This window comes from Lycorma delicatula, chromosome 8 (genome assembly GCF_047948215.1).
Source record: "Lycorma delicatula isolate Av1 chromosome 8, ASM4794821v1, whole genome shotgun sequence".
Taxonomy (NCBI): domain Eukaryota; kingdom Metazoa; phylum Arthropoda; class Insecta; order Hemiptera; family Fulgoridae; genus Lycorma; species Lycorma delicatula.
In genome coordinates, this window is record NC_134462.1 from 141198360 (window position 1) to 141323705 (window position 125346).

At 32.2% G+C, this 125346-nt stretch overlaps 1 protein-coding gene across 2 annotated transcripts; it reads right to left on the reverse strand.

The window, feature by feature from the left end:
- Positions 1-17578: 17578 nt before the first annotated feature.
- LKRSDH (lysine ketoglutarate reductase/saccharopine dehydrogenase) lies at positions 17579-109776 on the reverse strand. 2 transcript variants are annotated; one of them, XM_075374306.1, is made up of 19 exons: positions 109210-109775; positions 105079-105225; positions 101966-102142; positions 92256-92408; positions 88412-88539; positions 80566-80663; positions 77625-77752; positions 76667-76796; positions 66133-66277; positions 60653-60824; positions 55806-55870; positions 51252-51391; positions 35710-35950; positions 34414-34663; positions 32247-32418; positions 28967-29061; positions 28552-28753; positions 23058-23234; positions 17579-17768 (listed from the first exon to the last, which is right to left on the reverse strand). In XM_075374306.1, the coding sequence occupies exons 1-19, from the start codon at positions 109258-109260 to the stop codon at positions 17653-17655; spliced, it is 2787 nt and encodes a 928-aa protein (XP_075230421.1). In that variant the 5' UTR covers positions 109261-109775; the 3' UTR covers positions 17579-17652. The 2 variants fall into 2 exon arrangements, with proteins under 2 accessions (XP_075230421.1, XP_075230422.1); XM_075374307.1 differs by lacking the exon at positions 101966-102142 and having other exon boundaries at positions 109210-109776.
- Positions 109777-125346: the final 15570 nt, after the last annotated feature.

The window sequence follows — 125346 nt, forward strand, 5'->3', positions numbered from 1 at the left end:
ACATTAATACGATATAAAAATTACAAAACACAATTATTTATCGCATTTTTTTTATATTCCCACGTATCAGCTTTCAAAGATTCTGGGGTGAATCGATTCATTAAACAGATGGAGAGTATATCTAAGCTACTATTTTGACAATTCGCGGGACTTGAAAGGAACTAAGAATAAAATTTCTGCTTGAAAAATTACATTAACTTAATGATAAAAATACGTCGCAGGAGGATTTCTTTATACTCGACTAATTTCTATGTTTGCTCAAATATTATATTATATTATATATATTCTTTGAATTTAACTACTGTACCGCAAACCGGAATATATTTTTACTCTTCTTTAAGATTACAAATTTCGTGTAAATTTGGTCATTTATATAATCCCTACATGTCTAGTCTACCTTTTAACTCTAACCTACAATATACATTATTATGTCTTTATTGTGTTACATTTATATTTCCAATTTAAAATGTAAACTGTTCTGCTCTAGTGCGATGAACCTTTTACAATAAAAATTAACATTTTCCAGAATTATTATATGAACTGACGCATTAGTGTGATTAAAAGTACCCGTTAATTTCCTTCTGTAGTTCAATAGATAAAATTATACCGCTAAAGGACGACAAAGTAATTAGGCAGTTATTAGTACTACCTTGCTTTGATGCTAAAAATATTATTTCAATCTTGAAAGGTATTTTTATAAGCAAAATGAATTAAGATATTAAAGTTCAAGTACGATGATGTTTGATCAAACGAAAACAAAATGAATATTAAAACTGTGAAAATATGTTTGTTAAATTTTGAAAATAAATATTTTACTGCTTTGTTTAAACACCGAGGTAGTTGATCTAGCAGTTACCAACTACGAATGTGTTGGTTATATTTTTTGTAAATTTATTCCTTCATCACAGATATGCGCTATACACTAAAATTAATGTTAAGTAGTGATATTTAATGCGGCATTAATTTGGTTATGCAATGTAACAAAAGATTATAATTATGTACAGTAATAATGTATACGTTAAAGAAATATCTTTAATGTATGAAATTTAGTTCCTCGAGGGGAAAACAATAAATTAACCACGGAAGGGGAATTGACTGATTGTTTCTACCATAAATACAAGCATTTTGTTGGTACCTCTCTAATTATGTATCTAATAAGGATTTAGACATTTTAAATAAAAGAGAATTTTCCTGTTCCAAAATAATAAGTATCATTCACAGCCACTTTCTCTAACATTAATGATGTTTGCTGTATAATCAGTCCCTGTAATGAGCAGATGTGTCGCTTTTAGGATTGAATGCTACAAGCATTTTGGTGTACCCGGTGTACCGGTACTTACATCTAACAGTTTATTCAGCTCGGTGAGGGCATAACATGAAATAATTTCATTTCCCAACTTCATTATAACGGTTGTAGTAAAATGCTTTTATTTCTTAATGCTTGAGCATTTTCAGGAGCGACTAAAATCTCATATCAGATAATTTACAACTATTACGGCTTAACCATTAACATACAAACAAAATAATTCTGACATCATTCAAGAAAAAAGTAACTGTTGCAAAACTGATACCTGTTACTTCAACGATTAAAGATAAATTATAGTTTATTTAAAACTAAACAATTATTTTATATTCTTTAACAAAATAACACCATCGCTTCATATGTATACTAATTTAAAAAAATATATTTATAATTAAATAATTTAAAATTGAAATGTCCGGTTTTTCAAAATGAAGTTATTAGCAAGCACGCATAATTTAAATCTTCCTCTGTTTAGTAGAAATAAAATATTTCCAATATAAAAATATCTGCGACAGAAAAATTTCTGTTTAGAACTGTAACTACACAAGTCTATAGACATGTGTTGATTAAATTTTAAAAACTTCTTGGAGATTCAAGTCAATAAACTTATAATATAGCATTTTTCATACATGAAGATTTACCACGTTATGCAGATACTTTGGCAGCTAAACCTAGATGTAAAAATAAAGAAAAAAATACATATAAACATAGGTCTGGAAACGCTTTATAAACGAGTTAATAAAAATCTGGTGAAAAATTTTACCCAGATTTTATCTCCTCCAGTGAAATGAGCCGTACAGAAATTCTTAGGATGCAAAAATGCAAGCCGATTAGATGGTTTCATATCAAATTCAATCTGATAAACTGAGTCTGAGAACTGTAACTTCTGGGGCTGTTCGACTAGTGAATAATAAGCAACTTTCCCTTGGCCCAATGAAATGAGCATGATATGTTTGACACGTAAATGAAGTGTAGTCTTTTTCAGACTGAGATCAACCGTAATTGAGACATGTGGTTAATTGAACCCCGACTACCAAAATACACCAATATCCACTGTCTAACATTCAAATCCACATAACAGTTTTTACTAAAATTCAAACCTCAGAACCTTCGACTTTGATAATCAGCTGTTAAATTGTTAAATCAAAATTGTTCAATTGTTATTTGGTATGATGAGTTAACCGCTAGACCAGCCCGTTTGGTTTAATACTAAATATAGATGTGAAAGTTTGTTTCTTTGTTTGTATCAGCATCATGCAAGTACCGACCGACTGCTTTCAAATTTGTACAATACATTCATGTTATCCCAGAGAAGGTTTTAAGCCATATTTCAAGTACTTGCCTCCTTGGGAAGACATGAATTAAAGAAGAAAGACTAATCCTTTTACTCAATTATATTTTTGTCACTGTGACGACAAAAATAAGTTATGAATTTTTCATTTTCAAAGGTGAGTGTACTTTAGTTACCGTAATTACTGCTATTCTATATTTTATAATTTAGTTTCTTTTTCAGATTTCTATAAAACCTGAATAGCTTAATTGTTATTTATCAGCATTATTCTCACAACCGTGAAAGTAATGAACAATGTGGAAGTCCAGAGGATGGAGCCATCTCGCTAAATGGGAATGGCGATTGAAGCAAGTACTTCAGGGCTTCAGATAGAATATCAAGTGAAGCAAGCTCTGCAACCCTGGGTCCCCTGGAGGCCCAAGGACTCACCTGGGTGACTTGGGTCCCAGGTTTCCAGGGGGCGGAGCTCGGATTAGCTAATATTATAATAAAAAATATTGTAAAATAGATTTAAATGTTATGTATTCTGTTGCCTTAAAACTGAAAGTTTTTTTCACTAATAATATTACTAATATCATTACACACACTCATAAATGTAAACTTTATAAAAAGAAAAAGGTTTTGCATACGCTAATTACTGAAAAGATCTGTGTACAAACTAGTTTTTGTTCTGGTGAAAAATTTAATTTCCTGAACATAAGCTATTTTAGTTTTAAACCAAACTGAAAAATTACTTTATAAAATAATTTAAATAATTAAAGTGAAATAAATTATAAAATCAATAATTACATAAAAATGTAGGTTTCCTGTCTGTCAAGTCACTTTCCTGCCTGTCTTCTTACAGTCACATTTTTAATTAAACTTGCAGGTTGAGTAAGTCTGCAATCAATTAACTTGATTCTCACTTATGTGACTAAACAACACTGAGTGCAATTTCACTGCATATTATTTACATTTATTAATGTTATTAATCGCAGTTTCTCTTACGGTTAGTTAGTACAAACAATATAGGAAATCAATTTCTTTTCTTTTTGTTTAAAGAGTACATTAATTTGTTAGTTTACACACTCAATCTCAGTATTTCTATGTAACTGTATATAATGATGCATGTAAAACACCACGATTTCACAAGGCATGAGTCATAATTGCTCACTCATATTAATGGTGTTTTTATACAGTCGATCGTGTGATCAATAGTGAAACTCCTTGCAGGAAATGCAGTGATATTCAAGGGAGGCCTGAATATTACTTGTATTTCACTGTATGCTGATATTCTACAGTATATTTAGTACAGTGAAAAAACTACTGGATAACACTTTCATCCTCCCTTTCTTTAGTAATCCTAGCGTAAGATTTTGTTTTCTTGGACATGTTTATTCCATTTTTCAGAATGACTTATTTCAGGCCAGATTACCTACAACCTCACAATTAAGGGAACTTAAAACAGATGACACCGTAGCAGTTTATGCCAGTAAAAATAAAAGCATATAAAAACAACAAACTAAACAGATTTCATAATACTTTATAAACTGCTCTTGCGGCTGACCATCTTCAGAGACTGATAATGTTTATCTTCAGTTACTAAAGATGGCCTCAATATTGATAGTATAATGTACATTTTAAAAATCTTAATAGTTTTATTATTATTAGCTTAATTTTTTAAATAAATAAAAGGATAGCTATTTATTATAAATTAAAGCGGATTATCAAAACTAGAAATAATAAAATTATATTAAAACCTAATTCTTCTTATTTTGATTTTGTCACATTATACAAAAAAAAAAATTTTTCAAAAATGAGATCCTGTAAATAAAAATGATTCAAACAACAGATGTTAAACGTTAAATGTTATTTTATATATAAAACAACAAAATTATTAACGGTTAATGAATTGCATAATTAAATGAACTGGCTTTATCTTACAAATTTATTTTATCACTAATAACTTACTTTAGGTAATTAGTAAGAAAAAATTCAGGTAAAAAAAAAGTCTCACGGTTAGATTAAAATTAAGTATAACATTATACTATCAAAAAAAGAATTTTTGTTAATGAAAAACCCTTTTACTTCTTTTATTTTTGCGCCTTAAGGAGAATGAAATACCCTTCAAGTATTCATTCAATCTGCTTCCGTGCTTCTTTCATTCAAAGAAAAAAAATTGACCTGAGATATATATAATTATGTATTAACTTGAGTACTTATAACAACAAATCCTTGTACCTTTTATTTTTTCATCCTATTCACAAATTTAGACTTCACATTTATTAAATAAGAGTCAATAGTACTTTAAATCTACTACGCATTCACATAATCCTTCCTTATCTCACTCGACAATTTTTATATAATTGGTTCTTGCAACTACTAGTTTTCTTTTGATAAGATTAGGATACTCAAAAAGGATTTTCAAAAAAGTCAGTGTCAGAAAACTTCTAGTTTTCTTACTTTCAGAAAAAGATTATATACAACATACTTTATTTTAATAGTCTAACAATAAAAATGATTATTATTGCCAAAAACCATAACTAAAAAAGTTCATAAAAAATTCAATTATATATTTCATTTTGATTAGAAAATTACACAAAAAAATATGTAGTTTAATTGTTGTTAATGTATATAATTTTTTTTATAGACAGCATTCTGGTATTTCTATTCTGATAAGTTGGACTTTGAATGTGAATAATTTATATAACTAAATAAAACACTAAACTGAATTAACATTGGCTAATTTTCCAATTTAATAAATAATCACCTTAAGATGTAGTAAGATTTGGGTAATAAATTCCAGCATATATGAATACTGGTTTTGAAAAAAAGCATGGAGTAACTTGAATATCGGTAAAATAGTTAATGGCGCAAAGTAGGTAAATAAGAAATTCAAAAAGTAAAATTTACTTGTAAAATATAAATTCACAACAGAACCGTTCAAGATACTAAAATAAAATAAATTGTGCTTGCACTAGGTTAAGTAAAATAAAAGAAAAGAAGACATATTTTCTATCAATTATAACATTTGAGTCACCCATTTATTTAGGAAAATTTCTTTTCAGTAAGTACCAATATAATCCTAAAGCAATGTGTGCCACATCCTTTTAATATGTGCCACATCTCTCATACTAAGAGGTTTTTGCAGTTCTTGTAAAGCAACTTTTTTCTTCTTTAAATGTCTAAGCAGTATCTGTTCAAGTTGCATTAACTGTTTTTACAGAGGATGTAGACATAGTCAAATTAAAAGTTAAGTCTTTGATGATATTACCATTTCTCAGCATTCTTTTTGATATTAACTAAGTGAAATGGGAGGAAATATTTGTTTAAACCTTGAAAACTCCATTCATGATAGAAATATATTTTCGTGAAGGGAGAGGTGTTTGTTTGAAGCACAATTCTCATATAGGTTTATTAATGCAAGAAGTCATAATATGAGAAGGGGAAGTTATTAATACATGTTGTATCTGCAATTTGTTTTTTATACAAATTTTCCAGCTTTCCAGCAATATATAGAATTATGGCCAGATTTCTTTTTTAACGTAAATCTGCTACAGGAAAAGCAGAAAAGGAATTTGTAGCATGTGCAAATTGCCATGCCTGCCTAGGATTTTAATCAGAGCTTTCTCGATAAAAGATAATGAAGCAAAAAAATGATACATTGCTGACATCATTCAGGAGCCACATGTGGAATTCAGCCTTGGGGGAAAAAATGTAATTCCTTGCAGTATACAAACATTAATTAATATATTTTCACATCAAAATTTTACAGATACACAATTTTTAACTGTTCAGTTGGTCCTAAAAGGGAAATATCACCAGTACAGTTCCTAAGAATATCACAATATTCTCAATATTTATAAGTCACTTAAAGTGTAGGTTAAACCCCAAAGACTGACCAAAGAAGGCTTGAGAATTCACAGTAATAACATTAACTCTGAGTTTTCTAAACTTGTAAAAGGATATTTCATTATTATCATTAGGATTGCGACACCATTCTGGTATCTGAAATGAATTATAGGCAATCAGTAGCAAATCTCATTACTCAACAGTTCAATTTAGTTTAATAACAGTTCAATTTAGTCTATAAAGTAAATGAAACCTTTATATTAAAAGATCTGCTTGGAAAAACAATAGCATGTTAATAGAAATAGTTTCTTCCAAATAGAAAATAAGTAAAGATCCCTTAACAAAGATTATGCTAATTAAACCTAACACAAAATTTGAGTTGTAGTGTCTGGAAAATAACAAATACCTCAGTATTTCAGTCAGTTAAATATATCTGCACCTTCTTTGAATCATGAGACCTTGGTGATGGTGAGGAGGCTTGAGTGCTCAGTGATAAGAGTAGCTGGACCAGAGGTGCAACCATATCAGAGAGGTATCTGTTGAGAGCCAGACTAAGGAATGATTCCTAAAAGAAAGCAGCAGCTCTTTCAGTAGTTGTTAAGGGTGTAGGTCAGGACTCAAACGGCCATATCAACAACATCACTCAATATTCTTGCCCAGCCCATATTCGCCCACAATATTTCTTTCCTTGCCTTTTCCAACGCTTGCATTCCAACCTCCAACTATTATTAAATTTTCATCTCCTTTTATGTGTTTAATTGCTTCATCAATTTCTTCATATACACACTCTACCTCATCATCATCAAGGGAACTTGTAGGCATATAGACATTAACAATCGTTGTTGGCTTAGGTTTTGATTTAATCCTTATTACTATGATTCTGTTGCTATGCATTTTGAAATAATCTAGGAGTAAATTTCATAATGAACAAGACGATAAGAGAGAGAGAGAGAGAGTAGAGTATTTCAAAATGCATAGCAATAGAATCATTGTAATAAGGATAAAATCAAAACCTAAGCCGACAACAATTGTTAACATCTATATACCTACAAATGCCCGTGATGATGATGAGGTAGTGTGTATATGAAGAAATTGATGAACCAGTTAAAGCATAAAAGGGGAAGAAAATTTAATAATAGTTGGAGATTGGAATGCAAACATTGGAAAAGGCAAGGAAGGAAATATTGTGGGTGAATATGGGCTGGGCAAAAGTAAAGAAAGAGGGGACTGACTTATTGAGTTCTGCACGAAGCATAATTTAGTAATTGCTAACACACAGTTTAAAAATCATAATAGAATATACACATTGAAAAAGCCAGATGATACTGCAAGGTATCAGATAGATTATATCATGGTTGAGCAAAGATTTAGAAATCAACTCGTCGACTGCAAAGCTTACCCTGGAGAGACATTGATAGCGATCATAATTTAGTATTAATGAAATGTAGATTGGGGTTTAAAAACCTGAAGAAAAGGTGTCAGATGAATCGGTAGAATTTGGAGAAGCTTGAGGAAGAGGCGTTAAAGACGATTTTTGAGGAGGACATCACAAGAGGTCTGAGTAAAAAGATAACGTACAAAATCTAGAAGAAGAATGGGAGAATGTTAGAAAAGATTTTCTTAAATCAACAGAAGCAAACTTATACGGAACAAAGAGAACTGGTAGAAAACCTTGGATATCAGAGGATATATTGCAGCTGATGGATGAACGTAGAAAATATAAAAATGCTAGTAGTGAAGAAGGTAAAAGGAACTATCAACAATTAAGAAATACTATAAACAGGAAGTGCAAACTAGTGAAAGAAGAGTGGATTAAAGAAAAGTTTTCAGAAGTGAAAAGAGAAATGAACATTGATAAAATAGACAGAGCATACAAGTAAGTTAAGGAAAATATTGTGGTACAAAAATTAAAATCTAATAATGTATTAAATAAAGATGGTACACCATTTTATAATACGAAAGGAAAGGTTGATAGGTGGGTGGAATATATTGAAGAGTTATATGGTGAAATGAATTATAAAATGGTGTTATAGAGGAAGAAGAGGAGGTCAAAGAGGATGAAAAGGGAGATACAATACTGAGATCTGAATTTATGAGAGCATTAAAAGATCTGAATAACAGAAAGGCTCCGGGGATAGACAGGATACCTGCAGAATTACTGTGCAGTGCAGGTGAGGAAGCGATAGATAAACTTGTGTATAATATTTATGAAAAAGGAGAAGTTCAGTCAGACTTCATAAAGAGTGTTGTTACTGTCATGATACCAAAAAAAGCAGGAGCAGATAAATTTGAAGAATACAGAAAAATTAGTTTTAACTAGTCATGTATCAAAATTTAACTAAAATTCAGTACAGAAGAATTGAGAGGAGAGTGGAAGAAGTGCTAGGAGAAGGCCAACTTGGTTTCAGGAAAATTATAGGGACAACAGAAGCAATTTTAGCACTCAAGACTAATAGTAGAAGCAAGATAAATGAAAAACAAACCAATATAGACTGGAATAAAAATTTCAGCTTTTAAAAAAAATTGGTGTTCAAGTACAGAGATAGAAGAACAATTGCTAACATTTACAGGAACCAAACAGCAACAATAATAACTGAAGAACATAAGAAAGCCATAATAAAAAAGGGGGGCCAACACGGATGTTCCCTGTTCCCCTTATTTTTTAATCTTTACACAGAACTACCAGTAAATGATGTTAAAGAACAATTTTGATCCAGAGTAACAGTACAAGGTCAAAAGATAAAGATGCTATGATTTTCTGATGATATAGTAATTCTAGCTGAGAGTAAAAAAGATTTAGAAAAAACAATGAAAGGCATGAAGTCCTTTGCAAGAACTATCGCATGAAAATAAACAAGAACAAAATGAAAGTAATGAAATGTAGTAGAAATAATATAGATGGACTGGTGAATCTAAAAGTAGGAAGAGAATAGGTTATGGAGGTAGAGGAATTTTGTTATTTGGGAAGTAGAATTACTAAAGATGGACAAAGCAGGAGCGATATCAAATGCTGAATAGCATAGGCAAAACAAGCTTTCAATCAGAAATATAGTTTGCTTACATCAAAAATTAATTTAAACATCAAGAAAACATTTTTGAAAGTATATGTTTGGAGCATAGCTTTATATGGAAGTGAATCTTGGACTATTGGAGTACCTGAGAAGAAAAGATAGAAGCTTTTGAAATGTGGTGCTATAGGAGAATGTTAAAAATCAGATAGGTGGATAAAGTGACAAATGAAAAAGTGTTGCGGAAAATTGATGAAGAAAGAAGCATTTGGAAAAATATAGTTAAAAGAAGAGACAGACTTATAGGCCACATATTAAGGCATCCTGGAATATTCGCTTTAATACTGGAGGGCAGGTAGAAAGGAAAAATTGTGCAGGCAGACAATGTTTGGAATATGTAAAACAAATTGTTAGGGATGCAGGAAGTAGTGGGTATACCGAAATTAAAGAATTGGCACTAGGTAGGGAATCTTAGAGAGTTGCAACAAACCAGTCAAATGACTAAAGACAAAAAAAATATATATAACTGTTTTTTAAGTTTAACAAAGGTCTTTAAAAAAAATTCATATGTAGAAATCAAACATATGCCCATGAAAAAACTTATCAATTATTTGAAAAAATCAAGAAATTTGTTATTCATGAAAGTTTCAAAAAGTAGTCCTAATTATTTCATATAAATCCCTTTCTAGTTTGATAAGAAATTATTTTTAAAAGTAAACCTTTGATAATGCATGATTTGCGATAAGATTATCTGGTATATCTATTTAAAAAGTAATAAAGTAGGAGGGAAAAAATTATTTCTGAATTTGATTATCATTATACCCAGAAAAGACCTATTCATTCAAGATAATGCATTCAAGAAATTTACTTCATTATATTAAGCCCAAACAGATAAGAATCTAAAAAGTAGAGCAGGTGATAAAAAAACATTTCTTATAAAATGACGTAAATAATTAAACAGTTAATCTGATCAGTTAACACTGATCAACAAAATTTAATTTTTTGTTTGTTAAATGAGACTGAATGGCTGATTTTTACAGTATTTTTTTTATGCTGATTTCATACATGTTAACAGATTTTTTCTATCAGGCCCAGTTTTATTGTAATTGAAATTTCTTTTGAAACAAAATATGTATGGTGAACGTAATATGACAATACATTACATGCATTTTTGTACTCACCTAAGATCTATTTCTTTTTGATTTTCTGCTGCAATTTGCTGTAGGTAGATCCCTCTTTAGATACCAATAGTAGTCAGCTAACATTTTTGGGTTCCATTTTCCCTAGTATTGTGTTTCCATTGTAGATATCTACTGGTGAAAGCGTTCTCCTTGTTCATCACCAAATGTGAATGTAAGAAATGGATTTTGAGTGACATGTTACACCCAAGTTCTTTATAGTTTTGAAGGAGTTCACTCACAATTTCTTTGAAGTTACTGGCCTTATGGTTTCCAAGGAAGTTGTTTACCACATTTTGAAATGATTTCCATACAGCAACCTTCATGTCAATCAAACATTCTTCAAATGCCAGATCACTCATTGGTTTTCTTATTTGTGGTCCAACACATATACCTTCCTATATTTTAGCATCGCTTATATTAGGGAAGAAACTGAAACCCTGCACCATTATGTTCCATCGGTTTAACAAATTTTTTTAATAAACCTAGCTTAATGTGTAGTGACGGAAGGTAAACTTTTTCTGGTTTTACTAATGCCTGACTAACAACATTCTTCTCTCCCACAGTCAGTATCTCTCTGGCCATGCTCTGTAATGTAATGGTTTTTCAAGTCCAAGTAAAAGCACTATTACTTTTAAATCTTCACAAATATGCCATAAATATTTCTCATACTGAATTCTGTTCAATACAAGTTTCATATTTTCATAGGACTCCTTCATGTGAACAGTGTATGCTAATGGTATTGATGGGTATTTATTTACAATGTGAAGTAGAACAGCTTTCAAACTAAGTTTTGACAAGATAATAAAAAGTCACCAAATCATCAGGATCGTGCATACGTTCCAAAGCTTCTTGTAAAGAGTCCACATCATTACAGTATACTAAGTTTTTGTACTGAGAGAAGAAATGTTCAAATTCTGACTCTGACAAAGAAAGCACTTATTTTAATGTTTGGTTGTAAAAGATGCCATCCATTCAGTCCTGATGCCAGTATTTCTGCTTGATTCTTTGATAAATTTAGATCATGAACCAGGTCATTTAACCCTGACTGATTAATTAAATGGGGTTCAGTATATCTATTTTCAACAAGTTTGGATCTCTTTCTTCATCACCTGATAAGTCAGCACAAGATTCGACATTTCAGTCTTCATCTAAGTCCCATGTTTCTGGTGGTACTGGAACTGGAAGTTCTTGACTGTATGGCACTGGTCACATGACAGAGGGAATATCAGGGTATTTAACACTAAATCTAGTTTAGATGTTATCCCAGACATCTTTGTTACACAAAAATAACAGTCTGTGGTGTGATCCTTTGGCTCTCTCTAAACCATTGAAATTGGAAATGGCATGTGACGAGATCCATTTAGCCAACAAGTCAACAATGTTACACAAGAAGCACAGCAAATATGAGGAGCCCAAGATTTGTCCTGATCACCTAATTTACATCCAAAATACAGTTCATACGACTTTTTCATTAGTGGAGTTATTTCATTTTTGAGACTTCAATGTTACCTCACCACAGATGTAGCAGAAATCGTTTGGATGATTAATGCAACTGTAAGGCATTTTTAATGCATTACATACTTTATAAACACTAATTTAATAAACATACACTCACTCACTTTACTAAACAACATATGCCCGTAAATACGAAAGCTAGCTAGAAAACTGAATGTTACACACACATGAACTCGCACTTTAATGAGAATTAAAAATATTTTTCTAGTTTGCACAACAGTAAATATAATAATGACAGAAATAACTGAGTGGATGATATGTTTATAATAAGATGAAAATAGGAAGAACAAGCCACATTCTTGTTCATTTTAATTAAAGTGTACATAATAAAAATGATCATTAATGTCTAACAAATCAACGTGACAACAATTAAGCGACTGTAATAAATAAACAAAAGCTATTTAGTTTATAAATAATATAATAAAGTACGTTCACAAAATGCTATGTTTATGGAGTTAATGCATGTTACTACCTGAAAATAACAATAGTAGTTACAAAAAAACTAAGCCTAATAGAAGAATTCTGATTTCATAATAGAAATTAACATGAAAAATACTATAAGAATCAGTTATTTACTTTCATTTAACAAAATCATTGTTGAGCAGCAGTGTAATTGAACATTTAACCGTAAATAAATAATTAGTAGTAATAATAACCCAGATTAAAATTCAAGAAAAGTTTACTTACATTCAATATTATTTGAAGAATAATAATGATTTTACTGTAGTAATCTGGACAGAACACATTAATTTTAATCATTCTGTAATGGCTGGTCAACCTAAATTTAGATAAGATCATCTATTCAACTGTAATTGTGCCTAGAACATAAGCCAATACTGTTTTTAATTTTGTTTTCCATAATCTAAAATATTCTGAGGAGTAATACTTTACTAATAATGCGATTATTAATGAATTCAATTAATAATGAATAAAAATGAGATGTAATAAAAAATTGTAATAAATTAGAATTAATACATAAACAGCACCCTGGTTTATCGCTCAACTGCGCCAAGGTAGAATTCTAGGAAAACGTCTAGTAGTTTTTTATTAAAAAAAGACACTATCAGTAACTGGGAGTGCATGTGTACTTTGTATGTTCATGCTTATTAATATAATGAGTCCCACGTGCCTCAACAGTAAATCGTATTCTACCTGATGATTGTTCCTACTTAACTGAAAATTAATATGACTGTCATCCTTTTTTTTTCTATTCAATCCAGCTATTTGTGTCAAATAATTATCATGCAAATGGCTTTTTCTTTTTCACTTGAAATGCTGGGCATAGATTGGTGAACATCAAAAAAACTTTATTACAATGATAAGAGTGTAGGAACACACGAGTCAAATGATATCCCATTGTTTTAAGCTCATGTAACTACACAAAACCTTTGCTGGTAAACAAACACGAATTAAGTGTAATGAGGAATAAGTACTAGAATATTAAAAAAATAAATAAATAAATCAAAATTAAAAAAAGTTCTTTCTGCCTAATAAAAATATTACAAAATTGAAATAATTATAAATGCCTTGTAACTGTGATAAATTACACATTTTTTCTTGTTTTATTATTTTTGAACAGACTATCATTATACAGAGTGTTTCTAAAATAGCGGGCTGGCTATACTTTTTTTTGGATTCTACTTGTAAAACTGACCAAAAAATAACCTTAGGAAAAATGTTAATTTCTCTTTTGTTCTCCCCCTGTCTGCCATTTTCTTATTTTTATATAATAATATACATCTCAAGTTCAAATAGACGAATCACATTAATATTTGGTAAGCGCCTTGGTAATAAAGTATTAAAATTAGCAAAAAAATCAGGTGTATAAAATAAAGTTCCAAAATTGCTTAGTAAATTAAATCTAAAATGTCAGGACTTAAATACATTCGCAAATTACAAAATGGAAGCCATGTTTAATTTTCAATCAGTTATATCTCCATAAATATTAATTTTCATCAAAATTTATATTATTAGCTAAAATATTATGTCTTTTATTTTGAACAAAATTATGTTTTATTTTTTTAAATCTGTTAACAAATAGTCGAATTATGGGAGAAAATTGATGTCATAATTTTGTGTCATAATTAGGTCTATTATTGTGAGAAAATCATTACTTAATTTGATACTAATATACAATACTAGAATTAACAATAAATAAAAACAATTAATATTTAATTGAATTGAATGCAAAGCGGAAGACATGAAAACACACATAATTATAATATCAATTTTCTGCCATAACTCGTCCATTTGTTAACAGATTTTAAAAAATAAAATGTCATTTTGTTCAAAATAAAAGCCTTAATATTTTAGCAAATAACAGAAATTTTGATAAAAACAAATATGTATAGAGATATAACGGATTGAAAAATGAACGTGGCTGACATTTTGTAATTTGCAAAGGTATTTAAGTCCTGATTTTTTGCTAATTTTATAACTTTATTATCAAGAAGCTTACCAAATTATAATGTGATTCGTCTACTCGAACTTATATAAAAAAAAAAATTGCAAACAGGGGGAGAAATTGCCATTTTTCCTACAGATATTTTTTGGCTAGTTTTACAAGAAGAATCTGAAAAAGTATAGACAATCCATCATTTTAGAAACATTCTGTATATGCATTGTTTAAAATTCCTGCACATCAAGAGATGTGCATATTTACATCCATTAAAACAACTGATTATAAACATAGTTTGTTTCCAGTAATATCTGGTTATATACACAATAATGTAGATTCTTCTTTCTATAACATTTAGTTACAGGCAGGTGAACAGCATGTGTTTTTAAATAAACAATTCTATAAAAATAGATGATAGTTTTATACACAATAGTTGTTCAATGCCATTTCAATATCCATCGAAATAATATAATAATGTCAGCCAATGGCATAAATTTTAGGTGTAGGATTTTGAAGAAACAAGTATGGTATTGAACAAGAAGCTTTTTAATAAACAAAGGAATGTACATACAACTGAAAATAAAAATGCCATAAAAGCTGCAATTTTTTGAAATTCAAGTCAGACTTGTTAAATTCTAGTGTTTCGAAGAATTCTTCATTAGAATCTACACGCGTGCACACACAAAATAGTGCAGGCATTAACCGATGTTAATAAAGTTAATTACGCAAACCTTTATCACAAACTTTTGAATCGCATAAACATTCTTGAAAATTTTTCTTTGTATTATCATTTTAATGAGTGAAGATCACATTTCTACTTATGAAAATGTATAATTAAACAAAGCTTTCCATATTTGGTAACAAACAACTCTAACAAAATACATCAAGAAACACTGTGACAGTACTAAAGCCATTATATGAGTACAGCAGCATCCTCTGGAATAATTGATCCATATATCCTTGAGGACAATGATAAGAATATTGTTACCATCATGTCAGAAGTGACATATTTACGAGATGTGTGAGAAAAGTAATGCGACTGACTTTTTACTTACCAAAACTTTTATTTTTTTTTCAAACAACAATATTATCCCCTTCAAAGTAGTTCCCTTGGGCAGCTATACACTGGCGGAGTGTCACTGTTCCCAGTCCTGGTAGCAGCGCTGGAAAGTTTCAACTGGTCAGTCACAGTCTTTTAAATGTTCTCCAGAGTTCCAAAATGACGTCCTTTTAAGACATGTTTCAATTTTGAGAAAAGGAAAAAGTCACAAGGATTCGAATCAGGTGAATAGGGGGGTTGAGGAACCATAGGAATGCGTTTTGAGGTCAAAAATTCCCTTATGGAAATGGCCGTGACACGGGGCATTGTCATGATGAAGCATCCGCTTGTCTGCAATGTCTGGTCTCACGTGAAACACTATTTTCCTGAGCCTTTCAAGGACACCTTTATAAAAACACTTGGTTGACAGTTTGTCCTGGAGGAACAAATTCTTTATGCACGATACCCCTACTGTCAAAAAAGCAAATCAGCAAGGTTTTGATCTTTGATTTGCTCGATCGACATTTTTTCGGTCAAGGGGATGAGGAGTATGCCACTCTTTGCTTTGCCGCTTTGTTTCAGGATTGTACTCAAATATCCGGATTCATCACTGTGATCACATGATTGAAGAATTCTTGGTCATTGTCAATACTCTCAAGAAGATCAACGCACATATTTCCTCGATTGCCCTTCTGTTCCGTTGTGAGGTTTTTCGGCACCAATTTCACACAAACCTTTCACATGTCCAAATCGTCTGTCAAAATTTGATGTATGGTGAAAGTGTTTAAATTTAACCGTTCAATCATGATGCTTATTGTTAAACGACAATCTGATCTAACATGAACTCTCATACGCTCAACATTTTCATCAGATTTTGAAGTTGAAGATCTCCCTGAGCGAGGTTGATCTTCAATGTGTTCTTGGCCTTCTAAAAACGATTTGTATCAGCGGAAAACTTGTGCTCCTGATAAGCGATGTTCCCCATAGGCCTGTTTCAACTTTTCAACGGTCACACTCGCAGATTCCCCAAGTTTAACACAAATCTCATTACTTTTCTCATACACCTCGTAAATGATTGAATTTATATTTTCTCAAATATCAAAAATTGTGAGCACTGAATCTCTCAATGTGTGACTTTTTTTGTAGCCTATTTGAAGAGCAAGATATTGAACGATTCACCCTCCCCCCATAAAATGTTTAAGAACTTAGCACAATTCTTGTAGATAAGGTGTACTGCCTGATAGAAATTATAAAAACTTAACTTGAAAAGTGAGAGAATTTAAATGATAACCATCTTCAGGATAAGTATTTAGAACTAATGTTTGAAGGTACAATTAAATGCTATTAATTATCAAACTATAACTCAAGTTCTTTTTTAAATTTATAAATAAATTACTACATTTTTAAAACTTCCCATTTTACTGGCTTACCCATTATATAATTTTCTTAGTTTGGTATCCATGGCATACCATTTTTCAAACATAAATTAGTTTAAGTTGACAACAGCAGACTTTAATTTAAGATGAAACCTAGAAAAAAAAATCACACGAGTCTGAAATAGCTTTTACTCTAAATAAAGCTTCTTTAGATACTATAGATCTGAAATTTCTGATGAAGCTAGACTGAACAAATCTATCTCAGAATCAAGTAAAGTTTTTATAACTTTTATCTTAAAGAATGTTGAGGTAATTTTGAGAAACTAATTTTTCTTATTCTTTAAAGAGAATGAAAAAATGATAGAAGAAAATTAATATACTGGATAGAGTAGATATTGTGCTATGCTCTCGGTCCTTGTCTTAAAAGAATGTAGATATATTGACATTTGTAACCTTCAGCTGTGTCATAAGGCATTAAAAAGCAATAATGACTAGCAACTTGCTTTTGACTTGTGATGTGTATGTGCTTGATACAAACTATACTAACGAATAGGTTACTGAGCACACTAATGGGATAGTTTTTATTGACTTTCTCACTGGTTATAAAATGTGCAATAAAAAAAAAAAATTCTTTAAAAAAGTTACTTTATCATAAAAAATTATTCACATTATTGTTTACGATTAATAATTTGAAAAAATTATACCAGGTTTTACAAAGACTTTACTGTTTCTGAAGAAACAATCCCTTCAGCTCTCAATCTTGATAATATTGGCCTATACATATCAGGTGTAAATGGCAATACCATACCATGCTCTTGTATTTCTCCTGAAAAAAGTAAATATTACACACAATCAATTCAATCGTTCAATAATCAAACGTTTAATAATAATTTATATTAAAAATAACCCTCACGCAAAATAATAAATCACACACAAGATATACTACACAAAATTATAAGCTGCAAATAAATTATATTTTGCAATCAGATTTTTACAGTAATACCATGATTTTATTGATAAAAAAACTTTGTAGCATAAATATAACCTACTATGTTCTATAAAGGAAACACCACCTACCTTCAAATGGAATAATTTCTTTTGCATAAAAGCCCATAATGAAATGCATAAAAGCCATAAAGTAATGAGTACTATGGAGAATGATAATTAAACAGTAAATTTTATTCACTGTTAAAACAAATTAAAACCCAGGGTTCAATTCCCAGTACTTTTTAAAAACTTCTAACTCAAATGAAGCAAATGTAAATCACAACAATTATGAGGAGATGTAACAATATTATTGAATTTTAAAAAAACTAGCATTAACAAAAGTTGATTCTTTTTAATAAACACTTCTGGATGCTGAAAATTTTTTTAAGAGCACCGTAAGGTTCTTTCTTATAAATATTTCACTTCATATCTGCCACACTTTCTGGAAAATCTGAAAGTATATTATTGTTTATAATGAAATACACATTAAACAGAGCCTTTAAACATAATAATATTTCTGTATTTTTTAAAGTGTTAAATACTAAGTTCATTAGCATAAAAATTGCCGCCTATGGCCAACAACATTATTGTAATATTAATATTGTAAACAATATTACAATTAGCATTATTTATCACTTGTGTTTTAAGGAAACTTCTTTTATTAAATATGACTTTGATTATTAGCACCTTATGTTTTATAAACATGGTCTTACTATTCATGATGTAAAAAAAAAATAGATGAACTAGAGATGAAAATATTTTAGGTCATACAGACCTTTTTATTGCTTTGCACAATACTAATATTCCTGTTAATAACACTAAAATATAAAACAGATGCAAGAATTTTTTAAACAACAAATATTTACTACAATAATTTATATCCACGATACAATAAAAAATTAACTCTTAAAACAATCAAAGGACAAAAGGTATCTCTTGTTTGATGTGTTATGTTTGTTTAACACATTCGCTAACTTATGGGTGTGATTTGCTGTGAATATACACAGTCTTTCCTTCTTTGAAGTGTCTCTTTTACTGCTGTAACAGATGGAACATTTCTTTTGTTAAATTCAACTTCTAGTGCATATTAAATGATTATAACGATTTTAGATAATTCTAAAAGCAGTTGTTAAATGATATACTGTAATGAACTTCTTTGAGTTTTGTAACCATTTTGACAATATAATGAAGCAAAAGTGATATGTAAAAAAATCCCTTAAACATTATAATATTTTATTTAATTTTTAACAGATTTAGATTTTAAAAATATCTTATATAGTAATTTAATTACTATTTCATACCAGTCAGTTATTATTATACCTCACATGCTTTACTGTTTGTTTACTCGTGATTTTGATATGTTTTATGATTATATTATATGTTTATATATGTAACTGTGGATTGTATAGTTTATAAAATTTATTCATCAAAATTCATTTTACCTCAAAGTTATTGCTTTACTCCTCCTCAAAATAGGAGGAGAAAGTATTATGGAGGTAGAAGAATTTTGTTATTTGGGAAGTAGAATTACTAAAGATGGACGAAGCAGGAGCAGTATAAAATGCCGAATAGCACAGGCAAAACGAGCCTTCAGTCAGAAATATAATTTGTTTACATCAAAAATTAATTTAAATGTAAGGAAAAGATTTTTGAAAGTATATGTTTGGAGTGTCGCTTTATATGGAAGTGAAACTTGTACAATCGGAGTATCTGAGAAGAAAAGATTAGAAGCTTTTGAAATGCAGTGCTATAGGAGAATGTTAAAAATCAGATGGGTGGATAAAGTGACAAATGAAGAGGTATTGCGGCAAATAGATGAAGAAAGAAGCATTTGGAAAAATATAGTTAAAAGAAGAGACAGACTTATAGGCCACATACTAAGACATCCTGGAATAGTCGCTTTAATATTGGAAGGACAGGTAGAAGGAAAAAATTGTGTAGGCAGGTCACGTTTGGAATACGTAAAACAAATTGTTAGGGATGTAGGATGTAGAGGGTATACTGAAATGAAACGACTAGCACTAGATAGGGAATCTAGGAGAGCTGCATCAAACCAGTCAAATGACTGAAGACAAGAAAACCTCAAAATGTTATAGAACATAATGTTTTAGATAAAAAATAACATTTCAAATACAAATATAAAATAAAAAGTTATTTTTAGGGAGAGTAATAAAATTTTATTAATAAAATAAAATTTTAAATTATATAAGGTATTGATAAAAGTTAAAAAATAAAAATAATTTCTTCAAAAAGAACATTAATAATATTTTTTTAATTACTTTTCTTATTCTTTCTAAATCTCATTCTTTTAATTTAATTCACTTAAAATTAAGTGAATGAATTACTGTTATTTATTTGTTTATTTATGATAAAATAATAAACATAAAAAATATATGAATTTAAATCATGTTACATACACTACACTTAATATATTTAAAACATTTAATTTATTTGAATAATAAATAACCAGTCTTCAAGACAAAACAGTAAAATTGAATTAACACCTTCACTTCCATGAGAACCCATTTGGGATCTCACCCTGATTCCTTAACTGGCCACATCACAGAATTGGGTTAGCGACTACCAGGCCATGTTTCTTCACTTTGAGATACACGTTTATAATTTTTTGTAATTATTATTTATTGCAATTGAGATCATTAGGCACAGTTAAAACACTGTAAAATTATGAGATGAGTAAGTTTTTACCTTGCTTGTACTTTTACAGTACATGAGATCCCATTTGGAATCTCGGTGCTTTCAGCAATTATAAAGTTAAAGTGTTGGTGTGTAATTAAAACTAGAAACTTGTTATAATAAACTGTTTAATGATAAATAAATGAAAACGTTACGTAATACAAATGGAATAATAACAGCAATATCTTATTTATAAGTAAAAAGTCAATAAGAAATTATCTCTATTTTGGATACACATTATTTTTTCACCTTTGCTCTTCAATAAACAGTCTTTACAGTAGTACATCAAACAAACCAAACATTTAGTACGTGTTTTTTTAGAATATGCCTGAGCATATTTCCTTTCTTTTGCAGGTTTCCTGTAACATGGCGCACACCTCTCCTTTGCTACTTTACTTAGTTTGCGATTCAGTGAGGTGAATTTGTAATTACACTTACTTTTTTACTTTTTATCAAATGTTCTACTACTGATTCTCTAAAATTTGTAATAGTTATTTTTCTTTTAGTTACAGTCATGAATAAGCAGTGGGCATTAACTACAGCAGTACTGCAAATATCAAATGCGACTTTCTAAGAGGAGTGTTATAAGATGCTAATCGGTCCAGAAGTCTAACTTTTGCTAACTAGCTAGATTGCTAACTTTCCTTTGTTGTAATGTAAAACTACTTTAGGTTTCAACACAGTCTTATTCCATTTGTTAACTTCTACCATATCACGTGTTTAAACTGTATTAAGCACTAAAATCTTTCCTGTCTTAATGTTTTGTTACAGTCACATTAGTTGAGTTTTTCAGTGTCACACTTTCTCCCATTTTCAGTTTTTTGCAAATATGTCTTCTAGATTTTTTTTCTACTTGCACATAAATGCACAATTAAGTGTATACTCCTCTTACGTAGTGAATGTGCAAATATAATATTAATATAAAATTATCTATGAAAGAACTTAACAATCCAGAAATGGCTCCATTAAATTCATTACAATATTTTGAGTAACATTTTTTCCTTGCTCTTCTTTTCCAGCATAAACTTTCATTCTGACTGTATAGCAAGGGGATGAATATATTTTTAAAACTTTTACGTCATATCAATGGCATTTATTTGTAATAAATTGTTCAAATTTTAGTCTTCTGGTGAAGGGAATGACCGATTCATCAATGACAACCTCTAATTCTAGTATGTAACATTTATTAAATTTGTACACAAGTAAATCTTCTATAAGAGGTTGTATATTTTAAGTCTGCCACCACAATTATTTTTATTTACAAAATAAATGTTCTGAAACAACAGCTGAAATCTGTTTTAAGCCATTACATTTGGAATATTTGTAGATGATTCTTTGGAATTCTGTAGATGATGGTTGAATATAGATGTGATTTGCTCCAATAATTAGATACTGATGGTAGCTTAAGGTGACCCATCCATATTATGAGTTCAGAAAATGTTTTTATCTCTTCAGTAGTGTCAATCCACTTTTTTATTCCAGCAAAATCAGAATTTTCTTTTATTAATTTAAAACAAGCATATTTATTTATCTCCAGTACAATATTATTCACAACTTCATCATCAAAAAATAATGAAAAGAAATCATCTGGAGTACCATCAGATAGTTTCAGTAACATCAGGATTAATTCCAACATCAGAATTTTCCAGGTAGATTAAAAATTATTTCAAATCCCCCATCATCATTACACCACATTAAAACAGTTTCATTTAAATTGTCATTACTTAAATTGCCAATAATTGCACTGCCTCCATCAATTATTTATAGAACATTCTCAGAAATTATAGTGTCATCGTCAGTATAAGAATTACTAAGTGAAGAGTCGAGATCATCATTTGCGTTATCTTGAAAAGATAAATCGCTATCACTTTCCACTAATGTTTTACAGATTTCATTAACATTCACTTCTAATAAAAAATAAAGGCACTGAAATTATCTAAAAGAAGGCTGAGAAACACATTAACAAATGACAACGTGAACAAAACCGTAATCTAAAAGTAGGAAACAAGTAAATATGATAAATCAGATGTGACGAGAATGGTGAATTAAATTTTTTATAAATTTATACTACCGATTACACCCGATTAAAATATTTGGAAAAAATTGTGGAATTTAAAAGCTCCATTTCTATGTTAAAAAATTACCTACAGATGAGCTAAATATATTATTTTAATCGTAATTTAGGCAATATAGTGAAATGTGAAAAAAGAAGAAAATGAGATCCCCAATAGGGTCACAACAATTTAAAAATTAATCAGACAGATCCCAAATGGAATCTCGTGGCAGGTTGGAAATGCGCAGTGAGATCCCATTTGGATCTCATGGCCTGTTGCATCAACGCGTGAAAATACCTGTGGGCAGTTAACATGTTAAAAATAAAAATAAATGTTAATTTATGAAGAAAAATAAAATAAAATAAAGAAATGACAATTACCATCAAGAACCATTTTAGCAGCAATTGCTGCAGGTAAACCAACAGTTCGAGCCATAGCTGTTATATTATTAGTATCTCCATATTCAACCAGTGTAATACCACGTTTTTCTTTTCTATCATTTGGCCATACAATTCCAATATCGTGATGAAGTATAACAATATCCCTCTCATTTTTACCTAAAAACCGATATACAATGTAAATAATAATAACAATTTTTATTAAATGTATTGCACAAAATCATATCCAAAAATGCCACTTAATATAACTCAAATACATACAGCTTTTACAGTTTATCACAAACATATAAGTAACAACTTATAGCTCTGTAAATCAGTACTTATCACACCTACCCAGTAGGCTTACTGGTGTTGCATAAAAAAAATTATAATATAAGTTTATGGAAGACTGTCCACAAAGATTCCAAATCGTACAATACTTCAAGAACCGATTTAAAACATTAATATTCAGAAAAAAGTTTCTTCAAAAATATATTTGAAAATGCTTTGTTTTCAAGTTACGGCTAATAAAATATTTTATACTGATTTCTGCTCATAGAGTAAAATGAAGCTACGGTGAAATTCTTAAAACACAAAGAAGCAGATTTGGTGGTTGTGGGTTTTTTCAGGTGAAAAATTGAATAACATAGTTCCCAGAATTTATCTCTAGTAGTTACCCCAAAAAATTGTGGTAAACCCTATAAAAAAATGGAATAAAAATAATTCTTTTTAAGATTTGTGGTAAATTAACTTAGTTAAACTGCCAATATTTGTAGAAAGAGAACTTAATTCAGAAGAAAATGTTGCAAAGAAAATCAATAGAGAACAACTGCACATAACAAAAATTACATTTAATCTTCAAACAGTCGTGCCATCCCAAAATTTATGACTTTTTAATTTATCGTTAATTACCAATTAATCAACACTATTGATGATGTAACCAGTTTATTCAATTTCGTATACTTTAGGCATCAGTAACCGTTGATGTCATGCATGTATTGGTCATGTTTTAATATGCACAAATCTAATACGTGTATTGTGTCATAAAGTTTGTGCTGCGAGCCCGGCTGTGTTAACATGTATTTTCTTTACCACTAAATTTAGTTTTTATAACATTTTTCCCTTCATTTTATTAGTTTCTTTATAGTTTAATTGTGTTGTTTACAGTTTAATTGTATGGGTAGTTTTATAATAACATCTGCAGAAAGAATGGATGTGAATGAAATTTTCAATATTCTTCAAGAACTTTCTGATGAACAAAATGAAGGTGATAGCGACAGTGATCTAAGTGAGCGTCGACGATACTAGCGTTCACGATACTGAATCAGAACAAGAAGGTTCTGATACTGAATATCAAGATTTACCAACTGATGCTTTCTATTTTGGTAAAGATGAAACGACTATGTGGCGAAAAACAGAATTATCAAAATATTCAAAGACTAAATCAAAAAATATAGTGAAAGCGATTCCAGGCTTGAAACAGAGTACTAAGAATATTGAAAACGAATGTGATGCTTTTATGAAAATAACTATTGATATGATAGATGAAGTTGTAAAATACACAAATCAGTAAATTTCTAATCATAGAGAGAAAATGAAGTATTCAAGGGAGAGAGATTTCATGGATACCACCCTGGCTGAAGTAATGGCTATCTTGGATTGCTTTTTTAAACTGGAACAAAAAAGGTAACCACACAAGTGCACTTGAATTGTGGGTGAGTGATGGGACTGGAATTGAACTTTGTCGTGCAACCATGAGCTACAAAAGATTTTTGATTTTACGTCATAATTTGTGTTTTAATGACAGAACAACCCGACTCGAAAGAAATAAAACTGATAAATTAGCACAGATTTGCAATTTTTACGATCAATTTGTTTCAAACACCAAAGCACCCTATTCACTACAAGAGTATGTGACAATCTATGAAATGCTGTATCCATTTCGTGTTCGTTATTCCTGGATACAATATTTGCCTAATAAGCCTGCAAAATTCAGGATAAAAATGTATGCATTGTGCGATGCAAAAACATTTTTTACATATGAAATTGAAATCTGCTGTGGAAAACAACAGTCACGTGGGCCACATAACATTTCAAATTCAGCTATTGATGTGGTGAAAAGCACAGTCCAACCGATTGAAAACACAAAACAGGATATTAAAACAGATAATTATTACACCAGTATAATGCTGGCAGAGTATTTACTGACGAAGAATCTAACTCTGGGAATTCTATTAAAAAACGAACCAGAAATTCCCCCAGAATTTATGCCTAGCAAAACCAGAGAAGTTAGTTCCTCAATATATGGTTATCAACCAGACAAAGTTCTGCTTTCACATATAACTCGTAAAAATATTGCAGTAATATTATTTATTATCTACTGTGCATGAAACTGCAATAGTCAGTGAAAACAATAAACCAAAAATTATAAACTATTATAATTCTACAAAAGGTGGTTTGGATATTGTGGACAGTGTGCCTCCTATTCGATGTAAGAGTTACAAACCGTTGGCCTTGTGTTGTATTTTACAGAATTTTGAATATAGCTGGGATAAATGCACATATATTGTACTGCTTTAAAAAATTAGTTGACAAAAAGAAACAAAGAATTTTCCTACAAATTTATCACTGTTATTAACAAAGGAACACAACATACAATGAGCTAAAATTATTTCATTTCCAAATGACATTTTTGGTTTCTGAAAGCTAATTATACACAAAATGTTAGAACCACATGAACAACAACCATATAATGAGGAGTATGCCGTCTTTGTACTGCTGAGAAGAAAAGACCTTCTGCATCAATGAAACGTAGTAAATGCAATTCATTCACCTGCAAAAAACAATCAGTGGTACAAATTGTGTGTTACAAGTGCAAAGATATTGTTTGACTTCGACTAAAAATAAAGATAATTTTTATTAAGATGTTGGCGTAATGATAATTTAGGGTACATAAGCGATAATTTTGAGAGCTAAATAAACAATTTTTGTGTTTAAGTAACAAGCGGAGTAATTTGATCAATTTAAGTATGCAAAACATATTTTTTGTATTCTGTATAATTAAAAAAAAATTCTGTCAATTTTTCAGCCTACTTCAAATTATTTCAATAAGAATATTATAATTAATGTTATTATTTACATAAATAAATTTCAACAGGAAATTTTTTAATGTTTTATATAAAATATAGCTTTCCTTTTGCGCCTACTGGTGCAAATGCATTATGAGCGGTTGTTTGGAGGTTGGTTAATTCAAAATAAAACAGACCAAAATGTAGTAGAAAAATATTACAATTTTATGCAGCACAAAAATCTTCAAAATCCTAAAATAAATAATTGAAAATACTCTTAAAAAAAAATTAAATTATCTGAGAACTTTTTTATTTCCAAGTTGGCAGAAGCAATACTCAACAATAACCGTTAAATTTTCTGAACTGGATGCGAATAACTTTGTAAGTGGTTTTGTGTTGCTTTAATTAAAAAAAAATGTAATAATTTATAACCTGATATTATATATAAATAGGAGAAAATAGGACTTTTATATAACCAGAGTTGACATACATCCTATGAATTTATAGTAAAATAAACAATAATGGTACGGCTGCAGTTCAAGAATTCTGTGACAAATATTTAAATTGAAAAAAGTCATAAAACAGTGGAAGCTACAGAGAGATGACTCACGAAACAAGTATGCTGAAACTAAAGTAGTACATGGTGATTTTCAGTGGTTTTGAAAAAAATGAAATAGTTTAGAAGTAATGTTCAACTATCTCCTACTTCTTCATTAAAATCTTCACAACTAATCATATAACAAACAGTTGTACTCACTTCACATAATACATGTGCAACACATGATTGTAATTGGACGTATACCAGATGGTAATAAACATAAACATTTTCTTGATGATAAATTAAACGAGATCTGTAAATAAAATAATGAGACTAGGTTTTTTTGGCAGCCAAAGTGAACTCTCTACTGTAAAGTTATTAGTAAACATATGGTTATATGAACAGCTGATTTATATTAGGTATTAATATTTTTGTATACTGTTGCCACGTGAGACACAAACAAGCTTTTTGTGAAATGAGTTTTTGTTGTGCATTACAAAAATGAGTGATACTAATTATACTATCAAGTTTTACGTTAAACTCTGTGAGAATGGTACTGAAACTTTTTCAAAATTGAAAAGGACGTATGGTGATAACACTGTCACGAGCTCAAGTTTTTAGGTGGTTTACAGCATTTCCAGATGGCCGGGAATCGGTTGCCGACGATCCACTTTCTGGAATACCATTAACATCAAAAAGTGACAACAATGTTGAGCAAATCACAGACTTGATACGGAACAACCGGTGATTAACTGCCAGAATGATTGCAGAACAATTTAATTTGAACCGTACCACAGCCCATCAATTTTTGACAAACAAATTGGACATGAAAAAAGATTGTGCAAAATTGGTCCCAAAAAACCTCACTGTTGAACAGAAAAACAACAGGGTGGAAGTGTGCCGCGATGTTCTAGGGCGAATTGAGACTGATACTGATTTTCTAAAAAAAAATGTTGTTACTGGTAATGAATCTTGGATATTTGAGTACGACCCATAAACAAAACATCAGAGCAAGGAGCGACATGCTTCAAACTAACCGTGTCCCAAAAAAGCAAAAATGAGCAAATTAAAACCATACTAATTTGTTTCTTCAATAGTAATGCCATCATCCATAAGGAGTTTTTGCCAACAGGCCAGACTGTAAATCAATATGTTTACCCAGAGATTCTTGAAAGACTGCAGAAAAGAGTTGCCCACAAGAGATCAGCCATCAAAAACAACCGGATGCTGAATCATGACAATGCACCTTGTCACACTGCACTCTCAATTAATGAGTTTTTAGCAAAGAAAAACATTCCTGTTGTTCCTCAACCACCTTACTCGCATGACTTGAGTCCTTGTGACTTTTTCCTGTTTGCAACTTCAAAAAAAGACCTCAAAGGACACTACACTGTTTTGGAACGGTAAAAATATTTTTTTAAATGTAACCGACCATCAGGATATTCAGGTTTCTGAGTTCCAACACTACTATGAAGAGCGAGAAAACCGGTTGAAGCATCATGTGGCTTCCCAAGGGAACTACTTCAAAGGTAGTAGAATCTATATATAATTGGATTGTAAATAAAAATCTTTCTGAACCAGTCTCATTACTTTATTTACAGACTTCGTACAATATGCACACAGTCTCCTTCCTTAATCATATTCTGGTCACTGAAAAATTTGTTTCATATGAAATGACAATTTTCAAAATACATATTCCTTTATGTAGTTAAGTTCATTTTTAAATAAGATCTTTGCAGTAAGAGAGCAGGATGTGATAAAATATTGTAATATGTACCGAGTACAAAATACACTTGAGAGTGTAGTTTCAACTTTATGTATTCGATGCATTAAAGAATTAATAATTACATAATATTAGACATTTCTCTAATCTACCATTAAATTAGCTTACCGAATGCAAGCCTCTGGCTTAGATAATGACTGATAGTATCCAATGGAGAATCTAGTTTCTGAACAGGAATTTCATCTAGCAAACCAAGATTTTCAATCGATGGTAAATGTTCTTCACCAATATGAGCACTAACCTTACCTTTTAGATTCTCATAAAATATATCAGAATCCGATAATCCCAATAATGAGCAGACCAGTTCTCTCTGAAAAAAATTTGTAATAATAATACTAAAATAAAATATAAAATCATCAAAACCTGAAAAACTTATTCAAATAACACCATTAATTATCATATAAAGAGCTTCACAAATTTTCAGTTAAATAAAATAAAATTATTTAGTTTATACAACAAAACCGTACAATATAAAAATGAAATAAATTTTAATAAAACGTAACAGAAAATATTAAAAACTGACCCATGTTATTTCTGGTCCTTTTGGATGGAGACAGGGATGTGGATTAGGGTCAACAAGACCAAGTTTCTGAAGTGCTTGGATTGTTTTAGCATAACCTGCAATAAAATAAAATATAAATTTGAAGATCATTATTTTATGTATATATATATATATATGATATAGTATAACAGTAAAACCCAAATATTAAAAATTCAGCTAATTCAGATTTCTCCACAATAAAGATAAATATTTCTCCTCCTTAAATCAAAAGGTAATCCAAATAAGTGAAACTTTAACATAAATTGTTCAAGACAAGGTTTAAACTAATATATTCCAAAAAATAATTAAAACATAAAACCTACAACCAATAATGTTTTAATGCATCCTAGCAGTTTTGAAAATGAATTCCATTTTTAGGAACTTAATTTTTTTTTTTTTACTAACTAAAACTTTGTTATCATGAGTAGAATTGCGACGCAATTCTAGAATAGACGCAATTTTAACACGTGACGACCACTTTTATACATTTTACACACTTAACATAACAATTCTACTCATGACGACAAAGTTTTAGTTAATAAAAACAAATAAAAAAAAACTTAATTTCCTGAAGATGGAATTCATTTCCGAAAGCGCTAGGGCACATTAAAAGATTGTTGGTAAGTAAGTTTTATATTTTAATTATTTATTGTATAATCAAACCGACAAGCCGTATTTAATACAATTATACAAGGGTTATTATTTTTAAGGTCCGATCAGTCGCAAAGTAAAAACCCGCACAAAAATCAGATGAACCTTTGCGCATATGTGTTGCGCAGCGTCTCTAGTATGGCCTTCGATCATGCCACTTCACTTTAATTAGTTCTGAACACGCAGCTAGCACGTAAATATATCTACAACAATAGCATCTCCCGCCAAGTGTGAAGTGCGTGTGGTAATTCGATTTCTTCAGGCTGAGGGGAGTAATGCGGCTGAAATTCATCGACGAATAAGTAATGTGTACGGTGAAACTTCAATGAGTGACAGCAAAGTGCAACAATGGTGCAGGAACTTTAAAGCAGGACATACTAATGTTCATGATGCAAGCGGTCAGGGAAGGAAGCAAGTGTCAACCGATGATCTCGTTGAGCGAGTGGATGAGGTGATTCGAGAAAATCGTCGGTACACAATTTCCATATTGAGCGATTCATTTCCTGAAATTTCAAGATCAGCTCTCTACACCATTGTGAGTGAGAGACTTCAGTACCGCAAACTGTGTGCGAGATGGGTTCCCAAGATGCTGGCCGACCATCACAAAACAATGAGAATGGTTTTTGAACAAAATTGTCACAGGGGACGAGACACGGGTCCCATTTTGAAACTGAAGAAACAAAAGAACAATCCAAACAGTGGATGCATGCTCATTCTCCCAGTAAACCAAAGAAGTTCAAGTGAACCTTCTCCTACAGAAAGTGTATGGCTACTGTGTTCTGGGACCGGAATGGAGTTCTCTTGTGGAATTTATGGAACGTGGCACGACCATCACTGCAGCCTCATACTGCGTGACTCTTCAACATCTACGAAGGGCAATTCAGAATAAGCGGAGAGGAATGTTGTCATCAGGCATTGTCTTTCTCCACGACAATGCTCGGCCCCACACTGGAGATGTAACAAAGAAGCTCCTGCAGCGTTTTTGTTGGGAAGTGTTTGATCACCCACCATAGAGTCCGGACTTGGCTCCATCCGATTTTCAGCTCTTTGCTCACATGAAACGCTGGCTAGGAGGACAACATTTTGGCACAGACATCGAGCTGCAGACCGGCGTAGAAACACGGCTGAAAACACAGGTGGCTCTGTTCTATTACAAGGGTATTGTAGAGTTGGTACCATGCTACGACAAATATCTAAATTGGAGTGGTGACTATGCACAGAAATAGCGTAACTATGTAAATACTTGTTACAAAATAAAAATTTTTTATTTTCACTGTGGTTTTAATTTCGAGACCGATCAGACCTTGGAAAAAAAATATCCCTTGTAATACATTCCCTTCTTAACAAGCACAAAGAAAAACATATAACGTTGAGTTGGATTTTGATAAAAAAATAATTTAAAATTAACATCTTAATGATATCTATCCATTGTCCCTGTAAGTTAAATTACCATCATCTGATAAACCCAAAAGAAATGTCTAACCATTACCTATTTTATAAAAAACAAAATAAATACTAAATTACTACATGTTAAGGTAGTTCAGTGATTTTTTTAATTTAATTAATGTTATATCTACTCCAATTCATGTTTTAAATAACTTTTATATTAACATTTTTCATTATTCATTCATTAGATCTAATCTCAAGGTTACACTGGAAAATAAATGATAAGCAATAAGATTAAGATAAAGCATAAAATTAGGAAAGAATAGTCATTTAGCCTTAGGAAAAAAACCATATACCATTCTAATTTTATTTAGCATGGCCTGTAGGTATATATCATTTTAAAAGTTTTTTATAAATTATAATTTCCGCTTACCAACAATTATTAGTAGAGATTATGTTCTAGCACTTTTGGAGAATATTATTTCCATCTTCAGGAACATATGTTAATCAAATATATATTATAAATTTACTTCACATATTAAACTACTTTAGATTAAAATAACATAAAATTTATATAAAACATAACAATTGATCATCGAATAAGTAAAATCAAGTCATGTGTATAAGCATCTTGTCATTACAGGAGCTCAACTATTATGTTTATAGAATGAAATCAGTTTGGCCAACATTAGAATCAACAATTATTGTTTAAAATCTGAATAAAATATCGTTATCAAAATTCATTTGTTTGTTTATCAGATTGTTGTTATTTAACTATATATGAGTAATAATAGCAGATTTAGTATCACATTTAATTTTGATATTAATGTATTTAGGTATTATTATATAACACAAAATTTTTTTGTTAAATTCTATGTTTCCAATTGTTTTGTGAAGTTTTAATTTTATGTCAAAAATGTCATAGCCATAGTATTTTAGTTATAATTTAAATTATAAAACTATACAATTGAACTCTTAACTTCACAGCTCTTAGGATGGGTAGTATCACATCGTAGCCTATATGGTTTATTGACAAAAGTATGACAGTCAATGCTAGTCAAAAAACATAAAATAAAATGTAATTTTTTTTTTTTTTTTTTTTTTTAGTATTTATTCTACAATTTGGACTTTTTCCAATTTTGACCAGTTTCTTTAAACTATTGCATTTTTTTTTGTAATTAGTTTGATAATGATTACACATCATTAAGTGTTATAAAAAACATACCACTGAATCGTAAAGTGCCTCTAAAAACAGTATGTGCTTCTGCAGCGATGCCGTATAATTGTGCATAACGTGTACTGTCTCTATTAGGGAAACCTTCAAGAGCAAAACCAGGAAGAAAATCCAGATTACGGGCAGATTTCATTAATTCTCCACCAGCAGGTATTTCAATACTCTATAAAATAATTAAATTAAGTAGAAGAAACTATATAACATAATTAAGCAAGAAATAATAAAGATACAAATTAAAAAAAAAATATAAAATGAAATAAGTTAATGAGGTTGTACCGCTACAGACTAAACACATTTAGATCGTGGATACCGGTGTTCTTTGATGGCTGGGTTTTAATTAACCACACATCTCAGGAATAGTTGAACTGAGACTGTACAAGACTACACTTCATTTTACACTCATACATATTCACCCTCTGAAATATTATCTGAAGGGTAATTACCGGAGGCTAAACAGGAAAAAGAAAGAAAGACTAAACACATTTGCAACAAATAAAATTTTATGAATGAAATGAAAAAATGTAAATGTAGATTTAATAAAATTCTGTATTATGTTAGCAAAAGTTTACATATTTACCAAATTTTTACAAAAGATATTTGAAGTGAGCGCCCTGCGCAGTGATGCACTTTTGTACTGGAGTGATCACATTGAAAGTTACCTGATGCAAAACACTGTTATCAATGCTAACAATTTCTTGTTGAATGTCTGCCCTCAGTTCATCCATGTTGTGGGTATTTGATTCATAAACTCTCTCCTTCAAATAGTTCCAAATAAAAAAATTACAATTAGACAAACCTGAAGAACGCGGAACCAGCACCTTCTGCTGACAGTTCATTCTTTGCTGCTTCTATAAAAGCTGAATGAATGCAAGAATTGTTTGATGTGTGACAGTTGCTTTGTCTTGTTGGAAGAAGCCAATTCTTTTTCATGAATTATAACAGTGTTGATTTTTGTAAATTGTACAGTACACTTCTGTATCAATAGTCCAATTAAAAAAAATACATAGACTACAATTACCAGAAACTGTAGACCATATACTTATTTTCTCATTGTGAAGTGGATGCTCAAGCATCTGCGGAGGATTTTGAGCGATCCAGTTCCTGGTGTTATGTCTTATTTGTTGATTGTTAAGAAACAATTTTCTTTTTAATGATTTAGAATAGGCAAAATAACTCAAAAATGTGTTGATGGTATTTCTGATTAATTATAAATAAATAATTATTTATTTTTTGTATTTATTAATATATATTTATTTTTAATTCATAATGAAATGTTTTATATTTTATTTGAATTTAAATTAAGCAATTTGTTTAGTAATTAGATTACTTAATTGCGTTAAGCTTGTTGTTGGCGGCTGGGTTGTCTGGGCCTACGTATTTTTGTGTGTGAGTCACTGTGCTGTGGCCTTGGCAATGCAGCTGCTGATAAGAAACTCTCTAATTACCATTCTCGAGTGCGAGTTAATGTTTCACAGAGATCAGATGTATGCACTCCACAAGGGAGTTTTTTCATTGATCAGTAAGTTAAGGTGTTTTCCTTTTTTGTATAATTAAACACTGTGAATTTATCATTCTCTTTTCATTGTATACCAATATCTTACCCCGTAGATTCGGTCGGGATCAACTAGTGATTTACAGTCCACTTAATTAATTTAATTTACTATTTTTAAACATTCTTACCTTAACACAATTCATTAAAGAAACTGACAAGTTTTAACTTTGTGAACTATAAAATTATTGCATGAATGCAATTTCACAGTTCAGCACTCATTTTTTAATCATTTCAATCGTACTCCAAAACATATTTTACTGCATTAACAGTGGTAAATATACTTACAATAATAGGTATATATTTCTTGTAACCAGATGTTTCCATAACATCTGGAATAAATAAAAAAATAACATCTTGGGAGTAAAAGAATGTTAAGTAGGTAAGTTGTAAACAGTAAAAGTCACACTTAATTGATTCTTACAGACCACAAAAGTTGAACAATATTAGATACACCTTACCAATTTAACATATACTGTTCAAGATTTTTTTAGCTACTATCTTTAGCGGTCAATTTGTTAAAAAAACAAGCCTAATTACAGCTCAGCAGATGACCTTGTCTAATCTGTTTCAACACTAGTTACTTAGGTAAAAAAGAAAGCAACTTACTTGTGAATCAAATAAAAACTTTGCTTGTCCTAGAGTATTAAGAAGTACTCCACGTGGATTCCATGAGAATTTATAGCGCAATGGATTATCTGAAAATTCAGGAGCAGGTAGTCCTCCACAATATGAAATAAATGATTCAATTTTACCACCTGCTTGATGGACTTCATCAATACATTCCATAGCCAGTAAATGATCTATGCCAGGATCTAATCCTATTTCGTTAACAATTGTCACACCAGCTTCAACAGCCCTAAAGAATAAGAAAAAAATTATTTTTAGTCTTCTGTAATGATTTTACATAGCACTGAATTGAAGATTCAACTATAAATAAAGACATAAAAACCAGGAGTCATAAAAACAATCAGGATTTTGTCGTTTAAATTGGGAGTGTTGACAAATCTGCACTGTATCACTAATCGTTATATATATGAGCGTAAATAATTTTATAAGGGTTTATAAAAAATTCTCTACATTATGGAACTGGAATTGAAAAATCATCGATTATATAGAAAGATGGGTTATCTGGACAAAACTGAAAATTATCCTGATCAGAGGCATTACATCTGTGAATTGATTGTCCTATTGCTTTTCCCTCTGCTTTTCTTACCTGTAATTTCTTCTTACACAGACAAGCGATATGAGAATCGAGTCGGCTGCTTCTCTGGTTCCATCTGTAGAATCATAATGGCACCTTCCAGAAGCCAGCAGTACAGCTTTTCATTATTGGGCATCAGTAAGTTAGCCCACCTTTGTGTCTGCAGAACTGTCCATAGACTATCTCAAAGTAGTTTTAATATAATTTATAATCCAAAAAAATAAAAAACATGAATATTAAAGCTATGAATATAATTTTAAATAATTAATAAACAAAGATTAAATTTAAAACTGAAAGCTATTCGCTAAACCAAAAGCATTTAGACGTGTTTGAAAAACAATGTATATCAGCCTTACTTATCGGTCATCATTACATCAAGCTCAGTGACAAATTGAAAAATAAAAACTCGGCACACAAATTTAAACATCAATTTATGTTATCTTTTTCATTTTTTTTTCTTGGCTGGTAGAAGCTATTTAATAAGAGAAAACTGTCTAATACTGTTGATCTTAGTTACATTTCTTTAACCAAATCAACATTTTGGGTATCAATCAGAGGAGCAGAGATGCAATTAACAGATAAAATCAACGGTAAGCAGTTAATTTGACATTAAAACAAACAATTTACAAAAAAGTGGCCATCACTTTAACTCTGATTGCTGTCAATGAAGCTCCTTAAATATAAAAAAATAATTTACTTACTTATTATGTAATTTCATCATTTCAGGAGTACAGTAAGATGCTGTCACCATATTAGTTTTAGTTTTAATACAGCATTCAGCAACTAGATGGTGTAACTGATAAGGAAGTAATGACACGACTAAATCAGCAGTTTCAACAAGTGTCATTAAATGTTCAGGGCGTTTAATAACATCAACTAATACTGCTTCGACACGAGGATAATTCTCAGCAAACATATCCATTTCTTCTCTTAACCATGATCCTAAAACCATTTTGTGATTTTTATTATAGATTATAAATAAAAACTAATTTTAAGTCTAATTAATATAAGAATGAATCCCAAAAAAAAGAGTTAAAAGCTCAAATAATGAGATAAAATAGTAAGTTACCTTATTATTATATAATTTTTTTTTCCTAAGCCATTTTACACTAAATTTCTGCTGAATTGAAACAGTGTATATGAAACACATTTAAAAAAGGGCAACATTAATTTGTTGCTTTATAGTATTTGCTCGTCTTTCTTATAGGTGTGATACATGTAAAGCAATTGAGGTACAAGATGCAACAGTCACAGCTGTTTTCTCTGTAAGTACTGATGTTCACTATACAACCAGTTCTTGTGATGAACAGAACCTGAATTTTAGTGAGATAGACTACCTGATATGAATTTGAGCATTTGCCTCAGTAAATTAGGTGATGAGAAACAGCTCAATTTCTATAAATAAGCCTGGCATGAAATTTTATTATTTTTAATAATGCCTATATCATTTCTAGGGAGCGATTTTTTAATTGTATCAAATCATTACAATTGTTACAATTATGGCACTTTACACATATACATGCAGTATGTTTAATGTCAGCATTTTTTTTTTTTTTAATAAATACATGTATCTATTTTTTTCCTTAAATATTAAGTATATAAAAAAAAATTGCAGAATTAATTTAAAAACTGAACTTTATGAGAACAGTTACATTATGAAGTATAACATTCTATGAGTTATGGTGATGATTACAATAATTTTGTATATATTAACAAGGACATTTTAAAGAGTAAATGCAATTACAATTTTTAATTGATTAAATGTTGGTAATGCTTATTTTTGGTTTGATTAAGAATTTAAAATTTTTTGACATGTCTTGGCTGAATACGTCTCTTTTTACATATTTCTCTCTCTTTCTACACACACACACACACATGCACACACACACATACACACACACACACACAAAGAGAGAAAGACAGAGAGAGTGTGTTTCAAAAATGGTGGGCTGGCTATATTTTTTTCAGATTCTACTTATAAAATTACACAAAAAATATCCTTAGAAAAAAATGGTAATTTCTCCTTCATTCTCCCACTACCCACCATTTTGTAATTTTTATATAATAATTTATATCTCAACTTTGGATAGAAGAATCACATTAATATTTTGTTAAGTGTCTTTGTAATAAAGTTTTAAAATTAGAAAAAAATCGGGACTTAAATACCTTTGCAAATTACAAAATGGCAGCCATCTTCATTTTTCAATCCGTTATATCTCCATAAATATAAATTTTATCAAAATGCATGTTTATTGGCTAAATATTAAGCCTTTTATTTTGAACAAAATGAGATATATTTTTTTTTTTAATTAGTAAACAAATAGCTAAGTTATAGCAGAAAATTGATGTTGAATTTTGTGTCTGTTTTCATGTCCACCACTTTACATTCAGTTTGATTAAATATTAATTGTTTTTATTTATTGTTAATTCTAGTATCAAATTAATAGTATTAATTAGTATAGTATTAATTAATTAATTAAGTAAATTAGTATCAAATTAAGAAATAATTTTCTCACAATAAAATTTAATATTACATAATAGTAAAACAATTGATATTCATTTTTCACTTTTGAATAATTTTACACAGTGAATATTACTGCTGATCATGTTAACAATGTAAAAATGAAGCTATTTTCAAGAGGAATGGTGTTCAAAACTATCACAACCAAAGTATCTGGAGTGATGAGGTACCTTCCAAAGTAGCCATCAATAAAGATTTTCCCTGAACATATGGGCAGGCATTTTTAATGACTATCTATTGGATCCTGTCACTGTCAAATCATTTAAATGGAGAAAATTATTTTGCTCATTTGAGTGAAAATCTTCCACATGTTTTAGAAGACCTACCTCAACAATTAAGAGGAAATATGTGTTTCACCACAATGAAGCTCCAGTGTATTTCAGTCAGTTGGTATCAGATTTCCTACATGAAACTTTCCATGAAAAATGGATAGGCCACGGAGGGCCAGTGCCCTGGCTTGCCCGATCACCTGACTTAAACACTCGACTTCTACCTGTGGGGCCATTTGAAAGATATTGATTATTATACCCAACACTGAGGATCTTCAGCAGGGATCTAAAATGGATTTCAAGAAATTAGGAATACTCTTGGAATTTTTGAATGGTTAAGACAATCTCTCAGAAAACAGCTCGAGACTTGTATAATTTCTATTGGTGGAAACTTTGAACATCTCTTACATGTTTAAACAACTGTTAACTGACTATTTAAGTAAAAAAAGTATACTTAATGTGCTAGAACATTAACATAAGATTATTACAGGTAGTTGTTTTATTTTTTTAATTATTAGGTCTTTTATTGTGAGAAAATTATTACTTAATTTGACACTAATTTAAAATACTAGAATTAACAATAAATAGAGACAATTAATATTTAATCGAACTGTACGTAAAGTGGAGAACATGAAAACACACAAAGTTACAAAATCAGTTTTCTGCCATTGCTATTTGTTAACCGATTTAAAAAAATAACATGTGATTTGTTTCAAAATAAAAGGCTTCATATTTTAGCAAATAAGATACATTTTGATAAAACTTATATTTATGGAGATATAATGAATTGAAAAATGAACATGGCTGCCATTTTGTAATTTGCAAAGATATTTAAGTCCTGATTCTTTGTTAACTTTAAAAACTTTATTATAAAGACGCTTACCAAATAGTAATGTGATTCCTCTATTCGAACTTGAGATATAAATTTTTATGTGAAAATAAAAAATGGTGAACAGTGGGAGAATGAAGGAGAAATTATCATTTTTCCTAAGGATATTTTTTGTTTAGTAAGTAGAATCCAAAAAAGTATAGCCAGCTCACCATTTTACATTTTATAAACACCCTGTGTGTATGTGTATGTATGTATATATATGTGTGTGTGTGTGTGTGTGTGTGTGTGTGTGTGTGTGTGTAAGAAAGAAAGAAAGAAAGAAAGAGAGAGAGAGAGAGAGAGAGAGAGAGAGAGAGAGAGAGAGAGAGAGAGAGAGAGAGAGAGAGAGAGAGAGAGAGAGAGAGAGAGAGAGAGAGAGAGAGAGAGAGAGAGAGAGAGAGAGAGAGAGAGAGAGAGAGAGAGAGAGAGAGAGAGAGAGAGAGAGAGAGAGAGAGAGAGAGAGAGAGAGAGAGAGAGAGAGAGAGAGAGAGAGAGAGAGAGAGAGAGAGAGAGAGAGAGAGAGAGAGAGAGAGAGAGAGAGAGAGAGAGAGAGAAAGAATGAGAGAGAAAGAGTATGTGTGTGTGTTTCTAAATTTGTATTTATTTTAATAGTTTTTATTCACATCAGTTTTTTAAGAATTTTTTCACGACTAAATTTTTTACAGTTTTATGTTTCCAACAATCACATTTTTGACTTTAAAATAACATTTAACCTCCATTAAATTGGCAATCATTAAAAAGTGAAAAATTTTTGGGCCGAAATTTTTTCTTTATTTCAGTCTCTAGAATCCATTCCAAAAAATTATGTTCATTTCCTTACTTGGTGCAATGTAAATGTTTAATATTTATATTCGCAGAAGAATTAGCCCCAATCAATCCCGTAAAAAATCATCAATGGTGGAAAAGCGAATGTGATGAAACAGTGGCTATTTCAACAATCCCAAAGGATGTCAGAAACATCCTTCCAAAATCTAGTAAAACAAGGAAAAGAAACCACCCGAATTCTAAGGAGAATAAAAAGACAACACTATAAAGACACACTGAAGTCAGTAGAAGAAGAATTCATTAAAACACAGTCAAGAGAATACTACATAACTTTCAAAATTCAGCTCCAAAAATACAAACGTCTAACCCTACTAATAAAGATTGAAAATGGTAAACTGTCCATAACAATACTACAAAACTCCTAAGTTGCAAAGAACTGACAAAATTCCTAAACTTCAACACCAACACCACAATTACAACACCACCAGAAAACATCAATCCTCAAACAATAAAAGACGTCTACCAAACAGTGGCGCGAGATGAAGAATTACAAAGCAGCAGAAGAAGATCAAACTTTTGTAAAGATTTGGAAACGTGCAGGAAAATCAGCAAATAGTGCCCTTCGACAGCTTTTCAACATCTGGATCAAAGAACTACCAGAACAATGGACAACAGCCCTCAACACAAAAAATCCATCCACTACACAAAAAAGGGGACAAAACAGAACCTAACTAACAATTACAGAGAAATGTTACTCCTTAACACAGCGTACAAAATTCTTTCAAGAATCACCTCAACAGGATCAGTCCACAACTTGAGAAAGAACTAGAATACCAGGAGGTTTCATACCCTGGAGGAGATATCCAAACCAAATCAAATTCTGCAGGTAATAATGGATTACAACAGGAAAACAAAGAGAGACATGGTGATAACATTTGTAGATTGAAGAAAGCTGATGACTGCATCCATAGAGAATTCCCAGAATCCCTACTAAAAATTCTAAGACACCTCAGACTAGATATCAAATTAATAAACATGATAAAACTGACCCTCACAAACACTAAGACTAGGGTAAAATTCAGAGGTGAGTTCTTGAAATCTTTTGAGACCAAAATAAGATTACGCCAAGGCGATGGGCTATCACCGCTATTATTCAACTGCGCTCTAGTAATGGTAATGAGGGAATGACTAAAAAATGCCCCCAAAAGTAAAAATAGGCCGAAAAATCAAAACAAACTGTTTTCATTTCTCTTACGATTTAGCACTGCTAGCAAATGACATCAATGACACTAAATCACAGATATTAGAACTTCAAAACATTGAAAATAAAATTGGTGCCCAGAAATTATGCCCTGAAAACCAACACGATTAAAAAACAACAAACATGTAAAATATACTAAAAATAAAAATAAAAAATATATAAGAAAACTAAAACATGTAAAATAAACACAAATAAAAACTGTAATAAAATCAAAATAGTAACCCAATTTAAAAACTTTAGAGATATAGTAACAAACAATCTAATGAAAAAACAAATAAGAAGAAACAAACTAGCAAAAACTCATCCCAACTCCGTAGGGGGAAGACACCCACCTTGTGACATTACCGGTCGCCACACCACCCCCTCCGTTACAAGCCCTGAGGAGCTTTAGTGGAGGTCATATTTAGATTCTCTAACTGATTACATCTCACAGTCATCAGCCAGACCTCAGACAGGATGCTACCTAGGATGTAAAGCCTGTCCCCAGACAGGATGTAAAAGCCTAGGCAGACATTTGCATCGGTAAAATAAAAATCAAACTTTGTCTTCACGGACATCTTCACATCCAACCTAACATGATTCCATCAAACTAATTGACCGAAACCACAGAAGCATGGACCCCGTGCCTAGTCCAAATTTGACAGCACCGTTTGTGACTATGAATCCTCAGAAAAATAACGAGTTCAAAGTTAAATTAGTGCTATACTCATACTAATTGAAATTATGTTTTACGCAACATAGAAATTCAGACCTACAGCCAAATAAGTCGACCAATTTAGGTTACCTAACAAGGGGAACATAACCTCCTTGTGGTCTGCGCAGAAGCTGGGAACAAACCCCGCACCACCCTCCGGTTTATCATAGAGTCTCATGCAGCATTACAAAGTCATGATCAGGACTGCAACTGACAGAACGAAGCCATGCTCCCAGTCACACGGACTACCACACCCCAGCAGCATGGCCACCCCTACCAGCAGGAGCCCCAAATCAAATCACAAACTACACCAATATGACTGAGGCACGATACCAATGCACCTACCCCCAACCAATCCAATGTCTAGGCCGGAATCCTAGCCACCTGGGATCCTACCAGGATGAAATACCTCGATTAAACTCCCTCTGCAGACCAACACACCCCGCAAGGGCACAAAGAAAACCAGCCACTACAGACCACCCCTAGCGGATAATCAAGTTAATACGGAGATCCAGAAAGGAATGTATTCTCTCAAGTTGTCTAACAGTTTGTGAATGTTCGACCCCATATCGCGGACAGACGTAAAGGACGTGGTCCACTGTATCATCAGTCCCACAATCCGGGAATTGGCTCAAATCCACCAAATGAAACCTAGCCAAACTCGCCCGAAAGGTACCATGCCTGGAGAGAAACTGGGTAATATACCGATTGGAGGAAACCCATCCAATCACACCTAAATCAGACACTATAGGAAATATATCATGTGTGTAGTAACCTGTGGGAGATTCGTCCCACCTGACCTGCCAAGACGCAAGGTCCCAGTCTTCAATCTCCTGTTTTCGTTCTGATGTCAGTAGGTTATTTACCTTGAAAATGCAACATGCCTTACACTCATTAGCCAAGATATCTATTGGTTTGACTCCGGCTATAACACAGACTGCCTCCCACGAGTCTGTTCTACAACTGGCTGTTAACAGCCAGCAAGAGGAGTCGCTCAGCCCCCAGCAAAATCTCCACGTAACACCTAAAAACCAAGTGATAAGCCCAGCCAGGTGCTGCATATAGCATAATAGCCTCACTGATACCTTTGTAAAGGATATGCATGGTACATAATTCAACCACCATTCAGGATGAATGACTCTACGGATTCCATAAAAAGCATCAGCACCCTTTTTTGCACATACTTTACATGTTCCTTGAACTGAAAATTTTCATCAAGGATAACATCAAGATATTTTTAAGCCGTAACATACCGTATGGAGAGACCAGCCATCCAAACCTGGATTCGTCTGGAAGCAGCCAATTGGCCCTTAAGCAACATCACTGTGGTTTTCTCTGAGCTGAAAATCATCTTATGTTGGAGACTCCACAGCCAGAGTGTCTCACAAGCATGAGCAGCTCAAAACTTTACCTCGTTAAGCGAGTCCCCTTCAATCAATAGCAGTGCGTTGTCAGCATAAGCTACGACATGACAACCACATGGGAACCTCAAATCAAATTCTATGATCCAAAGAAGGGAACTCAGAGCCCTGAGGGCATCCTTTAGTTAAGGTCTTGCAAACCTCCGAGCCACCATCATGCATGGATACAGTCCGATGGCTGAAATAATTTGAGAGCACTTCTAATTCATTTCATGTACACTCACGCTTCTGCATCTGCAACAGGGGAGAGTACCGACATAAGTTATTAAATGCCCCTGATATATCCAGAAAAATCCCTCAGTGCCCTTGCCCAGTCAGTAAACATACTGGTTGTCCATCAGCAAATGATCAGTGACCAATCCAACATTAATGCGCAAATATAGGACCTTCTCAAAAATCTTACCAATCGCAGGCAAGAGCATTAGTGGATGGTAAGAAGAACTAACAGTAGGATCTTTGTCGCCATCTTTGAACAACAATATCAAGTCTTCACGTTTCCAACATGCTGGAAAGTAGCTGGCGAAGAGTAACCTATTATATATTTATAGTTAGAGGACCAAGAACTACTGGAAGTGCTCGAACAAGGAGTTCCACTGTGATACAATCATATTCAGGGGTCTTGTGCCTTGCCATATTGCAGATCAACTGATGCGCCTCTGCCTTAGTGATCTCAGAAGATTGTAAGTCGGTCTTGAAAATCGCGACTTCCTGCCTGACACGCTAGTGGTATGAAACATCAACCACCATAGTGTCACCCGGGAGCAAATCATTCAGCAAAATATTAAGGATACAGTCTTTATCAATTACTACACCTTCGCAGGTCGATAAAGCTGACAAGATGACATCTTTCCTGCGCTTATGTCCAAGGGATCTATACACAATGCATCATGGGTCCCTTGCTCCTGAACGAAGGAACACCAGGAATTATGATTGGAGAACCTAATGCTATGAAAGTACCTAGCCTTCCTTCTGTGGTAATCCGCAGTTAGGGCCACACACTGATCGGGAACACCCTCTCGTTGCGGAGCCCTTCTGTCAATTCACAGACTGCTTCATTGCTGTCAGATTTTGAGACCACCAACCAGATATATGTTATACTGTACTGTATATGTTATAAAATTATACTACGCGATGAAACTATCAATTAAGCTACCTCCATGATCAGTGATCCCATTGTGCCAGAAAAGCAACTTCGCATTAATATTGACACCAATAAGGATTGGACCATCACCCACAATATGAAGGATCCTATCCCATCTCACTAGATGTTCCTCAGTGGGATCCCTGCATTGGAAATATGAACTAACAACTGTAAGATTCTGTCCGCAAATTGTTGCAAGTCTGATCACAACATGATGTGCATCAGAAGCCTGCTGTATAAAGACATTATGGAACGATTTCCTGCACTGAATAGCAGATATAAAGGTATGTCCTACAAAAAACTTTTTCCAGCTGTGAAAGCCAAGTAGATCACCCCTAATTACATATGGATGCTACATAAGTACAACATTGAGGCTCCTTCCCTCTACAACCTCACCTAACTCAACCTGGACTATATAAGCACCCTGGGCATTAAGTTGACCGAACCTAACCATCTAAGGAATTAAAGTACAGCTCAACGGCCCTTACATAACAGCCACCCTCCTTACTAACAACTAGGTGCTCACGATTCTTATGCAATCTCTTACAGTTAGCACAAGCCGGAGCCTCGGACCTAGGTGAACAATCATCACGCTTGTGGTTCTCCTCACCACAATGGACATACACCAAGGCAAACTTACAAACTTAGCCCTGTGACCATAGCTGCAGTACCTGAAACATCTTTGGACATCCACGTACTCTTTTACTCAACAGGACCTTAAATCGATAAACAGTGTGCCTGCAGACATAAATTTTTGAAAGAGACCAGAGCTTGGACCTAGGTGAACAATCATCACGCTTGTGGTTCTCCTCACCACAATGGACATACACCAAGGCAAACTTACAAACTTAGCCCTGTGACCATAGCTGCAGCACCTGAAACATCTTTGGACATCCACGTACTCTTTTACTCAACAGGACCTTAATCGATAAACAGTGTGCCTGCAGACATAAATTTTTGAAAGAGACCAGAACCCTCTTCAAAGACTCCGTGATATTTCTGGGTATCACACACCTACCTGTTTTAAAGACCAGCCTGCAACCCCGCCGGAAGGCGACTTCATTCAACTCATTGTTCTGCTCCCTAATGAGGGACAACACATCCTCATCGATAAGACTACAGTCAATATAATAAACTACAATGCAGAGCCTATGCATTCTCTTCAGGTCTATTTTTAAATTCAATTGCTTAATCACAGTGGAATCTCTAATCGCCTGAATGGTCTCAGTATCATCCGCTACTACAACTAATCCCTTGTTGGTCTCTTTGATGTTTCTGATTTGAAGACCCTTCCGGTCACCCCAAAGGGCAACCTGGAGATCTTTCTTCAGCTGATTGTTGAAGACAGTCGAGCCCTCTGATCTGCTGACAAATGCAACTTCAGGTTTCTTAGACTGGCTGGTTTCACATCTGCTCCTAACCACTTCAGCATACCTATGCAGCTGCATCAGAGCCTGGGCCAGTTTCTGAACTGCAGTTACTTCCTTAGGCTTTGAGGCAAGATTTTCAAAATCCTCCACGAGAGCTGTGAAAGCTGCTCAGATGAGGCAATAATCTCCCCTTGGCAGTTGCATTGCTAATCTTGGGGTTTGCTAGATAGGAAAATATGCCATCTAGTTCCGCCAAAACATCATAGGCCAATGGGGCAGAGCTGCCAGGCCTGCCCTTCAATGAGTGGGTTCATACCCTCCCAGGTGGTCACCCCTATATCCACTTCTGAACAATCACTGTCAGAACCAGTGTTTGAGGAGGTCGAAGGAAAAAGTTCCGGCCCCCTCCTCCGGCTAGGTTTCTTACCTACCTCATTAACATCTGTCATGGTTGGAGATACCCTGACCTAACAGTATACGAACAAAATGCTCGCTGTATTCCTTCTACTTAGATGTTGGGCACAAGCCCACAAGCATGATGACTACCCGCAGCGAGCCACAGGCAGCTGGAGACCTTCTGTATTCTCCTGTCACTCTTTGACCTCTTCACTGCTACTGGATCAAATGTGTGAAATCAAAGATCAACACATCGTTACAGATTATGACCCCTGCTCTAAAAGAGCACGAGCAGGACTAAGGGTAAAGGCTCCTTTGCTCGTAACAGGGAGTTACGGCCAGGAGTCATTACCACTCTTTTTGCCGCAATGAGGCAGGTGCTCGAACAAATCATGTGCCGATATACTCTGAATCCCCGTGAAATGGATATGAATCATTTTAACAATAAGGGCGCAAAACCCATGCTGTCTGAGAACAGACAGCAAGATTGTGAAACTGGGGAAGGTACAAAGTCGACCACCAGCTCAAAAATAGAAATGAAAATAACAAAAGCTCAAAAATTAACCTGGTATGCTTACAATAACAAATGCCTATCAATAAATGCAAAACTAAGACACTACAATACAGTTATAAAACCAGAAGCCACTTATGCAGCTGAAACACTCTTCCACCTGAACAAACAATCACAGACACGAAGACTTCGGAAAATCAAAAGAATCTGTATCAATAAAAAGTACCAGAAAGACAGGCAGTGGTGAATTATGTCTGACAAAGTTGTGTACAAAGAGTTAGAACCCATCATTGATATCATGCATAAAAGGAGGCTAAGATTCTTTGGACATATAAGGATGTAAGATTCAAGACTTCTGAAACAGCTAGTACAGTACAATCTTAACTCAAAAAACACCAAGACCGGATTCAGATGGATCAAAGAACTAAGAGAACATCTGAAGGAAATTGGCCTTACAGCGCTAGACACCTCAGATAAGATAAAATTAAACACGAAAATCAAGAACAAACACTCGCTTCACACTCATAACATGAAGATTTTCAACATTAGGAAGGGCACAAAGATCAGAACATATGAAAAAGTACTGAGGACTACAAGTCCCAAACAGTCCCATTGAAGAGACTTGGATAACGAACTGACTAAAGTGATCCTATGCAGTCATAAAAGATAATAATAAAATACATCTTACTTTCGATAAATGTTTTTTAAATAATGAAACGTACCTTTACTATTTAACTAGACTCATAAAAAAGGTGGAAATAAAGTATTTAACATATTTTTTTTTATAATTATTTAGTTTAAAGTGTGCAATAATTATTATAAAAGAAAGACAAAATAAATTTGGAAAAAGAAGTAAAAGATTAAAAAATGTGAAACAAATAACAAACAAACAGGCATGTTGACATTCGGAGTCCACCACATCAAATTTTTTTAGTTTTGGCAACACAGATTTAAGTGTCTACTATTGCAGCTCTTTATATTCCTTTGTTCTTATGTTGACTATCAAGTTATAGTGTTGTATTTAGTGACTGCAATACCGCTGCACTGGTATACTGAATAACGGTATTTCGTGCTATTTTGCAATTTCATGAAACTGGTATTTTCTAAGGTAAAATACCGGCATTTTCAGTATTAGCTATAAATAATAAATATCTTTTTTATTAAAGGGTTTAATTTAACATATTGGGCATCTACTGTTATTTGAAATATGTATTTTTTCTCATTGATGTGGCAGTAACAACATTAATCATTTGCTGTCTCACTTCTGTTCCGATCTTCTTTCCTTGTCTGCGTAATGTCAAAGTCAAGTATCAAGCATGTATGAAACCTAATCTCACATTTAATGTTATCGTAGTGTTTTAAATGTTTAAACATTTAGATATTTTTTAAACTGATGAGTTCCTTTTTCACAAATAAATACACATTTTGTATTATACTGTATTGGTCAAAATATTTATATTTGTAAAGTATATATTTTGAGTTATTTATCCATAATGAATAATAATGACTTTAAAGAACAAAAAAAATCTGCCAATAATACTTTGGCTTGGTTTTACTATTTATATGATGAAAAAAATATGCAGGCAAGATGCAAAACATGTTCAAAGATTATTAAAGTTTTTGGAGGAAGTACAAGCGGACTACATACACATTTGAAAACATAACATAACATTCATTTATTGAAAAGAAAAGAATCCGAGACAATTCTAACTCACCTAAAAATTATATTACTAAACCCAAGACACCATAAATTACAGATTTTTTTTAATAGAAAAAGTGACTTTCGATAAAGTTTTATCTAGACTGACAGTATTAGATGGTTTGCTGTTCAGAGTGTTTTGTATTTCAATTGACTTGTGAAAGTCGTTAATTGCAAGAGGTTTCAAAAATATAACAAAATCTGTTAATACAATAAGAACTGTTATAAACAGTTCTTATATAGTATTAATAATACTTATTACAATTCTTATATAGTATATAGTATAGTAAGTGTGTTCGAAATTCTCTGAAAAAAGAATTAACAGATTTAAAATTAACTGGTACAAAATTTAGTCTCACATTTGATGAATGGACAAGAGTACAAAATAGACATTATTTAAATATAAATATTCATTTAGAAAAGAAAATCTGGAATATAGGACTTATACATATCTCAGGAAATACGCCAGGTACAAAATGTGTAGAAGTAGTTAACTGCAAACTGGAGGAACATGGATTATCTCTGGAAAAAAAATTGTCTGCCTAACTACTGATGGAGCAATGGTGATGAAAAAAGTTGGGAAATTGATTGATGCAAATCACCAATTATTTATGCTTATGGAATTCAACTTGGAGTAATCAGTGTGCTATACCAACAAAATCAAGAGCAGAAGATTCAAAATACTCTGGATTTAGAAACTTCTGATTCTAACTTCAAAAAGAGTGACAATGAAGAAAATAATAAATAATGAGGATAAAATATTAACCTACCAAGAATTGCTTCCTATAATTAAGAAAATTCCAAACGTTAAGATATTTAAACCTACCCTACTAAAAATACCGTTTACAAAAATATTTATTTACTGAAATGAAAAAAGTACTTATGCTAACGTTAGATTCCAAAACACACTGGAACAGTTTGTGCTTAGTGATGGAATGATTTTTGAAATTAAAAAATTCAATTAGAAAGCATTATTGACTTAAATTTATAAATGAATTTTTCCGATAGTGAATTCAATTTACTATCTGAAAGTGTAACAGCTCTGCTTCCAATAAAGCTGACTGTAGAGGCATTATGTCGGAAGGATTCCAACTTATTAACAGCGAATGCAAAATAAATTTTATGTTGCAATCACTTAAAGATAAGGACACGCCACTCATTATCTGAGAAATTAACATGGTACATTGAAAATTTGCATAGAGTGAAGTAGAAAATATTTTAAGATGTTTTCATAATTATAACAACTTCAAAAAAAGATAACAAAAAGGAAGAAAAGAGGCTAACAAGGTTAGATTTAATTAAGTTTTATCGTAAATTTCAACAGAAATATTTATGAAAAGCAAATACAAACCTACCCAGAGTAATTCGTTGAAGATGATGTTGATGTTAATATCAGAAAAGCATTGTCTCTTGAGAAGAAATTGCAATTAGCTACAAATAAAAAAAATTGCCACAAATAATAATACAAAAGTAATAAAAAAATAGATTTATTCAAAACCGGCAGACAAGGGACCGAATTGTTAGAAGATGAAGGACTTCAAAGTAAATATTTTGAGGAAGTACATCACTCATTAACAACAGTACTACCAACCAGCACAGATGCAGAAAGAGCATTTTCAACTGCAGGTAATTTTTGCACAAAAATATGTTCCAGGCTTAATGATAGTTCAGTAAATGCATTATGTTTTTTTACAATCACATTTCAAAAATAAACAGTCAATAAATTAGTTTTTTTTTCTATTAACAGATATTATATAATAGATTACACAACAAGATTTTTATGTGATATTATTTAATCTTAATAATAATAATAATAATAACACATGTTTTGTTCTTTTACTGTATTGCAATACTGTGGTTTAATGGTTTATTTTGTAACTCTATTTTTTTGTTTCTAATGGTATAAATTATTATTTTACTGTTTTTATTAATAATACTTGATTATAACATTTGTTCCTTTATTTTATATTAGCACATAACAAAATTGTTTATATTTTTATAGTTTATGCATTTTTTGTAAAAAACTAATATATATGGCAAAGGAAGAGCTGTGTTTTTGTACCTTTTTTTGAAAATTCCTAATATCAGTATTAACACCAGTATTCTGGTACAACGTTTAAAAAAAATACCGAATACTACCAGTAATGTATTTTTGATCCAGTATTGCAATCACTAGTTGTATTGCATTACTCTCATTTTTTTTTTTTCTGTGACTACTTTAATCGACATATCTCATTTTAAGATAAAATATGCCATGCACCTCATCATGCAAGTGTTTTTATAATTATCATTTTCTTTTTGAATGAAAAGTTAATGAATGTCTGACAGATTTTGTTAAGATATAAAAATATAATTAATGTTACTTTTACAAAAGGTAATGCGAGTAGTATAAGTGTTAATAAAACCGTGTTGTAAAAGAATGCGTTTTGTAAAAGAAGACGACAATATTAAATTAATAAAAAACACAGTGTTCATGTTATGATAGTAACAGTAATATATGGGTTTTCTGCTTTTATCAGTTTCATTATACATTAATACCCTAGTGGTGTACAGAATATATATACTATATGCCTTCTGACATTATAATTTAGTCATGCAAGCTACAGAATTAAGTATGTGAATGTATAAAGTATCCTGAGGCCAAGAATTTAAGGCACATATGAAAAAATTATAAATTTTAAAAACCCATGAAACCGTCTCAAAGAAACATATTTACTGCAGTGCCTGCTGGGGCTTATAACCATAAAACTAATTTAAGAACCTCCTCTGAGGTGCTACCTATGTAATTCAAAAACCGAATCAAAATCAGCCCAACCGTTTTAGAGAAACACATTTACTGCAACACCCCCTGGTGGCCTATAACCGTGACAAATGTCTAAGAACTTGCTCTGAAGTGATACCTATGTTAGGTAACACAAAAAACCGCATCAAAATCGGCCCAGCTGTTTTAGAGAAACACATCTACTGCAGCACCTCCTGGTGGTCTATAACCATAAAACTAATCTAAGAACCTACTCTGAAATGATACCTATTTACTGCAAAAAACCGCATTGAAATCAGTCCACTAGTTTTTGAGGAAAATGGTAAAACACACAAACAACCTCTTACCCAAAATACGCAAATACTGTCTCTGTTCTGTTGTGGGTAAAAATAGAAAAGAATGAAATGCATCAAATCAGTCAAACAATTGAATATAAAAATAATTTTGCTCAGAAAGGATGAAAATTAGTAAACGGTCTTATTTCACCTAAAAATATTTCTGATCTGTCGTTCAAATTATTTATATATTCTATTTCAGAACATAACCATTATTAATGATATTACCAATTTTAATTTGCACATTTTCTTCACGGTGTAAATATTCAACAAGAGGAGGACACACATGTCCAGCTCCAAGCACAAGAATTTGCTTTAATTGCTCTGCATCTGAATCCATTGAAAAATTCAACTTATGACGACCTCGTCTAGAAAATTAAAAAAGAAATTAACACAATAACTATAAGAGAAATTACATTTAAGCAATGAAACTAAAAATTGAATAACTTTTTTATGCGCTCACTATTAATTATCCAACAATTAGATGCCAATTAAGGTTTTCTTTTGACAAGGGTTATCAAACAATAGATAAATTCACTATTACTCAGTAATTAATCACAATCTCCCTACTGAGAGTACATATAAATGCAGGGTCAAAGTCACAAAAAAAAATACAGCAAGCAGTAAACTATTTCTATCAGATATGTTAAATCATAATAATAAAAACAAATTAGAGTACAAGAGATCAAAATACAATAAATTATCCTGATTACATGCCTACTGATTCTTTTATTATAATACTATGTAGAAGTTAATAAACATAAAATACATAATATCAGCATAAATAATTCACAATGAGGTATTTTTTAATTAAATTAACAGCCTAAGTGCATAGAAGGTACCCTGCAAAACTTTTTTGCTTTTGCTTCCCTGCAAAACTTAACGATCCAAATTCCCTTCTTGGTTAGGGTCCGAAAAAGTTATAACAAATCGACTCTAAAATTCCAAATTTTTAGCGTAATAATGATTCAAGTAATTTAACTAATGCGATTAAAAGAAAAAACTTTTTCCTGATCTAGAAACATAGAAAAAAAACAATAATATAAATATTACAAAAGCTCAAAATAAATAATTAAAAAAATTAAAGAAAATGGGGAAAAGGAAAAACCAGATATGGTCTGTATTATAAAAACATGTACTACTCAGAACAGAGAAGAATATACCAACCATGATGATAGTCAACATCAGGAGGACCTGATATGACACTTAACTGACACTAAACAAGATGAAGAAGTAAACAATCCAATTTTTCAAAACTACTGGTGTTTAAAAAAAATTATAGCAGGCTCTCAGTAATTTGTGAATATTGTAATATAATTTTAATTTAATTTTAAAATAAAAAATGAACTTTTCAATAAAAAAAATCTCACAACGACAAAAATTCAATATAAGTATATATAATCAACATCATTATGACTGCCTATGACATGGTGATTTATTGATACCATCGATTCAGGCCTTGTTTCGATTTGCCAAGTTGTTTCTGAACTTGGCAAATCATTCAAAATATATTTCATAATTATTCAAAATTCATGTACTTGACAAAAATTTTCTATTCAAAAAATAAAATAACTTTACAGGTTATAATTTTATAGCTCTTTTCATCTATGAAGTTATAGGTTATGCTACTAAAAGTTTCTGTACTTCCATGAAAAATAATAAAAACTATACTGAAAAATCACACATAATTGAACTATTTATGTTACAGAATGATTATTATGAAAATATAAAAAAATATTATAAAAACTGGCATTATTTGTTAAATAGCACATAAATAAATAAATATGATTTACAGCAGTGTTTCACAACCCGTCAGGCGCACCCCTCTAGGGGGACATGATGACACTAAATGGAGAGGGCACAAACATATTGAAAAGAAAATATTATTAAAAAAAGATTTATTAATTTACTGAAAGGAACGCATAACAAAATACATTCTGATATAAAAAAATTACAAAATACACATTTACACTATATAATACATTTATAAATAGGATTGTATCAGTACCGCACAATGTACTTAATTAACTTATCAATACTAAATTAAAAAACAGGTTTAATAATTATTAGTGACTCCCTTGGGCCTATCTTGCAGGACAAAGTTTTTCTAAGGAAGGTTTAATATTAGAAACAGACACTCTGAGTTTTTTTTCTATATTTAGCCGAGATCTATATTTTGTCTTTAAAGCAGCCTAAAGCAGCCACCGCAGAAAATTCGGTTTCGCAAAGGCAGGATACTGTAAAATGGTAATAGTATACAAAATGCTCTTGTTTTCAGTGCAGAAACTTATCATCTACCACTGCCCAAAATTCAAACAGTGATTTATTTATTACTAAACAGTCATTTGATTTCACCACTTGCCAGGACGTCTATAAAAATTACTTCTTTGGCAGTCAAGAGCCCTTCGGCAGTATTTTGAAATGGAACCTTAACCAACTTGAAACTTGCTACCAAGTTGTCGTCAGCAAGAAACATACATTTTTAAATTCTTTGCCAGCATGACTAAATGATTTTCAATGATTAAAAATTCCACTTTCACATGTTCTTCAGCCTTCTAAGTTTTAACACATTCATCCTCATTTGCAAACATTTTTAGGTTTTGTGCTTTAAATTTTTGGTCTATAATTCCAATTTTCTAAAAAAAGCATTAACTTTATCACTCATATCCAACATATGTGTATTTTCTGCTTGGAGTTGAAGATTCAAGGTATTTAATTTCTCGAATATGTCGACCAAGTAGCTCAATTCCATCACAAATAAACCATCTCAAAACTTCTTGGCTTCTGATAAGTTCTCCTCTTTTAGAAAAATGGCAATTTCATCTATTAATTCATAAACACACTGCAAAAATGTTCCATGTGGTAGCCATCTTGCCTCGCAATAAAATAGTAATACTGAATGTACTACATCCATCTCTTTACAAAGTGCAGAAAAGATTCTTGATTTTAGGGGTCTCATTTTTATATAAATTACAATGGTTACAATTGTTGTCAGCACAATATTTAGACCAGGATTAATTTCTTTGGAATCTTCCAGTCATTGAACGAGCACCATCAGTGGATATTCTGATGCAATTTTTCCACTCTCCTCATTTATAAAATAGCAAATAACATGAGTGCTGTTGCTTTGAGTTCTATTGGTTTGCAGAAAAGTAGTTCTTCTACTGCTGATATACCATCACAAAATCGAACATAGGCAATGAAATTAGTATCGTTTTTTCTATCTGTTGCCTCATCAAGTTGAATTGAAAACAATTTGTCACGCAACTTCTTGAAAAGCTGATGCTGTACATCTTCAGTTGAATCACCAATTCGACGAGCAACAGTATCATTTGATAGAGGTATGGACTGCAATGTTTGACAAAATTATCTCCAAACATAGTTTCTACAATCTCAATTGCAGCTGGCAAAAAAAGCATTTCACCAGTGACATGAGACTTTTTATAAGTTGCTATTTTATATGAAACTTTGTATGAGGCAAGTAAAGCTTCATTCACACAGTTTCTTTAGAAATGATGTTTGCTTTTCATGATTTTAATTTTAATTTGAAGAATTCTTGTGGTTTGTTAACGTACTCACTATGAAGCATTTCCAAATGTCGTTTAGGTTTATTAGGTTTCATGATGCTGTCTGCTGCCAAAATGTTTAAGCAAATGACACACGGGAGCCTTTCTTCTTCATTTGCTTCAGTACTGGTAATCCCAAAATTTAAGTATTAAGTATTCTTGAGAATATTTTCTCGATTTTATTTTCAGAACCACTCTTGTCTATGCACTTGCTGATGCTTCACTATTGTCTAATGCTTGCTTATGCCCCCTGATTTAAATTAATCCATGATTCTATATAAATCTACTGCCGTGAATATTTAATTCCTTGAATTGCAATTAACATACAATTTACAACATACACATTCACAATAAATTAGATAGCGATAGAAGAATCGACTTGACTGAGACTTGCTGGAATTGAATGAGGTGCAGGATTTATACACATTTGCACAGACGGTCATGCAGACATTCCTGAATGTTCAAGACAAATCAGAACTTCTCACAAAATCGGCAGAATGCCCAATATGGTGGACATAAGATCAATAGAGAGATATTGATTCCGGTTTTGTCAATGCAGCGGATCGATGATACTAAATATCAATAAATTTACTTATTCTTGGTAATTTGTAAGGTTTTTACTTAAGGTCATAGTGTAGATTTAACATCAAAATACATTATTATTATATACATTGTTATTGTATGAGAGGGGAGGCACGATAAAAATTATGATTGAAGACTGAGTTGCAAATACTGAAAGGTTGAGAAACACTGACTTACAGTAGATATATATATATATATATATAAAATAAAGACTGCTGGGATATTTCTCTCCTTAAGGTTGGCGAACCTGTGTTATTCATGGCCACACTAGTAATGTACACACTGCATTGTTGTCGGAAAGTTGTGTTGCAGTATCTTTGATTACGTATGAGTTATTGTGATATAAAGTGATATAGGAAAACTGATGCATCGATAGCATTTGACAGGAAAGATTATGGAAAACTATGAGAAAATTTTTTTATCTCACCATCATCACAAAATTCAAATGTAAAAATGGGAAGCAGTTAGAATCCATATAAATTCATAAATGTAATAATTCTAAGTAATAGTGATGCAAATATTTAAAGATAAATAAACTAATCAATTCAGAAAAAGATAATTTGATCAAAAAAACTATCTGACAAAAAACTTATGAAGTTTACTATTTTATAAATGCAATTTATTTCATACTTACTGATTTCTTAGCTCTTGAATATACTGAAAATCCGGAGTTAATTTACCATTACTTGCAATTATTGCCTGAAATAAAACAAGAATTAAATAACAATTTAAATAACAATTATGTAAATAATAAATCAACACATAAATAAAAAATACAAAAATTACAATAAAGTTTTAGGATTACATTGCAGCCACTGATGGCTGCAATCTAATCCTAAAACTTTATTGTAAAAGTCAATAATAACAATTTTTTTTTGTCCCATTAAAGTTATATTTAGCAGAGGTTAATTAAACCTCTGCTTACTTAAAATAGTTATTGTAAAAATAAGTATTCTACAATTTCTTAGGTTTCTACCAAATGTTACATTAATCATACACATATTAATTTTTTGAATGTATTGTCCTGTACGTTGAATTATAATTAGTATTTATAAACCACCACATACACACATATAAAGAAAGAATGATTGTACCTTGAATCTAATAAGGGCTTTTCAAATACTTTAGATTCATCATCAGTTATTAAAATACTACAATTAACATTACCATTTAGATGCTTAGTCAACTATGTCATGACTGATTAAAATTATTAGTCAATGTTAAAATTCTATTATAAAGGCCTACCAATTTAAACAGATCATCCTACTCAAAATTTACCTGGTTGTTTATTAAATTGAAATTTTTATATTTATAAATATATTTCTCCAAATGCTCCAGTTTGTTTTTAACATTACAAATTTCTAATATTTTAAGATTATTTAATAAATCTGTAATTTTATGTCCAATTGAAATCAAGTGATCTGCCATATTTGAAAAAAATTTCTTTTTTGTTTTAAATGCTGTTCGATGTTCCAAGAATCTTGCTTTAAATGATCTATCAGTTTTACCTATACATATGGCATTACAGTCTGTGCATTTAATTTTATATATGCCGCTTAAGTTAAATTTGTCAAAAATATAATTAGTGTTATAATAAAAGAATTTTTTCAAAATATATATCGGTTTATATGCAACTGTATATTGTTCTTTATTATAAAAATTCACTATTCTATTTGTGTTTTTGTTTATATAATTGTATAAAATATATTTTCTATCATAATTTTTAGAACCATTCACTGGAATAAGGATAGTGTTTTTGTTATATTTCTTCTTTAAATATCCCCAGTAAATGGATATCAATAAATGATTTATTGTAGCTATTCTGTAAAGCTATACTTTTTATATACCCCAGTTCACTATTTTATACAACCTGATTATTATGTGAATAAATAACAGATCTATGTATCATACCATAGTTAATAGTTAAATAGTTATGTGAAAGTGGGTTATTTGAATTTGTATGAATTGTTATATTATTGTTAGTAGGTTTTCTATATACGCTTGTTTCAATTTCATTATTGTTATTAATTTTTATGTTTATATTTAAAAAATGTATGGTCCTGTCACTTGTTTATTAACATTTTTACAATTTTTAAATAATTATTCATAGGGTTTTTCATCTCCCTGAATCATTTTCTTCTATGTAATTATTAATTTTGTCAATATAAGTTTCTTTATATATTACTACTGGGAGTATTAGCTTCACCCGAATTTAAAATTATGGCATTAAATTTTAGTAACTTTAGTTTCAATTAATTATATTTTTTATACTAATAAAATCTTGGTTTTTATTCAATTGTTTATGCTTCTTGTTCAATGGTTAATTAATATTATGTATTATACCATTTCTAATTATCTTCTTTCCATTTTCATCATTAATATAATCTAAATTCAATTTTGTATCTACTATAATATTTTGTAATAATCTGGTTTCATCAAATGAATGATTATTATATTTGAAAATATTACAAATTACTTTACTGTCTTCATGATTGAATTGGATGTTAGTCATTGATTATATATTTATCATTATTATTTCTATTGTTACCTAGTTCATATAGTTTATCATGATCCATATTATTTATCACAAAAAATTTATTACTCAATAAATTACCATTTTTCCTATTATTGTTGATTTTTCGTTTTAAAATTTCTAATTTAACTTTTATTTGACTCTGGATTTCATTAAAAATTAATAAACCAAATTGATTTACTAGATTTAAAAGCATATTATATATTTCTAAATTTATTTTGTTTTCTTTTATAGTTTGCACTCTTTATTTCTAATTTAATTCTATAATTTTGAGCATTTTTCGATTTTAAAATTGTTGTATGTATTTCTGTATTTTAATATATATATATATATATATATACACACACAGAGAGAGAGAGAGAGAGATACACACAGATTTAAAATAAAAACCACCTACAATTTTACATTCGATGCAAGACAAAGATGATATATAGTGCTACTGGTGCATCTTATGAGTATTATATTAATTATCAGGAGATTTCAACAATACAGATGCAAATAAATTCTGTGAAATGAGTGACAAGCAGAAAAATGTAGTTTTTTGCAAGCTTTTAATTCTAAAAACCTACTTAATTCTTAAACCACTGACATTTTGAAAAGATCATGAAAGTTAGTACATACAATGCTTCTCACAACATATTTTGATTTATAGCAAACACAAATATTATTAACATATAAAAAAAAACTTTAACCTTTTGCTGGGCATGTGGATACAGGTTACATATCCAGTCACGTAAAGCATTTCTGCATCCATGGATATAGCATTATGATCGTTTCATTTTAAACAAATTGGAGGGAAACAACCACATTTTCCTACAAACTTAACTCCTAAATCTGGTGATTTTTCCACTTTCTCAGTTGATGTTTTATACAGTTTCAAAAATACTTGAAGGTTTTGTGCCAATGTTCAAATATTTGCTCTTTTTTTGAGATGTGGTTGCATCAGTTTCAATACCAAACATCTGAAAAATAATTTCCTTCTTAATGTTTTGTTTTTCGGGTTTGAGGTAAATAATATCTCAAACCCAAATGATTGGGCATTGAGCTCAATCGTACCTGGGTATTGATTCCTAAAATATTGAGTAATGCATAAAATAGTGCCTTTGATCATCTATTAGTTTTTCTGGCAACATTGTAAGAGCTACATAATTTATATCTTTTATCAACACCCATTTTAGAGGCATTAAAATCTAATATAATATATGGCCTACCAGTTTCATCGTCAATATTGTTGAAAAAAGTAATACCGCTTCATTCCTTTTTGTGACATAAGAAACTAATTTTTTATTTTTCTGAAAACCAAAAATTGGTGATGCAACTGGAAGTCGTTTGTTAGCTGTCATTTCAGGAGGAATTTCCCTCTTATTTATTCTTAAAGTTCCTATCATTGTCATTTTTTCTTTTAGCAATGATTCTGCCAGTAGATATTCGTACCAATTGTCAGTTGTTAAATTTTGATTAGAACCTTTCATAGCTTTCAAAAGTCGGTGCACAATGTCATAAGGTTTGATAATGCACATTCCCTTGGAGGTTGAATTCCTCAATATACTTCAAATTTACTAGCGTAAAATGGTTTTGCGTCAGAAAGGGCGAATACTTTTAAACCATAATTGGCTGGTTTACTTGGAATGAACCGATTCCAACTGCATCTTCCTCTAAAAGGCTTGACTTTTTCATCTGTTGTCACATATTCGTTATGAGAATGAATTTTCCCAAAATTTTTTCTGAAAGCATCCAAAACTGTTCTGATTGCTGTTAGTTTGTCCGTTATTTATCTTACAAGTCTGGAATCCTTCTCATCAAAACACATCAACTAAGTAAAAATAAAAATTGCTTATAACTCATACATACACGTAATATGATCATTCTTGACCTATCAGATGACCATACTTCTACCACATCTGCATGGTTCAACTTTTTTACACCTAACAAAAATAAAATTCCAATTAGGACCCAAATTTCCATTTCATCAATCTCTTTACAGTCACACTGTTGTGAGTACATCTCTTTTTCTTCTTATAAAGGAATTCATTTGAAGTACAATTTCTTGCAATATAGAATCAAACAGTATTTTTTGAAAAGCTTCCATTTCATCCGTAATTCCACGCGCTTCTAATCTAGGACCCGGAAGACTTTTACTATCTTTTTTGCTAAAGTTTTTGATTTAATTTTAGTAAAATCATTCTTATACCATTTGGTATTTCCATCTCAGCCCACCATAAATTCAGAATCATTATCGTTCTCATCTGACAGCAAATCTTGTTTGGAAATTGTATCATCTTCACTGTTGATCACTTCTTCTTCTTCATCACCACTCCATTCTGAATCAGAAAATGTCTGATCGTTTTCTTCATCAAAGCAATCAAATAATGCATTCTCTATGTCACTATCTTTCAGATAACCCCAACTTGAAGCCATTTCCCTGACAAAATAAACAAACATTGTGATTGAGAGAACAGCACTTGACAAAAATAAGCAGTATGTATGATGCAAAGACAAGATATAAATGTAAAAATTAAATAAAACAAAACAATAAGCTTAATTATGATATGCGTTGATAAGTTTAATTATGATAATTCATCAAAGATATGAATAAAAATCATAAAATTAGTAATATTACTAAGAAATTATACTTACGTTATCAGGCAGGTGGAAGCAAATCAGATGCCAATTCTGCAATACTATTCTTAAAAATGTCTCTCACAACATTCACGAACAAGGCTCTCAACACAATGGCGACATGTCTTAAAATTTAACTGTATGTTATGCAAATAGAGAAGTCAGCGCAGCAAACCAAACATTTAGCAAAAAAATGTCCCAATCAGTAGCAGATTTGCACCAACGCACCCAGCACAAGGTTAAAGGCATTTTATTTAACATTGTACAAATACTTAAAATGGAAAAATGTCTATCATAATAACGGGATTTAATAAAACTTTAAAACTTACACCGTGAACAGAATCGATAAAATTATGATCTTCAAGTGGTTTGGTTGCATCAGATTGAAGAATATCAAATGCATATGGAAGAACAAGATCACCAAAGAAATCAGTTGACTCTCGGGGTAACTGTGTAGGCATATTATCAATTGAACAAACTAAAACACCTGGTCCTTTAAAGCTAAAACAGAGAAAAAGTAATTAATAGTAATACTTTGAAATCTTTATTTACACAAACTAGTTTATTAAGAAGGTATTTAGTGAATTCTTTTTAAAAAATACTCGTATAAGTAAGCCATCCTTTAATGATTTTACTTCAATTTTTAAGTTTAATAATTATATTTTTAACTAGCCTGTCAGCGCTCGATTCGCTCACCCTTCCTGTCTAGCCAAGGAGTATTGGAGTATATCCCACAACCTCCACTATGTTCATTATCCTCATGCTAGTGAGAATAATACTGATAAATAACAATTAAAGCCTGTTCAATTTATAAAAACCATCAGTGTATTATAATTTCTTTTGAGCAACAGTTTGATCTGCACAGGACTCGAAACTTTAAATGATCTGAATAATGTGAATTTCAGAAAATAATACCCTTGTCTTAAAAATAGTACTTATAGTTAGTTAGTTACTTATTAGTACTTATAGTTAGTTATTTTATGTTTAATTTGATACCAAATTTATACAATTCTGAAATCTTTTATTAAGTTTTTTATGATGGTATGTTTCTGAAAATTTAGTATAAATTACAAATTTGTAGTATATAAAATTCATAATTTGCTTTGTATCATGTAAAAGTATATAAAACATTTTGCTTTTTCATCTTGGCAATTTTTTGCCAAGATGAAATTTTTTGGCTCTTTTTCTTCTCTCCTGATTACGGACATCATCAACAAGTTGGTAAAGCTAATGTTTTCGAAACCTCTTATGGGTGAGAGCATTTTCATTTTTATCCCAGCAATACAACAAATAGGAATTTACAATCCCAATCTCAAGCAACCAAAAGAACATATTTCACCACCACTTTATAGATTTTATTTCAAATGTGTAACTAGCTAAATAGCTAGTCATTTCAATCAACTACATCCATCTTAGCTGTATAGTCACAAATTACGGTTGATTTGTTGAACTCACTCATATTATTTTTATTTACTCTTTGAGCAGTTAGTATGGTACTGTTCTGATATGCTGATAATAAAGAAACAATCAGTTTGTCTTTCCATGCAAGTAACATCATTTTGGTACCATAACGATACTCAATCTGTTCACTTTAATTTTTTCATTTTTAAGAACTTCAGGGACTTCCTTAACATAATAGTGCCTGTGGTATGCACTCTGTGCTTATAAATTTCAAGTGCTTAATTAGGGCTGGTGTAAACCGATCAATATATAAATGGTAACCTAAACCCTAACTGTAAGGCACAACTTTGTTGAGAACTATTCAACTTGTAAAAGGAAGTTCTGGTCGATCTAGAGCATCTGTTTTTAACTTCCCAAATTAGAAAATAAATGTACATATATAACCACTCATACAATCTGGTAAAACAAAAATGTGCAGATCCCAATTTGTGGGCTTCATAGGGTTGTAGCTTTTAAATTTAATTCTTCCTTTAAAACCCATAGATTAAAATATCTTGTGCTGGAATAAAGTTTTCCCTATATTGTTTATCAATACCCTCAGTAGCATTTCTTACCTTTCTGTCTCTTGAAGAAACTACTGCATTTGGCTGATTTGGAGAACATAAATGAAATGTCAAAAACATTTGAAGGAAGCAATGATACACAAATACATCTTTAATGAATCACATTTTATCCTCCTGCTGTTCTGATCAATATTTTTTAATATCGGTTTTAGGGTATACGCACATATTAATTATTACTCCCAGAAAAGCTTTAATTTCAAGAAGAGCGACATCCTTCCAGCACTACCATACAGAATATTGTCTTAGCGGTATGTGTTTTTTATTTTTCTTCTGCTTATCAATTAGTTTCGACAATAATTTCAGACAATAACGAATCAGTAAAAAATAACTGAGAGTATTGCAATTCTGTTTTCACATTATTGTTATACATTGGACCACATCGCGGAACCGTAAATGGAAATTTGGGCAATCACCGTTGTATTTTTCTCTTAACGCATTAGAACAAGTGTCACCAAATGACCCATTTCCCGAATGTATGTCAATGTAATTATCAGAATTATCGGTATTACTCACAAAAATATGCAAAATATTGTCACAAACCGGCAGACCACTAACCTCAAATTCACTATCACTTTCTGATCCTAAATGCGAATCAAGAATATTTTCGTTAACTATTGGATCTCAGTCACTATCATCACTAAACAGACTTTCTGAATTGTCACTATAAAACTCATTAATAAAATTTTCCAATTCAAAATCACGAATTTGATCACAAGTTCCGGCCATCTTTCGTACCTAAGTTGTTTATTTACAATTCAGACAAGATGTCGGAACACAGCCTATTAGATATGTTGCCGTAAGTGCATTCGTTTACTAATAACAAATTCAGATTAAACAGCTGCTGGCCTCCGTGGCGCGAATGGTCGCGTTTCCGCCTTTCATCCGGAGGTCCCAGATTCGAATCCCGGTCAGGCATGGCATTTTTCACACGCTACAAAAGTTGTCATTCATCTCATCCTCTGAAGTAAATACGACGTGTCCCGGAGGTTAAAAAAATATATTTAGCTAAACTAAATAGAATGCGATGTCGAGTGAGAACTGTCTAAATGTCGAGCGATGCTCGTTTCATGATTTGCTGACGTCTAAACATTGCATGACATTGGACTGCTACGTGAATTACATAATGTCGAGTAGTTTACGCCACTGGATCTGACGTTAATTTCGGAATGTAGAGTATGTTATGACAAAGGTCTGCAAAGTGTTAGGTGTTAACATCAATGTTAAATGTAAGGATTGTGGCTTTGAAGCTGTTAGAAGTAACAGTTAAACTTTACCTAACAATAAGGCAGAAATAAATGACCGTATGGGTTACGCATTTCGATGCATCGATAAGGGGGAAGAAGCTGCAAGAACATTCTGTGGTGCATGAATATGCCCAAACCTGCTGTATTTATATATTATAAGAGCATTATTTGTAATTCACTAAAAGATGTTTGTAAACTTCTATGAAAGAAGCAGTTGCAGATTTTGTACAAAAAATTAGATGATTGTAGGGATATAACTGCAATCTTGGACGGGCAGTGGCAACGTAGAGGCTATTCGTCTCTAAATGGAGTTGTAACTTCCATAGCTAAGAACAATGGAAAAATTATTGATGTATAATGATAACTGTGTGGCTAATTATAGGAGAGTAAGAAGTGGAATGGAGGTAGCAGGTGTGGATATGTTCCAGTCGCATAATATCAGAAGAATATAATATCAGGTACAAATATTATCTGGGAGATGGAGATAGTTTCCATCTGTTGTGGCAGCAAAACCATATGGTCCAGACTTTTTGGTAAAAAATTAGAATGTCTGGGCCACATTCAAAAACGTATGGGTACTCATCTTAGAAAACTTAAAAGTAAAGTGGGTAAAACTAAAGTTTCAGTTGGTAAAACAATAGGAGGTCATGAGCGACTCACAGATTCTGCCATTAATGAAATTCAAACCTATTATGGACTAGCTATTCATCATAATACATCCAATTTAAAAGACATGAAAAAGGCTGTGTAGGCAGAATATTTCCATCTTGGCTCTGATAATAATTCACTTGCACATCATTTATACCCAACAGGTTCAGACAGTTTGTGTAAGTTCCAAAAGGCCCTGGCTAACAAAAAAAAAATATATGATCATACTGAATGAACACAGACACTTTCCCGAAGCTATTATGCTAGAAATTAAACAGATTTTTAAAGAATTAGCTGACCCACACTTCTTAGAAAGTGTTTGCATGGTGGAACACAAAATCCCAGTGAATCTCTCAACAATATAATGTGGTCAAGGATCCCTAAGTCATTTGTTTTGAAAAAAATTTAGAAATAGGAGTTATGAAGCTATTACCAACTTTAATAAGGGAAATACAGTAAAATGTGAATTAGTGAACAAGTTGGGCATTTCATCTGGGTCAAATTGCATACAAGGAATGAAAAACTTGGATCTTATTAGAGTCAGAAAAGCTGATAAAGCGATTGAAGAAATAAAAAAAAATTTAACATCAGAAAAATACATTAGCAAGAAAAAAGTTGGAAGAAACCTTGGAAGAGCAGAAGGACCCAGATAACCCTTCATATGGAGCACTGAAAGTTAGACTACTCATATTTTACCACGGTGTTACCTTTAACTGCATTTGCTGGAAAACATGTTTCTCAATATAAGAGTACAATTTTCTCAACAACCATTATTGATATAATGGTTTTTGAACTGTATTAAATATCTCCATAATTTTTTAAAATTTTGATTTTTACAACTACCCTCACATTTTAAACCAAGGAAATTGCTAAATTTCTTCCAGTTTCAAAAATATTTTGGTTGTAATGCAAATTATTTTTGTAAAAAGTGTTGGTAACTTCAAAAATTTATCAAATTTTTTCAAAAGCAACTTCAAAAAACTGTTGCTTTAAATATAAAGGAAATAACCATCTTAAAAAAAAAAAAAAAATTAGGCCAACATTTTTCATAGTTCCTGAGAAAATGTACCTAAAATTTGACAAATTAACATCAGAAAGACAGGGCTCCATGACTCCCCTTAAAGCTATTTTTGTCAATAACCAAAAGATATTGAAAAAGACAGAGACTTCATTTATAGAAAATTTAATTTCAAATATTGCAAGTAGTCTCCAAATTTGATTTGATAAATAATTTGGCCATAGTGAAGTTGAATATCGGCAAGCAACATAATCTGGCTGTTACCGCAAGCGATTAAAGCAGCTACCATCTTGAGATGAAATATTTCATAACAGCAATAGTCCTATGTTTTTCCCAAGTTTAAAAACTAAATTTCAGTTCAATCAGTAGAGTAGTTTTTGTGTGAAAATGTAACAGACTCACCAAAACCACTAAATTTTTATGTAAATATATATATACTAAACAAAAATATAACTCCTGTTTCTAAGATTGATGATGAATAAGTTTAGCAAATGTTAAATAATAATCATTATCTTTAGACAAGTTTCTTCAAAGGAATTCAAAAGCCTTTCGTATTGTAAGTTAGTAGAAGATATATCTATTTTTAACAATTATAAAATAGAATATTTAGTATTGAAAAAAGTGTTGTAATTAATGCTGCTAATTATGTACTTCAGAAACTTACACAGTCGGAAAACAAATTAACTTTTAAAATAATGATAACAAAAAGGCTATCAGAAGGTTAATAATATACTGATCAAAAAATATCATATTAACATCACATGTTATAATGAAATAGTAGGGTATCTACGACAATTACAACTAATTGGTTCACAATTATTCATTTGATAATGGTATAAAACTAACTGTATTAGATATCAAATTACATTTATTACCTTTTAGTATCCTTATTTCGATCAGCATCATATAAACAGAATGGAGTGTTAATAGTAGTACATTCATTCATGAATTCAATAGAACCCCCTGGATCAGCACTAATGTCACAAATACCAAGCATCCTGTGTGGAAGAGGTGGTGCACCTAAAATAATCCAATTTAAAACATTGTTCAAAACTTCAATAAATATTACAGTAAAGGCTGAATATAAAATAAGTCTGCTACTAAAAAAAATTAAATAGTCATTAACATAAAAAACTATTCAATATTTTACACGAGATCACCACAAAAAAAATCATTGTTTACAAAAAGTAAATCTGTTCTATGAAAGGGTACATGCATGTACTGTTTCAGAAGTGTTCTATGCTTTACCTCTCTTTTCAACATCTAATACTATCATTCTCCTTCGTTGTGTTCCAGCCCCTCCTCTTTTGTAATTTTCATAACGTACTTTTTGTAAGCAATTCCTCCTGAAAATATGTCCGATCTTGTTCATCTTTCGTTTCTTCAAAGTATTTGTTGCTGTAATCAAACTGCATAATTGTCTTCATTTTTGACGTCATACAGGATGCTTAAGTATCCATCCAAACCTCTTTATCAATCACAACCACATCTCCAATTTTTCAAGATTTTCTGTTTCTCAGTATATACGTTTACAGCCATATTACAAGAAATAACTCTTTTTCTCATTTCTTTCTTGATGTATCATTCGATCACTTCTTTTTCCTGATAAAAGCAAGATAATATGACATGGTACGTACATGACAAACATAACAAAACTTTCTTACAACTCTTCATAGATTGTTTTGTGTTATCAGTTTCTGCACAACAATCTTCAATACACTTTCTGATCTCTTATCCATTTTATTAATTTCCTATCCTAGTTGCACAGAATTATTATCAAGATATTCAATTCAACTATCAGAAGGTTCCTTATAATTTATGAAACAGACAAATATTCCATAGTTCATTTAAGCACCTTGCCATCCAAAATCTTAATGCCTTGATTTTATATCCTTGTGGAATGTTGAAATTGGTCGTTCTTCAGGTTTTACTTTATCCTTGCCTTTTCCTTTTTTGATTGAAAAATTATGTAAAGTAAAGAAAACAAACATAGATAATACAAAATAAATTCAACATTAACAACTATAAAATATTTATTAAGCATTAATAATTTAATTACATTAACCCAATTACTTTAATTAAAATAATAGAATGTCATCCTCTACATATTCTTGGCATTACAAATACAGAAATGTCATTAGTATAATATTTTAGAAATGTCTTTTACTTTAAGTAAAAAAAAAAAAAAATTGTTTTGAGATACCACCACATATAGCTGCTTCACTAACAAGGATGTACTTAGACCAGCGTTTCTCAGCCTTTCAATATATGTGGCCCAATTTCCAATCACAATTTTCATTCCAGCCCCTTCTCATATAATAACAATGTATACAGTAGTAATGTATTTTGATGCTAAAGCTACACTACGACCTTAATTAAAAACCTTACAAATTACCAAAAATAAGTAACTTTATTGATATTTGGCAACACCGACGCTGTATTGACAAAACCCGAATCGAAGACTATAGCTCTCTTTCTTACTTCCACCATATCGGACATTTTCCCGGCTTCGCAAGAAGTTCCGATTTGAACATTCTGAAAGAAATGCGCAAATGTATACAAATGTCCTTGAACCTTGTTTAAATGAACCTTGTTCAGTTCCAGGCAGTCTCAGTCGAGTCGACCCTTCTATCGCTATCGAATCTATCCTGAATGTATATGTTGTAATTTGCGTGTTAATTGCAAACCACGGTATTAAATATTCACGGCAGTAGATTTATACAGAATATATTTTTTTTCTTTATACAGAATCATGGATAAATTTTATTTTCAGAACCCTCCTGGTTCCGAAAATTAAATCAATAAAATATCAAGAATACTTAAATTTTGGGTTTCCAGTACTGAAGTAAACGAAGAAAACACCCCTGTGTGTTATTTGCTCAAAAGTTTTGGCAGCAGACAGCATGAAATCAATGAAATATTAGAAATACCTATATTTCAGTGCATGAAACCTAATAAACCTAAACAACGTTTGGAAACGATTCATAGTGAGTACATTAACAAATCCCGAGAATTCTTCGAATTAAAATTAAAATCATATGAAAATCAAACATAGTTTTTAAGAAAACTGTATGAATGAAGAAGCTTTACTTGCTTCTTCAAAAATTCAAAAACGTAAAGTAGAGTTTAAAAAAAAATTAAAGTACTAAAAACAAAGATAAAATAAAAAACTTAAATGTTAAATACAAAAATATATAATTACAGTACAAAAAAGAGAATTTCATGAACACTATCAAAAAGTGTGTAAAAACTAATACTTCGGAGAAATAAAAATACCAGGTCCCCTGGTATTTTCTAGGCTTTCTAGGCTTTTCTAGGCAGGTTTTCTAAGGCTTGGGGAGAACTATAAGAATCGTTACAAATAAGGATATGACGGTACTTGGGATTAATAATATTCAAAGCCTTATGTATAGCGTATAGTTGAGCAGTAAAGATACTCGTAAGACCAAAGATTCGTTCATTAACAATAAATGCGCATCCAACGGTATTGTACTGTTTCGATCCATCTGTGTATACTACAACGTCTGGATTTGTCTTAGAGACAATATGGTGAAACATTTGCTGAAAGAAAATAAATGGCGTTGATTTTTTATTGTATATCGTGAGGTCAAACATAAAAATTAATAAGTTGATTCTTCACGGAGGATACGAACACGGATAAATCGCAAAAATGGAACGTGCATCAACATTTATAAGGTGTAGTAAATCTAGGGTACGAATACCTAGAGTTACAATATAACGTGGATAGTCCTCATATCTTCGAAGATAAGGATTTCCAAGGATTGAATTAGGATATTAGTCGCTAAACCGTTTTGAGGCACAGTTGTCGTCTGTGGTACAAACATTCGGTCTTATGCTTTAGGGTGACCGAATGGAGTGGTGGTAGGAAAAATGCCACAAAAACCAACCCCAATTTGTATTGCTAAGGACTCGTAGCATATCCAAAAGTTTGGAACATTTTGTTTTTAATTCTTTGATGAGTTTGACCCAAGTAAGGAGGCTATATAATTGGTTTGGTTGGCATTTCTCCCACCACCCCACCGCCCCATTCGGTCGTCCTAAAGCATAAGACCGAATGTCTGTGTCACAAATGGATACTGAGCCTCGAAACAGTTTAGCGACCAGTGTCCTAAATTGCTCTTAGAGCTTACCTAACAGCGTGAGCGGACTAAGCGCGGTGCCGAACACCACCGGCTTACGTATCCCAACCGCTCACTTGTCACATATTTACTAAAATGGGCACACCCCGTCAACTACTAAAAATATATATGACATCCATAAATTAATATTTACTTTGTCAAGACAGCAATTCGCTGCCCCGCTTAGGTCGTTGAGTGCCAACAAGTACCTGTCCACCATATTAAAGCGCTTGGAGCCCTAACTGGCTGGTGGTCAGCCATATATCTCAAGGTTAGCTTCCCACAGCAGTGCGTTAGGAGTCTTTCCCTTAAGTAAACTACTAATGGCAAATGCACATAGCAAAATGCATCAAGGAACTCCCACACGGATCGACAATACGGCTCTCGCCACATTGACTCGCCGCTTGTGAGTGGTCAATTTTCCCCTTGATCGCTAAGTTCCAGGGTGGCTCGGTCTCTGCCCCCCCCCCCAAGAGCAGGGCAGTCAAACATCAGGTTTCATTTGATTGGACCTCCCCGCAGACGCACAGCTCATCAGCTACCAGGCGGAATCGAAAAAGATATTGGTTCAAATTAACATGGTTGGTGAGCACCTGGACACCCGTTTTCCTTAAAAACGAACTCGAGGCATACCATCCCTCCAGATCCCGTATAAACTTGTACAAGGATCTTCCCTTAGTCGTGGTGTCCTATTCCAGCTGTCATGCTTCCATCTCGAGGCTCCGCAGCCTCTTCCACAAGCTGGAGACAGGCAACTGAACGAAATTTTGATCTAGTGCATTGTGATCAACGTTCCGTTCCGGTACTGCCCGGCCCGAAACCGCATCGCAAATACCTCGGCCTCCCGGCCTCTTCGCAATCTCCACATAGCTGCCCGAACTTTCACCTCTAAATCGATTGGGAGAGCCTTTCCCAAAACGGTGGTAGCCTAGTTGGAGGTTGTTTTAAAAACACCATTGCTTACAATTAAGGCTCTGCGCTGGGCACTCACTCCTTAAATTTTGAACAAGTACTCTATTCATATCCAACCTGTGCCCCCAAACAGGCACCTTGTAAGAGATCATGCTTTCGAAGATATCTCGGTACACCATGTACATTTGACGGCCAGACCACCCGTAGTCCTTCCGAGCAATCCTTCTAAGTTTGTGCATTACTGAGACGGCGTCCGCCGCTACTTGCTAATGTGGTTGCTAAACAGCAACTTCTCATCAAACAAAACACCTGCGTAAGGAGGCTATCTAACAATAACCCTAAAAATCTGACATCAGGAGAGATAGCAATTATCTCTCTGCTAAGAAAGATTTGTGGATAAAGGTGGTCCCGCAGACGAGAAAAGACTACACATTTTGTTTTCTCAGGCGAAAATTTGAAGCCGGTAACCTTGGACCAAGCTTCAAGGCGAGTATAGTGTTCTGTAATAGTCTCTTTGCTGTGGCTGTCAAACGGAACGCAATATATATATAGCAAAATCATCAACAAATAAAGAGCATTAGACAGGTGACTCACACATTTATTAATATCGTTGATTGCTATAGAAAATAAGTTGGTACTTAATATACTACCTTGCGGTACTCCATTCTCCAAGACGATGCTACCCGAGAGAGGATCTTCCACATGAACACAAAAGTTTGGTCATTTAAGAAAACCATAATAAAAGCAAACATATTCCCTTTTACTCCCCATTCTTTGTGGTTGCATAGTATACCACGTCGCCAGGCCGTGTTGAACGCCTTGCTTATATGAAAGAAGATAGCGACGAGGCGCTGGCGTAGTAGGAAAGTGTTTTGAATAGCTGTCTCCAATGACACTAAATGGTCAACGGAGAATCTCCTTGTCGGAAACCATCACTGTTCTCAAGATAAAAGTCCACGTCTCTCCACGTACCAAGTAAGCATTACTTTGCATAATATGATTGTCAAAGAGATAGGGCTGTAGCTTGAAGGTCTAGCTTTATCTTTACCAGGTTTAAGTACTGGTACGACAACGGCTTCTGATAAGACCTGTAGGAAGACTTGTGCGGAGAATAAACCATTATAAACGTTCAATAGGTGTTGTAACGCCGAATGAGGAAGGTGCGACACCATACCGAGACGAATGTTGTCAGATCCATGGGAGGTGTCCCAGGAGTTTCTAAGTGCGTGTGACAACTCGTTGAATGCGAATGGAGCATTTAATTCACCTACCAAATCACCAATGTTCAGTTATAATACTTCTCTATCTTGTACCGCTGAAATTCGTTACTATATGATAACGTGAGAGACACCGAGCGAAAAGAATTTGCTAAGGTAGTTGCCAATGCAGAAGATGAAAGGAGTTTTCCTCCATGAATAGCCTGAGAGTAGATTGTTTTGGTGATCCACACAGTAGATGTGGGAGTAATGCATGAGATGGTGTCCACGTATTTCCTCCATGACTTCCTTCTAGCATCCAAGATTACCCAACGACATACTACTCTAGCCTAAAGGTACCAATCTAGATGTTCATTTGTAAGCCTGCGGTTAAATTTACACAGCGCCTGCCGTCGCCTTCTAATATCATTTTGGCAGTCATCATTCCACCAAGGAACGGAAGAACGTCTAGGGTTTCCCGATGTTTGTGGGATATATTTATTAGCACTCTCAAGTATCATGAGCATAAAAGAGGAAAGTTGATCAAGGACACCCGCGCCACTGTTATGTTGTGATGGAAAGGCTTTATGGTAACTGTTCCAATCTGCCTTTTCAACAATCCGTCTCTGTGGCCTTTTGTTCATCTTGTGGTTGACACAATAATAATTGGCCTATGATCATTGCCTTAAAGTCATTACAAACAGACCAATTAAGATGAGGGGGAGTAAACTTGGTGAGCATACGTAGAGGTCGATGTTGGACAATGTATCAGATGAAAAGGACATGAATGTGTGTGACCCATTTCAGCAGACAAAGGTCCGTCATACTTCACTCTGTTTATCATATGTCCTCAAGAGGAGCAGAAAGATGGGTCCCAGGAAATGTGGTGAGCATTGAAGTTTCCTATTATTGACGAAGGTGATGGAATCTGCGTGAGGAGATTTGACAGTTCTAGAGCATTGAACTCAGAGTTGGGAGAGAGATACAAATTGCAGACATGCAATTTGAAGGGGATAGAGACCTTCACAGCAGCAGCAGGAATTCAGATAAAATAGTGGTATCCTTGTAACCAACACTTCATTCCACATGAAAATAGCAACTCCACCACTCTCCCTACTGTCCATTAGACAGTTGTATCTCTCATAGAAACAGCTTCAGAGTGTTATTGTCTCTTGTTGTAGAAGATGTGTTTCTTGGAAGCACATGATTAATGGTTCATTTGTATGCGCCAATATCTTAATATCCCCAATGTAGGACCAAAGACCTCTAAGTTCCAATGTTCATAAGTAAAGTTATAGATGCAGAATTTCAGAGAAATATATAAAAGATTAGTTGTATGAGATCTGGTTTTTCTTTATCATAGTTTTGATGGTATATGAGGTGATGGAGGAGGAAATTTTGAAGAATGGAAAATCATAGATGATATCCCAAAGGGGGGGTTGTGGGGACTCCCTTAACTGGGAGCTTAGTAGATGGTTTATCACCAGCTGTGATTATTCCTGCGTGCACAGGTAAAAGTTTGGGGACTGCTACTTTCAAAGGGATCCCATGATTGGATTCACTGACTGTAGTTAATGACGTCTTGTACATTTTTGTCAGGTCTGAAATAGTGGCTGTAAGCAAAGCGACTTGATCGGATAACATCTGAACAAGTTTTTTTAGTTCACTGCAGGATCTGCACTGCTGATTACCTAACTCTGGGAGCTTGTTTTGATGTAGTGGTGGCAAAAGACACATCTGGTTTAACCAGTCCTGTGAGTTAACAGTTTTGTTAAAAACCTGACATCTTTGGTGAAGAACTTATTTTGTCAGCTGTAATTGACATTGTAGAAACTATGTTTGGAGATAATTTTGTCAAACAATTGCAGTCCATACCTCTATCAAATGATACTGTTGCTCGCGAATTGGTGATTCAACTGAAGATGTACAGCATCAGCTTTTCAAGAAGTTGCGTGACAAATTGTTTTCAATTCAACTTGATGAGGCAACAGATAGAAAAAACGATACTAATTTCATTGCCTATGTTCGATTTTGTGATGGTATATCAGCAGTAGAAGAACTACTTTTCTGCAAACCAATAGAACTCAAAGCAACAGCACTCATGTTATTTGCTATTTTATAAATGAGGAGAGTGGAAAAATTGCATCAGAATATCCACTGATGGTGCTCGTTCAATGACTGGAAGATTCCAAAGAAATTAATCCTGGTCTACATATTGTCCTGACTACAATTGTAACCATTGTAATTTATATAAAAATGAGACCCCTAAAATCAAGAATCTTTTCTGCACTTTGTAAAGAAATGGGTGTAGTACATTCAGTATTACTATTTTATTGCGAGGCAAGATGGCTACCACATGGGACATTTTTGCAGTGTGTTTATGAATTAATAGATGAAATTGCCATTTTTCTAAAAGAGGAGAACTTATTAGAAGCCAAGAAGTTTTGAGATGGTTTATTTGTGATGGAATTGAGCTACTTGGTCGACATATTCGAGAAATTAAATACCTTGAATCTTCAACTTCAAGCAGCAAATACACATATGTTGGATATGAGTGATAAAGTTAATGCTTTTTTAGAAAATTGGAATTATAGACCAAAAATTTAAAGCACAAAACCTAAAAATGTTTGCAAATGAGGATGAATGTGTTAAAACTTAGAAGGCTGAAGAACATGTGAAAGTGGAATTTTTAATCATTGAAAATCATTTAGTCATGCTGGCAAAGAATTTAAAAATGTATGTTTTTTGCTGACGACAACTTGGTAGCAAGTTTCAAGTTGGTTAAGGTTCCATTTCAAAATACTGCCGAAGGGCTCTTGACTGCCAAAGAAGTAATTTTTATAGACGTCCTGGCAAGTGGTGAAATCAAATGACAGTCTAGAAAAAATAAATCACTGTTTGAATTTTGGGCGGGGGTGGATGATGAGTTTCTGCACTGAAAACAAGATCATTTCGTATACTATTACCATTTTCAACACCCTACCTTTGCGAAACCAGATTTTCTGCAATTGGTGCTTTGAAAACAAAATATACGAGGGACTATCAGAAAGTAGATTACACTCCCTGTATGAAACAAAAACATATTTATAAGACAATTTTGTTCTTATTCGACAAAAACTACATGTATTTTTCGACATAATCACAAAGTTTTTCTAAACATTTTTCATACCTTTTAACAAGTTTTTCAGTTCCACTTTCATAAATATTATGTCCAATTTCCTTCAACTACTTAAGGACTGCTTCCTTCAGTTCATCGTCATTAGCGAAAAACCCCCTCCCAGGTCTCGCTTGAGAGGACCAAAGAGGTGGTAGTCGCAGGGTGCTAGGTCAGGGCTGTAAGGTGGATGAGACCAAACTTCTCACCTGAATTTTTGCAGTACCTTCTTTGTCACATGAGATGAATGAAGAGCAATGTTGTCATGAAGAAAAACAACCACGTCGCTCAATCTTCCAAGCCTTCAATCTTTAGTGGCTTTACAAATTTCTTTTAAAGTTTCACAGTAAGATTCGGCATTGATTGTTGTTGCTCAGGGCATAAATTCACTGCAAATTAAATTCACTGCAAACTGGCTTATTAAATTTAAGTTAAAATACAGTCTTATTCTAAGCATACATTAAAAATATTCAAATTCAAAGGTTTACAAGTCTGATTGTTTCACTTACCACTCTGAACCAATTACTCTAAAAAAATTTCTACACTGAATGAAATGTGCATAAGGCAATATAAACTGTTTAATTGTTTGCTTTATTATTAATGAGTTTTATAATTTCTGTGAAAAAATTTTGTCTAAAAACACTCACTAACAAACATCATCATTGCATGGTATTCAGACTGGTACAGGTATTTTATTCATTGCTGTCTTCATCCATCCCTGTCCCAAGCTTTTTCCTTCATCCCCCTGTACTTTCCAACTTTCACCTTATTGATACTTCCATTCTTCTTCTTTTCTCTTTCTACTGACCCTTTCAAACAGTTGTCAAGATTCTTCTCCCTTTAATCACATGTTCTAGCTAGTTTCCTTTTCTTTTGTGTGCATCCCAAATATGCTCTTGCTTCTTTAATCCGGTTCATTATTTCTTCATTCCTCAGTTATATTTGTCCATTTTACTTTTTCCAAATCCACATCACAAATAATAAATCCAAGCCCTCTCCTTCTTCCTCACCATCCGTAATTCATTTCCATACAACAAATACTCCATATATAGTATTTGGCTGACCTCTACCTTAAGTCTAAGTCCAGGCTTTTACCACATAGTAATTTCTGTTTCTTGCAGAAGGAAGCCTTTGTCATTGCTATCCTTCTTTTTATTTTCACTGTGTTCTTTTCTGTCACCGTATTCTCCAAACATGGGACAATTTTTTTATTTTTTCTATTCTTCCTTCACTTGTCCTTACCGCTAAATCCTCTTTGTTGTTTATATTCTTTACTTCAGTTTTTCCTATGTTTATTTTCATTCCATATGCTTTCATTCCTTCCTCCAAGGCTGTAAACAATCCTTGAAAGAAGTGCATGCCATCAGCTAGAATTACCATAACACCAACAAAATTTATGCATTTTATTTTTTGTCCTCTTATACTCATTCCTTCTTCTCTTTTCTCTAATACATTCCTTATCATATCTTCAGTCTAAATGTTGAAAAGTATTTGTGGAGGCATCATCCTTGCCAAACATCTTGACCTAGATTACCCGGACAGTCATATTCTTATGCAGATATAAACAAGACTTTTTTCTGTTGTAGTAATATTTTCATTTGAAACCATAAACAAATAGCGAGAGCTATCTGATATGGAGTGCAAGTTACGTAAAAAAAATTCCACAATTACTCTCAAGAATAACAAGCAACCTAAACAAAACACATTAAAGCAAATGAAGAATGTAGTAGTTTTTTATTGTTTTCTTCACCGAGTTAATTACACTGTTTCATATCATTAAGTCAAGGTCACCAAAATGCAATTTCATTCAATGAAAAGTTGACATGTCAGGTAAAATTAACCATAATATTAACTGGATTTATAATTACTCCCAGTAAAAGCAACTCAAATAATATTTTCTATTCTATATGTCAAAAAAAATCTAAGATAATAAAAGTATTACTTTTCATTTAAAAAACAAACCCAGACAGTTTCAAAGCAAAGTTTAAATATTTAAAATCTTACTTACCTTCAGAAGTAGGTAGCCATGGTGTCTGCATAGGTCTAAGTAACGTTTTTGCATCAGGTAAGGTTAATAACTTAGGAGAACCAACAGCCCAGTATATACCATTTATAAGAACTGATGTGTATGGCGCAATCTATCGCAACAAAAAAAAGACAAAACCAAAAATAGATTAATTTAAAATATCAATCAATAACAGAAATAAAAATTTATTTTTTAAGAGAATTAAACAAACATGATTTTACCTTTACAGATGTCTCGATTAAAAACATTATTAAGTTTAACACGATACAATGTATGAATAATAATAAAAATTAATATCTGGATAAAGAAATTGAGCTGATGATGAAGGAAAACTCCAGAAATTCAATCCTTATGAAAAATAAAAAATAAATTTATTAAGGTGAGAGTATTTTTACAATTTACTACTTGACTGAAATTTATCATAATTATTAAATAGATTAAATAACAAAGCAGTGATTTTTAATAATTAAAATAAGTTTGATAGTTTCATACCATATAATCATCAATCAATATAATTGAACAAGTGAACAAATGGAAAGACGAGCAGAAAACTTCTTTTTACTAATTATGTATGAAGATCTGTAAAAGTGAAAATTGTTTGCTTTATTAAAATTTTAATCATTAATATTCATGCTATCATAAGATTTATTTTATTGTGCTATGCCTTCACAGCACAATCTGTATAGCTCAAAATAAATCTTACACAATAAATCATATTAATATTCATTAAAAGACCTATAAATCCATCTTATTTATCAATCTTAACTATCCATCTTCTAGGCCCAATTGTTAGTGATAATTGAGAAATTACAAAGCATTAATATTTATTTCATTGCGTAAGATTTTGAATATAAATAATTTTGTATTCATAATTTAGAAATAATAAAAAATCATTACATATAATCAAAAATGAAGTTAAAAAAGATAAAACCAAACACACCTTTTTACTAAAAGTTGAAATATATTTGGAAGGATCCTCTTTATATTCTACAGGATCATAACCTCCTCCTTCTTTTCTTTCTAGATGATGTCGTCGTCTAACTTCACAACCATAAATCTTTGTTGTGACTAAAAATATAAAAATAAAATATTAAAAAAAAATTCTTAAATTCATTAAAAGACTATCATAATTATCAATCTTAACTATCCATCTTTTAGGCCCAATTATAGTTAAATGACGGTGATAATTGAGAAATTACTTTTGTAGCATGTGAAACTACTACTAAGCTGGACCAAGATTTATTAGCAGACCTCCACAGCGATAAATCACAATATAAATAAATTAAAAGTATAGTGAAATTCCATATACCAAAGAATACATCCACCATTACCTAAGTTGTTCAAGTTTTCATGGTTTAGTTATTTTTGTTTACCAACCGATCCCATGAAGTACAAATTTCCACATTACCTAACTTCATTCTCAATTTTGACATAACATTTTAATATCAAGATTTACAACAGAAAACAAAATCAACTTACAAGGTTGTAACAGATTTCAATTTCAAATAATAAAATATTGAAGAAATTTTATATTAAGAAAAAAAAATCAGCAAAAGATTAAAGTATTTCTGCACACGTATTTCATACATCAGAAATATATGACATTTTATGTAAACATTTATTCAGTCAAATGAATCTTGTGATCCACCTCAAAAATTATCCGAAAATAGTTTTTGTTTCTGGTAATATTTTGGCTAAAATCTGAAATTTTTTTGATAAACCGGATGTACATTTGACTTTACCATACCATGAATTACAATCAATATACCATTATGTAACACTTTATATGTAATATATCTTACTTCATAAAAGTAGCTGTATCAATTCTGAAAAGCAAATTTGGCTTGATTATGTCAATATAAGACCTTTATTTGGCAAAACTATCACTGTTAGAGGTAAAATATGTAAATGTATGCTTTTTATTTAGTCTTTAATACAAATCTACAATATAATTAACTTTTGCGTTGTCATTCCTCAGAACAACATAATATAATATTACAGAAGAAAACATATTTCATATTTAAATAATTATTATTAAATAGTTGAGTACAGATGGATGGCCTTAAGAAACAACAAGATAGCATCATCAAATTGTTTCCAAGAATATCTTTGATGTTAGCTCCTAATTTAAATTTACAACGCAATGCCATATAACAGACATAGTCTGCAAGTGCATCATTAGTTGGTAGATGCAGTGAACACAAATGGATGCACTGCTCTGACTCATTAGGTGTTCATGAGTAAGATTAGTATGCCCTATTCATAAATAGCAAATAATTACCTCCTCTCTAGGTTATTTCAGATTGAAGAGCTCCATGGCACACAGGGTCCTTGATGTGTCATAGTTTGTTATCTATTATGATAGTCTAGTCTAGTCTAGTCTGTAATCTACTGTAATAGTCTAGTCACCTTGACACCTTCCTTGAAGAATGCATTTAATAGAATTAATAAAATCCGTAGTATTAACACCTGTTGAAAGACAGTTGGCTACATGCGTCTTTAGCAACGGAATCTGCATGTTCATTATCCAGTATTCTCAGATGGCTAGGGATCCAGCAGAAACTCACTTGTGTGTTGCGATGGTTCAACTCAGTGATTGCATTATGAATTTCAGTGATGATAGGATTCTAAAGATTGTAGTTCACTACATGAATTGCTACAAATAAGGATGTGACAATATTTTGGGTTAATGATATTCAAAGCCTTATTGATGGTGGTGTACAGCTCAGTATTGTAGACACTTGTAATACCAGCTAGCTAGCCTCCGAGGTGCAAGTGGTAGCATCTCGGCCTTTCATCCGAAGGTCCTGGATTTGAATCCTGGTCAGCCATGGCATTTTCACACACTACAGAATTATTATTCATCTCATCCTCTGAAGCAATACTTAACGGTGGTTCTGGAGGTTAAAGAAAAAAAAATACCAGGTAGACTGAGTATATACGTTCTGTCATTAACAAAAAAAAAAACACATCCACTGGTATCATTGTGTTTTAACCCATCTGTATATACTGCTGCAACTGGTTTGTCTTCAATAGAAATTGATAAAACATTTGATGAAAGATGATAGGAGTTTTTGATTTTGTATTATTTATGGTGAGGCCTTAATTAAGATTTATTGCATCAAATCATGGAGGATATAAACTCAGATAGGCTGAGAAAATAGAAGGTGTGTCAAAATTTAAAAGGTACTGCAAATTCCAGGCACAAACACCCACTGATGCTGTACAACATGGATGGTATTCATATTGTTGTAATTGAGAATTTGCGAGAACGGCTTTAAAAATCGGGTGATTTGGTTGTCCTTTAACATGGGCAGAATAAAATGCTATCAGGTGGTCCCATCTATTCCAAATTGATGGCTCGCCGCAATCAACAAGTTTGCTTGCAACAGGGCTTGATTTAAAGACAGCTGCAGCAAGACAAAGAAAAGCATGATATACAGCATCTTAAGCACTACATCCTAGTAAAAATACAATTATATAATAATAAAATACAATAATAAATGTATTATTATCTTCCTATAATATCTACATAAGCCTTGAGCAGAATATTAAAACATCAACCAATATTTACATACGTATTATAAGTGTACCAATCTATACACACAAAAGGTACAGACCAGATAGTGCAAAGGAACTTGCAAAGCAAGAAGTAGATTAACTTTATCACACAACTAAAAATAATAATAACAAGATATGTATTGTAATTTGTTACAGAGATTAAGAACCCAATAATAAGAGTACTAATAAGAGTACTAAGTTTCAGTAGACCTTTACTGAAAAAATTTGGCATTGTAATACTAATTGAAATAAATATATTCAAGTTATTTGATAAAAATAAAATTTATACAGAAAAAATTACATTAAAAAAAAATACTAACCTCCATGATTAGCAACTTTCTGTAACATTTCTGGGGGCACATATTCATGTGGTAATTCTTGAAATACTTCTTGACCACCTTGTGAAACATTACCTGATCTAATAAAACACAATAAATTAGGTTAATCATCATAAATCAGCTAATATCATGTAATCTATTTTGTTAAAAAATCTTTGAGTAGAAACAAATTTTTAAGCTGTTTTTTTGTAGGTGCTGTAATTTAGTCCAATAAAATACTTACACAAATAAGAAGAGAAAGATTCAAATGAACTGCAAAAAATATTCAAAACTTGGATTTGATACAATAAAGAAATTTAAAAAAAAATTGAGTTAGCTTTTAAAAAAGCTATTAAGACTTAGGTTTAAAAATAAATTACCAATCAGTTATGATTTATTTTACATACTAATAAACAATTTTATCTAAGAATGTATTCCATTATAAGAGAAATTAAATGATTATTAATGATAAACTTTATAATCAGTGGAGAACAACTAGACATAAGAAGTAACATAAAATAAATTCTTAGTCCATGAATTACAACCAAAGGTTTTATATTCTCTTCTTTCTTCTCTATGAATCATGAGAGCTTAATGATGAGGGGGCTTGACTGCTCAGTGATACAAAGTAACTGGAACAATGGTGCAAACATATCAAAGTGGTATCTGTCAAGAGCCAAACTAAGGAATGATTCCTGAAAAAGGTCAGCAGCTCTCTTTCAGTAGCTGTTAAGGGCATAGGTTGGAAAATTTAAACAGCCATATCAACACCACTCAATCTTCTGAGTACTGTGCAGCTGAAAGCAATAAAAAACGACAGCTGCTTTATTTTCCAAGAAAATGTAGCTCTCTTTTCATGCAACAAAGATGGAGGTGCCATCCTTGGTAAAATATTCCAGAGAAAAAATAGTCTCCTGTTCAGATCTCTGGATGAGGACTGCTAAGAAGAGGTCACCAGAAAATTAAAAAAATAACATTCTAGAGTCAGAGCGTGGAATGTCAGAACTCTAAAAACAGGTAGGTAGGTTAGGAAATTTAAAGAGGGAAATGGATAGGTTAAATGTAGATGTAGTAGGAATTAGGAAGGTTCAGTGGGAAGAGGAAAACGACTTTTGGTCAGCTGATTTTAGAATAATTAACTCAGCATCAAATAAAGGGCAGGCAGGAGTAGGTTTCGTAATGAACAAGAAAATAGGGAAGAGAGTAGAGTATTTCAAAATGCTAGCGATAGAATCATTGTAATCAGTATGAAATAAAAATATAAGCTGACAATGATTGTTAACGTCTATATGCCTACAAGTGCTCGTGATGATGATGAGGTAGTGTGTATACAAAGAAATTGAAGAAGCAATTAAACACATAAAAGGGGATGAAAATTTAATAATAGTTGGAGATTGGAGTGAAAGCATCGGAAAAGGCAAGGAAGCAAATATTGTAGGTGAATATTGGCTGGGCAAAAGGGATGAAAGAAAAGATCAACTTATTGAGTTTTGCCCAAAGTATAATTTAGTAATTTAGTAATTGCCAATATCCAGTTTAAAAATCATATTAGAATAATATACACATAGAAAAAGCCAGGCAATACTGCAAGGTATCAGATAGATTATATCATGGTTAAGCAAAGATTTAGAAATCAACTTGTCGACTGCAAAGCATATCCGGGAGCAGACATTCATAGCAACCATAACATACTGATAATGAAATATAGATTGGGGTTTAGAAAAGGTAACTGAAGAAAAGGTATCAGATGAATCTATGGAATTTAGATAAGCTTGAGGAAGAGGAGGTAAAGAAGATTTTTGTGGAGGAGATTGCAACAGGTCTGAGTAAAAAAAATAAGGTAGAAAACATAGAAGAAGAATGGGAGAATGGTAAAAAAGAAATTCTTAAATCAGCAGAAAAAGAGTACTGGTAGAAAACTCTGGATATCAGAGGATATATTGCAGCTGATGGATGAGCGTAGAAAGTAAAAGAATGCTAGTGATGAAAAAGGTAAAAGGAGCTATTGAAAATTAAGGAATATAAACACTAAGTGCAAATTAGTGAAAGAAGAGTGGATTAAAGAAAAGTGTTTAGAAGTGGAAAGAGAAATGATCATTGGTAAAGTAGATGGACCATACAGGAAAGTTAAGAAGAATATTGTGGTACATAAATTAAATCTAATAATATGTTAAATAAAGATGGTACACCGATTTATAAAATGAAAGAAAAGATGATAGGTGGGTGGAAACATTGAAGAGTTATATGAACGAAATGAAATAGAAACTTGTGTTATAGAGGAAGAAGAGGAAGTCAAAGAGGATGAAAAGGGTGATATAATAATGAGATCTGAATTTAATAGAACATTAAAGGATTTGAATGGGAAAAAGGTTCCTGGGATAGATAGGATACCTGCAGAATTATTGTGCAGTGCAGTGCAGATGGGGAAGCAATAAAAAAATTATACAAACTGGTGTGTAATAGAAGAATTGTCTGAAAGGTTTTCAGCTTAACATAGAAAGACATATATTTTCTGTCAAATATAGTTTTATTTTTCAAAAAAGTCTCCTTTCAAGTTGATACACTTTTTCCAGTGATACTCTGACCTCTTTAATCCTTCCAAATAGTAGCTGGCATCTTTCTCTGCAAAATAGGCGTTTACTTATGCAACAACCTCGTCGTCCGATGAAATTTCTTTCCTCCAAGTGATACGTTAAGGTTATGAAGAAAACGTCGCTTGAAGCTAGATCTGGTGAATATGGTGAACGGTCAACCAATTCAAAGTGCAATTCATGAATTTTAGCCACAGCGACCTTCGAAGTGTGAGTCCTGATAGAAAAACACTTTCTTCTTTTTCAAATGTAGTCTCTTTTTCCAGTTTCTGCCTTCAGATTGTCAAGTAATAATGTGTAATACTGTCTCATTACTGTTTTCTTCCTTCTGAAGATAATCGCAATAAACAAAATTCCTTTAGTATTCCATCACCTTCCTGGCTGATGAAACTGTCTTCGCTTTTTTGGAGCAAGTTCACCCTTTGCAGTCCACTGTTTTGACTGTTGTTTTGTCTCAAGAGTGTGGTGATGGATCAATGTTTTATCTACAGTTATGAATCGATTCAAAAAATCTGACTTGTTTTGCTTAAACTGCTCCAGCACAGCCTTAGAAATGTTTATTCGAATGCGTTTTTGGCCCAAAGTGAGCAAACGTGGCACTCAACGCGTAAATACTTATGCTTATCCAATTCTTCAGTTAATATGTGACAAACATGTTCTTTCAATATGCCCATAGCCTCTGCTATCTCTCTAATCTTAATTCTTTGGTCATCTAGTTCAATTTGATGAACGTTTTTGATGATATCAGTGGTGGTTGCAGTTTTTGGCCATCCTGAACGCTCATAATCAACCAAGCTGGTACGACCATGTTTAAATTTAGCTGCCCATCTTTTCATGGTGGCAAATGATGGAACAGAGTCCCAGTAAATAGCACACAACTCAGTTTTTATTTGCGTAGGTGTATTGCCTTTCAAATGCAAGTATTAAATCATGGCACAATATTCAATTTTTTCCATTTTCACAAAAACACTCAAAATGACTTACTCAAACGATTATGAAGCAATAACTGAGCATCCAAAATGGCTGAGATTTTTGTGAGTACCTTTCAACATATGTGCAAATACATTCCCTAACTTTTGTTGACGAGTGCTACCATCTTCATGCAAAACGTTTCAGACAACTCTCATATTTATGAAGAAGGGGAAGTTCCATCAGACTTCAAAAAGTCAGTCTTATTGTCATGATACCAAAGAAGTACGAGCAGATAAATGTGAAGAATACATAACAATTAGCTTAACTACTCATTCATAAAACATTTTAACTAGAATTCTGTACAGAAGAGAGGAGAGTGGAGAATTGAGTGTTAGGAGAATTGAGTTTGGTTTCACAAAAAGTACAGGGACAAGGGAAGCAATTTTAGTGCTCAGATTATTAGTTGAAGGAAGATTAAAGCAAAACAAACCAATATACATGGCATTTACAGAAAAGCATGGCATTTACATGGCATTTGGTAATGTAGAGTGGAATAAAATGTTCAGCATTTTAAAACATTTAGGGTTCAAGTATAGAGATAAAGAACAATTGCTAACATTTACAGGAACCAAACTGCAACAGTAATAATCAAAGAGCATAAGAAAGAAGCAGTAATAAAAAAGGGAGTCAGACATGGATAACGTTAAAAACAATTTAGAACTGGAGTAACAGTGCAATGTGAAAAGATAAAGTTGCTATGATTTGCTGATGATACAGTAATTCAATCTGAGAGTAAAAGGATTTAGAAGAAACAATGAATGGCATAGATGAAATCCTATGCAAGAACTACCACATGAAAATAAACAAGAACAAAATGAAAGTAATGAAATGTAGTAGAAATAATGAAAATGGACCACTGAATGTAAAAATAGGAAGAGAAAAGATTATGGAGGTAGAGGAATTTTGTTACTTGGGAAGTAGAATTACTAAAGATGGACAATGCAGGAGCAATATCAAATGCTGAATAGCACAGGCAAAACAAGTTTTCAGTCAGAAATATAATTTGCTTACATCAAAAATTTTTGATCAGGAAAATATTTTTGAAAGTATATGTTTGGAGCGTAGCTTTATATCAAAGTGAAACTTGGACGATCGGAGTACCTGAGAAGAAAAGATTAGAAGCTTTTAACATGCGGTGCTATAGGAGAATGTTATAAATCCGATGAGTAGATAGAGTGACAAATGAAGAGTTGTTGCTGCAAACTGATGAAGAAGCATTTGGAAAAATATAGCTAAAAGAAGCGACAGACTTATAGACCACATCTGGCATCCTGGAATAGTCGCTTTGATGTTAGAGGGAGGTAGATGGGAAAAATTGTGAAGGCAGGAAATGGTTGGAATATGTAAAACAAATTATTAGGGATGTAGGATGTAGGATGTAGGGGTATAATGAAATTAAAACGACTGACACTAGATAAGTAATCGTGGAGAGCTGCATCAAACCAGTCAAATGACTGAAGACAAAAGAACATCTCTTTTAAATATGAAACAATTCAAAGTCTACCTATTGAAAGATCTTTATTTTTTTTGGAAAATACTAAAACAAAAATTATTTGTAACTCATGGAATTTAGTAAACCATGAAAATTTAAGATAAGACGTTTTACAGGTCATTGAAAATAAATATGAAATCAAAATATTGGATTCAATGTAGTTGATGAAAATATAACTAATATTTTGATTAGGAGTGTTTCAGGTCATTAAAATTGATAATAAAATTAGAAATATTTAATTCAAAGTGATGGATTCAGTAAATAAAAGTTTAAATTTGCAACATACAGTTACGCATGTAATAGAGAGATATAAAATGTTTTACTGCTAAACTACAGCATCATAAATTTAATCAAAACATTAATATATGTGGAGAAGGACATCTTACTTTTTTAACTTTAGTCAGTATCTGATCTTCTTCTCCAGAAGACACATGATCACCTTTGTCATCCCACACAGCACAATCTTCATTTCTGTCAAGAATATTAAAAATTCACCATTTCTTGAAGTTCTTCAAGAATTATGCAGTCAAAATCCATTTGTGTATTAAAGTGAGATTATACTTTCTCATTCTTCTTATAGGAGTCATTATACAACCATCCACTTTGAATGAAAATGTTTTAAATGAGTTTTGATGGCCAATTAATACAAATAACAATTATCCATTGTAAAGGCGTCATTCCACTAAGATTACAAATTTGCTCTGTTTACCTTCTTGAAGCTGTTTCTTTGCATCAATTGTCACATATTAACAGAAACTGCCCATCACAAACATAATTTTTAATTTTAAAAGAATATACTATAATAATTTTATAACAATGGTACGCTTATACTTGCAGAAGCTTTTGTATTCTGCTGCAAAGTAATCCTCTATATTTATTCCTACTCTTAATTCCAGACTGTCCAGAATGTTTCGATTCCAGAATGTTTTATTTACAACTTACTGCATGTTTATCAATCTCCACAGATTTATGATTCATTTTTTATTTTTCATCAGCACTAAATGAAAACAATAATTCTGCAGAATTAATTTTTAACTTGCCAAATGTAAAAACTGAACAAGCATTCAGTCTTTATTTGAAGAAAAAAAAAATAAGTGCTGTGTTTCACCGAGGCTACAAATACAGAAAGCATAGGATGAATCATTCATGAACATTATGTTTAGTTTCTCACAGGCTGGCAGAATGAATTAGCAATTATGATATTAATAACATATAAGACTCATTAATTAGTAATCAATTTCAAATTAAATAAAACAGCCTGCACATTAAAATAGTTTGTTTAAACAACTGAATTATTATATAATACTGCAAAATTTATTACAAAACGGTTAAGATTCCTACTTGGAAATCCCCCACTGTTGAATCACATGCACTATTAAATTTCATGTTGGTTTTTAAGAAAAAAAGTTTACATCATATGCGAGCAAATATGGTGTAAATTCATGCACGCACCTGGTAATAGAGCACACATGCATAGGGCTCATGGTCAAAGTGCTAATTACAAAATTCTTAAAGATAGAAAAAAGACGAACACATATTCATTTCTAAAGAAAAATTTTCTCATTTTTCTCATTAATGTAGTTCACTATAAAAAACTTATTTATGAAAAATTACTGTTTAGCAAATAAATTTTTAATAAAAGAATTTATCAAGACTAACTTAGGAAATTCCTTGGAATTTTTAACTCTGCCATTTTTATGAATATTTTTCAAAATGTTACTTTGATTGAAAATTTATTTTTTGAGGAAGTATCTAATTGTGTTCCAATAGACTAATTAAAACATAAATACATAAATGTATGTAAATCGATGACAACAAAATTTTATAAATTTCATAACCAATTCAATTCACATAAATCTATAAATTTCAGTTTCCTCAAGCTAATTAATCATTACTAACGGCTGCTCTTAGACCAACAACCAGGTTAGATTATTTTCAACATTGTTGTAATTTTCATTTCTAATATTCTAAATAAATAATTTACTAAATTTCTTATGTACCTCGTGAAAATAAGGCCAAACTTTCTGGAATTATATTAGCACGGACATGTATTACATTTGTGCTGGATTGTCTAATCTACCACTCTACCTCTTCACTAAAGAAAAATCATCCTTAATTCATTAGAGGGTAGCCAGTGGAGCAGTCCCAGAATATCTGTATGGTTAGTATAAGTAAGTTGTGTTTGTACCCAACAATTTGTTAGTTTCTTGTCTCTATTCACATCAAACAGATCAACATATACCTAACCTAAAACAACTTGCTAAAAAATTACTATGTTCTTGTTTTAAACTCCGCTAAAGTTTAAGCAGAAGAATTAGATGGAAGCACAATTCCTCTTTAGGGGAACTTGACAAAGAAGCTACTTAGTTAAAAATGAAAGAGATTAATAGTAAATTATATTACTCAACAAAAGTAACGATTAATGGACTAACAAATTATGTCAAATGTCAAACATACTGTACTGAGGTTAGGCATTTGTATACAAAGGGAACATATTAAAGAAGATGATATACTTATTTCATTATATGAATAGATATGAATATAATTCATTTCATTATATGAATTGAAACTAGTAACTGCATATCAAGAAAAAAGATTGAGAATAAAATAAATCACTAGCATCAGTTTAGTAGGCAGAACTATAAAAAAATGCAGTGACTTTTCTACAGTTAACTTATGGTTGTAAAATTAACAAATACACTATTACAAATAACTTTTTGTCCTTCACACCAGCTAATGGTTACCATGAAGTATTAAACTATCCATAATTTGTATGTAATTTACATTTACATACCCTGTAAAAACAAACGTAATAGGTCCTATAGATTTTGGCATCATTCCAAGGGCTATTTCATAACCAGCATCTCTGATTGCTTGTCGAGCCATAGAGGAATTACGATAATTGTGTGCAGGACCTACATGCTAAAAAAATTACAAGATTAAAAAAAAGTATCTTAATAAAAATAATTAAATATGCTAACAAAACTATTAAAAGTATAATTTTTGTCCTTGCAATCATAATTTCATCCAATGTAGATTCCTTCAATGTCAATAAAACATGCAAATGTTTTACATCCATCTAATCCCACAGTTATTCAAAGACTAGTTACATATAATCATTTCTCACTTCAACAAACTTATACAAATATAACATAATATGTTTATATATACATTTATAGTAGTAATATATGTTGATTATATTGCAGAAAACATAATCTCAATAATATAAAATACTTTTATTCACACATATTTTCTTATTGTTTATATTTCGTCTGCTTATTATTATAGAATTATTCAGCAGTGAATAAAACCAAAAAATGTAAAAAAAAATATGTACACTAAATTTTACAATAATAAAACAAACTAATTTAAAAAAAAATGTTTAAAGAGAGTAAAATAGATTCAATCTGCTATCAATAAAACTTTTAATAAAAATACATTTTTTAACCAATTAATACAAGTAGAGACACAAGAAAACTTAACTTCCTTTTCAACACGTCTGTGACAGATGATCTATTTCACATTTTATAAAAATTTTACAAAATTTATTTACCTTTATATATATATAATATATATATATATATATATATATATATAATGTGGGAATATAATGCCCACATTATGGATATTGACTTAATTCAAAAAATAAAATAGCACTCAGAAACAAGAAAACAATTGTTTTCCAGTGAACATCATGGTTTGATGAAATGCAACAACCCTTCTAATCTATACCATTCTTTTAATCTTAATAATATATTAATATCTTAATCTTCATATATATGTTATACTGCCAATCTCTGCAGTGAAGTGGTAGCATCTTGGCCTTTCATCCGGTAGTCTCAGGTTTAAATTTTGGTCTGGCAAGGGATTTTTCTCACACTACAAAGTTTCCTATTTCATATTCCCACACACAGCTTCGAACTAATATAGTGAATTAAACATCAAAACAAATCTTTTAAAAAAATATCCTACAACCTAAATCATTTGCTCTATGAATTCTAATTTTTTCTTTCTTGATACCCTTATCCATCTTACCCATCATTTTATTAAAAATTTATTTTATTATCATTTTATTTAACCCTGGTTAATATTAAATCCACCAATCAAATGCTTCTTCTTTCAATATGATATTGCCATATGCATTAATCCTCTCCTGTTTGTTAAAGTATTAATTAACTTTCAAAAAGAAAGAAACCATTCTTTATTTCCTTATATGTCAAACTTGACAAGCAACTTCTGTCCACAGGCTGCTTAATTTTTTTTTTTCTATTAAGCCTCCGGGAATTACCGTTCAGGTATTACTTCAGAGGAAGATATATATGAGTATAAATGAAGTGTAGTCTTGTACAGTCTCAGTTCGACCATTCCTGAGATGTGTGATTAATTGAAACCCAACCACCAAAGAACACCGGTATCCACGATCTAGTATTCAAATCCATATAAAAGTAACTGCCTTTACTAGGACTTAAATGCTGGAACCCCAAATCAGCAGATTTGGGAAGATGCGTTCACCACTAGACCAACTTGGTGGGTAGGCTGCTTAATTTGAGTAAACCTAAGTTTCTCGTAACTTTTTCAAGGTAGCAAACTTCATTCCATTGCTTAACATCTTCAGATTTTTAACTTTCTACCCGCCTACTTATATTACTATATTTTAGTTTTACATGTGCTCGCTCGTTTTTACTACATGATCCAAAGATTGCATAAAACAACACTTAATATCAAAAAACATACAATAAAATTTCATTACAAAAAATAACTCAAACATTTTATATTTTTTCGTTCCAACTTTATTTGCATACTTCAAACATATTTATCAACACTGAATAAAAAGAAGTGATTGTAACAAAAAAAAAAAAAAATATATATATATATATATAGCATATACATAATAGAGAATAGATACTAAAAATAAACTAAATACTAAAAAGAAAAACTAGATACTAAATAGATAATAGAGAAGTAAATTATTGCACACAAATACTAAACATGATGAACTCTTGGAAAATTTACAAAAATTTAGATTTCTAGGAAGTAAACTTGCAGCCACAGTAAGCAAGTAAAAGAGATTAGCAAAATAAATCAAGCAAAAGAATCCATTTAAAAAATAACATGTTTAGCACCAGAAGAAAAACTCAAGTAAAGATCTCAATGAGAAATTATGTTGTATAGCTGCAAGGTATATCATGGACTAAAAAATTATTGGCTTGTAAAGACTGGAAACATTTGAAATGTGGTGTTACCAAAGAACGCTAAGAACCCTGCTCTCTCCACTGAAAAGCTGAATACTAAAACCCTATAGAAAACTGGTCTAACCTGTGAATGGTAATACAATAACGAAGTGATTAGAACACAGGAGACACAACTCATTTAAAAAAAAATAACAGAAGATAAAGGAAACAATTACAGGAAATCTTCAGAATCGAGTACAGGAATTGTCCTGAAAGTAACCGAACTGATATTGGCAAACTCAATTTACTCAAATATGGTAAAATCATTTAACAATCTTTGAAATAGGTTCCTTATGCAGCCACACAGCATACCAGCAATGTTTCCATTGTCGGTATGCCTTCATGAACTCCTGTTGTGGGATATTGTGGATGGATGGCCTCTCGGACAGCTACAAGAGTCGCGAATCAATGTCCTTTGATGTCTCTTTTCAGCCAGGAGAACAAAAAGAAGTCGCAGAGAGGTAGGTTAGGGCTGTGGCAGTGTTGGCACTTTCTTGTTGGTCAAAAACTCCCTTGTTGCCAACAGAGTGTGTCATGTTAAAGGCTCCAGCTGTTGTTGATATCAAGACAGATGCAAACAGTGTGTTTTCCAAATCTTGCCAACTGTGGGTAGTTTCAATGAGTTAGATACATTACAAGTACGCTCCACCACAGGTTTTCTCACCCTCTACACTTGCACGATGCATCAGAGCCAATCTGATTACTTTCAGGACAAACCACATATATAAAACAATTTATTCAAAATATTAGTTCCAAATCATATGTATCGGTAAATAGAACGCCAGGAACAAATACCAATGGAGAATTGTTACAGCTACCAATTATCAAAAGATTAATAAGAAAATAAGACCACCTTTTCATTCATATAGTATTCATTATCACTCTAACAACACCAGAGTGAAAATACCAGGGGGCAGAAAATAACATTTAAATCAATTATGATAATCCTAGAGGAAATATAAAATATTGTGAAAAATATAAATTTAACATACAAATCACTTAATTCTGTAATTTTATCTATAATTATTATTCTTTTAATAATAATACTATGTGGCATTAACCAGCTATGGTCATTAGGCGCTAATTAAACTGCCATTAATGTTACTAAACTTTGCAATCACCAAGACCAGTTTATTAAATGTGACTGACCAGCAGCATTTAACCTAACTTCAGAACCTTCAATTTACAGGATCTTACTTCTTGAGACATTCTAGGTGTTTCAGAACCATCAGATTCTAAATTATTTTCATAAAAAATTATAGCTTCATAACATATTTAATCTATTATCTAAAACAATACATTACACCTACAGCTGAACACAATACAAAATAGATATCAAAAAAGCGTTAAATATAAAAAAAAGGGTTACTGAAACAAAATGTGATATTGAAATTGTAATATACATACCATAAATGGAGTATGGTGTCCAAGCGCAAGTAATCTAAGTCCAAGGCCATGTATTATATTAACCATACCAGCAACACCAGCATACTTACCAAACGCAACAACACGGTGTCCACTCTCATCTACTAACTTTTCATAATCAATCAAACGAATATTCTGTACAAGGAGAAATTACAAATGATTTGTTAGAATAAAATAAAATAATGGTGAGTATAAAACATTTCCCTGAATAAGAAAAATTATAACTACTATATTATAAAAATTATAACAACTATATAAGATATATAAATTTGGTTAACATAAATTAAATAAGTCTTGAAATTTTATTTTGTTGCAGTTGACAACATACACGGTGTCATTCAGTGCAGTTGAAGGAAACCAACTTGTTATTCCTCTCATTTCAGGATGTTTACATTCATTAGGATTTTAATGTTTCATCCTATTTTAAAGTTATCTTCTTTTTTGTAAGACCATTTTCAGTTTTATATTTTCAAATCAATTTCAATTTTTATACGGTTTTATTCTTGACATATTGTTTACTTGTTTGGGTCAATGAAGTCATGTTTCTGATATCTTAATGCATCAGAAGAAGGCATTGAGAATTATCGTGAATAAACCATCTAATGGACACTGTAAGCCATTTTTTGTAGAATTAAAACTTTTAACTGTTTACAGTCTTTTTGCATTTATTATAGTTTGTTGGAGGTTAAGTGGTATTTTGAGCAATTATGATCAGAGATTAAATATATATGGGGATAACATGAGAAATAAACATGATATTAATGTTCCTTGTAGCCATACTAATTTAAAGAACAACAGCTGGTCTGTAAGGGGTATTAAGTTTTTAATATGTTTCCTAAGCATGCAAAAAAGCTGAAAATATTTAAACTAAAGTTATTTGATCGGTTTATTATGAACCTTTTCTATTCTTTTAATGAGTGTCTTGAGTGTGGATTTGACATTGAATTAAGTTGATCTGGTTTTCTGGCTTGCTACTGTTCTTATTGATTGACATTTTCTATTCTAACCAAATGGTTGGTCAAGGAATGAATAAATTATTATTATTTTTACTTTTTTCATTTTTTTTGCTGGTATCGACTTCTACAGTCATTAGCCCAGTTGTCACATTCTTTAAACAGAGTTTAAATCACCACTAGGTTTGTCAGGTGTAAAGGTCTAAAGAGCCCTTTATACCTTTACACCTTTTTGTGATTTCATTTAAAATCACAAAAATAAGAACACATGAAACATTTAAACAGTCATATAATAGTACACTAATAACACTTACAGGGTGTAAAGGACCCTGATACTTGATAAAAAATAAACATATTAATAAAAATTGGAATTCTTGTCAATACCAAGATGATTAAATAAAATCCATGTTCATACAAAAAAATACTTCATAGTATTCTTAAACAAACAACGTTTCCAGTATCCTCTCCCAGTAGATGCTTGATTAAGCTGTTTGTCACATACACTGCACATTGGTTTTTCTTCGCCGGTTACCAAATATGTATTTGTTGTTCATGTGTAACTGAATAACAAACTGTCTGGTCAGCGCCACTTGTTCTCGGCTAGTCAGTTTCATGTTGCTCTTCTATTTAAATGGAGAAGTTTCAGTTACAATTAATTTGGCATTTAGCCTTCTCCATTAATTACTCCACATATTTATGATGGTATTGCTTGACAATTTTTAACATCTGTCACTCAAAAGAAGACATCTCCATATTATCACAAGAATTCGTTTTGTGGGTTTGATTTGTTTCCTGGGATATCAGCATACCCTGGAGTCTATACACACACATCACTGTTCTCATTGATTTAAAACATACAGCATAATCAGGATGTTTGCAATAAGGATGTCCTTAATGTTCTGAGTAGCAGTTAGTGCACTTAGCGAGTCAGAGACATGAGCACTCTCTCTTTGCAGAAATATTCTGTGTAGCGAAGAGCTTGTTGTTTAGCAATGAGCTCTGCCGTATAAGCATTTGCCATATCTGGCAGTTTCCATGAATGGGTTTCTCCATTTACATATATGCAGCATCCAACACTATGTTCAGTTTTAGAACCATCAGTATACATTTTTATGTATCCTTCATAGCTACTGATGGTTGATGAAAATTCCTGTTGGATGATCACAGTTGGTTTCTCTTTTATTTCTCCTTAAGAGAGATCCAGTCTTGTGCTTACTGCTGGTAAAAACCATGGCAGTGTTTCCCTTGTAGAAATTGCTAATGTGATTGATAAAGCAATTCCACATTTCCTTGTTAATTCATGTATCGTATTGTGGCTGGTCTGAAGATATGCTCATATAATGCAGCCAAAGGATGATCGTTAAATGTTTTATTGATTATACGGGTAGGAAAGGCATATTTGCCACATATCTTAACAACAGGATCTCTCTTCTATAATGTAGTGGCATTATGCCGGCATCTGACACTCAAGTCCTGCATATGTAGTCTCCAAGTAAGGGATTTATTTAATAGTAGACCTAAAAAACATACATTGTCCTTGTATTGGATTGGTTGATCATTGATGGTCAAAGCAGGACTACGGTGACTAAATTCTCTTCCTACAGGAGTGTACATGACATGTTTTCTCTGGTGGAAATTAGAAACCATTATTCCTTGAAACTTTGTTTACCCTTTGGCGCTGGAGGATTTAAATGCCCTGTCCACAGTCACCGATGGAGGAGATTTAATTCAGTACAAAATGCACATCTTTGTTAATATGCTTCTATAATATAGCCAAAAAAGATGGGCCTTTTATGAAATTTTAACTATTATGCACAGAAAGATATTAGATTGTTAATAACATCATTGAATAGCTATTATTCTGTTTGTATTATTTGTTTTTGTTATTATCCTATGAAAACTATTTGAAATCGCTAAATAAATGATTAATTTGACTCCTAATACTAATTATATAATGCAAAAACAATTCTACATACAATCTATTATTATTCTATTCAATTCAACAATATGAAAAAATGATTGCAGCCTTACGCTATCATTAGTGTCATGTATAAAATAAAATAGAGTATGTGCTTTTCAATATGTTGTAAATAAACAAAGACACCTAACTGAAGATCAAAACCTTCAAATAAATTTATTTTAGGCAAGCTTTGTTGGTGTCATGCATATTTTATAAGAAAGTATGTGCATCCTGTAAAATGTCTGCCTCTTGCATTCATAAATTGTTTGACATACTATACTGGTTTGTTTCTACAACAATGGTATTTACTAACTTTTCCGTAAAAAACAAAAGGAATACAGACATAATTGAATTTATATTTACAGAAAAGTTTTGTGGTCCAGAATTACCAACAAATAACTCCCATTGCCTTGACAATTTCTGATGTCCTCCCAAATAAATGGACGATTTAAATCGTCCTGTACATTCACTTCACTGTCACTATCTTCATCAGCAGCAGCATCAAAAACTGCAATGTCATCTTCATAATTTCCATTAATTTCACTGTCAGTGTCACTATCGGAAAATAAACTTTCATCGGAATCATTTAAAATCGCCTCAAAGATTTACTTGAAAAAGCCATGGTGTCGATTGGAAGATTGAATGTGTAGACATAACCGAGATTCAGAAGCAAGTTCTATATGGCTCTACAACAGAGCAAAAGAATATCTGTGCGCCCTATTACCGGGTAATTTATGAACACTGCTATGTTTGTTGATTATAAATTTTCTACAATTATTTGAAACTAGAAGACTAATAAGGCTAGCTAGAATAATATAATTATTAATGATTAATGATATCTGGGATTTTACATCTTAGATTATGCTAAAAATAATGATGTAATACTGTTAATAAAAATTATGTTAATGGAGTCACTGACTTATGAAACCGAACTTCATTTCATCAGCTGTAATGCTATGCAGTCAGATTGTCTCTAACTACACCCTTGAGAACACGTGGGCAGTGCGAAGGATGTCATGCACTAAACACGTATACACTTTTGCTGATTTCTGCTGAAATGTATAACATCAGTTTATTGATGACAATCGTGAACAAGATACCTCTCAACGGCAAGCCTTGTGATGTGCCATTTTCCAGTATCTTTTTTCTGATGAGTATTGATAATTAACATGTACTTAAAAAGGACAGTCGTTCATATAGTTGCCAAGTAATACCTACTGGTAAAGGACGCTCTCCCGGGCATCAGAGTGCTGGTTGCTCTGGACGCTAACGCCCAGTCTCCTGCCTGGGGTTCACCATTCACTGACCCCAGAGGCCCTGGTCTCACACAGTTCGTTGAAACCGGTAACCTCTACTTGTTTAACAAGGCAGAACAATCGCCGACTTTCTCTTCTGAGCTGGGAGAGCGTTACATCAATGTCACCTTAGTGACGGGTGATTTGCTTTATGGTTTCATAACTTCTTTATGAGAGAGAGAGAGAGAGAGACTTCATTCTATTGTCGATTATTCTCTCTATCACAATCGCCAATGTAGGTGCAAGCTTGCCAAGAAGTTGGTCTGGATCAACAGCTGTTGTAGCAGGAACAGTAGCTGCTGCTTGAGCATAAGTTGTTGTTGCTATATGCTTAAGGTTATTTACAATCTTCTTTGCCTCGAAACAGCTGACCTTCTGCAGGGTTTTAACTTCCTGAACAGCTACCTTGTCTTTGTAAATGGGACAGTTTCTTGATCTACATGAACGCTGTCAGTTTATACAGGCGGGAGAATCCTTGCATAGTTTCTTTGTGAATCTCTTCACCACACACGCACATTTGTGGTCTTTCACATCGAATAGCGGTGTGGCCAAAACATTAAAATCCAAAGTATCTCATTGGTTGTGGCACCAAATCCCACACATCCAATTGGTGTATTACTGCATGTTCTTTCTCCAGCAGCATCGGTCCGTTAAAGATGAGGACATGAGAGGCAGAAAGTAGGATTTCACCATTCCTTCTCATTTTCAGCCTGCGGTGGCAACACCTCCACAATATCTTGTTCAGTACAATTAAGATCCCGACAAATTACAACACCCTTTGAAGTATTGAGGGTACTGTGTCCATCAACTCGTACAGCAAACTCGCCTATGCTCCAAGTCTATGCTCTTCTGCGACTGGATATCGTTAATTTCTCTATGTAAAGTCGTTAGGTGTTTCAAATTTCCTTTACAGGACCTCCAGTATGCAGTTACTTATTTCTCGAACGATAAGAAATGAACTTACCCTCAAAAAATTACCATCTTCTCTCGTAATTACTAGATATTTAGGTTTTGGTGAATTATTCTTGAAAACAGCTCCCTCAAAATCTTCACCTCATTTCTTATTCTTCCTGTCTCATGATCTTTCTCTGTTTCAGCTCAGGCGACCTGGCTGGTTCAAGACGAGAGTGTTTAAATGAACTCTCTGCCATGTTTGGTTGTTCAACTTTCATGATTTTTCATCCCTTCTGTAGCAAGGCTAGCCACTGAAGTACTCCCTCTCCTCCAGGAATACCAACCCTGGAGTCTGGTGGAACCAGTATATGTCTTGGCAGAGAGCAGATGCACAATCTCTGCACTGACTCCAGACCCCTACACACTCTAGCTTTGAAGGCTCCCATGCACCAACATACATGGACACCTTAGCGACATGCTTACCATTGCAGGGGGCATGTGGACAGTGGGATCTCCATTACATCTGCAATTCACCTCAGTGCTACATCCCCAGCTCTAAAGGTGGTGTGAATTCGTTTCCTGATTGTTTTAAAATTTTCATATCTGCTGGTGGCTCAAAAATCCAGTCGTTTTAGTGACCTGTAGATGGAATTAGATCAAAGAAGGATTAGCATTTCCTAAGAAAACACTCGAACCCCTATTAGCCATTTATTGCTATATATATAGTACTTATATACAGCTGTTCCCATCCTGGACGTGGAATGTAGATGGTATGTGCTGAATGTGGGGATTATCTACAGCAGGACATTATTATTATTATTATTATTATTATTATTATTATTATTATTATTATTATTATTATTATTATTATTATTATTATTATTATTATTATTATTATTATTATTATTATTATTATTATTATTATTATTATTATTATTATTATTATTATTATTATTATTATTATTATTATTATTATTATTATTATTATTATTATTATTATTATTATTATTATTATTATTATTATTATTATTATTATTATTATTATTATTATTATTATTATTATTATTATTATTATTATTATTATTATTATTATTATTATTATTATTATTATTATTATTATTATTATTATTATTATTATTATTATTATTATTATTATTATTATTATTATTATTATTATTATTATTATTATTATTATTATTATTATTATTATTATTATTATTATTATTATTATTATTATTATTATTATTATTATTATTATTATTATTATTATTATTATTATTATTATTTACTATTAAAAAACTAATAGAACTGCTTTAAAAAAAATAAAATAATTGCTAAATGTGGCTGTCAAACTCAAAAGTTTGCATTTTGTAATCAGCATTGCATTATAATTCAGTCAATTATAAAAAACTTTATTATTTTTTTATTCTGTAAATTGCATAATTATTATCTTATAGTTCTAGATATAATATTAGAGTCAGAATTATTATTACAATTACTATAATCTTATTCAGTTGTTCTAAAAATAAAATAAACATTTGTAGATAAATAAAAACATATAGCTCATGTAGCTGATAAAATAAATAATAATAACCTGTGCTTTTTGCTCTAGAATTGTGTTTGACTTCCATGACTTGATTCTTACTCCTACAATGATTACTATCTTTTGAGTAAACTTGTTTTTATATCAACCTAAAAACAAGTTGACATCTGTCAATTGTTGCAAACAGTTATCACAAAAACCTAACGTAATAGAAAAAACTAAAGTTTTTCAGTTAAGTTTGTGCAAACAATTACTCTGTTGTTCAGAATTGGATGATAATTGAGATAAATGAATCATTAGTAAACAAGTATGATATATTACTACGTAAAAATAATTTGTCTTGCCTCTTATGCAATTGATGAAATAGAATTCCATCCTTTCCACTAGTTTCCAAAAAGAAGTTATATTCTATAAAAGAAAGTTAATTTTAAACCAATGTATAACCTGGTCAGGTGATAAAATTAATTTCTCTAACCGCTATATTCAAATAGTTATTGTTAATGGTAAAAATTATATAACAAAAAGTTATATTGCCAGAAACAGTTCATAAAGAGTAAAAACACTTACCTATTCGTCTGTAGCGCTTTCAGAGCTTACAGCTCCATCATCAACAGACTTTTTACAAATTACACATTACAAATAAAATATCATTATAAAATATTGTTAATTATTTTTTAATATTAATATATAAATTGAAATCATTAAATATTATTAAAATAATAAAATAAATTATTAAAACATTCATTAAAATCAAATTATAAAAAATTATTGATAATATATATATATATATATATATATATATATATATATGTCATGGATATATATATATAGACAGTACATAAATTTATTTTGCTGAAATTAATCCTTTTAAGATTCGTATTATTTCTCTGTAATGTTAAATTGTATTTAAATTCTATTAAATAAACCACCTAATGCAGAATATTGAGGTAATTTTATCATGAGAGTACTTTTGTGGGATACTCCATCCTCTGTCATGATTGAAACAATTCCTTTATTGCATAATAAAAATACTAAAATAATGAAAATTGTGTATTAATTTACATGAGTACTGCTATCTGTTGCAGTCTTTTTAATAACATCTCCATCAAACACTGTGTGATGGTTTATTAAATAGAAATTTAGTTTGTATTTACATATGTAATATTTTTCTAATATGTTTAATTTTATGTCATCTTTATTAATTTCTAATATTTCTAAATTTGGGTTGTATCAGAATTAGAATTTTTATTGTTTATTAGAAGATCTGCCATATTAGATAAACGTAATTTATTATTTTTATAATTTCTGTAATGATTGAAAAATCTAGTTTTAAAGGATCTATTTGTTTTTCCTACTTAAATACAATCACAATAATTACATTTAATTTTATAAATTTCATACTGATTGTTTATTATTATAATTTTTGTTTTTTAAATACTCATATTTTATAACGGTTATTACGTTTATATGCCGGTTTAAATATTTCTTTATTGTAAGTTATGGTAGGGTCCAGGAGACGGAGCCCTCTGAGTAGACAGGAATGGTGTCCAGGTATCTGGTGTCTATCTGCAGGTGTCCAGGTTGCTGGTCCCCCTTTCACATGGGAATGGTGAGCGAAGCGAGCTCTGTGGCCTTGGGGTAGGCCCTGTAGCTCCGAGGAGCTCCTGAGTTGGCTCTGGGGTTCTCCTGGGCCAACCTGGGCTCTGAGGGTTCAGGTTCTGGGTAGATGGGACAGCTAGTAATATATAAATTAACATTAAACATTTTTTTTTTAATCTTTTTTTCCTTCTGTTATTTCGTGATTCTATTTCGCTGCTAAGATTCTGAAATTTCATGTAAATTTTTTAAAAAAAATTATTATTGATCATTTTTAAACCCATTCTTTTCTTTGAGCAATTTATTTTTTTACAATCTATAATCCGTATTTTGATGATTATATTTTTGCTTTTATTTATTTTTTAATGAAAGATTTTTTCTTTATTGAATTTCAATTTAATATCTTCTTTAGGAGCATACTGTCAACCGTTCACGTAAAAAAAAGTAATAAAAATATCAACATTTTAAATGAATAAATTATATATTAACAATTTTTACATTTTAATATATCAACTTTCATAAAATATTTAAACATTTGTGAGCAATAAATTTTTAAAACATGATGCATTATACATTATACATAAAGCATTATGTAACATTATAGTGATCTATATATTATATATATATATAGTAATACCAAACAAACAAACAGTGATTCCTTTAATTAAAAATATTTCCACAACTAAAATTTATTATTAATATTCATGAGGAAAAAAATGATACAGTTCAATTAAAATTGTGTAATAAATTCATGAAAATACTTTGCGCATTATTAGCAAATTTTCCATGAAATACAGTTTATGTTTATATAAAAATAATTTATTTTATCAAAATACAAGTTTATTTCACTGTACCTGTACATCTATCTCTGAAGTGCAACCTACTTGTAGTAATATATTGTTAAAGATAAAACATTCATCAAACCGATAGAATATTATTATGGGCTGAAAAAAAGTGTATTTTAGTACTTGTTTAAGTTCAATAACAGAATATACTGAACTGTTGTATATGCCTTAAGGGGATATATTTCCTTAATGTTCAACACCTTGTCTAGTATTTGTATAGTTGCATTAGTTATTTGAATTTGTACATTTGTATGTGTATGTATGCTTCTTAGTATATAATTATGGCTTTTATAACATCTTTCTTGATGCTCATTGCAAAATTAATTAATTAAATTAAATTAGAAAGATTTAATTTAAATAAAATTAAATTAAATAGTATGTATCTGTATAGTTTCATTAGTTATTGTCCTGTATTGTAGGTAATAAATAGTAGATTTAAAAGGTTACATTCATCAAGAAGAAATACAAAAGAGATTTATGTTTGTTGGAGTAAATTAGTAAACATTTTTTTTTGTAAATAGAAATGGATGGGCCTTTGAAGAAATTATGACCCCAAACAATGGCAGGTATATAAGCTAGTAAATACATTAAGAATTATAAGATTACCTTTTCAAGAATGGCATCTAGTAATGGCATATTAGATTCTTGTGCTTTAATAGTGTGCGAAAACATACAATAAGTTCTATTTGGTAATAAAAGATCGATAGGGACTTGCTTTACACCAAATATAATAGTCGCCTCAGATATATCCTCCTGTACAACAGCTCCTGCACTGATGTATTCCTAAAAATAATATAATTTTATCTACTTACAACAAAAAAAAATTTAATTAATATTTTATAAAGTAAAAACATGATCGATAAGAATTTCAAGTTCACCCCTATATTTCTTAAAAATTACATAAACTTTCAGTATCTAGTACTATGTAATATTCAAAATCTTAACAAGAATACTATGTGATATTAGACTAAAACATAAATTCAATTTTTATAGTTATTTTTTGTTTTGTTTTACATTCATTAAAATAATTTGATTTTGTACATTTTAAATTATATTCATACAGTATCAATATTATATACATTTATAATAGATTATTAAGTCTTATATATATTATGCATATTCATATTATATTTCTTTTTATTTATAAAATTTATTTTCCTATAAACTTCTAGTTTGTCATTTTTACTGATAATAAAACTTTTTTTTTTATTTTAGGAGCTAGGTTTGGTTTCATCTGAATTGGTTGTGTAAATAATCAAAAAATCGAACATGGTGCAGTGAAAATTCTCAAACACATTTCATGAACAACATAATTTACAAACTTGATGTGTTGCACATCATGAACAATGTTTGATGTGCAATTGTCCACTGCTGTGTAATATATCCCTAATTTTTTTTATAAAAGAAAAAGGGTGCTATCTGTAAGACTAATGACATGATAACCATTTTCTAATAATTTTTTGATCATTGATTGATCTCAAAAGACTTGTAGCCAACAGATTTCTGTTTTGAGATATCACAAAGAAAAAATGGTTCTGGTCAATTATGACTACATAAGTACAGTGGTTCTGGGAAATGAGAAATTTTGAAATTTGTGTTGGTAGTCCTGAACTAGCGTCAGCGTTGAATAACTTACAGAAGCCAGCTTATCCCATCTTACCATTTAGTTATCATAAATACTTGGGGTGGTGTGCAACATGCTTTTGCCATCAAAGCTTTTTATAAAACTAATGACAGTATGGAGTCTGCATGTTAATAGAGAATTTTGTCACCAGTTTAATTTAAAACTCCATGATTGTGTGCTATTAGACCTAGCAATTAACACATGGATACATAATTTTGAGGAAACAGCTTCAGCAGTGAAAAAGAAACCTCCAGGTAATGTACAGAATGTTCAACTGCTGTTATAAGAAGTCCACACTGTTCAATTCGTCATAATGCAATGTCTTAACAGTCGCATAGTTCAAGTGTTCGAAGAATAAAATAGCAGGACTTACTTTATGATCTGTACCAGTTGCAGATCATCCAGGAGCTGAAATCAAATTATCAAATAATGTGCTATCAATTCTGTGAACGAATGGCTGTAAAAATAAACAAGAAAAATTACTTTCTTAACAAATTGTAAAAGTCAGAAGAAGCCCTTTTCTACCTTAACTGAAGTTGTTAATAAACTAAATTTTTATTTTTAGGCACAAGAGAATCCTACATAGCTACACCAGTAGCTCCAGTGTGGTGTGCTGAATTATCGAATGGTATAATAGAATTATAGAATGGTATAAAAAAAAAAAAAATTTTTTTTAAATTAAAAAAAAATTAAATTAATTTAAATGTCAGGAAAAGATTTTTGAAAGTATGTTTGGAGTGTTGCTTTATATGGAAGTGAAACTTGGACAATCGGAGTATCTGAGAAGAAAAGATTAGAAGCTTTTGAAATGCGGTGCTATAGAAGAATGTTAAAAATCAGATGGGTGGATAAAGTGACAAATGAAGAGGTATTGCGACAAATAGATGAAGAAAGAAGCATTTGGAAAAATATAGTTAAAAGAAGAGACAGACTTATAGGCCACATACTAAGGCATCCTGGAATAGTCGCTTTAATATTGGAAGGACAGGTAGAAGGAAAAAATTGTGTAGCCAGGCCACGTTTGGAATATGTAAAACAAATTGTTAGGGATGTAGGATGTAGAGGGTATACTGAAATGAAACGACTAGCACTAGATTGGGAATCTTGGAGAGCTGCATCAAACCAGTCAAATGACTGAAGACAAAAAAAAAAGAAAAAAGCATTCTCACCGAGTTTAACACAAAACTTGATTGCACAATGTTGTTCATATCAATAATTTTTGTAACACACAACAAAAACTCGTTTCATGAAAAGTTTGTTTACTGTATCTCATGTGGCAACATAGACTAGAAATATATCTAATATATACAGCTTTTCATATAACCATATGTTTACTAGTAAATTTATAGTGTTGCCACTTTGGCTGCCAAAAAAACCTAGTCTCATTACTTTATTTACTGACTTCGTAAATCATCTATGAATATTAGAATTGCATAAAGCATATTTAATATTAACTGCATAATTTATATAAAATTTGGGTTACCTGTAGTACAGTAACTAATTTGTATACTGAACATAATCCTTATTTACTTGTGTTTTTGCCTGATTTCATTTATTTTCAAGGACATTACTTTCTGAAATGTTTGATGGATACTACCACCATTAGATGGCAAAAAGATGATATTGATGTTTGTGATTACTCTATTCACAAAAATATTCAAGATTTCTTCAATAATTTTAAACAACATTAACAGTTTTCTTTAATTATAAAGGAATCAACAAATTTTACTCAATAATTACAACCTTTCTTTCTTTTTCCTGTTTAGCCTCCGGTAACTACCGTTTAGATAATACTTCAGAAGGTGAATGAGGATGATATGTATGAGTGTGAATGAAGTGTAGTCTTGTACATTCTCAGTTCGACCATGCCTGAGATGTGTGGTTAATTGAAACCCAACCACCAAAGAACACCGGTATCCACGATCTAGTATTTAAGTCCGTGTAAAAATAGCTGGCTTTACTAGGACTTGAACGCTGGAACTCTCGACTTCCAAATCAGCTGATTTGGGAAGACGCGTTCACCACTAGACCAACCCGGTGGGTTGAATAATTACAACCTACATATTGTAATGTTCACATCATTTTATAAAATTACCTGTACAGGATATGCTCGGCGGTTTGAAGGCTGTACGATAACTTTTACGCCTGCTCTAGTAAGCTGCCTAACATTGGAGGGTGCCAATGCTGCTCTCCTCTCCCATACTGATTGGTCTTCTCTCCGAATAGCAATCACTTTACCTGTCTGAAAAATATCTTCTATTAATATGCAATAACTTATACTCAAAGACATCAGAATTTAAACAAAATTCTGATTCTTAGGATCTAAATAAAAATTACTTGTTATGTAAATGCACATTTGAACAAGAATATAAAAATGTTTAAAACTGATTAAACATACATGATTAAAATATTAAATGTATAATATTTAAAATTGTTTTAATTAGTTCAAATGAGTATATTGACAATAATAATTACACATATATATATATATATATTTTTTTTTTAAGCACAAGATTAAGTGCTTGCAAGTTTATAGCAGAAAAAAGTGTAGATAATAAAAAAAATCCCTTTTGGCACACCGGAAGACAGAAGTAGATTTCACTGGTGCTAAGTAAGAGATAAAAAAGATTTCCATCTTAAAGTTAAGAAAAACTTCAAATTTACGCAATACGACAATGGTTGCATGTGAAAAAAAAGTTTTACATGCTTAGCATACGACAAGCCCCATCTTCCTACAATTCCAGCAACATTTTGGTCATCCCTTACCGTAAGGGTTGGTCGTATCAAAAATTGTTGCAGACAAAAGTTTTTACAGGACTAACAACCACTTTAAACCGATTCGATAATGTGCCTATTAAGGGAGGTATGATTTTTTTGTTTTCGAAACTCCATTTTCACCAACCCCTGGGCCAATGGTTGGTGATATCAAAACCCTTTACTTAGATAAGTTTTAGGCCCTTATCCGAAGAACAGTAGCAACTTTAAACGAATTCGATGTTTTACTTAATAAGAAAGTTATAGTAATATTTTGTTTTTTCAAAAAAGCTCCCCCATCACCACCCCTACAGTCTGATTGTGTCCATTAACAAACTCGACCGAGATTTTTAGTCGTTATATTTTATGTATCAATTTGAAAGTGATTAGTGCAAAATTACAGAAGTTATCGTGTCCTCAAGAAAGTGAAATATAAATGTATATATAAACTTTTGAACTGATGGTAGTTTTGGGGTCTGGGGGATGTGAAACGCGAAGACATGTCAAAATTTTCCAGAAGTCGAATCATGGTACCCATTGCAATACAAAGCTTTGTTATGAAATCTATCTAAAAAAGCAGTCGCAAAAAAATGTTGTCTTAAAAAAAGAAAACAAAAAAGCTCCCACAGTATTGCAACTCTTTCTTGGCTATACATCAAGTCATGATTACCAAAATAAGATTTAAACATCACAATTTCCAAATTTTGAACAAAAACAGTTTGATTTTAGGAGCTTCCTTAATCTGTGAGATAAATTTAGGAAAAATTTATTTGTAAAGAAGTGATTCTAATTAAAAAATTAATTTAAAAGAGAATTGTTTAAAAATATTGGAAAAACAAATTGTAACTTTTATGAAAGTAATGAAAAAAATTGCTTCTTGTTTAGGTCTGGAATATAATTTAGGCACCAAAGTTACTTTTAATTTTAATAGCCATTTAATTGAAGAAGAATAAAAAAAAATTTTTTTAATAAAAAATAAAATAAAAGAGGGCCAAAAAACACAATATTTATTTTTTAGAGGCAGTGAATAAATTTTAAGAAAAATATTCATACGTCGGTTAAGCTTAAATTTATTTAAGTAAAGTTTTCTCTAAATCTAACACGCCCTTCAATAAAGGCTAAAATAATAAAAATAAAAATTTCAAAAACATTTTGCTGCATTTTAGATCAGGGTTCTTTAATTTAAAAAAATTGTAGACACTTCTTGATAGCTTTGTTATGAGGTATAAACTTTCAAAACAATTTGAAAAATACTGAAATTGAGATAGAGCAAAATAAAAAAATATATATATATACCTCAATTTTAAGAGGTGAGGATTGATTTTTTGAAAAAAACGTTTTTTCTTTATATATGCACTGTAAGTAAGAAATTTGCTTTAATAAATTTTTCTCTGAAATGCCTCTGATGAAAATCAAAATTAGTTGCTTTTATGATATCCCCCATCCTCTTAACAATTTTTGAAAAAAGATTAATGTGATTTAAAGAAATATTTGAGACAAATTAGAAGAAAATCAGTTATGTCAATCCTGAGATATAAGGCCAAAAGTAATACAATACACATACATATGTGTTTTCTGGTTTACTTCTACTATTGTAGCTATAATGGCCAGGAAAGTAAAATTATAGAACATCATCAAAAAACTTGTCCCTACTTATTGTTATTACATATATTATACAGTTAAAAAATTCATTACATGAAAGAGAACTTATAATTATAGTAGTAATAAAGTAATACTATAAAATGAACCATCTTGAAAGCACATACTTCTTTTGTTGTAAACATTATATTCTAGTAAATTTAATCCAAATACCTACATAAAGAAACAGCTGTAAAACTTGAAAAATCCTGTATCATGGAATTTCTACTAAACATTTTCATTTGTTTAAAATCTTAATCATGATCCTCTTACAGTGAGTTATCACACTTATCAATTTGTTCATATTTAATAACTAACAACACTACTGCTGTTGTCAAAGTGGAATTTGAAGTTTTTGAGTCAAATAAAAAACAAGTAGAAAGAACGGACCATTAAATTAGTAAACAGTATAAAGTTCATTTTAGGTAGTAAAATTTAAAGAAAGATAGAGTAAAATACTTTAAATAAAACAGAGTGAATGTTGTTAATCAGTAAAAATTCTTTTTTACTTCCTTGTATGAAGTAAAGGAAGTAAAAAAGTGATCGTGAAGCATGTTGGTTTTTAGATTTCAACGGAATATCCATTACTGAAACCGTTTTGACTAGTTTTGGTGTGACGACTGTACATACGTATGTATGTATGTACCGACATATGTATCTCGCATAACTCGAAAACAATTTGCCATAGGATGTTGAAATTTTAGGACTGTTATAACATCTACGTGTACACTTGCCCTTTTAATTACAATCGACTGAACCAAAAGTATCCAAGAAAGCCTAAAATCCAAAAAAATTTGGGTTTAAAATTTTTCTTAACTGCAGTAATAAGACCTCATTGAGAGCTTTTCAATTATATATGATAAGCGGTAGTTGTTTTCATCGGTTCCAGAGTTATAGCCAAATAAAATTTTAATTAATAAAATATTTGGATCTTACAAGGCACTTTGGTTCAAATCAGACTTCCACTCCTTTTTTTTAACTTGTTATTTTTTTAATTCAAATATATCGAGTTATTAATAATTATTAACCTCTGATTGTAAAAAAAAATTTACAACGAATAATAATTCAATAAAAATAAAAAATCAGAGGTTTTTAATGAAATAAATTGTTATGTACTTTTCATTGAAAAAAAAAAAGTGTTAATGTAATTTAATAGGCGTGCAAAGAAGTCATGTGTTACCACATCAGATATTTAGATTTTTTAAATTAATTTATTTATTACTATGACCTTGGATATACTCTATCATGTATTTTACCACGGAAGGTAAGTTGGGATGTAATTATTCCTTGCCAGGAACCAAACTTAAGAGAAACTGATGCTAACCAATGCATCAATCAATCAGCCGATGTTTCTACTTGCAGTTAATTCAACCTTGTACAATTAAATTCTTAATTAAAAAGAAAACTGTAAATGTATGTTTCTGGTTAAAAAGTATGCAGAAAAAAAATTAAAATGCTCTCAAAATAGAAAATAATTACATCTCAATAAGTAATTAAATACATTCTAAGTTATTCATAAGAAATGTTTATTTAAATTTAAATTATAAAACAACAAAGTTAACAAAAACATTTTAACATATATTTCTAAAATATTTTTCTTTACATTGGAATGGTTAAAATGGAATTAAAATGAAGTTAAAATTCTCTTTAAAATGGAATAGTTCTGTACATCAGTTTATGAGCCCATACAGAAGACTAAAAAACAATTCCATATGAATCGCTCAGATATATTTTATCGGTAAAATTACTTGGTTTTATTTTACAAATTTTAAAATAGTTTATCAATTATAAAACTAAAATTACAAAATTACATTTTTAATTTGATTATACTTACATGTTTATATCTCTTCTGAACAGCAGAAATAACAAAACTATGGTACTTCATGATGGTAAAAAAATTATAATAAATTTTAACAAAAGATGAAAGAACTTAATATTTAATTTGATCAAACAGTATCAGTAAGTATTTGTGTTATTTTCAACTTGCATAAAATATCATTCAAGAATTAACACTTACATATGTATGCACTGCGTCTGATTTATATTAATTATTAAGACGTGAAAATGTTACAATTATTTTCCTAAAAATAATTTTTATTATTGTTATATTTTGTTTTAAGTTACACAAATTGTATTACTTTTGTTACAGATTTAAAGAAAATGAATGCATCTATTTAACCACAATATTTTATGTGTTTTTTTTTTTTTTGAAAGAAGCATAAATAAATTACAGATCTAAAAATAACATTTAACAATCATTTGTAAACAATAAACAAGTTATCAGAACTACAATAAATTACTTCAAAAAGTAAAATAAACTAATTAAAAATTCAAAAACGTTTTAAATTGTACGTTTTAAATTAATAATCAAGAATATTATTAACGGTGTCTTGTTGAATTATTAATATAAAATAAAACTACGATTAAATTAAAGAACAGTGGCCAACTAATCCTTGCCAGTGACCTATAAAGACCTATGTTATATTTAAGACAATATAACACCGCATCTAACAATCAATATCAGCAGTGATTTAAGTGTCATGTGATTATATTATCAGTCAATCGTTATCAATACCATTCAATACTAATTTATTTTTATAAAATAACAACTAATCGAATATAGCAATTAAAATTAAAAAAAAAAAAAAATTGTATATATAAATAGATACTGACATACTAAGTTTACTACTTTTCCCATTTCATTTTGAACATTGAAAATGAGATATGTTCAAGTGCATAAGCCACAACATAAATACTAAGGAATATTGTGTTCCTTGATAACAGTGTAATCATCTACTTCCATATACACTGATCTTTTAAAAAGTAATACCTTTAGTTAAGAGTAGTACTTCTGTGCAAATATTTTACACTTTGTTAAGTAAGTGCAATACTTAAGAACTACGAGTAAAGATGTGACATTCGGAATTAATAGTGAAAAGTCTTCGATCCAGATTATTTAAACATCTCTAAAATTTCACCGATTAAAATAATCAAATATTTGAATTAGATATTACACAGATTTCATAAAGAACAGACAGCAGTTTACAAATCTTAACAGCAACCCAGCATTCACAGGAAGCATCAAGGATACGACCAGAAAACTTTGATTTGCAGCTTAACAAAACAGAAAATTAATAAATAAAAAAGATAAATCATTCAAGTCCATACGCGTAAAAATAATGACGTGAAATAATAGTAAATAAAATAAAATGCACAACTAGCAAAATCATGCTGCAATATATAATAACAATTTTGAAGGCAACTTAGATAATTTAAAAATACACACTTAAATGAGGGAGTGAAATATTGATGAATAATTGAGTAATGTTACTTTGTGAAACAAAAATTTGTTAATTTTAAACAAATTGGAGGAAATGTGTTTTAAATGCTTAAGTACCATTTTTAGAATGCTAACAGCCGCATAAGTTCTTTCTCATAGCCTAAAGTACTACTGCATTGAGTAAATTAAAAACTGAAAAGCAGTGCATTACTTTCACAGCCGGTCAAGTTGATAAAATAGTTCCTTTTTATTGAAAAACAATAACCAAAATTATGAATTCTTTTTTCCACATTTTATGTAAAAATATATTTTCTTTCCCATGTAGGTAACCCTACATGGACCAACAGAGCTATAGATCTAGAAAAAAAAGTACTGTAATCGGTTAAATTTGGATGTATACGGTTTTCACTGGATCTTGACGTTTTGATACCTAAGGAACTCAAAAAACCGGATGGAAATTTTCCGGATGTTAATGTTCGTATGTACTGTCGACGAACGGTTTTGACGGCACATGGCACTTAATAACCTTGTGGTAGCTCTGAAAAGGGCCGTTTTTGTCGTTAGCGTTGAGAACAGCTGTCGGGTCCGGAAACCGGTCTCCGGCGAAGTCGACTTGGCTGTAGTCGGGGAGTTGCGGCCGTACATTCAAATCAGAAAGGGCTTCCCCTCAGCGGGGAATCCCCAATACAGCGTGGCAGTGATGGCCCCCAGAGCCCCTCAGTGTGGGGTCGGCGTCGGTCGCCTTTCGCCGGCGCGGCTGAACCGCTGGACCGGCTCGTGCTGCTGAGTCCGCCGGCCAGGACGATTGAAGGCCGGCGAAGCGGAACGGAAAGATAGCATCCGCTATTTTACGTTATTTAAATAAAACGATAAATATTTTAAATTAAGTTGTATGTATAAGCCGTACATCAGAAACGAGTGCGTCGTCGGCTTTGTTTTATTTTTCATTTTATCATACATAGTTAAATATATAAATACAAAGAGAGGAAGATTTTTTGTCGAAGTGCCCTAGTAAAGATTTTAAATTCTATTTCGGCGAAAACATTCCACAATTTCTTACAACTGAAAAAATTTAATACATTCTTTCCCCTGTCACGATGGTAGTACCTGTCTACAAGTTTGAAGAAAATCAGTCAACGGCGCGAGTGGTAGCGTCTCGATCTTTCATCCGGAGGTCCCGGGTTCGAATCCCGGTCAGGCATGACATTTTCACACGCTACAAAAATTGTCATTCATCTCATCCTCAGAACAACACCTAACGGTGGTCCTGGAGATTAAAGAAAAAACTCAGCGATTATAAGACTAACCTACAGGCCACACATACATACGTACAAAAAACGAGATTTTTTGGACTTGGGTGGATATAAATAAAATTCTTTTTTGCAGATTATTTAAAATTTATTTAAACCTATTTTGTTCTGTTAAAAATATTTTTAAATGTCTCCTTGAGGTACACATCTTAAAAAAGACTAACGTTTTAGGTTTTTTGACCGATCTACATACTTTTCTATTATAGCTAATAACTGTATATATCGCTATATTCGGGAGAGTAAAATAATCTCATTAACCGGTGTGATAAAAGTGTATATTATTAATCTTTTTTTTTTTTTAATTTATTTTTTTGTAAATAACCCTTCTTTAAACATTATCAGATGACCGATTTAATGTTATTCTCTGCCAATCTTTAAATCTCAATATACAGATTGTATCATGAAGTTCCGGACGTTCATAACATATTCTACTCGTGAAAATAATGGAAAAGATTCATATAAACATAGGTCCTAAAATGCTTCGTTTGCGAGTCGTTACGAGTTGTGAAACATTTCGTTTAGATTTCAGATACTCCACTGAAACGAGATAGTGCTGAAATTTTTAGGATGTTAATTAAGGGGCAGAATTAGTATTCGTTATGGTTTTCGACATGAAATATCGAATAAAATAGTTCCCAGAAACATGCCTGCAGTACCTTATGAGAAATTTCGGTCGAAACCAATAAATCGGGATAAAAACCGTTTTTTATGTTTAACGTACAATATCTTTGTTAAATGGATAATAAACACGTAAAACTTTAAAATAAAACTCGGAAAGAGTTTAATTCTGAACAAAATGGTGCAAGGTAACTCGATTAAAATAAAACTTAGAAAAATTCAAATCTTATTTAGAAACAGTACACCAGATCAAAGAGCATACGTATCAGTTTATAACAAACTGATAGGGTGGGGGAAACTGATTTGGTGGGGGAACGAAAAACGTTTTCACGTCATCATCGCCCGGAAAAAACGTATACAAAAAAAAATTAAATTAGATTAATGCCCCCGGATAGGATAATTATATAGTAAGCACATAGATATTTAAAAGAGACGATTAAAGAATAATTAAAAAACTTAACAATAATATAAAAACACTGCATAAATGGAAAGACTCCACGATGAATGTTAAAAGTTGAAAAAAACCGCATCGGATAAAACATTATAAAAGTAACTTAAAAGAACAACATTAACGTGCGGCATACCCCAAATGGTATACACAGTAGATAAGGACCGTACGAATAATCAAATTTTAGAATCAAGATGCACGAATCGCAAGACATTCGATAATATCACTGCATTGTTTTCCAACATACTTTGCGTGTCAGCTCCTAGTTTAAACTTGCGACGCAATGCCGTGTAACATACAATCCACAAAGATGTGGTGCACAGTTAGTTGGCAGTCGCAGCGATCACAAACGAGTGCATCTGTTTGAGGCATCAAATATCCATGAGTGAGCCTAGTGTCCTCTATTCACAAACTGCAAAAAATAACCTCGTCGCGATAGTTATTCCTACATGTTAAGCTCCAGGATGACACAGTGTCCTTAACCGATCGATGTTAGCATTCCATTTATTCTGCGACTCATCACGAACCACACTCTTCAGAAAAGCGATAAGATCATTCGAAATAACGCGAATAATAAAAGGAGGCTGCAAACAAACCTCTTTTGCCGCACGTTCAGCGCCCTCATGTCTGAAATTCCACTGTGGCCAAAGCTCACAGCTGTATTACACTGAGACGGTATATTTAGAGCTAAGAAAAGGCGCTCAGCTTTGATGCATAGCGGAGCAGTAACTATCAAATGTTTCTGACACCGATTAAGAGAAAACCGCTTCATAATTTGGATGATTTTGTTGCGGTTTAATACAAGCTACGTCAGATAATTTGCTTTCATCTATTCCAAAGGGATACTTCACCGCTTTCCGCCGTAGACTTATCGTAGGGCGAAATGCACCTGTATCAAGATGGATGAATGAATCACGGACTACATCTAGCATTCTAAGGGCGGAGAACGAAGCAGATGAATAAGCCACGCAGCCGTAGTCCAAGCGAAAACGGACTAGCGCTTGGTAAAACCGCAACATGCATACTCGATCGGCTCCCCATCGAGTATTAGATAAAACTCTAAACATGTCTAGCGTTTTTAAACATTTAACCGTCATCCTGACTGGATAAGGGAAAAAACCCGCCGTATGACTGTTACGGTCGCCACGCCACCCCCTCCGTTCATAGTCCTAATGGGACCGGAGTCATCTTCAAAACTTCGGCAAAAGTCATCTCTCAGTTTTGATCTTGCCTTAGTCAGGATGCCACCGATGCGAATGCCGCATGTGACATTCCCGCTGGTGTACTACTGTCTATAAAGAACTCGTAAAAACAAATACAGCACATCTCATCGTGTCTTGAATAAGACTATTAGACAATACCCGAAGAAACTGACCTACTACCCGAGAGTATATAAGGTGAGTTCAACATGCAACAAAAACTACATTAAAAACCATTAGAACAAAATAAAACACAAATACTAAAACAAAACAACAGGGCAAACCCAGGCAAAACCTTAGATCCCCTTCGCAATTCTCTCCTATACCAAATAAAGAAGAGATTTTTTCACGATCGTTCATTCAGTCTGTTTTCTCCAATTCATACGGAGATCCAACGTCGACCCGATGACATCGAGCCGAGAAATAGTCTCTGCGCATTAATTCATATTTAGTGCATTCATACACCACATGGAAGGCGTTGTCCAGCTGTCCACGTTGCGGACACGCACCAAAATCCAGCAGGCCGAATCGCTGCAGTCTGTCTCTGAAGGCACCATGCCCAGAAAGAAATTGCTCATATGCATGTTGAACATACGGCAGTTGGCCTGCCACAAAGCATTGCCATGCTGTTCAATCTCCTGAACTTTATCTGAAGTCAACTCTCCTGACCTCTTAGCAACATAAAGCAGTTGCCTCTAAAACTCAATAAGATCTATCGGGTTCATGCCTGCAATCCTCAAGATCGCCTGCCGTGAAATAATGCGGTAACCTACCGATACAAGTAAAAGTATAAAGTGTTGAGATCTTAGTAACATATTTCGATAGCTTCTGAATTTTAGCCTATCCGCCCAAACGGGCGCCGAATATAGCATAATTGCCTCGCAGACGCTCCTATACAGGATACTATATAGTATCCTGTATAGGATACTATACAGGATACAGAAATTCATTTTAAGACCATTTCCATGGTCTTAAAATGAAGACCCCAATCAGGATTGACCACTCATCGAATACCAAAGAAGGCGCGACAGGCACGTATTGAAGGTCCTTCTTAAATTGCAGTTTCCCATCAAGAAACACCGCGAGGTACTTCTGAACATGAACATACTTAATACTCTGGCCTGACATCGAAACACGGCTTGACGCCTCACCGCCAAACGGCCTTTAAGAAGCACAAGTTGAACGGCCTTTAAGAAGTTCTCTGGGTTGAACATTATCTTGTGTTGATGTCCCCAGAGCTCAAATATCCTGCTTGCTTGAGTGGCTCGGAACTCAAACTCCCTCCGTGAATATCCTTCGACCAGCAGGAACCCATCGTCAGCATAAGCGACGATGCAAAACCCGCTGGGTAGACGCAGAAGAAAATTAAACTCCACCACCCACAACAAGGGATCCAACACGCTACCCTAGGGAAACCCTTGGACAGCGCCTTACAAATTTTATGGCCACCCTCGCGGAGCAGCATATCTGGATGCCTGAAGTAACTTTGCCATACATGTAATTCACTCAATGTACACTCTCGTTTCTGAAGTTGATAAATGCCGAGAGCCACTACAGATTGTTAAAGGCTCCGAAAATGTTCAGGAAAACACCCAAGACATATTCCGCCACACTCAAAGACACAGTACTCATTACTTTAAGCACTGCATCCTCCGTACATTTTCCGGGTCGAAACCCAGACTGATTCCCACCAATGGACCACGCGAAGTCAACCTCTCATTTATACGAAGATACAGGACCTCTTCGAACACCTTACCAAGAACTGGCAGAAATGTCAAGAGCCTGTAAGACGAGCTGACAGTGGGATCCTTGTCACCATCCTTGTACAATAATTTTATAATCCTCTTCTTCCAACTCACTGGGAAGTATCCTCCAAATAATAAGCGATTGAAAACCTAAGTGATGATCTTCCTATACACCCCAAGGGAGCGAAGAAGAAACTCCACCGCTATTTTGGCAAAGCCAGGGGCCTTTACCCTACCCGTGCTACGAATGGTCTGACGCACCTCAGCCTCTGTATCTTCCAAGGACACTGCATCCCCGCGAAACGGAGCAACCTCACGCCAAACCCGAAGATGATATGCGGTTTCTCTAGCTTTGTTGTCATCAGGCAGCAAGTTATGTAAAAGTCTGAGTAAAATTTCAGTTTTATTTGAAATCACACCATGTCGAGTCGAGATAGCGGACGAGAATCACCAATGCTTCTGACCAAAAATCTGAAAATACCTGGTCAGAGAATATTCTATTATAGATACACAAAAAATGTAGTAATGCAGTATCTGAGAGGTGTGATAACTTACTGAGCCTGTTATAATATCGTTTCTGGGGTAAATGTCACGAGAACGTTTCAAGGCATACCTTAGTTCATCAAAAGAAAAATGAATGTTTAATTCATTTCCGATTATCCAATAATAAAAGAGCACACTTTCTACCTGCAACTTATACTCATAAACTCAGGACAAAAGGATAATGTTAGTAAAACTGACCTAAAAGAGTAAACCAACGTGTTTGCCACATCAATTGGCGCGGTAACGAGGATATCATTGCTTTCTAGTCCGATCAGCGGCGGTGATTGTCCTGATCTACACATGGCCCGTACCTTTCTCCAAACAACCGATGATGGAGTTGTCCGAGAAATGGTATCAACATAGTTTAGCCGTGCTTTTCGCTTAGCACACCGAAACATACAGTATACAGCCCTCACATTGCGGTAGGCGCAGAGCACTTCTGTCGTAGTCCTACGATTGAAATTAAGTCCCTACGACTATCACTTAATGTACCCCTGCATTCTTTATTCCACTACAGAATACCAAGCCACCTTGGTTTTCCAGATATTAGAAAAATGTATTCACTTGCATTATCGAGTATCAGATGTGCAAACTTGGATAGTTGGTGGATCGCATTACCACTTTCGCTGTATTGACTAAATTAATTTTTGTACCCTATGCAATCTGCTTTCCCAACCACCCATTTGCGTAGCTGATTCTGAGACAAATAACTAGGTCTGTGATCGCTTTCAAAAAGAGTTTTGGTGTCGTGCCAAGTAAGACGTTTAAGTGGGCATACTGAGGAAAACGACAGATCGATTCACCAAGGTATACTGATGAAGATGATATAAACGAGTACGATACATCGTTCAATTAGCAAAGATCTAAGTTCTGCCTCAGTGGATCAACTATAATGTCTCCAGACGAATATGCTGGTGAACCATAAGAATGGTTGAAATCTCCAATTATTAGGCAGGGTAAAGAAACCAGGGGAAAATAAACAGGACAGATCATCCTCACCGATATCCACATTTGGTGGAAGGTATAAGTTGCAGATATTCATTTTAAACGGTGCCAATGTCTTTCCTGAACTGTAGAATGTTTTTAACCAGTGGTATCCGCTTGGCCAATACTATTTCCATTAGGAAAACCTTCTCGTTCTCTGCCCTCAGTTTAATAGTCCCAGTTTATCTTTCGCAAATGTATCCACGAAAGAACACATCACCCAGGAAATGGAGGTGAATAATAGAGAAACAATAATAAAGAATTTTCTCCCTTTATTAGGATTTTAATATTCTCACGGCGAGAACGGAGATTGCAAACATTCCAACGAATAACATTTGTAGCCATAAATATTCTTTCCTTTTGTGTACAAAAATTCGTGCAGATTTGTCAAATGCTACCCGATTTTTTTCTTTTGCTATTAATAACTTTTAGGAAGTGCTTTGCTTCTTCAGGCGCTTCATCGATTTCCATATCCTTGAAGTGTCCTCGAGATGGTGGTGAGGAAAGAAGCTTGGGAGACAGGAAATACCGTACCAGGTGACGAATTTTTAGTAGTTCCCTTTATAGGGATCTAGATAGTTTATGTTGCGTTGTTGGTGCAGCGGGATTTTCGTTGGTGGTGGACTGATTGAAGTGGTTTTCATTAAACCACTTTCGGACTTTCTAGCAGAGGTTACCTTCTTGCCAGTACTCAATACTGTAATAGCAACCGTGAGGGACTTTGCTTTGTCTGAAACAGCTTTCTTTTCTTTATAAATAGAGCATTCTCAAGATCTTGCTGAGTGTGGACCTTTGCAATTTGAACATTTTTCTACCACAGCGCATGTGTTATCATCGCGTCCCGTACAGTTACAACGCGCACAAACTTGTTCTTTTGTGCTACCATCTTTGTTGCGGCCAAAACCCTGATACTGGAAGCAGCGACTGGAGTGAGGTATATTTGGTCATATACGGATAGTGAGGTAACCTACTTTTATTCGGTCAGGAACGGTCAAACTTGAAAAAGCGAGGATGTTAGTACATCAACACTATTCTCCCTTCTCATAATCCTCTGCACTGACAACTCATCTATAATTTCAGATATTTTAACGTCAGCCAAATAATGGCAAAAGATAACTAATCCCTTGCTGAAATTCAACGTCTTATGGGGCTTTACTACCGCTCTGACTAGCAGTCAGAGCGACTCAGTCAACGGTTAGCAGTCGTTGTTCCTCATTATTTACTTCAGTAGGCAGGATGCCACTTCTTAGCTTTTTAACAGATTTTGGAGAACCGAAAGATGTTACAATACACTTATTTATCAGGAAGGGAGAAACTTCACCAAACGATTTACCTTCCTCGCTGTATCTCATTACAAGAAACCTTACACAGGAAAGTTTCACACCATCTGTAACGTTTCTTATCTCCTCACCACTAGCTAAATCTTCGGCTGAAAATCTCGGCCGAAGTCTCTGTAACTCCGGGGTTTGTGCTTTTTTCAGGTGGACCAACAATCAAAGAAGAATTTTTAAGTGGAATTGACATTCAATTCTCACGAGTGCCGGCGGTAAAACAGATTACCCCAGCAGAGTGCGCGTTTACTGGAGCTAGAGCTGCACACAAGTGGGTTCACCCTCGTGCCCAGAAGACATCGTTTGAAACTCACTACGTAGAACCATCCACCCATCCGTACAACAGTTTTCACCTTGGGTTACGGTTGCGTTTCGTAAGGTGTTGCAGTACATAGTGCAAGACGTTGTTGTGTAGTTGTGAAAGGGTATATGATGTTACTTGTGTAAAGTGTGAAGTAGATCTCAGTAAACTGAACAGTACAAACAGCTGATTGTGAAGAAGGTCGCGCCATACATTGATGTTAAATAGGTGTTAAAAATTGCCTTCCACCGTTTCATGAGAATTTGCTTCTGTCCATGTACACTCATTGCGTAACTTGTTGACGCCATCTCGAGTGAAATTTGCCTCGTCATTAAATAAAAAATACTTGTAGACTTGTCGATTTCTATTCTACCATTTTCAGAACTCCATGCGGAACGGACCATCTTCTGGGTGTGATGTTGAAATGACAGTCTAAAACTTGTTTTGTTTAAGTATCCTCCAAACCATCAAATGCGAAACTCCGATCCGCTTAGAAAGACGTCGTGTACTGACGCCTGGACTGTGATGAACTGAATCGATAATAATTTCATCAACAACAGCGTCCTGTTAGACAGGTTCTTCGTAGCTGGTATGAATACCAGGTAGAAAACCTGTTTCCTGAAGATTGCGAAAAATCGCGCTAATTGTTTTGGGATCTAAAATCCTGCGATTCGGAAAACGTATACTTAATTTTCCTTAAGTAATGATTTAAACGCTAATACAGTATTGCGCATTGTTGATCAGTTTTTGTTATTTTATTGCCAACTTTGAAATAATACTTTTTCAAATAATTTATTGTATTTCTGTCATTAATAAAAAAAGTATTATCTAAGTAATTTTTATTTTACAATTGTTTTGTAATTTTCATTTTTTTTAACAGTAACTTTTGTTTTTACAAATTTTTCACTCGCAATAAAGGAATTTGGTTTTTAATACATTAAATAAGTTTTTTGACAAATGTAATAATATACTTTTTCTAAATAAAATTCGAATTTTTCTAACTTTTCTTTTGTTTTATTCAACAAAACAAAAGAATTTTTTGTTCTCGATGAATCGGAGAACGTACCTCCCATTAATAGAGGAGGGTCAGATTCTCACGGGTTCAGTTAGATGTTATTAAGAACCTATGTGTTCCCGCTCCTCACCGACTAAAACTCCTACCGCACCGTACCTCCCACCCGGAGCCGGATCAGCATTTACTTACTCAGCTCTGGCCTCTAACCACCAAGGAGGAACCGCACTAGGCCCAGGATTTCCCAGCCGCCCAAACCAGTGGCCGGGTCTTGGTCTTTTCCGCTCAAGGGGTCGGGAGTCCCGCCGCTTCCATCGCCGCCGTCCATCCTGGCAAGTCCAGACAAACGACAACTCCACGGAGGGCTGTAGGAACCCTCTCGCTCCTTTCTCTTTTATCTGTATTTGGTGTTAATCTTCACCCCAATTTTTAGCTTCATCTTCCTTGGTCTTTAGTATGTCATAGGTTAACTTTGACACCTCCTCCCACTGAGCTCATCCTCTTATCATATATTCAATGGTATTATCTGGTGTCAGCCACCCCAGCCCATAAAGATGCCTACTCTGATTCCACCTTGACAGTTGTAAAAGGTATGTTCAGCTATATCTTCTTATCTGCAGTATTGACAATAAGGTGTCCTCCTTCTTTTGAACCTAAACAGGTAAGAGGGAAACCCCTCCCCCCCGTGTCCGGACAACAGCTGTGTAAGCCAATAAGTGGGTTCACTACGTTTCCTCCTAATCCATGGTGATGGTTGCAGTATTAGACATTTAGTCCATCTGCACTTATTCGTTTCGTCCCATTGCATCTGCCATTCCCTCAGCAGTCGTTCCCCGGTCATTGATGTGGGGATTCTCTCTCGTCTCCTCACCAGTTATCTACCCCTTAAAGTGGGGGTATCCCAGCTACAACCTCAACTGTAGGTTCGGATGTAGTTCGATATGTGGCAGTTTTCCTATCAGTGGTCTTTGTTGGAGCAAGGTTAGGCGATTTGCATTCCTTTTTTCCCTAACGCCGAGGACCACATAGGGATTACATACAACATTATTGATGTAGCAACAGATAATGTCAATCGTCTCCGGTTAGCACGTGGGCCCCTTCTAGATGAGAATAATTTAAGTTCAGTTATCATTCTCTATGCATGCTCCGACACTTCTTTCACGTGGGTAGAGAAGAGTCCAGACCTTTCTACACACACTCCCGGATACTTTGCACTTCTGGATTCTGCTATTCTGGTGCCATCCACAGTCACTGCCAACTCCCCTCATTTTCTTCTGCCCACTACAGCAATTACAGACATCTTGTTTGGGGCCAGAGACATTTTCCTCATTCTCAGCCATTCACTTGTCTTGTATATGGCACTATTTGCAGTTTCCTCCACCTCATTTTCAGTATACCTGCCACCAACAGTGCCAGGTCATTCGCATATGCAACCATGCAACTGTCGACCAGAAGTTCAGTCCTCAAGAGGCCATCATATAGTGTGTTCCATAAAATTGGGCCCAATACAGAACCTTGAAGCACATCACCACACATATTAAATTCAACAAGCCCATCCATCATTTCATAAAAGCACAACACAGCCTCTGGAGGTAATTGCAGAACCACCTGTCAGAAAGGGGGCATCAAGCAATACGCCCATGGGTATCAATAGAACATGTAAATCTGCATCTGAGCCAAACTCAGGTTTGGTCTAACCTAATTTAATTTTTCTTTTTTAATGTTTAGCCTCTGGGAATTACCATTCAGATATTATTTAAGAGGATGAATGAGGATGATATGTATGAGTGTAAATGAAGTGTAGTATTGTACAATCTCAGTTCAACCATTCCTGTGATGCGTGGTTAATTGAAACCCAACTACCAAAGAATACCGGTATCCACGATTTGTATTCAAATCCACGTAAAAGTAAGCACCTATACAACCTAACCTGATCTAATCTAACTGATGCAGACAGATGACCCCACTCACCGGAGGCTGACGACCTCCATTCTATTCCACAGCCCCCTTCACACAATCATGGAGACCATGTTCAACTTCTATATGCTAGAAAGAAATGACATTGAGTATTTTGTTTATGTGTAGCAGGCTTGTTATTGCCACACACCAGGTCCTTGGATTCAGTCAAGGATAATTCCATTCATTTTAAATAAAATGAGTGTGTGTTATTATTGTTGGAAATACAAGAAAAAATTTATTAAATTATTCTAGTATCTGTATTATTATTTATATTGCAGCAGGAAAGTTCTAAAAGATACTGGGAGCATTATGTTATATGGATTTATTTTACAAAGATGCTTGAATGTCATAATTTCTCATCCATGAATATAAGCCAAATTGTACTTTTGTATAGTACAGTTAATGTAAAATAAGGTACAGAATGTTTATATGTATAATATGAGAATATAGAAGAAAACGCACACATACAGACACATAGAAGCAAGTAAACATAATATATCAATAACCTTTTTGGGAAAAATAAGCGCAACAAAACAATTACGCATACTAAAATGCAAATACCTTCCTTATATCACACAGAATTAGCACTAAAGAAGGCTGTACATTGAAAAAGGTTTATCTAAAAAATAATTATTAAGAAGACAAAAAAGTATTATTTAAGAAAAAATGAACAGCATTTAAATTTTTTGGCCATTTATTTACAACAATCTTAATAATCCTTCGTTATAACAATCACTATTACTTTTAAATCACGGCCTACCCAAAAAAAGATTATCAAGATCTTTATGATCATTCATGTAAGGCAGATTCCAGTGTGAAGTTTTAGTAGCTCTTTTCTGTAGATTCCAATTTGGAGTTTTAGTAGCTCTTTTCTGTAGAATCCAATTTGGAGTTTTAGTAGATTTTTTTACTCTTGCAGCAAAAGCATTAGGACCAACAGGAACATTTTTTACAGCACCAGAAATATTTTTAATTTGTTTATTACTCATCTTATTGATTTTTTTATTCCACTTACTTTTTTTCCAAATATCAGTCAACCAACGTATAGAACCAAAATAAAACATTTCAAAAACACTTAAAAAACTGAATCCCAAAAATAATCCCATCAAACCACCAATATTAGCCGAAAGATAAAAATGAAAAATATAAATAGAATATTTTTATATTTAATTAAATAATTAATTAATTAATATTTAATTAAATTCTAACTAAAATCTTACTTAAAACAATCTGATAAACCATTTCTATTTCTACTCAATTATTACTGAATTCAACAAATTTAATCAATTTGTAATGTGATGATTAATAAGAATAAACCTGACGGTAAATAACACAACATAGTAAACTTTGATTTTGTATTTGAAGTCAATTAACCCAATATATACAGTAAAAATTTTAGCTCATTTTTAAAATTAATAAAACATATGTTAGCTTGGGCCTACTGTTCCAAGTTTCTTTTTATTTTTACATAAAAATTGATGTGCTTGCAACGATTATATACTGCTGTTACGGATGACATTTTTTCAAAAACAAACAGAAAGACAAAGAACTATTCTTAGACCTGATCGAAGGATTTTTTTTACATTGTGCACTGTTATTTTATTATATGGTTTATAGACACAGGAATGAGTTGTTACTTTTATTCACAATAAACGTGTACCATGTCATCCACAAAAATAAAATTGAAGTCCAAGACCCGATTAACTACTTGATCAAATGCTGCTGAAAAACAGGAAACAATTGTTTCATCAAATAGACTTTATACCAAAATTACATCTTACCACTAAATTCTGCATTATCTATCAATTAAACTGAACACCAAAGTTTTCTTTAAAATCTTAAATCGATGTTCATTATTTTACTCATTTTCATCATGCAGAAAGTAACTATTAGTAGCACAACTTTCACGATCAAGTTTTGTGAAGTTTTTATTGATTTATTTTGTCAGACTCCATTAATAAAACCTAAAAGCACCTATTTAAAAATAATTCTAGTGGATTTTTTTTGGATATAAATCGGCTGCAAGCGCTTAGTATCATATGTTGAATAATAACTAATAAAATATAAATTTGTCCAAAATTTTTAACAACCATCTAAAGTTTTTTTTTTGTGTCGTTAGTCATTTGACTAGTTCGATGCAGCTCTCCAAGATTTCCTATCTAATGCTAGTCGTTTCATTTCAGTATACCCTTACATCCTACAGTTTAATAATACAGTGTAATAACAGACAGTGATAATACAGAGTGATATTACAGACAGTAATAATAAACAGTTTAATAATAGGTGTAAATTAATAATAATCTTTTTTATTGCACTAAAAATGTGATTTACTTACAAAACGTCTATGAATCTACGTCATATTTTTAAAGCTATTACAAATGAGCGAGTGAAATCTATACATTATAAATATTAATGAAACAGGTTGTTCCAGTTAAAGAAATAGAGATCATGTATAAATACAAGGCATAACCGTAAAGTATTCTTTTGTTATTAAAAATTACAAATAACTTTTAACAGAAAAATTTTATATTACGTGGAAGACCGCACTTTAAATTACATTTTTACATAATTTCTATCATTATTAATCGAGATATTTTTTACAACTGGTAATCAGTTTTTTCATTCCTTTGTCAAAAAACAGTGTCGTCAGTGAACATTTTGTATAGCATTTTTAAAGCCAGCATCACCATTGTAGCCCTGATCAGGAAGAATTTTTTTAAGATCGAGAAACAAGTGATTTCACTCAGAGCCAAGTCAAGACTATAAGACGGGTGCTTCAATTGCTACCGGCCAAATTTTACAATCAGACTTCAAGTTTCAACATGTTATATAAGTACAGCATCAAATAAGTATCGTTATGAAGCAACAAAATCCTACGACTGAGTGTGCCTGTCCTCTTGTTTTAATTGCATAGCACAGGTTTCTGAGAGCATCACAATAAAGAAACGCATTTATAATCTCACTTCTTGACAAGAAGTCATCCAACAAAACCCTTTCTTATCCCACAAGACAGCGCATGTAATTTCTCACGTTGAAATGGTGGTTTTGAACTTCTGTTTTTTCGTGTTGTTATGAGACCAAAGTCTCATCGCCAAAGATTACGGTGATGGTTCAAGAAATTGTCAACTTCATTTTGATATCAGATAAGAAAAGACTGAGCAGAGTCTAATCGCTTGGTTTTGTGAACCTCTGACAACATTTTTAGCATCCAATGAGGGTAGAGTTTGTAATACCCTACTGT

What these genes read in the sequence shown, in the direction of transcription:
- LKRSDH (XM_075374306.1), bottom strand. Translation starts at nt 109,260, where the DNA reads ATGAAGTACCATAGTTTTGTTATTTCTGCTGTTCAGAAGAGATATAAA. An exon ending in TAGATGCCATTCTTGAAAAG is followed by an intron (nt 92,409 to 101,965) that starts GTAATCTTATAA and finishes CTCCTTGTACAG; the next exon opens with AATATTCGTTTGATTGATTA. An exon ending in AGTTTTTATTTGATTCACAA is followed by an intron (nt 32,419 to 34,413) that starts GTAAGTTGCTTT and finishes ATTATTTTATAG; the next exon opens with AGTATTGAAATACCTGCTGG.